Source organism: Aquila chrysaetos, chromosome 17 (assembly GCF_900496995.4).
Source record: "Aquila chrysaetos chrysaetos chromosome 17, bAquChr1.4, whole genome shotgun sequence".
Lineage (NCBI taxonomy): Eukaryota > Metazoa > Chordata > Aves > Accipitriformes > Accipitridae > Aquila > Aquila chrysaetos.
In genome coordinates this window covers 28,566,642-28,685,182 of record NC_044020.1, presented here as the reverse complement: position 1 = coordinate 28,685,182, position 118,541 = coordinate 28,566,642, and the positions used below count along the sequence as shown (strand labels likewise).

The 118,541-nt window shown below is 40.7% G+C and overlaps 1 protein-coding gene across 1 annotated transcript; it reads right to left on the bottom strand.

Annotated features, from left to right (window-relative positions):
- Positions 1 to 275: 275 nt before the first annotated feature.
- On the bottom strand, positions 276 to 113,564 carry EFCAB6 (EF-hand calcium binding domain 6). Its single transcript, XM_030041432.1, is given in 37 exon segments — positions 276 to 631; positions 3,090 to 3,239; positions 5,743 to 5,927; positions 6,767 to 6,944; positions 8,795 to 9,022; positions 12,438 to 12,650; positions 21,615 to 21,803; positions 25,026 to 25,043; positions 25,045 to 25,222; positions 28,306 to 28,461; positions 38,367 to 38,555; positions 40,148 to 40,266; positions 41,306 to 41,392; positions 43,895 to 44,062; positions 45,185 to 45,328; positions 45,632 to 45,712; positions 47,294 to 47,322; positions 48,255 to 48,369; positions 54,347 to 54,403; positions 54,405 to 54,519; positions 58,175 to 58,263; positions 67,215 to 67,301; positions 72,304 to 72,314; positions 72,675 to 72,810; positions 74,103 to 74,242; positions 74,390 to 74,427; positions 74,486 to 74,599; positions 79,579 to 79,727; positions 81,422 to 81,550; positions 84,713 to 84,753; positions 84,838 to 84,920; positions 93,969 to 94,105; positions 101,723 to 101,786; positions 104,085 to 104,200; positions 105,441 to 105,661; positions 107,372 to 107,611; positions 113,489 to 113,564. Coding segments are annotated over 35 exon segments (4,167 nt in total). The 5' UTR covers positions 105,552 to 105,661; positions 107,372 to 107,611; positions 113,489 to 113,564; the 3' UTR covers positions 276 to 508.
- Between the last annotated feature and the right edge of the window lie 4,977 nt (positions 113,565 to 118,541).

Sequence of the window (118,541 nt, the reverse complement as noted above, 5' to 3'; positions counted from 1 at the left end):
CTGGACCATATTAACGTGTCTTTGACAATACACATATGGCACCGCAAGTAGAGGAAAAAGACGCACTGAGAAATAGGATGATTTCTTTTTTAATACAGAAGGCTAATGTATTAAAAGTCATACATTTGGAAAATGACAATTGAGGAAATTCAATAGTATGTCTTGTAAACCTTTTTACTGAAGTTAAGAGTATGTCATTACTAAAATGCGTAAAATTAAAAAAAGAATTTCCTTAAATGACTTTCTTTTGGAGACGTCTTAGGGAGCATTATTTTGATAGTGTTAATTGTTGTCTTTTTCTTTTTTGATAAATGGATTATGCAAAATTAATTCCCTCACTACGTAGATTTAATCCACAACACAGGACCACTGTCAGAATTTTAAAGTATTTTGAGTTTTCTAATGAATAGATACAAAAAAGCCACACTCAATTAATTTATTAGTTTGAAATTTGAAATTATAAATCAGTCACTGTCTTTATCTACAGTTTCCTGCATTTGACCAAATCCTACTGTACGAATGCCCGGAGAAAATCATTATAGGATATTTTTGAAGACAAAGTTTTATCATAGTATTCCAAAACGTTGAATAACTCCTCTTCAGTTAGGGTGATGCTGTACTCACGAAGAACCTACAAAAGACAAACAACTTTAAAATTTATTCTAGTGCTTTAGGTCAGCAAGAAGCAAAAACATTAGTTTATCTTGCTAAAATTTCTTTACAAAATAACTTGATGATTCAGCTCCACTCTGTCTTAGGTTTCTCAGAATATTAGAAAATCAAACCTTCCTTTATTATCTCTTATTTTGCCCATGCCAATACTGGCTCCCTGGGACACATATCTGAAAACCTGCACACGCAGGGGTTTTGTCCACTAGCCCAACTAGCACTCGCCTGAGGGAGCATTGGGAAATGGGTAGCACCCATGTGAATAGAAGCTGATTTTAAAAAGTACATGTTTAAAAGGCTTTCAGTACCATCTGGAGGTGAGATGAAGGTGGAATATCTTCCTTTCTATCCTCCTTGGGTGATCTGCAGCCTTTGCATCCAGAGAAACGGAAGGAATAATCCAGTCACTCAAACTGTACAAACCCCTATGTATATAATAATGCCCACGATGCACTCGGTGCTTTTAATTTCCGTGGGACAAATGCTCAGCCTGTAAGCATGCCTTCCTAACACTTCAGTGGGAACCCAGCTTGAACCCGATGCATGTGGTCCACCTGATGCTAAAAGCCAGGTTAGATACCTGCATCTTTAAAATATTTCACCCAGTGCATTTTTCAGCATTTCAACAGTTTTAAATGTTCTCAATGCCTTGACATGGGGGGGGGGGGCGGAAATAAAGCATTAATTTCTGAGGATTACTTCTGGTTTTAGATGCACTTGGAAATTTAAACCCTGAAAGTGACCAGCAACACAGCATGTCCTTGTGGGCTATGCCAGTTGTCATTAGTTTTTCTGGCAAACTCAGATTAGTCTGCCCCTTTCCTTCTTAACAGCTCAGCATCAGAAATCGCTAATGACCCCTTGCAGATAGTACAGCCATAAATAGCAGTGTTACTGAAGTTAGTAGAGAGCTAATTTCCCCGTTTCAGTAAATTAAGTTACCTAGGAGATAAAGGGATCTGTACCTCCACAAATCACTTGATATTTTGTCAAACAGCAGATTAACACCTTTGTAGTAGGATTTTGGAATCAGGGATTGCTTCTTGATCTAGATCCACGAAGAGTTAGTTTTTTGTTGTGGTTTGGTTTTGTTTTGGTGTTGTTTTGCGTTTTTTTTTTTGTTTTTTTTTTGCTTAGCTCGTATCATGTTAGGAAGCTTGATGAGAAAGTTGTTGACATTACTTTAACTATAAATGGTAATCATCACATGTCCTAGAGGAACATGACAAATTAAAATCGAATGCAAAGGACCCTGATCTTCAGTCCTCCTCCCCTGAGCCTGGTCTGCTGAGGCAGTGCCCAAGCAGTCAGCAAGCGGCGGTGATAGACGGGGAGCCGCAGGCGGGAAGGTGGTTTGGCCGTGTTGATCCGTACATCTTGCTCCTCTGCCTTTGGAGAGGAGCAGGCAGGGACTCAGGTTTCAGCTATGTGACAGTGCCAGAACGTATCGCATTCCCACCGGTCCTAAATAAGTAAAGATTTAAAAGAGCATTTCTGTGACTGGTATAATTGAACAGGTTTATATCTACCAGGCAACAAGGCGGCTTCCTGCAGCTCCAGGGGAAGGGGAGCGTCAGAAGCACACCTTAGCACTGCTTATTGCAGCCAAGCGTTTGCTTACTGCAACTGAGCATCCTGTCTGCTAGTTGATCAGTTGGTTTTTTTAATTAAGAGCAATACCAAGGGGTGTCCTAATGAATGCAGCATTAAATGGGTTCAGGGCGCCACTCTTTTTTCTTGCAATTGAATAGTAAATATTCAGAATTACTCCAGAACAGATAGTGATTATTATTCCTAGTTAAAACAATGTCAAAGATTTTGAAATCAGTAAAGCTAGAGCAAAAATCAAACTCCCCATGGATCTAGATGAAGAATCGCTGATATCCAGAATACCCAGGTGTGTATTTGCTGTTTGAGGAGATACAAGATACCTAAATATTTGCAGAGGATACAATCCCTTGCCTAGTATAAAATTATGCTGCACACAGAAAAGCAAAAAGAAACCAGAAACAGAGGCCCTCAAATGGGGATTGCTTGAGCCCATTCCACTTTTCAAAAGGACCACACCAGTTGGAGGGTCGTAGGATCCTGCAGCTGTAGCAGTGCCCGTAGGGAGACCTATCAGAAGGTATGCTTCTAGTCCCTTCCCCTGTGTTTGTAGAAGATGCACATTTAAACTTTGTAGAGGGACTAAGGTTTTTCTCTGTGCTATCTATTCAGGATGCCACCAAGACCTCAGACCTCAAGGAAGTGAAATCACATGTGGAGAAAGATTACCGTGAGTAATGGTCAGAGCTGAAGTCACAGAGAGGAGCCAGTATCTATGCTCTAGTTCAGTACCATTTTTCAGAAAATTTTCAATCAGAAAGCTTAGATTACACAACTGTAATTTTCTGACTTATTTGCTAAACACAACTTACTTGTCTGAAATCTGCAATATTTAACAGTCCAGTATGACTTTCATCATAGGATTTAAAAGTTCGCTTCATTGGTCGCCAGCAGTGCAGGATCTGGGGCTGAATTCTCAGCATTGCACTGAAGAATGATGTGGTTTGTGGTCCAGAACTCAGCTAACAAAGTTGGATGAGAAAGACTTGCGTTTACTAACAGCATCATGAACACAACTGGGAAGAACTATAATGCAGAATGAAAAGATGTTGGACTGTAATACTGCCTTAATCTATGACTGGCTGCTGAATACTTGTTTACAAATTATTGCAAGATACTGTTTACACAAGATTATTTTAACCTATAACATTTTGATATTCTTGGAAAGTGCAGATGGTATATTTACTTAATCACTGTCAAAGCCCTAACTTTTTATTATTTGAAACTGATTCTGAAGTCAGTGTTACTTCTGCTTAGATCTCGGTGTCTTCACATGTGTTATGCTTGTCCTTGTTTCAACTCCCTCTTTCAGTCATTTTTTAATTCTCTGCAGTGTTCATTTTTCAGAGTGAAATTTTTGCTTAAAAGTGACTGAATGCACAAGCCAACTGTGGGAGCGGTACAATATTTAAGAAAAAAACCAAACCCTACTGTACACTTTCCCTGGTACATAAAATACCTTGTAACCAGCTTTTGAACCTTTCTGCAGTTCCACAGCTGGACTATAGGATTAATTTTCCTTGGGACATGTTGTGGCCTGTTGTTTAACCCAGCTAAACTTGTTACATTGATGTACCCTGAACACCTGTGAACTGCGGAACTATTCATTAAGGCAAAATTAGTTCCACTTGTACAAAGCTTTAACACTGGAGGGATGAGTAAGGGACTTTGGGAAAAATCAGCAAGCCTCAATCCACCTGCAGGCTCTGGATCTGCTCTACTATTTTCTTAAAATATGGCTCCATCTCAGCTTTCCCCTACATTCTGCTGGTATTTATTATTGTAATTGGGTAAGTTGATAGTGCCCCGTTTGTGCCGGTTGCACGTCACTGGAGTCTCTACAAGCATCTCCTTGGGAAGGAATTGCACAGATGGCTTTATACATCTGCTACGTGGACACAGAGGCTGTGCTGCACCTACACTAGTTGTAAGAGACCTGGAGGGGCAGCTGCACCTTCTTTCTGTGCTTTTGGAGTATTTCTCCTTCAGACTATGTAGCTGAGGAATAAGTGAGTACATGAATAATGCAGTTTCCAATCCAAAATACTGAGTACCCTTGTGGGCTGAAGGGAGGGAAAGGGCACTTCATGGTGACTCCAACTTGGGTTATTTTCATAGCTCAGACCCTGGATGCTTCCATGAAGCCCTAGGCCATTGATTCTCTCAGGCTTTTGAGAAAGAGAAGGAATTGTACGTGCCACCAAAAAGCAAAAAAAAAAATTTATTTGGTTTTTTTTATGGTGCCTTTTGATGTGTATCTGTATGTTTATTAGATGGAATGGACCGAGACGTCTATGAGGAAATTTCACTCTGAGTATTACATTATATAAGGATGCTCAGAACATGGACTGAGACCTTCATTTTTTCTGAATTGAATAAATAAAAATTATTCAAGACAACTACATAGGGACTTAGAAATTACTGCTTTATCCACTCCAGAATACTGGGATGGAATTTTACAGCATCAAATTTGTGTATAAAGGAAACCTTATGTAAGATAATGAAGTTCTTTCATGCAAAACTTAATAGTTTTACCTTACTCTCCCTACTGGTGGTGAATACTTGATAATTCCTAATGATACTCTCTTCATACCTTGGTAGCAATCTGTTCATTCCACATCTGAAAACACTTTGGTAATGTAATTTCTCTATAAAATGCTGCTACTAACCATATCTAAGCTAATTAGGCACAGTCAGAAACAGCCTAAAAATGTAGCAGGCTTGCTGAATGAGCAGATTTGGAATTTGGCACTGTTCCTACTACATAACTTGATTGGGATGCTATTACCGATGCCTTCCTTTCTGGGCCATGAGCGCCAGATTTCTGTGTCTCTTCTGATCTTTTCTGCCCTAGAGCAGTACTGTGAGCAGAGGGGAACAGCCTGTGTGTAGCTGTTTTGCTGGGGTTCTTTTTGCCTCTTCATCGTAGCTTGGGGAGATGGTATGTGTGGCAGGGAGAGCTGCAAGGGCGCAACGTGTGCTGGCCAGTCCTGGCTACGAGATGTTTTTAGTGACCGTCAACAGCAGCGCAAGCGAAGAGCTTCCTCCGGGCTTTTCTTGCGGTGCTGGGTGTGGAGCAGAGGCACAGCTTGCTGACAAGTCAGGGTCATCTTAAGACACATCCCATGCACTTTTTATTTCTAGCTTGATTTTTATTTAGTTCAACAAAAGCTCTTAAACTGTCAGCTCCTGTGTTTTCTATTTGGAATTATTATCAAAATTTTAGCAAATTTGGCCAATTTACTATATAACCTAGATACACAGAGCATGATCCCAAGGAGTTAAATCCTCCAACTGAAGGAGATACCAAATGAATACTAGGCAATTAGTATCATGGGATTAAATAAAAGAAAAGAAAGTCCCTGCATAAAGTGACAACAGAGACAGGCAATGAAATATCCTGTCAGTACAGCAGAAACTGAAAAAAAAATGTCATTTTGATTTTTTTATAAGCTTTGTACCTACTGGCTTTTGTGGCTTCTGTATAATCACCCTCTGTAGCAGTGAGCTTTCCTGTGGTTTTAACAACAAGATACTACTCTGAAGGAATTCATAGTATGCAAATCTTCCATTTTTCTTGAAATCATATTTTGTTGTTATGTGGTTAATATCCCCTTCCTTTAAATCCAAATTGAACTTCTCTGCTATATCTGAAATGCAAAGAAAGAATAATCATTTTGTCATTCTTAAAAATAGCCAATCGTTGTCCTGTGTTCACAAGTTTTACCAGGTAAATGCTGACAGGCCATCAGTTCCCGTGACTGCTGCGTGTGTTACGCAGATCTTGCTATATGCAGGTATATGCATATGCCTATACTTATGGGGTGGCAGTTCACATTTTACAGGGTTTCAGGGGACTGATAACATGTCATTTTGATTTTAAATGCACAAGAAGTACTCCCTGACATCACCTGAGATAGAAGATCTGATAAGCTAACATGTTCTTACAGCCAGGACTTTACATGTGATTATACAGGTGTGCACTGTCTTATCACACATGCAAATATCCTAACAAAGGCACAGAAAATCCTCTCTCTAGAAGAGAACGCAACAGAAGAGCAGCATAGCCCAGTTCTTGTAAGAGTAAAATCCAGGGTCCGTTCAACTCAGCAGACGTTCAACCATCGAGACCAGTGTGACCAGAAGCACACAAAAGCCCACAAGGAAAAGACTGGTGAATCTGTTTATTGAAATATCCCCAGGGCACAGAAAGGGTAGTGTATTGGGAAGGTGATGAGAAACTCGTACACATGCCATAAGCACCCACAAGCAAGCCATGCACTTCTTTTTCAAGGAGTAGCTAATTCTGAATAGGAATGTGAGTGTATTGCAGCTAAGGCTATTCTGCTCTGCAATAGCAGGGTGGTACCTGGAGCAATCATGCAGTGGATGCCACTTCCTAGAGGCTAGATGTTCCTATGGCTGGGACACCAGAAAGAAAACAGAATGCATCTGAGAATGAATAAAGCACTTTTCAGATGGAACAAACCTAAGAAGTCTGACACTGGGGTTTCTCCTATCGTGCCGACATCCTTCTCTTTGCATGCTTTCAGTATGCCTCTCCAGGAATGTAGGATGTTCTTTCTTATCTTATTGTCTATGGTTTTGCTGGTAAGGACAGATGCAGAACAAGTTGTTGTTGTCTGAGGACGACTGGATGTTGGTATCTAAAAGAAGAGATAATGGTATTTTTTTTCTATTGAGTTTTGCTGGTTGTGTAGATAAACTACCAGATGACAAATCCAGTTTCTGGTCTTCCAGCCTTGAGATTAATGTACCATTTGAGCCACTTCTAAGTCTGATTTGAATTTGGTCTGCAAAACTCTAGGTAAAGATGCGAGAACACTCTTAGTGTCAAAAGAACACCATTTAATGGGCCTTGACTATTTTTTTCTTGATTCAGCTTAATCTGTAAGTCATTTATAGTTTCTCCATACTGTTTCTTATTAAAAAGCTACTGTGTTCAGTACCATCTTAGACCAAACACAAACCAGTGCAAAGTCACTGAATTACAAAGTAACATTGCTTTGATTTGTTACCGGGAGGACTCAGTTCTGCAGTAGTCCTACGCAGAGCCACAGAAGGAGTAACGTGAGAGGATCCCGGTGCTCAGTGTCTTTTTGGCTGCTGCCTCAGCAGTACTGTGGGTAAGCTGGAAGCAAAGCCTCAGCCTACTGCTGTACGATACATGCACAAGCGGTATTTATGCTTCTAGATCCAACATATAATCTCATGTTTAGTGAGACCTCCCAGTGCTCCCTTGAGGGTCTCACTGGTGCAGACTTGCTGAGGCCTCACACACATTTCCATGCAACGAATGCTGCAGGAACATTCATCATGACTGGTGTTCAGGCTGGCTGGGGTCTTTCCAACAGCCATAAGTTTGGGGAGACTTAAGTTCTCTTCCTATTGTCTTCAAATCTAGCATTCACAGACAGTAAGAAGGATTTTTCCTTTGCTTTCTCTGGGAACTGGATCAAAGCACAAAGGATGCATGTAGCTAATCATCTGGGCTTTTCAAGAAAGAACCTATAGTTAATGCAATAATTGAGCTAGCAATGGGCCAATGTTTAGATTTACCAGCCCTGACAAGTTGTTTGCATCTTTAATTTGCTCAATCTGTTATTTCTTTTTCAGTAGCTAAACATCTCCATGTAGAAGTAGTCAGAAAATCCAAGCATGTTCCAGGCAGTGAATAATTCTAAATATTTTATTCTTCTGTTGTAGGTTTGGTTGTAGCTAAAGAACGTGGAATAGGTAGGTGCAACTCCACAAGGGGGATATTTAATTTTTCTGTATGTAATGATTTCCCCACCTTTCTGTGAATTCTAGCACCAGGGTAAGAAGCCAGCATGGCAGTGGAGAGGACCAAAGTGCATTATTGACATGAAGTATAGGTATGGATGCAAAAATGAAGCAGAACTATTGCATTCCTAATTCATTTCTCTTAACTCTCTCGTATCACTAGCCTTCATGGCAAGTCTATCAGACTGTCAGGCATTAACTGCTGTAATTTGGCATCCACCAGAAAGCAGGCAAGACCACCAGAATATTTTAGGACAGGCCAGCAAACACCTATTGGAAAACTGCAACTGCCAGTCCTGCCTACCTTTGTCAGATGATCACAGATAAGCGGTCTATATTTTTTTTATGCTGCTTTTGCAGCTATTGGACCTTTGTAATTTGGGCTGTTTTCTTTGTTCTCAGAAATCTGATTGTGCTTGAATACAGAAATTTTATTTGTCGTACAGCTCTGCGGATATGTGTATGGTAGCAGCAGGGAATGCTATTGGTATAAATCAACATATATCCTTGGACTTTAGTGGAGTTACTATGTGGCCCAATTTTTGTCATCATAACACAGTTTTGCAAATTACCTTATTTGCTTATTGACAGGTGGTTGTGCCTGATTTCACGGGCAATCAATAGCAATACCTTCACTGAGTCCCACAGGTATTACTTTCAGCCTATGCACAGAAAAGAAAATCCAGAAAATTCATAAAATAACCACACTTACACTCTTTTGCCCTACTAGAGAAGATGATGTCTTGGGGCGTTCAGGCTGAGGAGCCATGCATGGGTCCTGCACGGCATGGGTAGCTGGCTTGGTAGAAGTTGCAGAACTAGTTGCGCTGGGAGTGCTGGACAGCATCGTTACAAGTTCTGAGCTGAACTTCTTCAAAAAGTCCTGATACTTCAACTGTCCACCAGTGCTGACATCCACTGTGTTCCAAAGATTTTCAAACTAATGAAGAAGCAAAAGATGACTTTTGTAAATGCTAGTTATACAACAAGAGAATCCCCTTATGTACTAAGGATATGACAAAACATATCAAAAAGAAAGGGAGAGGATGCCCTGGAACAGAAGGAATCCTAGGGCCCATCTTCTTAAAAAAAAATAATCACAGCTTCTCTGCAGAAGCCTGCATAAGGCTGGGAAAACAATGAAAAAAGGATTTCTGCAGGACATTTTTTAATTGAGTTGGGCCCTTAGTGTGCTGTTTAAGCTACTAAACCCTGTGATTAGACACAGTGACTGAGCTGCAGTATAGAAGAATAACGCTTTAACATGAGATGTAAATCAAATACATGGTGCACCTGTATCCTGGCTAAGTACCATTGAAGTGAATTTCTCATGCTATCAGGGGCACCTAAGTTATACCACCATCTCAGGAGGCCATTAAGGTTCCTCAGTTATTGTATTTGCATCAACAAATTATTTCACCCTGAGGGCAAAAATGAATCAGCATGAAAGAACACAGCAGGAAATCTTTACAGCCTTTAGAATCACATATAGTTACAACGTATGGCCAAGAACTGTACCTCTACAGCACAGCCAGCCTACAGAAGACCTGGGGGCGGCTGCTGATGCCCTTGCTTCTGCTGCCTGTGGACGTCTGGGTGGCTGCTTGGCCCAACGCAGGGCAGGTAGCCCACCCTCGGCAGGTAGCCCACCCTCGGGGCTACATATGGTACCGTAAGGATGAGGCTGGGCTGATTTCCCACTGAACAGCACTTTATTCAGTAAGTAGTTGCACTGAATTAAATGGGACTACTCATGATATAAGCCACTAATCAAAGCAAGGATTATCACAGCCTGCCCTTAAATGAGCTGTACTCATTTTGTGAGTGTTTCAAAAGTCATCAGTATGCCTTTTTAGGGTCTTCATTATTGATTTTTAATATAAATCTAATTGGGAACTTCAGATTGCTTTTGATTTGATCTTTTCCGGCAGAGACTTAAACCCTAAAGGAAGCTAGTCACCTCTTTGATGCATGTGCCAAGTTGCAGTCAAACTTCAAAGGGCAAAGGATACATTCTGAATTTCCTTTCAACTTTCCCCCATTGGCCTGGCTGCTACCACATTATGAATTATAAACAATTCTATTTTGCGCTTGTGATTGTACTTCACACTTCATACGAGGATCTCAAAGTGTATTACAAACTTCAATTAAATAGAACAATACCCTGATGAGCTGGGTTAGCTATAGTTAGAAACTATTTCAACACCCAACAAAGTTTAGCCATTTGGGAGATTACAGATAGTTCATGCAAGTCAAGGGAGTTCAAGCAGAGAGGAGAAAAGTGACTGTGATAAAAAAGGGGATGTCAGTTGGTGAGATATTAATCAACACCTTGCTTGCAGCGTGTTTACCATCCTTAGCCTTTTATGAAAAAGGTCACAGTATCAGAAATTCAGAAGACCAAGAAGCCAAACTTCAGGAAGAAATTCTTCATCCACTATGCAATACGGACTCCAGCTGAGCCTTGCTAATAGCAAACAGTAAGTGGCCATCATCCAGAAAAGGATAAAAGAAGACATTTTCTATGAAGTCACCCAGACTATGACTATTAGTAACACTTCTGTAACAACTCTGAGCAGCAACAACAACCAGCACGGCAGGGGTTTGGATTAGCAGTGGCAAAACCTGTACCCAGATTGCAAGGCTCTCCTGGGGCATCTTCATATAGATACACGTAGGCATATCTTTGAGAGGCCTGTCAAAATCAAAATATCTCTGGAGATACAGGGCTCGAGTCTCACTCACACAGAGGCTGCTGCTTATATAAATGAGGCTCCTCAGGCCTGCTTCTCGTTGCTATTATGGATGACAGTTTCTATCAAGATTTTTTTTCTTCACTTGTCTGAGGTTCTTTTAAGTATAAAATAGCTCCCGTGTCCCTTCGCTTCTTCTTGAGTATAAAGTAGACAGGATCTAGTCTGGAGGACTCTTCAGCTGGAGATGCCTGCCTTACTGCTTCCAAAAAAGAAAAAAAAACGAGCTTTTTTTCACAGCTTGGGAAGGTGTGTGTTCTCCTGCCACGAGCTGACCCTGATGCTTCTGCACAGGGGTTCACAGGCATGAGGAAAGAGTGTCACCACATTTTCACTTTTGCTTTCACCTGGTGTTGAGGCTCCAGGTTCAGATCTGTCACTTGCACTTGGTACCTCACCAGAATTGTGGCTACTAGGAATAGAGCACATAGGCCATTTTGGTTTTTTCTGCTACTTTCAAGGGGGAAGTGGAAAATATCTTTATTTTTTTCAGTGCGTTCACCTGTAACTTTACGCATGCGTAGCAGCACCTGGTAACACGGCAGACTGTGCAATCTCTTTGCTGTAGTTACAAGCAGGCTCTGCTCCTGTCAGCAATTTATAGTCAAAAATGCTGGGCCAAGAACTCAGAGGGTATATCTGCAGTCAGCAAAGTACTGAAATAATTTTCTGTAGTGCAGACACGCACACAAGTTTGGAGGCTCTGTGTCTTGTCTTTCAGTTTGCTGCCAAATGGCATTGATGCAATTGTGAGCATGAAGGTTAGAGTGCTGTTAAGTAAAATCTGAAATCTTTTAGTCAAGGTTCCCTCTGTTTTATTATTCACCTAGCCTTTGGACTAGGACAAATCACATTGAACAAGCATTAGCAAAGATAAAAAAATGGCTCTTTTAATTTTAAATTCAGCAGAAGCAGAATCTTGTGTAAGACTGGCGTCTCAGATTCCCTTGAGATTAGCACTGGGCTAATCAGATGGTTTGTACTGCCAGATTCATGCCACGACTTCAGTCACTCAAGCTAAACTCAAGGTTACGTAAACTCTGCTAACACTAATCTGGTGGAATCTTTAACCCAGAAAAGTAGCTGAGAGGTGGCCAGGAAAGTCAAATGTTTGCCCCTGTCTTTGTCCAAGGAAGACAGGACAAAATAGCTACTGAGAAAAAGGAATTTGCTCCTCATGAAAATACTTTTTATTCCATGCTGAGAAGGCTTTTTTCCCCATCAACTGGAAGTGGATTAATTTAAAATTGAAAAAAGAATCTTTTAAAATAGCAACTATACAGATAAAGAGCTAGTGAAAGAGAACTACTGTGCTTTAAATTCACACCTTCGCTATTAGCAATAGCATCTCCGTGACTTTGCTTTAGAAAGCCTGCGATTATTATAGTTCATAACCATACTCAGAGATAAGGAAAAAAATAATCTCCCACAAATGTAGCAACAAATGTTCATGGAATGATAGTCTTAAAACATTTTCATTTCATCCAAATTTTTAAACTACTTGCCTATACACAGCAGTATGCAAACACATGTCTCTAGCCGTAGCCAATTTACCCAGTTGTACACTTAAATTAAGACGACAAAATAATATAGTTTTCTTACTTGTTCTTCAGTCAGCTGACTAGAATGTCAGTTACATATATCCCAGAACTCTTCTTTTAATACTGTATTATCTTTTGAAGAGTCAATATGTTTCAACTCTTGTGCAATTGCGTTAAAGCCAGCAGTCACTAGTTCTTGTATCTGTGAGAGGATGCCTCTCTCTGACAGCTCCCAAGCAGATTTAGGTGGAATGACTTTTTGCCCTTCCTCAGTCTAGACAAAAAAAAACATACACAGAGATTCAGTAATGGATCCACTGAACAAATTATAAATCATGGTGTGGCATTCAGCCAGTCGAAGAGGGAAACGTCCGTGGAGAAGGCAGCCTTAGAGATCCCGCGGGCAGTAAAACCTGCTTCCAGGAATTCTGGCTTGCACCACAAAAGAGAAAAGGGGCTATGCAAGTAGTTAAGGGAAAAAATAGACTCTCTATAAATGTGATCCAACTGGTGACAGGCCAACAAAAGCACAGGATTCCAAGACGGACCTAAACTTTTACAAAGGTCTAAAAAATAGGGTGATCTTACAAAGAGGGCTATTCTGTTAATGCAGAAAAAAGGGAAGCGAGCACTAACTAGCCCAAATATTCCAAATGTATTCTTCTCATCTGAATAGTCTTTAGCACACAGTGGAAATCTCTTTCATTGAAAAGGCACTTCAGTTCTGAGATGAAAGAGAGGGCAATTATGTCCCTTTCCTTTCTAAGGTCCAGGTATATTTACGGCGGTACTTTTTAATCTGGTCACCCACAGTAGGGATACTGCAGCTAAACAATGCAGTTGAAGGCTGCAAAGGTACAGAATATGTAAGGGGAAAATGGAGAAGGGGCTGGGTACAAGCGTGTTAATGCTAGCACAAGATGTGCACAAACTCCTTTTTTTCAGTGTGTCTCTTTCATATCTAACATCGGTGTATGGCTTTTAAAATCTACCACTGGAGCTTATTACTGACTAAACTCCCATTATGCATTCTGCAGGGTGGAAATCCACACTTTGGGTAAATACAGTAGAAGGTCATATGGCAAGCAGAAATAAAAAGGACAAAATACCGTTGGTTGGAATAAACTGCAGAGTAAAGCACTGCTAGGCTTTGGTATGGACATACCTGAGAACACCGAAAGTCTAACTGTGCAGGCAAAAGGCTACATTTCATGAAGTTGAATATCAATGAAATCTATTCAATATTACATTCTACCTCCAGAATTAGCAGTAAACTTCAGTTTTTAAAATGAAACCAAGTTTTACTTACAAATTAGTCTTAGGAATGGCACAATGTGGAATAATAATAACAAAGAAAAGCAGTATCAGAATTTTGAAGAAGAAACTATTTATTTTCAGTAATGGAAGCTGACTTTCCACCCACTGCACTATCTAAACTAAACATGTAAAATATCTTGAAAGCAAAGTTTTCACAAACACAAGTGGCAGCCAGTTTTACTATAGCTGTGGTAAGAGGTCCTGGTAAAAACAACAAAAAAAGATAAATCTGGTTTTGGTTCAAAGACATTTCTTTACAGCATGTTAAATGTTACTATCATATTTTGTACCCCTATGTTTAAGCATTTAAGCTTTGCCACCTTCCTGCTCCATGCAATATGAAATACCAAAAAAGAAACAGATGGCTTTTGGTCCTGCGCTCCTGTTTCCTTGTCACGTCTCACATGATCATTATAACTGGATGGAAAAGAAAATATGTTTCTTACAGAACTGCAAGAAACCTGCCTCCTAATCAGAAAAGACTCCACCATCTTCAGATGCAAATAACACTTTTCAATATTAACCATGCTTTACATAAAACATACATGTGGGACAGGCTTTACGGCTGCATTATTGTTAAGAGAAGAAATATGAGAAGTGGAATCGTGTGTGCAGACGCAGAAGCCAGTCTGTGCCGTAGTCAGGAAACGAAGATTGCTGGGCATGGTCCACGGCAGGGCGCGCCTTCTGCCTGCCTGACATTACTGCAAATAAAAAGCACCGTACCGCTGCTTTTAATTATTCTAATGAAGCCAAAGATTTAGGGAAAGTGTTACTGCCCCGCAACCTTTTAAAGAAACGTATTTTGTAAGCGCAAGCTTTCCTAATTTATTTAATTTCAAGAGCTTTTTGTTTCTTTCATAAGACCTAATGCACCTTGATCTTAAAATGGTTAGAGAGACAATAAAAAAAAATAAACCTCTTGTTCTTCTTGCAAACCACAGATTGAAAACTAGAAAACCTGCATTTGAAATTAACCTTATGCACAGTGTGGGTACATTACTTAGCTTTGCTGCGTCTGACTCGAACCTCATGAGTGAAAGGGAGCCGCAGGAACGAAGCTGCCTCAGAGCTGTGCAGCGTATGCCCTAGCAGTGCTTGCAGATCATTTACAGAAGAGTTTCCATTGCATAGAAAAGGGGTTACTTCTCTTTTAGTGATTTCCTGATATTGGCTGCCACGCGCTCCGCTCATCCCATCAGGCTCTGTCGGTATATCACTGCAGAATTCAGGGGCCAGGACCCTGGAGCAGCACCTGCCCGTGGCCAAGCGCCAGCTGCTGCCATAAGATGTGAAGTCCAGATTACCTGGCTGTTCTGCTCAGCTCCCACCTCGGGAGGACCATGTCAATCCACTTTCACCAAGAGAGGAGGGCATTATTACGAGGCTTTTCTCATGGGCCACCCGATGTAGCTCGCTTGCTGTTCAAAGCAGGGCTGTATTTTTCCTCTTTAGAAAGTTCCTTGCAGAGCCTCATGTCCTTTTCTATAAATGGCATAACTATGCTGATTAGTAATAAAAGAAGGCTCTGCCACCCACACCTGCTCAGTGAAGCTCCATTCCTGCAGCTCCCTGTTTCTGGAAGATTTTTCTATTAAGAGGAATTCTTAATTAGAAAGTAAATTGGTACATCAAAATAAACTACAATTTCTCTGGTCCTGTTCCCTGCCCTGTCACAAGTCTGACCTCCGTCCCTTTCTGGGGAGGCTCAGAAGGCAAAGGTCTTGGGAAACAGCTTACACAAGAAGGCCCTTGTATCTTCCCCTGAAAAAGGACGATTTTTTCTCTTTGTACGTGAGAATGACCTTTGCCAGAGGTAATCATCCTTTTGACAGTTTACACAGCTTTAGAGGCTTCTGTGCTTGGCCAGTGGGCTCCCCTTTACCCTAACAGCATGTCTTCAAGTTGTTTTCCATAAATGCTCTTCCCTAAAGATGTGTGGAAGCAGCAGAGTTAGTTGCCTGACCGTGGATTGGGGTGGAAGTGCATTTTCTTCTCATGTTCAGACAACCAGTAATTCATCAGCCAGCCTGTTTCAGCTCTCAGAGTCTCAGCACTGTAGAGAAGCTTGTATTTTATCCCTGGGTTGCAAGGAGAGCTGTATCCTCATCTGGCAGTGATCAGTCTAGCTCCATTAACCTGAGTGCTGATTTACACCTGCTGAGGATTTGATAGCTGGTGTGCAACAGGAGCTTGCAGTAATAAACTCCATTATAAATAAAAGATGAAAACTCCATTGAGGGTCATTCTGTAATGTACCATTTTCCTTTTCACCAACTATTTGCAACAGACAGATTCAAGTTTTGAGGTCACATTTGCAGGATAAAATACTCTTGGTAGTGTTTAGAATATGTAATGGTATACGATGGCTTGACAAAATGATTTGACAAAATGAGTCAAAGGTAGCCCACATGCCAATCTCTGCCTTGTCTAGAAAAAAGCCACATTCCTCTAAATGTAATCAAAATAACTATTGTATTAAATAACTATGAAATATTAAGCCTAGGTAGAATGGGGTAAAGAAGCAGGAGCCACAGTGAGGCTTCCCTGCTCCTCTGTCTCCCCAGCAGTGCCTAGTCCATCAGCACTGTGCCTGATGGTCTAATACTACATTCCCTACTTTCCATTATCCCTACTTTGTCCTTTTCCTCTGCTTTTAGTAAATATAGAGTGAAAGGCTTCCATCCCAAGGAACAATTTGCCATTTTAAAATTCCATTAGACCCTTTTCTTCATTATTTGGAACAGAAAAGGAAAGGGAAGTATGGCTTTGGCACGCTTGTCAGTGGGGAAGGATCCCAAAACAGATATCCCAGCACAATGAGGGACAGCACATTGTAGTCATGGGGAGGGAACTGCGCAGGAGAGCAGGGGCCAGGAAGGGGAATTTTCAAATCAGTTTTGCTATGGATAAAGAGAAACATGGAGTTCGATCATGGTGCAAGGAAAACTTTAACATTTCTCAGCCTGAAGCAGATGTAATACTGGAAAAAAGATGCAAACATGCAGGTATCCCAGAAGGAGTATTTCCCTGGAGCTGTTCTACATGAGGACAGGTGAAGTTTGTGGTGCTGCTGGCTGAGGGTAGGGACATGAGCAGCAGGGCTGGTAATCTCTGCTGCTGGTGCAATGGGTCATGACTGATGACAGTGTCTGATCAAATCAGTGGCCCAGAACAGGAAGGCCCAGAGGTTCAACAGATGAGGACAGTGAGTAAGGAATAAACCTGTAAAACTCCCACCCCCAAGACAGGAAAAAGCAGCACCTCTGCAGAGCAGGTCCTTACATATTCCTGCTGCGATTTCACAGGTAGATTATGGCAGCAAAATGAACTTCGGCTCCTCACGCCTGAATACAGGGTTAGTAATGCTGCTGAGTTTAGGAAGCAAGGTTGTGGAAAGACTGAGGATGTCACTTCTCTGTTGTATGACTTTTTTGAGCTCCAAAATGATATGGTTACAACAGATAACACTGTAGAGTTGCACACTGCATTTCATCACTTGCAGGCAAATCAGTCTTTGGGGAGTCATGGCACAGCCACTCTCCATTTGTGCAGCTGGTAAGCTGTGTCAGTGCTGTCCCCTCTGTTGATTTAAGAATAGTTTCCAAGATCACAAGGAAGCTGTTTTGCTTGCGTTTTACAGGAAGGGGTTGTAGCAGCTACTGCTGAGAGCAATGTGGTGTGAGAGCAAGTGGCTTTAGCTCTGTAGACTTTCCACCAGCAGCATGTCCAACTAAGATGGAGACCGTGACTATGTACCCATGGTTTTCACTAGTGAATAGCAGAAACTAATCCTGGACCTCAGTGCTGGGACCTGGAGGTACAGTTTTCACAGTGCCAGGCTTCAAGAAGAGATGTGAACTTGCTATACTGGGCGGAATCCTCTCATGGGTACTGGTCCAAGGAAAAGCAGGATGCTCTCTCTGGCAGGAAGAACATCCAGGATGAACGAACAAGCCTGCAGTTTTGCAGGCAGGTTGGTTAGACGGAACTGGCTGAAAACAAAATGCACTCAGCTGGTGAAGGCAGCACTCTGCAGCATGAGACAGACTGTAGAGAAACTCAGAACAGGAAGCTAAACACAAATGAAAATGGAGAATTTAGTGTGGGAACAGAAGGTTCAGGACAAAGCTAACTCAAATGCCTGATTTGATATTGAAATGTTCTGCAAAGAAGTCCTGGAATTCAATCCGATTTCCAGATTTCATCATTTTAGATGAAATCACATTTTTTAAAAAAAAAGCTTTGCTGAATATTTCTACTCATTCCAGTAATTCCTTTGTGAGCTGAAAGACACACGTGTCAGCAAACCCCTAGTTAGCTCAGTTCCTGCCCTTGAACACGGACACATGCAGTAATCTGTCACTTCTCTGTCATCTCCTCAACCTGCCCTGCCCTGCCCTCTTTCTCCTCACTGCTGGACTTGACAGGTGAAGCTTTACTAAACTTGCAGCAAATTACTCAGCGATGTCAGCTCCAGGAAAGCTAAACAACAAATTGTTTGGCCCTGATCATAATCCCTCCTTTCCCCATATATTCCCCACTATAGGCAGCTGTGCTGATCCTGTATGAACACCTTGCTGTTCTAGGCCTGACCAGCACGCCCTGAACTATTGCTTTTAACACGTTCTTTACTTTTTCCCCTTCCACATCTGAAATGGCTCACAGTAGGGAAGGACGTGTGAGTACATTTTCTTTTGGGGGAGCCCGATTCCCAGCTGCAGCTTTCATTAGGCCAGACTGCATTAGCCACTAATTTTAATGCAGAAGAGCTCCACTCAGGCCTTATTAATCACAAGACTGGCAGGCCAGCCAAGAAAAGTTCATGATGCATATTCCTAGCTCCAGGGTCTTGACTTTTACAAATATCCTCAGAGAGTCCACTGGTGTTTAATAGCATCCCACCCAAGACAATGTCCTCTCTGTCTCCTTTCTCAGCTCTTCCGCAGTTGGTTAGCAACACCCAAGCTAAATGCCATAACCGTGGTTCATTCTTATCTGAATATTAAGCTGCACTCACATTGCTTAAAATACTTTATGTTTCTTTAGTTCTATTTTTGTATAGTATAGCCCTACAGCTCTACACAGCTGTATTTCAGTGGGCATCCTGCTCATATACAGATGCTGTAGTGTGTATTCTAGAGAGTTAATCAGAATGTAAAGCTCATCAACATATGTCAAAGCCATCAAAAGATCCACATGATGCATAAAATGTTTAGAAATAATTTCCACAAAATTTTTTCATCTCCCCTCATTCAGCTGTTTTCTAGGAAAAAATACAACTTAAACCTGTATGGCTTGTTGGGTTTGTGAATGTTTGCCTTTGTGGTTGTGGGTTTTATTTATGAGGTGCCATTTGAGACAAAAGTCATCCCAGGCTCATACTTTACTAGTTCAGTAAATTTTCCATACTTTAATGATCAAGCTGCATACTTTACTTGTTACTTTTTAATATACTTCAGTGATCAAATTGTATAGCATAATGATCAGTTTTCCTAACATGCCTGAATGAATTGCATACCTCATTAATTTAGATACATACTTTACAGGCCAAAATTGTAGTGTGTTTGGATGAAGTGAATAATTTAACAACCAGCCTTCTCTCAGAACCTGCACAGGAGCCCAGGAATACGTGTGAACCCAGGGTGGGATGAAATTGCAAAGGTGTGGGAAATTTTGGGTTGAACCCAAAATGAAAACATGAGATTTGAGAGCATCTGGAAGCTGAACCAGCACTGTGAATCTGGTTCGTATTTGTTTTGTCTTTTCAAAAACATTCCCTTGTGGATTAATTTAAGATTTTAATGATAGATTTATCCCTTCTACCCCTAACACAGCACAGAAAACTGTTCAAGGTGAATGCTCAATATTGAAAAAAGCAGGACGGGCTCCAGCCCTCTCATGGACCGAGTACCTCCTGAAAGATGTGGAGGTAGCTTATTTTTTTGCTAAGTCAAAGTGGAAAGTATTTGGGGTCTTGGAGGACTAACAGTCAAAGAGACTTCATGTTAAAACATGGACTCTTGCAGATCCCAGGAACTGTGCAGCTTGTCAAGTTGTTAAGGAGGCTTAGCACCTGCTCTGAGGATGAGAAGACATTACAGCAAAACCTCCCCTAACAAAAGCAGCTACGTATTCTAAAGTTAACAGGAAAGCTTGCTGGTGGGTCAATATTACAGCACACAAATACGTTCTTAAAATAATTATGCAGGTATGTTATATTTCATACAACTGGTCTTTGTGCTGGTATGACTCAGTTGAAACTTACTGAATTTATATCAGCACAAAAGCAGGAAAGGGGGAAATGCGGCATTTTCTAACCTATACAAAGTATTCCACTGTTTACACTTGAGAACCATGTAATCTATTATATCTGTTGATTGCATTTTAATAAGCTGAAAATATAAATATTTTAGAATCCCCCAATATTTTTTAAATAACTATAATTAAATGTAGTCCTGCCACTAAGGACAAAGTAACAGTTGCACTACTATAAATATTAATGCTAAATTCTCAGAGAATAAAATACATTTAAGCAACCTTATAAAATTTTGAATAAAGCTACACTTATAATAAGCACTTTGGTAAAGCTATGCCTATTGGTAACTGACACCTATAGATAAAGTCTCTAACCTGCTACAAAAGCCTGTAACACATTGCAAGCATTTGGAGCTGTTTATGGGTCCTCTTTCATTCAAAACCTGTGGTCCTTCCTCTTCCTCCCCTCGTGAATCTCTCAAGCCCTGCAATTATTTGAAGCCTGACAGACTGACTCGGGACACGAAGAGGCTGAGATGGATCTCACTGGTTTGCCAGCTTCTACTTTATGACACAAGATTTAATCACTGTATAGCTCTATATGGATTTGTTTAGCACAACATTCTATTATCGCCATGGCAATAAAGTGGTAGGCTTTTTATATGGTTTTCCGTTGGGTGATGATTATTATTTTTCTCACTTTATTTGTGCTTTGAGCATATACTTTTGAAAATGAAACGTAGTTACTTCTTAGAATGTAAGATGCAAGTTAATACTTACTTTTTTTTAGAACTGCTTTTTATCCAGCTACTGACCAGCTTTCCCATCCTTAGCCAAGTTCAGAATGAGCTGTATGGTAATGTCGTTTGGACTCCTGCACCCTCAGATCTACTTACACCTGCTTCCCGCTGGGTAAGGCAGACTAAGAAGGGAGAAGCTAGAGGGAAAGGAAGGACTCTGAAATTAAAATAGGTCAGACACTTCTTTTACTTACACCTTTTCATAATACTCCTGTTATTTACAAACATAGTAAGGATTGCTGCGCTGATAAAAGGGTGTGATTATGAACCAAAGGATCTTTTCCTACAGTCTGCACCAAGTGAACGACCCCAAATGAGGCAATATGGACACAAACCTCTGCCACAGAGAGACAGCAACTCTAGTTTAATTTGAATTGTTGCAACAGGCATATTCAGAGCATCAGAAGACTCTATCCATGACTGCAGTCAAGATTTTCTCTGCACTTGACTAACCTCTGCATTTGACCTTCCTGCTACATCTACGCTGCTATTATTGTTTAGCACCAAGAACCTGGTGGGCTTCCCGTTCCACTCACTTTTCTGCCCAGCCCCTGCCAGTCCATCCCAGCAGGTCAGGGATCACTGAGCATATTTGGATATCCCACATCCTACATTGTCCAGTTGGGGCAATCTGGCTGCATCCGCGGTCACCTTTTCAGCTTGCTACATGCAGAGACCTAAATCTACATGAATGTAAGACTTAACTTCTTAGAGCAGTTTGTAAAGAGATAAGGGCGTCATGGAATTCAACAGGAATCTACAGAAATATACGTAAATTTTGCATGCGTAGTTAGTCAGTCACTTCTAACACATCAGATCGTACCTTTTAAAGAAATATATTATAGCTTGGTAGCTCTTCTTACCACTATGAGGTGGTTTATGTTTTTCAGGAAAGCTTTCCAGCCTACTGTGAAGTCCTCACAAAGATTAAGGTTCTTGAGAAGGTGTCTGAACCGCTTGACTGATAATTTAAAGCAGAAATGGTCAAGTACTTGCCGAAATTCCAGTGCTTTAATTACTCCAGTGTCTTCTTTACCAAATAGAGAAAATGCCTGAAAAGCAAGAATAGAAATTATTTAAGCGAACCTAGACATTCCAAAAGAGAAGTCTGTTTCAGCAACCATTTAGCAGTTCACATGGAAATACCTGAGACCCATATGCCTTTTACTTGCACGTATTTTACAAATGAAGAAACAAAACACATTTCTCAGAACCTTACTTAGTTTGAAGATTTCCTTTCTTTTAAAAATGAGATGCATTTGTTGAAATAAGCCCAAAATAGCCTGTATTTCTGTGCCATATGTAAATATAAATATAGAAATAAACAACAACCTGCAGTAAAAGCAAAAAGGCATTATATCAAGTATTCAAACATTCCAGAAAAGGTAGTGGTTAAGACAAGAGAGGAAACAAACAAAAATATTTGAGGGCTGCCTTAAATAACCTAAATTAAAATATTTTTAATTAAACTCACCTGAGCATATTTAATTTGCCTTTTGCCCCCAATCCCCCAATTATTGTCCCTGGTGGGGCAAGTTTGTTTCCTACTCTGTAAAGGACTTGATAGTCCTTCATCCTCATTAGCTTCAGCTCATCTTGAAGGCTTACTTGCTCTCTTCTCATCCTCCTTTGCACAAAATGCCTAGCCTATTCTTCGTGGGAGTTTTCCAAAGGTTTCCCAGGGGAAACAGATTAGGTTTAGCACAGCTGCAGCAGGAAGCATTGAAGAGAGTAGCTCAAATGAATGGCAAGGTCTAGAAATGTTGTGGGTCACACCCACTCTCATTCTGCCTGGCTGCTACTAACTTACTGTGCCCCCTTGTTTTATTCTGCCCCTTATTTATGGTGCTGCACATATAGATTGCTGATTCCATAAATGTGAATGAATATTACACCTTTCAAAACTTCAGGTTAAAGTCCTATTTGTCTGCTAACACGATAGCACATTGGTGTAATACAGCAATTTTTGTTTTACCATTAGAACGGTTCTAAATGATGGACTTAAAAATGCATATTTAATGTACGTGAACCATGCCATACTGGCAAAACAAATGCTACCATATCCAAAGGATATTGGAAAGGGATCCTTTGAACACAAAAGAGGATTCTGTAACTTCTTAATATGAAAGTTTGATCTTTGCTTACATACTGAAAGTCTTATGGGAAAAACAAAGCATTGAGTATATAGTATGCATTCTACCAAGTGGTGAAAATGAATGGGAAATTACTATACTAACAGAGAGGACCCACCTGAGCTCTTAAACTATTTGTTATGAAACCTCCAAGGTCTGTATTCAGTTGTAGAAATGTTGTGGATGGGATGTGATTTTTTTTTTTTTTCCAACTAGTTGGACTTTAGGAACTGTGCTTTCAGATCTGCTTCTTTCTAACAAAATATTTTGTTATAAGCTTATGTCATTAGAGTCCCCCATCACATAGATGGCAGCAAGTATTACTCAAAAAATAGCTCAGAAGAAAATTGAGAACTTCCTTATTTTCTCTTGTAAGGAAAATGAGAAATAGTTCTGCTTTTCCATAGCATGGTGGACAAAGTCTGGTTCTCCATGGAGAAAATCCCTTGGTCCCTGAAGTTATATTAACCACCAAATGGTATCCTAAAAGACTAAATGGACAATTTGTTCATGCCAAAAGTCATTTTCAAATCATACCCTCGGCAGACAAAACTGTGACCTTCTCCATTCCCAAGACACCCAGGGATGAGAGGACAGATATTGTCTTCTATTAAAACTTAATGAACACTAACCTGTGCTATTGCCATTATCTATTTCTTATTTCAGTAATGCAGAGCACAGGAAGGATTTCCCCCCCCTTACTATGAAAAATGTAAAGTGATTATATAAATATTTCGGTATCTTGTTCAATAGTTAGTCTATCCGGCCAAAAATGGCAACGCAGCCCCAGTAAGTTTACATGTCACAGGAGTCTCCAAAGAGTGTGAAAAGACATTTCTGTAAAGAAACATCATCACCCATGCTATTTCTTTTTTGGGGTGCTGGTACCAGTGACATTACTAGTGACGTCTTTGTTGGAAGCCTGTGTTATTTTTAACTGCAGGACAGAGTCCACAGATCGAGATTTCAGAAATGCAGCTGTTGATGACAGGGAATTTCTACCCGCATCGTCTCCCCAGCCGCTGTCCTCTTCCCTTCCCCTCCCTTGCGTGGGCAGCAGCTCTGCCGTGGTGACACGCAACTGGTCAGGCTTTTGTCGGGTTGAAGTTCCCTGACCCGGGTCATGGGGCAGGAAGGCAAGCACTGGTTTTCGCACAAGGCGGGTGGGAGGACCACATTGCGGTGGCCACAGGGGTAGCAAGACCACCTTTGCAGGCAGAAGCCTGCCTCTAAAGCCATGAGCTTAAACTGGACCTGAAACTGCAGGTGCAGGTGAGATGGCTCTACAGTTCTTTGTGATAGCAATGTTTCCTTCAAGGTCTTTTTGATTATTCTTTCCCATGCTTGAAAATAATCTTACTGTGGCATCAAGAATTATTTACTCTAGAGGCTGCTGCATTTCAGTAGGCTCCGACACAACAGTCTAAGACTACTTAATATACAGCATTTTTTCATTCAGGGCTTTCAAAATTCTATAGAGAAGTGGTTATTTTTATTGTTCTCATTTTACAGGTGGGAAACCAGGAAGCTTGCTGCTCGACAGCTAATGCACCTTATCTGTCTGTGTCAGAATCAGAAGTGGCCAAGAGCATAAATGCAGATACTTGCAGAGCCCCAGCTGACAGGTGCTAACTTCTGCAGCCACTATAATGTGCTCACATCTGATCATATGTCTTTATCCTCAGTTGCTACATGATCCTTTCATCTGATAAAACCATAATGCCTGCCTGCAGTAGCACATTATATCTACTTATTATAAGACTCAGCTTAGGAAACTCAACAGAGCTATTTCAAAGACGTGTGATATTTACACGCTTGGGACACAATTTACAGACAACTGGAGGAGGAGAAGGGGTTTGGGGAAGAGGGGAAGGTCCTGATAATTTGCTATGTGCTTTTTCCTTTCCAATCCTTACATTCAGAAAACCTCTAGGCTTGTTTTGATATGCTTGTTTTGTGGAGTTACCAGAATACAATCAATTAAGAAGTCTGCTGTTGTCAGAAGACACTATTTCTACATAGGCTAAGGTTGTTGGTAGCACTCAATTAATAGCAGAAAAGTTTTGAAGCCTTTGGGTTGGTCCCCAGCCAGGCATTAAAAAATAGACATTAAATAAGATGCGGTGACCATATGAAACTTACCTTGTACAACAAATCGTTAAGATGATGCAACTATTTCTTTTATCTTAATTAGGGTCTGTTCTAAGCTGAGCGCTGCAAAGCTTGCAGGTGGTGCAGCCTGCTTTTGTCTCTGTTGGTATTTAGATGCTCTGCCATCATCAATTGCTCTCAGGAAATCGAAATAGGAGAGCTTGCTGTCATGAATGCTGATTCCTAAGCTAAGGGAAAAACACAGAAGGAGATATCAATGATTTTAAATAATTATCTCACTGTTGTCTGTACTGATTAATTATTACGATGTATGATCTGTATGGCAGCAGCACTTCAGGATATGCTTGTGCTGTCAGTGTATAAATCCTTTTAGTTCCAGCCCAAGCTCTTTCTCAGGACTAAGCCACCAATCCTGTCATTTAAATGCGACCATACTCTCAGATACAGATCTAGGCCAACCTCCAGATGCTCAAGAGACCTGCTTTAGCCTGGGCCCAAGTGTACAACCTCCCAGTCCATCAGCATTAACTTTGTGCTTTTTAAACACAGCACAGTATTTTGATCACAATCTACTGCTGAGTTTACCATCCCCGATGTGGCCGGAGGACACGTAGTCTCCCAGCCTTGTCCTTGAATCTCCGTTTCACGCCACAGCGTAAACACAGTCTAACAGACTCTGTCCACTAGTAGACGTTCATTGTGCTAGGTGCTGGTACGTTCCCTCGACTTTCTGCTTTACAAAAATACCTTTGACTCACAGATGCTGAAGGGCTGCTTAAGCCTCCCCATATGTCGCAATCATTACAAATCTGAGAAAAAGAAGCAGAACCACGGACAGCCTGGTCAGCCGTTACCAGATATGAGCTAGGAGGTCCGGTACCGCTCGGTGATACGCTTCATGGATGTACCAGCACAGGTCTGTGCTCACTCACGATTTCTCTACCGCGTGGGAGGAAACCAAACCAGGTTCCCCACAGTGCTTCTCCGTATGTTTGTGATAGAAAGGCTTACATTCCCCCTCAACCTGCACTTCACTTTGCACAGCTCGTCAGGCCACTAGAGAATTATTTTACCCGTTCCTGGCAGGACTCGGCCTCGCTGTGGCAGGCACTGGCCCTTCCTCCTCCGGAGTGTCCGCTGAGCCGCACGGAGGGCTGGTCCGTGCCGTCGACTCGTGGCACGCTGTGTCCGGTGAGGGTTTCCCTTCGGATGGCTCGTGCCCAGCCCGTGGGCTCTGCAGGCTGCGCTCGCAAGGTGCCGAATTTCCGTCTGTCAGCTGAAACATCTGCTAGATCACAGACACTGGGGAATTTCATGTTCTGTCACATCGGAAATTCAGTGGGTTACAGAGCTGACTACAGATAGCTCCAGGTAACAAGAGTGAATATATTTTTGCATCAAATATCAGCATGGGGAAAGATGAGCTCTTGCATATGATTTGGGAATTTTTTTTGCAGAGGACTTTGTTACCAAACTAAATTAATTTTTATTCAAAGATATTTTACCGTAAAAAGACTGGAATTAAGGCAAGCTTCACATATGCAGAAAACATGTGACTATAAAAGTTATTTACCATGAAAGATTAAGACAAGATGAATAGCACTAACCATTCCATGAAAAGCTATTTTCCTCCAATGTCCTGTGACTTGTGACCACTTAATGAAAAGACAGCTGGTATATTTTAAACAAAGACTTCAAACCTGTCTAATGAGCCTGTAGAGTTCATCACCACAAGGGATACAGGAGTAGAGGCTTGCTCCGCTCTCACTTACCCAATATAAAGCCAGTGCAGTCAGTTTGTGGTATTTCCTACCACAGAAAGACAATGAGAGAGTCTCCAGGCTACAATATACATTAGGTGATTTTGATACAGATCTATTGGCTCCCATGGAATTATTTCAGACTGACTGACCTTAGAGTTTTCATCTACGGGGAGGTTTTTAATAGACTTTAATAAATTTATAGCCAATTATCAGAACCATAGATTCTTTACATATATGTATTAGGTAGACAATTCCTATGCTGCAGGGGAAAGGCTGGACTTTTTTTTAGTCTTGCATTCAGCTTTTTTGTTAGAATTATGGTCAAGGCAAGTCCTAGAGAGCCAAGACTTGACAGAGGAGATGGCCCCACTACACAACCCTGATTTTCTTGTTTAAAACTGAATTACTGTAACGTACTTTTATCATCTGTTTCCACAGTAAATCACTGGGGACCAATTCCTCAGCTACCAATCACCAGAATATCCAGTTACAAGAATGTCTAATTAATGGGGAGAGCCAGTAAAACAAAGAGGAAGCTTTATAAAACAGGCTGGAAAAGAAATTAACTATAGACCCCATATCTGCTAGTAAGAAAAAAAAATATTCAAGAGCCCTGATTTTGCATCTTGCAGCTGCACAGCACTCCCACATACTACCCATGTCAAGCTGGCTCCAATATTGGAGACAGTATGTGGAAAAGGAAATAATCAACACCATTTCAGCGGAGAAATAAATTGCCAAGTGGGCATTAAAATTTTAGTAATAAAACTAAATGCATATGCTAATCTACTCTGTATTATTTAGAAAAGACTATTTTGGATCAAGAACGGAATAATCTGCACAAAATTACAATCAATGGAGGTGTTTATCATCAAGAGGTCTTTGAGAAAGAAACAAGCAGCAGATTCGTATTAAGGTTTCAATTCATAAAAAGTTGATCACCCAATTAAAGGTGAACTGTGAAAAGACTTTGTTAATTTTATTTCAAAAAAAGAGTCTGGTCTGGCAGGCTCTGGAAAACAAAATGCAGTGCTGACAGGCATATGACCTTCGGGGGACTGTTTGTGGCAGAGAACCACAGTACCTAATATTGGAGCAGGTCCTTGTGTTCTTCAGCCTCTACAAAAGAGATTTTTCGTCTTACTCATATCAACACAGAGAATTAAAAGCATAGTTTTGCACAGCAGCAACGTTGGATCATCTGAAAATCATTGCTATTTTATAACCTGATTTAATTCCGTTTCTATTTTGAACAGGATCTGTTTCACATGCTTGCTCTATTAAATTGAAATTAAATAAATAAAACAAACTAGCAAACAAATACACATACTCAAAGCATACTTTTTTTTATGTAAGAGGCCATTTCACTCTCATTACCTGCAGAATCAATACCTTACCTAAAAAGGTTTTTCACACATATACAGTTTTAAGCATGTGAGTATCTCCATTAGTTTTAACAGAGCTTTTTATATGCCTCACACGAAGTAGAAGCTTATGGGCTTTTCTGGGTGTGACCAAAGAGGTCCGTAGGAGATAATCATACAAACCTGTTTAGAGGACTGCTGAACTGATCGTGATTAAGGTACTAGTTGAGTTCTTGTAGTATCCTGTGCAGGTCACATACTGTTACATAGCCATCTCTATTTTTACCCGCTTTATGAAAGGCCTTATTGAAATCTTGGAAGTAATCCCTAAATTTATCCCTGAAAGAGACCAGATGTTTATTTTAGCTCCTTTGTTAAATCAGATAAAAAGGATACAAACAAATATACAAAATAGGGGTGGAGGGGCAGAGAAAGATTTTGAGCTTATTTGTGTGTGGTAAGGTCATATAATTTATTCAAAGACTGCCAAGTTGTTCACAAATAAACCTCAAATCCAACATCCCTCCCCCATTTAATTTGCACATGGAATTGCACAGCTCAAGCCTCCCATTGTAAAGAAATGCTACTTGGGTGATTAACTGGCTACTCTCCCCGTTCAGAATTGCAGATACAAAACATAGTTCTTTCTTTTAAAGTCTGTCCTGATCAGAGTTACAAAATGTTTAATACAGCCATTAAAATGATAAAGGTTTGGCAGCATACTTTCTGCAATTTGAGGCTCCTGAAACTTTGACATGGTAAGAACAACTATTTCAACAAAACCAGATAGACTTGACCAAAACCTGGAGTAGCGCAGGGCCTGATCCATGCCTATGGGAAGAAGTTCAGAGCTCTGCTGACTTATGTGGACTTCAGATCAGCACCTTAAAACCTGAGATATTTATCATTTCTTACACATGACTGAATTCAGGCCTCAGAATCTTGACTCTTCCTCCCACTTTATGTTGTCACTTACCTTTCACTGACATCAGGGACCTCTTGATCAAACTTTGGAAACTCAAGCAATGTGCCTCTGCCTCTTGATTCAACCAAAGCCTCTCCACAATTTGGCTCAAGAGGACAAGGCAGGCACAAACATCTCTCATTACCGCATGTCTTCAACTAGCAAAGAGGCTTAAGATTAATGTAAGTTAAAATAGTTGTGAATTATGCCTTGATGTAGATTACCAAGTATACATAAATTATCTACATATATTCAGCACTTACAAGATGCTACCCTTACGGCAAAGCCGACAAGTTTGGGTCTGGGCTAACACCTGCAGCTGCACTCCATTTGCTTTGGGTTTGCTCTTTCTGACAGCCCCAGTGTACAGGGTGTGGAGGCCGGGTTCCTGAGAGTCAGGATTTCTAGTGTAAAAGGCTTATTACAGCGATAGCGCAGTTGAAGAGTGTAACCCACACAGTCAGGCACGATTCACGCCCTAGCCTCGCACCAAGCCTGTCCGTGGACCTAACGGCTCCGACCAGGTCGCTCTGCTCCTTGCTAAGCCACCGTCAACGAGCCAGCACCCCAGCCTTACGTCTTCCCCTTGGTATGAATACCGTGCAATCAGTTGTTACAAGGCTGACTCGGGACATGCTAAATTCATATGCTGTTTAGCAACACTCAGTCAGCCTTTTCAGGGCTCCACAAACTCTCATGGATTCCGTCAGAGGTGTCTGGTCTCAGCTCCAGTCTTTCCTCACACAGCATTGCAGAATCCTTGGTTTTCCGTTTGTTTTCAAGAAGCTGTAAGTTCAGTACAGTCTTTACGAGAACAATACCTTTTCCTTGCCAATTGTTTCTCCTAAGAATCTGTCCTTTTGGAGTTTGCACTTCATATGAACAAAGAGTAATTTCGCCACAGCCCTCAGGGTCCAGGAAACACCATTGTGTATGCAAACAGCATCACCTACGTTACAAAAATGTGAATTATGATATGACTTACATGGGTTGTTAGCAATTTACTATATGCTTCAGACCCATTGTGCGATCCACTGTTACAGGGACTAAATTGGGAGTACCGTGACTCTCTGCCTAACCAAGTTTCAGCTGGCAAGAAACGATTTTTCAATGACATTTCTCTCAAGTTCAGTGAAAGTACGGATCACTTCTCAGCTTCACAGCTTGCTCGAACCGTCTTTTAACATTTTTAGCTCAGCTCACCATTGTACTCGGGATATCTGGATATCCTTCATTCCTTACAAATCATTTCAGGTCTGAGCTGCTGAACAGGGCACTGTTGCTAGACAAAATTTCTGGGACTTCATACCCAAATAAATAGAGCATCAATGTATGCCGTAACAAGTTCTGACGTTAAATTCAATCCAAATGCATTTTCAGGCTAATGCCCGAGTCAGGTACTTCCAACAGGTTCAGATGTATCAACATATGGTCTTTTCTTTCACATTTTTCAGCAGCCTTGTGAGCGTCCCGTACTTTGTGAGGCACGTTAGGTCATAACACATTGACACCGCTATGCTGTTACCTCTGAAGCGGGTGCTGCCAAACACAGAACACTCGGATCCGATTAGTTATGTGGGCTTGGTATGCAATGGCCTTGCTACCCCACAGGTGGTAACCTTCATGACTTTCTGCATTGCATCATCTTCTGTACAGCCTTCCCAAACCTAGCCCACTTTCTTCTGGAATAGAATAATACTTTTTAAAACTGTATTTCTAGGTGTTATGTCATTCTCTGTTGTTTTCAAGAGAGATTTCAAGATGCCTTGAATGTTCTAGAAAGTACGTCTTTAATCAGTAATTATTTCTCCAACTTAAACTTTGTTGTCAAATTGAATGGTTTCACCTTGAAAAAAGAAGACAACCTAAAAGTCACACTATTTTTATATTCTGGAAGCTGGTCTTTCTTTTGCCTACAAAGTGGTTTGTCTTGGTGCTGACCATAACAGATCAATAAACAAATATGTAACTTTTCTTACAATCAGAGGGCAGAGCCAGAGCTCTGCTCCCTCGGTCTGTGCCTCGAATTGTGGTGTTGACAAGTGCCCTAGAAACACAGGCCACACATTTCCATTGATTATTTTTTTAACAATACTTCCTGTAAGCCACCTTTTAAAGACTTTGTCTGTCTTCTAGTGCCAATATATGTAAGGCCAGGAGTTGTCTTTATTAATGCCTTTAATTTGGGAATTCTCTTCCCAGATTTACAGCCCAGTATGTCCATTTTGTGTAGTATCTCAAAAGCTACTTGCACAGATTGCCTGTGTGATACGAGCGCTCATGTAACATTCACGTGCTAACAGGCCTCTGGACACCCTTGTTATCTTTGTGGATGGCATATTTGTAATGACTCTGTTTTATCTTGGTGACAGTTAGTCTTTTATGTTATTTCTCTGCCCTTACATTTGCATTTCTATCTAATCCTACTTCTGAGGCCCTCTTCGATACTTTTTTCACATTCCCTACTGGTTTTCTCTCTACTTGACATCTTCAGTATCTATTTAAGTAGCCACAGTTGCTTCAAGTGAATGGCTTTTCCTACACTTGCCTGTGAAAACTCAAGAATAGACTTTAAGCCTAAAGGAAGTCTTTGAAAGCAGAATCTCCTGTACAGTGGTCTAAAAATGCAGGGTGTTTGTTAAACTCCTGTCATGCAAGGAAGTTTGCTTGGATCCAGCAGAAGAATCTGAATTTGTAATTTTTGTAAAAATTTATTAATATCTGTAAAAACATATGCAGTCCTTCTTTTACCTGATGCCCTGCTTTTGGCTGGGATAGAGTTAATTTTCTTTCTAGTAGCTGGTATAGTGTTATGTTTTGGGTTCAGTATGAGAAGAATGTTGATAACACACTGATGTTTTCAGTTGTTGCTAAGTGGTGTTTAGACTAAGTCAAGGGTATTTCAGCTTCTCATGCCTAGCCAGCAAGAAACCTGGAGGGGCACAAGAAGTTGGGAGGGGACACAGCCAGGACAGCTGACCCAAACTGGCCAAAGGGGTATTCCATACCATGGGACGTCATGGCCAGTATATAAACTGGGGGGAGTTCACCTGGGAGTGGGGATTGCTGCTTGGGAACTAACTGGGCATCAGTCGGTGAGTGGTGAGCAAGTGCATTGTGCATCACTTATTTTGTATATTCCAATTCTTTTATTATTATTGTAATTTTATTATTGTTACTATTATTATTTTCTTCCTTTCTGTTCTATTAAACTGTTCTTATGTCAATCCACGAGTTTTACTTTTTTTCCCTGATTCTCTCCCCCACCCCACTGAGGAGGGGCGGGACGGCGTGAGCAGCTGCGCGGTGCTTAGCTGCTGGCTGGGATTAAACCACGACACCTGAAAACATCCTTTGTAGGACAGTGTCTGTCCTCAAACATATACTTAGCCCTGTTGGATGTAAGAACAATCTCAGCGACTTGTCTTTTGATCTAGCTGTTGCTAATTGGTTCTTCCATTTTTAAACTTCCCACCATTACTCCTACATAATCTAGCTCCTTTACAAGCTTCTCTCTCACAACCAAAGGAATGTTCCTAGCAGCGCACATTGCTGTGAAAATACAGCTCTATATTCTGTGTCTACTTTATCTCTGACACTAAAGATTTCTGGGTACTGATCTCATGTGTTTATGGTTCCATCATCAGACTCACTGCTTTAACCAAGCCCAGGGCTAGGCATATTTTAGACCGAATATTATCTCTTTCTGCCTATAAACTTAAACTGCTATGTTTATCTTCACTTTTCAATTTTAGTTCATACAATCCTTTAGAAGGAATTAGATTCTCGGTAGACACCCTCAGTTTCAATGGTCTTTCTTCATATGGCTTCAGATTCCTGAGCCAGATTTTTTACAGTGTGCTTGGAGGTACGCATTGACTGAGCGCCAGTTTTGAATTTAGAGGTGTTTATGCTTAGTCTGCAGCCCCTTGTGTAGCTTTTGCACAGAATGTCTATGTGTATTTTGTTGTATAGTTGGTCTGTGCACCATCACATAGATCTGGGGATATGGAGGGTATTCTCTTTTGCTTCTGCTTTTCCAATTCCAAGGTCTCACAAAATAACTGTATTTCTTATAGCTGCTGCAGCATTTCTAAACTCCTGGACATAATATGAATCTGTGAATTTTCATATATTTCACTTTGGTTACTTCTTGCAGGTAGCTCTGAAGAGTGTCTTCAAAACTCTCCTAGTTTCCTTTCCTGACAGACAGCATGTCCTGCTCCCCTTCTAATATTTCCATACTGTCCCTTATGACTGTCCTAGTTCGATTAAACAGATTTTTCTCTCTCTTTTTTTTTTTTTTTTTTTTTTAATCCTACCTTCCTGGGATCTTTCTGTATCTTTGGATCTTAGATGCCAATTGCTATCTGATCCCTTAAAATGGAATCTCTGAAAACATCATAGCTGCTTGACTGATCCATTTTTTTAAGATCAGCCAAAAATTCTTCAAAGGATTCTTCCTTCTGCATTCTTGAAGAAACGTGTGTCTTTCAAAAGTTCAAGTTTCTTTGGGAGTGCAATATTCCTTCAACTTACTTTCCGTAGCTGCATGGATTGCCCTTTCACCCTGGCTTGGTTTCATGCCATTAAAAACTTTGATAGCTCCTACTCCTATAATATTCCAGAAAATAGTTGTAGGTTCCTTATGATTAATCTAGCCACTGTATATAGGTTTCAAAGCATGATGTGAATCTTTTCAAGGGAACGGCAATATTGTCAGTGTGTTTTAGAGTCTCTAAAAGCCCCTAAAGAGCTATCACCTTTTCTCACTTTCAAATCTCTTTTTTCTGGTTAATTCCTTCCTCTTTTTCACAGTCTGCTCCTGCTACCATGTGGTACTTGGTTTACACTCAAAGCAAGACTCACATTGGAAAGAGCATAGAAGTACGCTGCAGAGGGTGCACATCAGTCAGAGTGCACTTGCATTGCACTCAAGGTGGCTTTACTGTCTTGAATCTCCATGTATCTAATTACTGATTAACCAGCTTAGACTCGTTCAACCTCCTCTTAGATATGAGACCCTAGAGATCCAACATCTGCTAATTACATCTCTGAGTTTTAACTTTTATTATGTTCAGAAGCCTACAGACTTTCCAGCAGAGACACAAATATAAAATCTCCTGACAGAGGGTTTGCTTTTTTTCTGAGTTACTGTAACGTGCCACAGCTTAAACACCACGGCGTTACAGCGATTGCAAAGGGGCGATGGTGGAGGAGGATTGGTGCTGAGGCCCAGCAAGAGACCAAGAGAGTCACCCCTCGGAAGCAGGGTACAGCAGCCTAAAAGCCAAAACCAGCTGACCACCCTCAGGGCAGTTTGTGATTTCAGTGAGAGACTGATCTCCAGCCCCAGAAGACTATTTAGCACTGCTCCTTCCATCTTGCAAGGGTTTGCTTTGAAGGTGTGGTATGGTCCATGTGGTACCCTCACTGCAGAAAAATTCTGGAACCCTTTTCAACTGTGTGTTACTTTCAGTGCCACTCTTCGTCGCCACTATCATCTTCTACTTAAAACTTCCCAAAGAAAGTAAAGGCTGAAGTAAAATCAAAACAGTTTTTGAGATTCATATTTTTGGAAAATTGAGGCATTCAACATTTTTGAACTGATAAAAGATTTCCAAGCCATAATTATTCCACTCACAGCAGTAAATATGTGTGTGGAGAAAATGAGGATTAAAACCATAGATCGAGCTACAATGCCAAAAAATAATATTTTCTTGCAAATGTTTTGTATTTTTCTTGAAGAGCTGGAGAGCCACTGTTCAACGTCTGTTTCTAATTTGGGTGATTTGTTCCTGTGAGTTACAACAAAAGCAGAACGGGGAAAAAAAAAGTGCACAGCAGTACGTTTTGAATTGTTAAGATGTCCAGAGCTTTTGTCTGCCTCACAGTGTGTAATCACAGGGCACTGGAAGTGCTCCAAAGCTGTTAGGGTGAGGTTCGCAGCCCTTGCAGAAAGCCAGAAGGAAGGACACAGGCTGGATGCAGCCACTGTGCAAATGGAAACGAGAGGGCTCAAGCGAGACTGCAGAAGGGGGAGCGGTGCTGAAGTGGGTCCTATAACCAGCAAATGCACACCTCAGGCATACCTCCTCCCAGTCCAAATTTGACAGGGGAAAGGCATCGGTTTTCCAACTCATTGAGAACGAAGCGGGGGCTGAGACCCGCGCGGATCACCGTGGTTAAGTTTTGCAGCCACTGCATCCGTTTTCCCAACCACGAGCAGCTCTCCTTACACCGACCTTTACAGCAGGAGGGCACGGTGCTCACCCGGGCGTCCCGCACCTCCTGCAGCGGAAGGCTGGCATTCGACCCGGTCACTGCCCGCACAGCCACCGCGCCGATGGATTCCATCCGTCTGGCAACGACTCCGGCTTAAGAGTCATTTGTGGCTTTCCAGGGCCTTACGTGAAATCTGAGGAGTTCAGAGGCCTGGGTTCAACTCTTGCACTTCCAGCTTTCCGAGAGAGAAAACCAGGGAGGAACTGCTGCCACGGGACCGCTCCCACCAGCCAGGAGGTGGGTGAGGAAGTGTGGGAGACAAAAAGGGAACATTCAGCGGAACTGAAAGGTGGCAATAATCAATAACAAGACATTTGCAGACCACGAGCGATTAAGTTGTGAACTCATTCCCAGACAAAGCTGCAGATGCCAGAAATTTCAAAAGATTGAGAACAGAACTGGATGTCCTAGATAGATAGATAGATAGATATCTCTCAAGAGAAGGCAGAATCTAACAAATAATTAGAACATAATTTTTGAAAGGGATATTAAAAGTCCCATCTGCAGGCTTAAACCAAACTCCATCATTTCCCAGGATGAGACAGACCCAGTGCAGGGGGCAGAATATTCCACATCCATCTATTAGAAGGCTGCTCCACCTCAACCAGAAACATCTGGCTCCAGTTGCTAGCAGATAACTGAATCCAGTTACACTTGACCCAGCTGCCACTTTCTGTTTTCCTCCAAATTATGGTGAAGCAATCGCTGTGCACTTATCTGTATGTATTTGTGTGTATAGTTGCCGTATACATAGTTCTAGACATAGTTGTTGTTGTGGTAGGTTCTCAAAAGTAAATAATTCTAAATGATATGGACCTGCCAGCATGTCACATCATGACTATTTTATTTTTACCCGGCATGTCTTCCCCATTGATTTCATTACTCTCCAGCTGCTTCAGGATGAGTATTTGCATCTTTGAGCCACACTGCATAATTTCTGCTTGCAGCACAGCATCTTCCCTACTTGCAGAGCTGCTTCTTATTTATAGCATTGGAGACAGGGCTGCCTTGCATTTGGCATTGCACTAACAGGAAAGAAATAGAAGGTCCCTGACCAAAATAACTCTTCATCCAAGTCTAAGACTAGAGACAACTGGCTGGTACAACAAATGGAGTAGAAGAGCCCAGTATGAAAGAGTTAGGGCCAAAGTTTCACATCAGACAGTTACAAATACAGCAGTAAGCAATGCCTACAACACAGCAGCTGCCTAACCATCTCTGCTGTATATTTTGCAATTTTTTACAGGTGGAATGCTTGTTGATACCTTTGGGTGTCATAAGTGCAGTTTATGCCAGAAAGCTGCAATGCAGGTGGGAGAGTTGTGATGCTGAAAAGAAAGGACAATTTTGCCCTTGATTCCTTCAGCTTATTTGGGATACTGAAAAACAGAATCTAAAAAAAAGCAGGGTGAAAAGGCAAAAGCCTTAGCTTACAAGCTTCGCTCTGTGTTTTTGTTTTTTGGGTTGTTTTTGTTTTTTTTTTTTTTTTTTTGTCTAATGATTTCCCAAGCTGCCTCTTTATCTGCAAGACAAGGCTGCTCTTCTTTGTTTATGAGTGTATCACCTTTACCAACAACGTCATGGGGAATTATCATTCTTATCAATAATAATTTATTAGTTCCTACAACTTCCAGACACTTTCCAAGCACAAAAGAAAGCAAATCTCTGCTCTTGGGGGTATATTTTTACAAGTTTTTTGCTCCTGAGGGTTTATACTCCTAAACAAACAAACAAACAAACAAACAGTTCAGGAGAAGAATGAAAGCACAAGCAGAAAACATGATAAGCATCCAGGTGGTGTCTATCCACAACCTGGAAATATAAAGTTTTAACAGCATTGTACTGGGGCAGAGGATTCTCCCGCTGCCTCAATCTGCTGGCAGGTGCAGGAACCCTATAGCAGCAGCAGGCTAATCACTGCTGACTCACTAGGGCAAGCACGGATCATTAGTCTCCACTCCGAGTAGGATATCATTTTCGCATTTGTTTGTCAAATGCTCTTCTCAGGAGCAATGACCTATTAACTCTGTGAGTGTTGATTTTCTCTGAGGCAGAGACTCCTCTTGCTTGAAGACAAGATGCTTATTTCTGTCATATGGAGCCAAGGTCCATCTTTGTCAAGGCTGTTTTTTGCTGCGTCTACAAAGCCACTTACTAACAATTTAACTAGCTGCTAGAGGGATGTGAAACCAACCGTGTTTGCTACTTGGCCCTCATCCGAGGGCCAGGGTAGGATATGGGACCACTGTATCCTACACGGCCCCTCAGTCCAGCTGCAAGAAAAGCCCCTGTTGAGCATAATCAGGTAGGTCTAAGTCTACGTTGCCTGAAACAGTCTGAGAAGAGACCCACAGGGTGACAAAACTGCACTTGCTCTTCTCCCTCAATGTGAGCTGATAGTAGTGTTAGAGCTGGAACCACGAGCTGAGATGATACCAATAAAAAGGCCAGGGAGTGCTCCAGGCACAGAGGGCAGCTGGCACATCTCTGCTAGTGAACCTTCTCAGCCACCGAAAGGGAGCAGCTGCCTGCAAACTACCTGTTAGGAATGGTCCTTGGAGCATTCTTGCTCCCAAACGGTGCTGGGACTGATCAGAGAAAATGTTAGCTGACACAGGCCAAAGCATGACGAGGACTGTTTTGGCAGTCTAGCAGCATAGATGACTGAGTCTGGGAATGTTTCTGGACATTCTGATTTGTCAGTATAGATGCTGCCATAAATCTGTAAAATAAGTAATATAAGCCATGGAGAGTATCTGTAAAAAAAGTCTCACAGTGCACACTGAGGTAGGCTTATCTCCAGCAAATCAAGGGAATAACACTATGGATAAGCTTGGTTCAGTACCTTCTGAGACTCCTTTTCAGAGTCTTTTTTTTTTTTTAAATTACATTTGTATTGTACACAGTGTCATCTTAACAAACTAAACACAAACCTAGAAAGTTATATGCTAAGCTCATAACTAACTTACTTGATCTGCTTTTTAATTTCTCTCACATGCAGAGCTTCAGCTGCTCTTCCAGCTTTGAATGCTTCTTTTGTTGATTATTATAATGTGCTTGCAAATGTGCATAGATGTCTTCCATCATGTGTCTGCTGAGCCCTGTGTCAGCGGGTGCAAACTCTATCCCCGGTTTCTGTAAAAATTCTTGGTGAGTAAGATATCCTTTTCCATCTGCATCATACCTTGAAAAAGAAATGCTCTTTTTAAATATTCATGTGTTCCTCATAGAAAGGCATTACAGATGTCCTTAAGTGACTTAACAGCTTAAATCTCACTGACTTCCCTTCCTTACAGAGGTGTCACACCACACTGAGAATGAGTGATTTTATATGAGACTCGAAAGACAGGGCTTATGCATTGTAATCACAGAGTCGATTCTGCAAATACTACCCTGAGGACCAAATTGTCAGGAGTATTCTCCAGCTCTCCGTACTGCTGCCTTTTAGTGTCTGGCTTGAGATGCAGAGAGCTGGGCTCCTAAAATTCCAGTCTCAAGTGTCTCAAACTGGTCACACAAGTCTGAGATGCTCAGCATTGTAGTCATCCTTCAGAAACATAGATTTAGCTTCATAAACACTTTTCATATTTTCTTAGGTATAAAACCTTCCGTAGGCTTTTTCCCCTGCAGTTTCTCCCCCTGCTAGTGCTCCGGTGCATGGTAATTCCTAATTTAGCCTCAGCTTCACTCTAATTCCTTTATTCAAGTTACAGTCATATCAAGCACGTAAGAGATTTTAGCTATTCTATAAAAGGAGTGGCTGATGGGAGTGAAGTTGTGCAGCAGATAACTGCATGAAAAGGATACTCTTCAATGTGCCATGGCATCCATAAGGAATAAGAATGGAAAGTAAAATCTAATGGAGTAGAAAATAAGTCAGAGATGAATCAGTGCTAAGAAAAATCTATATAGTTAATGCAGTTTCAAACCAAAATGCAATACACTCAGGTTCTATATGTTAGACAGAGTGATTATTTTTTTAAATAGACCTGTAATGAAGGTAGCTTTTTATCTAATGTCACATACAGCTGACATCTATGCCATTTCAAACACAGTTTATAGCACAGCCTTCGTTGAAGGCAGACAAGTATTTTCCCCCACTTCACAACAAATTACTTGTCTACAAAAACATTTCATGATATTATTTGCCATCTTTACGCAGCATGAAATTACCTTACTTTCTTTTGTTATCTATTTGGTATGTAGCATTTTTCTTTTGACTGAGTCACTTTTATTTGGGTAGAAAATATTGCAAGTAAATTTAGTGCTCTGAAAAGGAGACGCTGGTAGCACTGCCTTCAGATGGGTATGCGATGCGGACTGTCCACGGACCTTTTCGGTGGAAGCTTTGTCTGCAGTTCCCACCTGACCTGAGACACCTGGAACTGACTTTCACCCATCACAAATTGAGGTAGGCGTTTGTGTGTACGAACAAAACTGATGAAAACCAAGTTAATTTAACCAGTGACCTAAGGTGCCTGCTGTCCAAGAAGAAAATGCATGTTAAATTAAAGGGATCGGTAGGTAATACTGAAGCCAAGAGAAAGTCCTATCTTTGAATTCATTGGAAACTGATGGACCTAACTGCATTCTTGAACTTCGTATAATAAGATGTAGCCACCTCTAACACAGCGTCATGATCTGAGGTCACAATCGTAACAAAATAAAAGATTTCTTGTGCAGTGTAATCTACTGTCATTTTCTGCACTACCAAAGGTTCTGTAATCCTATAAAAGATATATTATTGCAAAAGCTAATCATTTAGAGTTGTCATACCTTGCCCAAAGCTGCTTAAATTCTTCCAGGGTGATTGGAATGCCAAATCTGAACAAGACTTTCTTCAAGTCCCTTGGCTGTTTAATGCCATTTCCTTCACTGTCAAATTCCTGAAAATTCTGGAATGTGAAAGAAATCATCACTAACAGGAATCAACAAGTTTGACAAAATATTTGATCTCTCTATAAGCTTAATGAATAATGGGAATTGAGAAAGAAACAGAAAAACATGCACATCTGAATTTCACCTTTTAATGTTTTTTTAATTTGATTTTTGCTGTTTCCTACTTTCCACTATGGATGTGCAACTCTCAAAAGGTTGAATCAGGATTGACATTACAGGTGTTTAGATGATGATGCACTCTGTGTGGAAAGTTTCTTACTGATGGCAAACACAGGAGATATGAGCAAGAGATGTGTGCCTGCAGCTGTGGGTATGCCCACTGCTGAAGCTTGCCAGTGGAAGATGAAGGCACTGGAAAATGGCAGACCCTCAGATTTGCTCCCCAAATTGTTCTATACCCAATATGAATTTGATTCTGCTTTGTGTTTTGGTCGGTTGGTTGGGTTTGTTGGGTTTTTTTACTATTCACCTTGCAAACTGAGACTAGCAGTACTATTGTCTGATTTACGCAAACATTTAATGAAAATATTATATTCATTTTTCTTTGTGTTATGGTGTTGTCCAAATATTGCAACTATTCAACAAGTTAAGATAAAAAGGTGGCAATAATTTTTATAAGACAGTTTTGTGAGAGTCTCTTTGGATGGCGTAAGCATCGCAGTCAACGCGTCACTGTGTTGGGCAACACTGGGTGTCAGCACAGGAGTAGGTGTGTGTTTGTACAGCACATAGTCAAACAGGCCTCAGATGAAGCTCGTTACTACTCTTACAACAGAACCATTAAATAAAACCAACAATAGTAAAATACGAAGAAAGTTTTAGAAATAACTTTAATAGCACCTACTACATAATCAATGTTACAAAAACTGAATATTATTCAAACTGTTGATTTTTTAATCACATAGTAAGTTTTTATCATTAATGAGCTATTTTGCAAGGGTCTCTGAATATTTATGGAATCAGAAGATCAACATTGCATAATGTTCTGAAATCTATTAGTGCTGCTTATTTATTTAAAGAAAACATTCTTCTTACCCTTGCTAGGTCATGCCATCTGGTTCTTGCTTTGATAACAAGGTAGTAATGAGCGTGATCACAAGCTAGCTCTGCATCCGTTATCATCTGGGTTTTTTCTCAGCAAAGAAAAAAAATAGAATAACGAATAGCTATGTTTTACATTACTGGGATCTTTAATCTCCACAAGTTTCCTTCCTTTTTATTGTTCTTCATGGTAGTGGTGGTTTTGTTTCCTAGTTTCTAAGATACCCATTAAAGACTGTTACTTCACATCTGTGTAAACGTAATTCTTTAAATACTGCCTTATTTCCCTAGCTGCAGGTTAGCGAAGATGTTTTAAATTTTGTAATTCCCTATTTATTTTCAAATCAATGTTGTTCAATTCTCCCTCAAACTCAAGAGCCAACATGGATCATTTATACGCATAGAAGGAAATGTTAATTATCTCAGAAACAATTACATCCTGGAGCGACTCCAGGAAGATTATCCTTGATTTACAACAATAACGTAGATCAAAACTGTCTTTGTAAGTCGCCAAGGCATGGCTAGTAAGTCTGGCGAGTAAGACCCACATTTGCAAATTCAGCCACAAGTGCCTAACTTTTGGGGGCCTGGTTGAATCCAAGCATGCAGAGGAATATGGGCGCCTCGGATTAGGATCCAGCATAGCTGTAGCACTACACAGAAAGCTGACTAAATCCATGTGCCATGCAAGGACACACGTACCCGAGAATCGAGGGGATCTTATGTCTCACCATTCTTTGAAGTAGTGCACCTTCCTGCACCTGAGAAGAGCGGTCTTCTTTTGGTGCCCAGTTCTCTTTACCTTTTCTAAGCACTTCCAGTTAGAAAACCGAGGAGGGGCTGGTCATTTCTCTTAACACACAGCTGCCCACCTCATGCTGCGTCCTAGCACCTGCTTCTTCTCCGGCTACTGCTTTGTGAGGAAATGCTGCAGAGATACGGCTTCAGAGCCTGGTTCAGCCGCACTCCAGGAATACGCTCCCTGGACCAAGATTCTCAGACAAGAGGGAGAGGAATACTGGGTCTGCAGACCAGGTGAGATGTGGTCACTACATCTGACCTACCCACTGAGTTCTGTACCACCCGTGGTATGTGCGCACCAGAGCTTAAGTCCTGGAGAACTGCAACACAGTCAACTCTGCCACTTCTGAGCTCCTGGGGCTCTGGGCCTTGACAGCCTTTGCTGAGGGCTCCGTTTGGATTTAGAAACATGAATGCCACATTAATCTGTTTTAGGTGCCTGGGAACCTTCTGAGTTTTCCCCACTCCCACTGCTTGAGAGAAGATTGCATAAGCCTAAACAATCGACCAACAAAAATGGTCTAAAAACTTAGCTGGGAAAACACAAGTGCTCTTAAGGCTTTCAATCACTATATTTTCTTTGCTGGACTTCTGAAACAGTAATAGTATTTGAAATGAGGAAATTCTGGAGCTAAATTCGAAATGTTTCAGTTTCTAGCTAAGTCCAAACTGAAAGAGAAATGAGAGCACAACAGTAACGGTCTCCGACTCCAACTGTTAGCAAGACTCAATCACGATCAGTTTCCTTTCTTGCCTTAGAGTGATGTCCTTGATTCACTCAGTTGTCCAACTCAGGAGAAAACAAACCAAGCAGATAAATATTACTAATATCAGAGCCAACAGTAATGCTGTAAGAGACAAATAAAAACTGGGAAATAAGCCTATGTGTATATATCACATCTTCACTGCCGCAGCAGAGATGAGCTGCTGATCAGGAGCTTTTTCAGTCCTGCTGTATCTTGTCATTATTTTTATGAATTTATCTGTGTTTGCATAGTTAAACAGAGTTTCACACTGAGTTTTTAGAATGAATTTTTTAGTGGCTAAATGCCAATTATCATTAAAGTTAAGCTCAAACTTTAAAATTCCGGACGTTTCAAGTAGCATCCCTTCTCGCAGGAAGGGAGGTTGCAGCACTATTCTCCCTACCCTCCATCCACTCCACAGTGCCTCAATGCTTCTGTGCACCTCACCTGATCTTGTCTACTCTCAGCTCCCTGGTGGCATAAATGTCTGGAGCAGGAGGCTTCGGGCTACTGTAATGTACACTAAACAGCAAAATTAGTCTCAGAACTGACAGACACTGTGCCAAACAGGTAATACCCTGGCTGCTCCTCAATCCAAAATGACATCTGATTCCCAAACCATATCCCCAGTTCTGCATGCTTGGAAGATGCAGCAAAGTTGTCCACTTTGGAGGCTAGCTCACCTCTAAGGCTCCAACTCAGGCACCAGTATGTATGTTTGACCTTACAGATTTAAGCAGTCCCCAGGGGTAGTTCTGGCATTTTAACCTGGTGGTGGATTCAATATCTGATTTAATGGAGTCATAAATCACTGAGAATTTGGTAAAGCTACCCAACTTCAGCTCGATAAAGACATATTTCAATACTATCTTTTTTCAATTATACCCAATATAAATTTTCACACAGCATATTCATTTCTGTAAACATATAAGATTACTGTAGGTACCACACAATGTTTTCTTTCTTACTTGTGAGATGGCGCGAGCCGAGGAGGTACTTCCTTAGTTTCTTGGGTGTGGAACCGTTGACAGAATACTTGGTAATTTAACCTGGAGGTCAGGTTCATTCCCAACAAACCAAGCAGGCGCAGGAATTCCTCATCTCTAAGATGAAGCAGAAAGCTGTCCAAGAATTGCCGAAAGTCAAGCAAGTTGATGATACTGTCATGATTACTGTCTGTTTCATGGAGGACAGAATAGGTGTCCTAACAAGGAATATTTTACTAAATATATTTAACATATCAACTACATATTTTTAAACATAAATAACAAATGTTTGCTCTAGACTTGTTTTGACAACAGGCAAATTCTTTAAAGCAGTTTGAGAATACAAAGCATTTATATAGTACTGCCTTACTAAACACTGCAGTAAACTGCAGCCTTATTGTTTTGATCTCAAGCATGTACAGAACTGAGCAAAAGTAGGGAGCATCAAAAAGCCACCCCCATACAAATTTACAAATTAACTTCTACTTTCCATTGGTACTATACTGAGAGGTACCTCATTTCTACTCATGCACACCCTTAGAAAAACCTGTAATGAAGAGAGACTTTACAGCAATTGTTCTACCAGCTGAACAGCTTCTCCCATTAAAATAGATGCAAAATGTTCAAACACCTTTAAAATGGTGCAGTTCTTCAGAAATCTGAAGTAATTATGATCAATATGATCAGCTTTGCTAGGTGTGTCCAAGCTGGTTTGAACAGAGGATCAGTTTCCTGAATGCTGATCTTTCCACTTCTCCCAGGGAACAGGGATGGGATGGGATGAACTGAGCAAGAGAGTAATGACTGTGGCTTCTTTCCTTTGTAAAATGTGATCTCTCTTACTCTGTGCATATCCATGGAGGGAATTCAAGGAGTACATTCTAATGGTAATTACAGAAAACAATAAACAAACACAGAAAAGCTGGGAAACAACTCTTTATTAAGAGCAAGATTTAGGGACTAAGAACATCTTCTTGAAAGAACATTCTCATGATTAGATGGACTGTTCCATGAATGAGTAGTACAGTTATTCTTTTCTAATTGCAGAATCTTTAATAGCTATGCTCACAAAAGGATGGGAAAAAAATAACTCGGATCTTATTTTCCTGGCAGAGGCTGCTGAGAAGACAACTAGAAAAAAAAAGTTTTTGTCTTGAAAACTGAAAGTATTTGAACTGGACGTTTCTGAGAACACAGAAGACATGAAATCCAACATAATTTTTAGAGTCACTTTCCTGACAGCTCCTCCAAACCAACTTTTAAAACAAATGTTTATATCAAAATAACAACCAGCTTCACTGCCAAAGCAAACCATGGCTCAATGTGTTTATCTCATAGACTTCCATCAGCTTATCATTAAGTTGACTGAGACACTCTTCAGCAGTCATGGAGTGATATTTAGCATCATTTACTCTGTGGTTTGGACTGTTATATAATGTAGCTCCCAGCCCATTCAATCTGGCATCTGCAATAACGAAATCAAATTATAGCAAACATTGAAAAGATTATATTAAACATATCTGATAAATAGCGCAGTAATGTAACATAAACAAAACAAGAAACCCTGCAACCGTATTCTTTACACCCCAAACATGACTAAGTCCAATAGCTGTATGAAGCATTAGTGGTGTCCACCCAATTTACAGTAATGGCCTCAGCTGCTATAGTTTTCCCAGCACAAGGCGAAGATAATCTCAGCTGAAGAACGCACAGCTGAGACAAAGTCTTCTTCTTTTGCGTTAGCCTTCTCTGGTGCCTGGTTGCTTTGAGGAAGGGAGGTATCAGACTGGAGGAGGAGAAAAGGAGCACCGTGAAAGCTGTGACTTGCTGTCATATCGTCCGTCTGTCTCAGTGAGGGAACACAGGAGCTGCAGACAGTGTCAGAGAAAGTAATTTGTTACATCTTTGACTGTGTAGCACGATCGCTCCATGCTAGACCATCTCCCCTGGAGCAATTCTATCCTGGCTAAGCTCTCCTCCCGTTTGAACCGATGTGAGCTATTTCAGGAGATCTGCCATCAAAACACTCCTGACTTAACAAAGCATCATCCCTGAAACTATTTCGCCTAATGTTCTGCTCTGGCAAGACTCAGTCCTGCACAAACAGCAGCTTCATATTGTCAGAAGTTTATTATACCACAGCCCAGCAGGACCAGGAAAGGGCGACAGCCAGCTTCCCAGCAGGGCACCCATGTACTTCCAGTCCTGAAGGGCTAAAGTACTTTTAGGCCATAGAAAAGCTATTTTGGTCACGGTTTCAGATCTGATTCCTTCTTCCCGTTGTGCAGTGATACTCTAGGAACCTATTTTGCCTTGCTTCTGGGGAAAAAGAGACCAAGCATCTTTTGTAGCCTCTTGAACATTTTAGAATTTTTCTGCAACATATGAGCCATATAGAGGAGTAAAGTAATTCATGTCAGATTTTAAAATGGGAAAAACCTGCAAAGAAAAATGTACTCACTGACATTTCACTACACCCTACTCCTGATTGATAAGAAAAATGCTAAGTTAGTGGTCTGTTCTAAAGGAACGTTTCTTTTCTTTTAAAAAGATTTACATACACCGACACATAGGAGCCTGTACAACTACTCCAAAGAATCACTAAATAGCATTCACTGCATCATTTTAACTTCTCCTGATTTTACCCTTTAAATCCTACTCCCCCCTACAGACATGCACTATCCTTCCCTTTTTTCAATTCCAGTTTCTACTGAAGTCTAGCCAAGAAAATTTATATTTGTGTTGTCTTCCCACTAAAGCTTATAAGAAGAAAATCGGGTCTCTTTTTCCGTAACTACAGACCACCCTCCACCCCAGTGAATCACAAATCATTGAAAAATAAAAGTTAGGAGGGTTTTTTCTTTGCCTTCTGGTTTCTGAGACTTACTTTATGTTAACTGTGAGTCACGCTTCCTTTTCCAACTTTGAGATATAGTAACGTATGGAAAGAAAAGTTGTGATTCTCATAACTGGCAAAAGCAAAAGCTTTAAATACAGACAAAACACTGTTGATTCTTGATTTAAATCAAAGAGCTGGCACACTCATTTTCCCTGAGGTTAACCTGTTTCAAACATGTTTTATTAGGCTACTGGATGAAGGCGCACATATTTTGGTGGACAGATGGTTAGCTGGCTATATTCACAAACTTCTAAACTTCTAGGCCTGAATGAAGAAAAACCTGAATATTATGTCAGCCAGCCACAAGTAAGCTCTTCCTCTTGTCTTAGCTCTAAAAGAGAAATAATGACAGCAGAAAAGAATAGTAACAGTGTGAAAAAAGTAAATGTGCACCTCTGAGAAAAATAACAGAGGCATAATACGGAAGTTAAAACAGGCCTTGAAGCCAAGGGCAAAACTGCCATTGACTTCAGTGGCATCAGAATTTTACCCACAAAATCTAGACTTACAGCATAAATATAAAAGAAATGAGAAATTAATAATGACTTACTAGCTTTAGTCTGCACTCAGGGTTCCACCCTAAGAAATGAGTTCAGATTCCATCAGTTGAATTTTTAAGAGCTGAAAATCAAAACCCTTACTTACAGTACCTTGAAATCAGTGAAATTACTGTCAGGTTAAGGCAAGTAGCTGAGGTGACAAAATGTGCTCCCAAATTACAAATATATTCCTCTGGTATTCATTCCTCAGCAACAGTAAATCAATGAAGACCACATCCTCATTATATGGGTGGACAATACATCTGTATCTGCACAAACAGTAAACCTTGCTCTCTCACTGGGATTCTTGATACTCTGATAAAACTATCAATTACTTTATAGATAACCACATTTCAGCATTCTCTAGTAGCAATGTCCCTTAGGAGCTTTAATGTTCAAAAGCAGTACTTTAAATTAAAACCATAAACCAATAAATAACCAGATCACCCCACAGAGCTCCAGTTGTATATACTGCCACTGAAACTCATCACTAATGGCTTACTAACAGATCTTTCTTTCCTGAAAGGACTAGTTACTGTCTTCTGTCTTTTTACACAGAATAGAAGTTGTTGCTGGACATCACTACTATAAAATCATCCACTGTAATTTAGGATAATTCCAAGACTGTGAATAAGAGTTACAAATGCTGAGGACAAGGATCTACTCAAGGCAGAGCAATCGGTCAGTTATTTTTTGCAATCTGTTAGTGACAACTCCACGGTACCTCTCTGTGGACCTTTAGTTAGTTCACAGCCCACATGTTCCAGCTTTCCTCTTGTCCTGAATTAGCTACTCAGCAGCTCAGCTGGATCAGGAGTCAAAGAACTACAGACAGGAAGGTCATCCACGTGCTAAAAATCATATCACTGATATCTTCCTAATTTGACCAATAGCTTTTTCTCAAAAGAGAAAAGTTCTGGATTTTCCAGGAAAGGTTTGTTTCATGCTTTATTGCTGTTAAAATTCCTTTACCTGCCAGTGTTGCCACAAAATCCAAATAACTCAACCCTCCATCTGGTAACCCTAACTTTTCTGTTAGTAGATTAAATTGACTGTCATCCATTGGCATGCCATGATCTTCCAACACCTGTTAGAAGAGAAATAAAATAAGTTATATAATGGCCTATTTTCTTGCTTAATATGCCATTTTGAATACTAAGTATCCGGGTGTTTTATCCTATGGCTCAATTTGAAATTACTCTGAAAATTGATCTCTCTTCCTTACATTTACCGTAAGCCACTTAAATATAGGTCTATTTTGTACAACTTCAATTCTATACAGAAAGAGACAGAGAGCAAAATTTGACTGTATTTTTGAGACTGGCATTTTAAGCAAAAGCTCCGAGTGACAGGCTAAGATTAAACTTCACCTGGAAAGTAAAAAGTGCCAGAAGAAATGATGTTAGCTCATTTAGCAGACTGGAGGAAAACTGTCGTTTGTAGAATTTGCTGCTACAACTTTTCCCCACAAGCCTGTGACAACTACCTCCTGGACAAGAAATGCTGCAGGATGGATTCAGGCCCCTGAACCACATACAGCCGCAGCGACGTGGAAGGCATGATTCATTCCTTCTGCATTGCTGCTCTTCAAAGCATATTTGGGTATCCATTTTAGGCAATCTATTTTGGCAAGGAACTTTTTGATCTTCCTACATGCCTCCTGTGTCCCTTTCTCCTTTTTTTGGCAGACCCTTTACCTCTCTGCATCTAAGAGATGCAGCAGTCCGGAGTGGCAGCAGTCTCCCATTGCGCCCCTCTTAACGTTACCTTGCGGACGACTGTGGAGAGGTCCCTCGTTTTCTTCTACTTTTCCCACCTCCTGTTTCCCTGAAGAGTTGTAGTTGCAGCCCCTGCTGCTGCTGAGGGCTTTCTCTAAAATCTTTCGTTTCCTTGGCTGCTTTGTAACTCCTGATTTGGGTGTATTTCTTTATAACCATCCTGCACAGCTCTGTCCTGACTTTCCAAGTGTTCCTGCAGCGATTACTCTTGCCATTATATTTCAGTTAATTGTACAGATTAAAAGAAAAAAATCATTAAATAGCTGAACAGCATAAGGAGTGTTAAAAAAGTGAGAATAATTAGCAAATTATCATTCCTTTCTGTGAATGTAAAGCTTCTGGATAAGCAAGCATATTTTATGTTCAGTTGAACAAGTATTTACCATCAGATCAAATACTTAATAGTAGCGATAAGGAAATCTGGCCACACAAATCCAATCAAAGCTGGAAAGAATCAGTCACAATAGTAATGTTGGTGACTACAGTCTCAACTATTAGCACTTTCATCTAGAGAAAAAAAAGTGATAAAACTGCACCAAAACTGCATGCAAGATTAAGTCATATTAAATTGTATGACTAGGTCGTTGTCCTGTGCTGAATGGCTTACAAAAGGCATAGTTTCTAAGTCTTATTTAAAGGAAGAGGATTGATGACAGCCTTACAGGGAGGACATATTGTAATCCTTCAGAAAAGTGAAGGCACACATGCAAATTGTGGACGTTACCCCAGGACCCCTGACAGAGCTTCAGTTACCATCTTCCTGATTTTGAACTGTATTAAAATTTTGCCAAGTCCAAAGGTGCAAAGGCAGCATCTGTGCCTACTTGTCCAGTTCCTAGGAGATCCAGGCCAGTGAAGACAGAGGTACTATGCTACTCTTTGGTAAAGGTGGTGGAGTTTGGCATCCCCCTTCACTAACCCGCCTCACACCTTTGGTACTCCACAGGCAAGCAGCTAAAAGGTGTCCTTATGCTGTAAGCTAGAAAGAAAAACACAGAGCACCGACAGTGTTGGTATAACCCTGCAAAGGTTAACTGGTGATTCTATGTCTGCATTTTTGGGTTATTCGGGCATACCAAGATCAATTACCCTTCAGAGGAATATAAAGGTGCATTCTGCCCACTCCCTTAATACTGCTGTAACACAATGTTATACAAATAAACAGAGCTTATCCATTTCCAAGTTGGGCAGACAGCTTTTGCCTACTTGTTGTGGATTAAGCCCAGCTGGCAACAAAGCACCACAAAGCCGCTCACTCACTCCTCCCTCATCCTGGTCGGATGGGGAGGAGAAAATCTAAAGCTCATGGGTCAACACAAGCACAGGGAGGGATCACTTACCAATCATGGTCACAGGCAAAAACCAGACTCAACCTGGGAAAAAAAACCAAAATCAATTTCATTTACTACCATTCAAATCAAAACAGGATAATGGGAAGTAAACCCAAATCTTAAAACACCTTCCCTCACCCCTCCCTCCTTCCCGGGCTCAACTCCACTCTCAGTTTTGATTTTCTCTTCCTCTGGGGAATGGGGGTTGGGGTCAGTTCATCACACCTTGTCTCTGCCGCTCCTTCCTCCTCAGGGGGAGGACTCCTCACACTCTTCCTCTGCTCCAGCGTGGGAAGAAGTTCTCCACAAACTTCTCTGACATGGGTCCTTCCCATGGACTGCAGTTCTTCACGAACTGCTCCAGCGTGGGTCCCTTCCACGGGCTGCAGTCCTTCAGTCACAGACTGCTCCAGCTCAGGCTTTCCCATGGAGTCATGGCTATTTTGGGGGGCATCCCTCTGCTCCGGTGTGGGGTCCACCATGGGCTGCAGGTGGATATCCGCTCCCCCGCTCCCCTCCATGGGCTCTGGGGGACAGCCTGCCACCTCACCGCGTCCTCCCCCGCTCCTCCTCCTTCCCTGACCTCGGTATCCGCAGAGGGGTTCCTCTCACATCCCACTCCCCCGACTCACGGGCCGTTCCCCTCTGGAATCTGTTCTCCCAGAGGCGCGACCGCCGTCGCTGAGGGGCTCGGCCTGGGCCAGCGGCGGGTCCGGCTCCGAGCCGGGGGACCTTCGAGCAGCTTCTCCCAGGAGACACCCCTGCAGTCCCTACCCTGCTACCAAAACCCCACCACACAAACCCAAAGCACCACTTCTATGGCTTGGCTTTGAATAACAAATCAGAAAACAAGTATGCTTTTATGTTTACCAGTATCACACTATGCTATTACTGTTCGAGTAACCTATTCCACCTCTGAGGACAAGCAATGCTGCCACTCGCTGCCTGGCTACTCTAGATGAAGCTGTAGATCAGAGTAGCAGTTTCAAATGCGCCAATAAGGTGGGCAATGGCGTTGGCACACCTGCCAAGCTCCAGAGTCAGGATCCAGTCAAAGAACAGCGTACCACTGTAGATCACTAACTTCAGTGGCACCCCAAAATGCCTCACAACCTACCCACCTAAATGCGCTTGCGACATGTCATATTGCCTACACCATTTGCGATAACCTAATGTATCCAAAACATCTATATGCAGCTGGCAGATGTGATACAGAGAGTCCTACATCCTTCTGGAGCAGCAGCTGGAGGCCAGGGCAGGTTCCCCGTAATGCCTACAATGGTGCTAGACAGCCATTTCTAGATATTCTTTATCTACCACTGAAACTCCATGAGCTCCGGGATGAAAAGCAGCTGTGCTCCCAGGGCAGGGATTGATGAACATCTTGACAGAATTGTCAGGGAAATTAAAGCAGGAAGAATGTGAAAACTCCCAGTTGGAATTCTACCTAGGCAACGAGGTGGAAAAACCCTTTCTTTTGCAAAAGGTGCAGAGACCTTTGAAGACCACAAGTGATGGAGAATCAGTTTCAGTCTGCGTTTCACCTGAAAACACACATGTCCAGGCTGTTCCCAGAGACATAAGGTAGTCTGTCACTCCAGTTCTGATGAGGAATCCCTTTTAATCACCCTTATCTGCACAGAGCCCTCATCCTCATTCATTCCGGAGTAGGCTTATTTCACTGAGCACAAGGCAAAGCAGAACAGGACTATTGCAGGGAAGCATGCCCCTTTTGAATGATCAGCAGCAGCAGCAGCAGGGCAGAGTTCCCGGGCAGTATTCCACCCAGCTGGGCTCTGCTGAGCTTGCAGGGTCCAAGAACATCACAGTGCAGTGATGCATATACCTGGCTGCAGGCACATGATGATTTTTTATCCTTTGTGCATTGCCAAAACTTGAGAAATGCATCATCCATAGTGTAATAAAAGAACGCTGAAATCACAAAGACTAACTGTTCAATAGCTTCTGGTGCTATACAAATATCTTAAATGTGAGTTGTACACAGCCAGCCAACACAGAAGAAAAAGCAGCAGGTAGAATGAGTTTGTTCTGCCTAACAGTGACAAAACGCATGCTACTGCATTAGCTGCAGGCAACATATAAGCCTCTTAGGTATCACGTTGCAGTGCAAATCACAGCAACCAAAGCCAATGTCCCAAAGGTATGTGCCACAGATGTCGGATCTGCATAGGAGGAAGGGTTGCAGCTTAACACATTCTTAATAAGTGTATTACTAACAAGAAAACATTAAGAAAAATGGAAAATGTTTTATGTGTTTTGTCCTCCCTCTTTCCCACCCCTTCATTTCAAAGCAATTTCACTGCCTACACGCAATTGCAGCAAGATATCCACCTGAGGGTAAGAAGATGTGCGGCTGAATGCAGCTACAGTGTTTGCAGGGGAAGGCTCTATAGTAACAGCCTTCGTCCCGTCATATGACGTGGAGCACATACCTCATGAGTCTGTGCTGAGAAGAGGAGAAAGGAAGGCAACAGCTTGTCACCCCCTCACAGTCAGTACATTTGGCCCCGCAAGAGCAGCTGGCAAAAACATGTACAGTCCACGGTATACGGATGGCAAGATGATGTTTATTACTGAACCAGAGCAAAACCAGATTGGGATAAACTTTCTCAAGGGGCTATGCAGGCCATTTTCAAAGGTACAGCTCTGGCTTGACCCTTCCTGACTCTCACCTCACCTTAGTGCCCAGGCAAAGGGCAGAGCATGCATTACTGTCATAACACTACTCAGCAGCAGCTCCTGCTTAAACCTAGGTAGGCTACAGAAATATTACTGCAACCATGTCTCTTTTCCTGCCCAGTCTCAACTTTCAGCAAAGCATTTTGCTTTGAAATACGAAACAAAAGAAATGTACAGGTGGGTGCCATTAGCATCGCAGCTACAATCCCAAATCCATGACCTCATAAGTCTGTCCAAAGCACAACATGCAGTCAGATAAGCCGTCAAGGCTGCGATGGGGCCTGGGAACACCACAGAAAACCCTACCTCAAAAAAGACACCTACAAAACTCAATTGGAAGTCTTGGCAAGTAAAAACTATACAATTTCAATACATTCGTATTAGTGTAGATCCTCTCAGTGCAGAGATGCTGTACCCAAATCACCTAACCCAGTATCAAAAGCCACCCAACATCAAATAATTACATTGGAAATTTACAACATGATCAAATCCACTGAATTCAAAGGAGAGCTACAGAAAGGTTCTTCTCTCCTGTTGGGGACCAGTCTCTGCCCTGAAATACTACTAGACATCCAGAGGAGATTTCCCTGACACAGTCACCGTAGGCTCCTTTGAAAGCGGATCAAGAGTGAGCAAGGAAGAGAGCCAGAGACCCCAGGGGTGCCCCCCCAAGTCCCACTGTGATTACAAGCCACACTTGCAGTCCATGAGTGGTTCAGAGGAAGCTGAGGCTCAGAAATCTGAAAGATGGTATAAAATTAGCTTAGTTCATTGTCCCTGTAGCGTCATGCTGTATCTGTTAAGAATCTTACTCTTCACCTACCTATATCCAGTTCCTACCAGCTACCACTGTGGAGTTGCAAAGAGGGCTTAAGGACTCGGAATTAAGGCTTAGGTGATTCTTTAAGGTATGCCCACTCACTTCTCATAAGAGGTGTGTTGTTGGTTGACATTTGACCTCCAAGTCCCAACTGTGTCTTGCCAGTCCCAATTCATACATGTTCTTTTTGACAGCTGGGAGCAGTTGAAGATTTCAAGGTGTAATACTGCAACAGGATAACAATTTTATGTCTTTAAAGACAAGTTGAGATTCCTTCTCATACAATAACCTGCATGAGACCTGTTTAGCTCATCAGTAACTGAAACAGTGCTGGAGGATTTAACTCTAGCTGTGTGAGCAGGCACATTGCTAAGACAATAAGTATCTTTCTGGGAAAAGTACAGGATAGAGAAAAATAGCTAACATTTTTCCTACCTGCCACAAGCGAGCTTTATTAATTTTCCCATGTGATTATTTGTTGTAGGCAAAAAAAGCTGTCTTTGATAGCTGCTGCCTGTTGTATCACTCTGTCCTTCAGCCTTTTAATTACTTCATCAACAGTTCTATTCTGGGCGTATTTGTTCGCTTGATCTTCAATCTGCTTGATTCTAAAATTGAAAGATTGTGCATGAAGGCAAGTCACTTATTTTTTGTAGTTTCAAACATTTGATTCAGCAATAATGAACAAGACTGCTTTAATGACAACAAGACATAGACACGGAAGAAGCTCCTTTGATGCAAACCAAAATGATAGGTTGATCAAGTTAGAGCACACGTTGATTCCAAGGCCTGTATTGTGCAAACATTTCTTATGTATAGCTTGCTTTACAGAAAAAAAAAAACTCAAAAACCAAAACCAACACAAAAAAACCAAACCAAAAACTGACTGATACTGCTCTGAAGTATTTCTTTTGCAAATGGAGATCCTAAACCTCCAAATCACAGGCTTAGTTTCTAATCAGCCCAAGTTTCTACATCACCTACAGACCCACCTTTACCCTTTAATACCTCCTCAGTTAACATGAGATGGCTAAGCTAACATGAAAGAAGTTAATGAAAGTCTTTCCATTGATTTTAAAAGGAAAAAATATCTCTTATGATGTTTTCTCTCTTCCAGGATACCAAGTAAATCACATTCATGCTTTTTCCCTTTGGAGGGGTGGCCAGGATACCTTTCTTTCTCAGGCCCTATAAGAAAGTCCATAGATATGGACTATATACTCTTCTTCCTGAAATACCACAACCTTCATCAATAAGCCATTAAAATAAATAACAATTAAATATTTAATAACTTTTAAAGACAGAAAAGAAATTAAATTAAAGGGTATGTAATGTGTCCCACTTGTACTTATTTTACATCTGTTATGGATTTACTGTAACCCATGAAAAGGAAAGGTATAACAATTATTTTTGATAAATTTTAGAGCATGTATTTCCATATAAGCAAAATGCAGAAATATTCACCAGTCTTATTTTATAGATTTATTAAGTGTGTTTTATAGTATTCCCTAAACTTGAAGATAATCTTAACATTTTAACTCTTATTCTAAAAATATGCTAATGAAAAGAGTTTTACTTTGATCTGAGCAGCACACAGAAGATTAACTCTAAGCCTCCCAAAAGGGATCAAAAGATGACAGTGACTGCTGACTCCCTCCTCAGGATCTCAGATGGACTCATTTGCTGAAGGCACCCGGTCTTCTGAGATATCTGTTATCTTGCCTGAATGCAAGAGGTTGCCAAAACATTACCAACTTTACCTGCCCCATCCCACTGATTATTGTATTCTCCTGCCTATCAACATAGGCCTTGCCATGAATGACCCTGAGAAAATGAAAAAGTAATTACAGGACCAGTGATGAAGGTAAATTCAAATGTTCTTTATGCCCTTCCTCCTTAAGTTCAAGACTGGGGCAAAGGCTGGATGTGTCCTGGAAGTAAATGAATGATTACTTGCAGGATGTCATCTAAACGACCACCTTCCCTGTCAGGGGCTTATTCACAAAAAGGTCTCTTTATCTACTACCTTTATAACCTAGTAGGGAAGCCTTAGACTAGATTGAAGAAAGGAGCTGGCATAAAACCTCACAGGACGGTATTAACCACAGCCTCTTAGATGATGACCTAAAACTACTTGGATTAGGGTTATACATTACAAAGTCATAGAAGAGGCAAAACCAGACAGAAGGGATCAAGCATGCTGGTTGTCAGTACATGAATGTAAGAAACGTGGCATGACGAAGGGGACCTAGAAGTCCTTATGGTTCTTGGAAGATCCTGCAATCTTACAGTTCAGTAAATTAAACCTTATTTAGAGTTCTAATGATAAAAACCTATGATATTATGAGTGCTACAATGGTAGGATGACTGCAATACATCACCAACAGGAAAAAACAGGGAAAATAGGACTTGATTTGAAGCTCTTGGAGATTTGAAGATTTTTTTTCTGAGACAAAGAAAAAAAGAGGCAGAATCAGCCGGGGCAAAAGAGCTGGTTGTAATTGCTTGGGAAATGATTACAGCAGAACACAGGTTGCCCAGCAGATTACCAGAATGTGTCAGTGACATCCTGTTGATGCTGCAAAATCTAGTGAAGGTAAAGTCTTTCTGAATTTCATCCTAATTAACACAGAGAAACTGCTTGAAAAGGTGAAATACAGCCTAGGCAGGAATGATGATGGAATGACAGAGTTTATGACACTTGTAAAAGGAAGGTGGGAGAATAATGAAAAAAAGTAGATTTCTACCTTCTCAAGGAACTAAAGTCTCAAGAGAAATGGGTCTAAAGGGAAAATAATTTAAGGAGAGCTGGCAGTGCATCAGTGAAACATGCCATCACAGTATAAGAGAGAAATATGAGTACATACGACCAAAATCTGAAAGGCCACAACACAATGTGAGATTCAATATAAAAATATCAAGAGTAATGAGAACTCACTCTATAAATGCTTCAGTAATGTAAGAGGGATCAAGAAAATATTTGGCTTTCTATTCAACAGAGAAAGGAAACTACCAGCAGATTGCATTAAGGGGATGAAGCACTTAAAGCCTCTTTTTGTATTGGTCTTCAATAAAGAGTCAAATATAAGCAGGCTGCTTGAACAGTGAATACTAATAACAAATAAAGAAAGAACAAATTACAGAATATTGCTATGTATTCATATAGGTTCTTAAAGAACTGGCTAAAATTGTCTCCCAAATTTATGCAGAAAAGCAAACACACTACCTAGCTTTAAAAAGAGGGAAGGAGAAGAACTGGAGAGTTACTGACATATTTCTAAGAAATCTATTCCTGCTTTCAGGCAGTAATTACACAGTCACAAAGAGTTCAAAGCCTGTTAAGAGACACAAGAGCCACTAGGGATCCTTGAGATCTACCCTGATTTCAGGCAAGCTTATATTTTAAATTATACTCCCCTCTAACCAGCACCACTTTTACCTTGGTTTCCTAGGGAAATAAGAATAATGCAATCAGCCTTTTCATCCACATCTGTCAGCCCTTCCCCTAAATTTCGAGTCCATCTACCAATTTCAGTCAAACTTGAGAGGGATAGGAGTCTTCAGATGCAGCAGTTACAAGTTTTGTGAAATTGACAGTCATGAAAAGGAGAGAGACTCTCCATTCTCCTAGTTGGGAAGGCAGGGACATTATCTTTTCCATTTGTTAGCAGCTAGCCAAGCAATCAGCATATGTGCTTCTCTGGGCTAGCCACGCACTCTCTCTTGCCCAGCTGCCAGTGTGAAGTACTTAGTGAGAAGTATGTTCTTTTTCCACCTTCAAGTAATAAGCCACAAGTACATTTACCAACTGTGTGAGACACCAAACCCTACTCCCTGCACGTTCCCATCTCACTGGGGCTGGGTCTCAAAGTTCTTCATTCAGGCCTGACAAACCTAACCTAACCGTCTACTCTAACACATCAGTTCTGGGTGCCAGAATGCTTGCTGAAGGTATGGGTAAAGCTCCAGATGGTGGCTCAGCAGAAGTTAAGGACAGAGATATTTATTAGTGAGGCCACTGATTTATCTTGAGTTTAGCATACTGTGTCCTATTGACAGAACTGTATTCCATGTTGGTGAGTCATCTGCATTTTTTTTATCTTGCCAGCTCTCTGCTTTGACAGTCTATCAGTAGCAATGGCATTGGAGCTCAGTAAAAATAACCTTGGGGAATCCCTGAAAGATCAGTTCTTACCAATACAAAAAGAAAGCTCTTTTGACCTCAAGAACAGGAGGGACAAACTCAGCTTGCAGAAGACAAACAGGTTGATTTCTCGATTGAAGTACAGCTCATATTCTGCTTTGGGGACAATCTTGGAATGCATCTGCAGGAACACTCTGTTCCCATAAACCTTTACATAGAAGGAGCCAACCATAAGATCTTAGATATTTCCTAGTGTCTCACAAAAGCAAATTAGGAAAATTTCAGAGACAGACACAGTCCACTAAAAGTCCTGAGGATTAAGATGAAGGCCATTGTGGAACAGGATCTTTCACAGGTAGGGACACCTTAACCACCCCAACCTGCTGAAGACCTTACAGGTGGAAAGATGTGGAAATATCAAGATCCCACCTGTTGCAGACCATTGGTCCAAAATCACCACTTTGGTAAGAAAGAGGCCAGACTTGCTTTCCTAGAGACTTCAGGTAATATTTCTTTTCCATTACTCATCACAAATTCTCGCTAAAGAGAGGAGCAGACATAATTTGCAAATGAGAGCCACACAGCACCCCTTATATAACAAGGAAAGAGATAATGTTAAGATTCATAAGGATACTGAAGTTTCATTTTAGCAATTTCGGGAGGAGGGACAGAAGCCTTCAACTCCAGGCTAGGAGGCTTAAAGGTGTTAGTACCAGAATTGACTTGGCCACCCCAGAACATCACTGGGGCAAGAGGAACTGAAGGGAAGATGTGAACCACTGCTTATACTTACAGAAGGAGCAACTCATCTGACATAGCTCCAAGACACTGACCAATTCAGGAACTGAACATCCAAAGGTTCTGTTTTAAACTTGTCAGTATGTGTAAAGCAACAGTTCTGGTCAACGTCATAAATAAAAGGTCAGACTTGGTACGTTAGCAGCACAGTCCTAGCTTTCTGCACAAGGGATTGACTCACTTCTGTGCTGGCCTGACAGTAAAATGACTCAAGCCAAGTGCCTGAGACCTTGTCTCACACGAACGGCTGGCAGGTAGTCAGGTTAACACTTCCAAACAGTTGACATCCACCCAATGGCTAGTGGCTGAGCACACTGAGTGAAGGAGTTCAAAGGTCTCATACCTCACAGCCACCTTGGCAAGAAGGTAAAGGAGATTGTGGTCTTTTTAAAAATATCCAGAAGGCTTGTATCTTCCCAAGACCTCGCTAGGAGAGACAGAAGGATGTCCCGGTGCCTGAGGGGCCTTCGGAAGGTGGATAACATGCTCCTCCTCTGCTTTGTCTTTCTACAGCAGAGCTTGGCAAGGAGCGATAGTGAATTCTGGTGAGCGCAAGTTGTCCTTCGGCAGGGCCCTTCAGCTGGCATTCCAATCCTCATATTGCCAATTCAAATGCCAAATATCCACTGCTGATTTCTGTGTTCATGACAGAAACGTGAAGGTCTGGGTGGGCCTACAAACCATTTTGCGAGAGCACTGCTGAAGGCTGCATTAAGAGCGGCACTGGAATTGGTATTCAGGGTCAGGGCTGAGAGGCCAGCATTTATACCTGTGTTTGGTGTCCCTGCAACATTCGGCCTCCTTTGAAAAGTGTGTGGAGATCCCGAGGCAAGGCTCTGAGACAACAGAACAGAGACAACAGAAATGGGCTTTTTGAGCCATAGGAATAAGCCGCCAGTTCCCATGTGTGAATACACAGACAAGGCAATCCCTAGAGCTGCTCTGAAGGGGATTCAAATGGGGACCTAAGAAACACAAAAAAGTCAGATCGTTGAAAAGGAAACAAAGAAGTCTGAGGAGAATCTGGCGCAAGACAGGGCATACTCCTGTATTGAGAGCTGTTGACAGAAACATGAGCTTTGCATAGGGCATTCCGTTTTATGGAATACCAGCCTAAAAATGAGGGAAGATAGGCAGTGAGCATGCCTCCATGGACATATTAGAGTAAAACATTATCTGGATTCAAGTGAAATGAAATACATGTGTCCTGGGTCTGACTGTACATGTAGATTATCATGCAAATATAATAAAAAAAATATTTTTAAGGAGAGCTCATCCCATTACAAGGGAAAGTTTGTTGTTTCCACCCCAGATTATACAGGCATTTACATGTATTTGACAGTAAAAAGTGAGGAGACTCAATAGGTCATACGTCTTTCTAACCTGGATGCCAATATCAATGATGCTGGTTCAGTCGGAGGCTGTAGCTGTGGCCTGCAGTAGTCACAGCCATCAGATGTACCAGAGTTCCTGATCTGCTGAGAATGTTCAAATCCAGTTCCTGAATAATGAGCCGCACTGATTCTGCAGAGGATCATAGGCTTACTCTTCAGACGTTATCTAGAGGGCAACCCCCCAATTTTTGAGTGATGCAGTGAGCTATAATCCTTGTGGACCCTGTAAAGTGAGGTCAACCATTTTTACCTGAATCCTAGGACCTTTGATGAATGATACATGTGTGTTTGCTCTCCTGATGCAATGCTTTGAGCGTTGCACAATTTTGAATATATCTCTGCGAAAAGAGAGATCAGCCCAGGACAGTACTTACCATTAGAAAAACAGCATATATCCTCAGTTTATCTGAAAGTCTCCTTTCTATACATATTTTTTCTTTACATTAAATAGAAAATTGTCTGTAATAACAGTACCTTTTTGAAATCCCTGTTTGCCTTTTTTCTTCTCTTTGTTGTTTTTTCCTTTGATATATGTGAGCTGATACCATTTAAGTCACCAGAAAGAACAGCAACTTTTAAGTTATCCAAAAGCATCTTGTAAAAGATTCCATCAGAAGAGTTATCCTTGTATTTATAGCATAACCTGGATAAAATAAGATCTTAAAATAATTTGGGAGGTTGAGAACAATGCATAATACAAATGTCTTAAGGCAAAGACGATCAAAGTAACACATTTCCTTTCCATATACAGCTAAGGGCATTATTCAGAAGGCTATCCTTAGGCACTGGAAACTAGCCTTCTCAGGCTCCTTCTGTGGCCTACAGAGAAAGCAGGAACCTAACTTAAACACTGTATCGTTACCTGGAAGAGCTCCATTGACTCTAGAAGGTGCCTAAGGACACAAGCCTCCCCTACCTACAGTCACCCTTTATGAATACCCTGCGTAATTAGTGCTTGAATTATACGGTGGACACTTGGAAGCTACTTGGCCCACTCAACACTGACCTGTCAAATTCAGCTGCTTTAGTGGAAGAGGGAGCTAAGATCGCAGTCACAGCACAACTAAATCTGTCAGAAATCATGAACAAAAGCCCTTGTTTACCTTAACTTGCTGCCTGGCATATGAATATAACATGAAATCACTAGCAGCCTAAGTTAATACTCCTGGATGTGAACCTTAGCAGCCCAGGAGCAGACACACTGTTTGTTCAGCCCCTTCTGTTATTCTGAGGGTAACTTCCAGCAAAGAGGTCAAGCTGGTAGTTCCCTGGGCCTGTTAAATTACCCTCTTAAATCACTGCTGTATAAATTAGCAGAGCTCATGAATCAGAGCCCTTGTCATCACTGTGTCGCTGCTTCACTGAGCTGCTCAGCCTTCCAGGACTTCATTCATGTTCATAAAGCTTTGGGGCATTCCTGGGTGAAAGCAGAAGGCTCCTGTCCTTGTGTTGGGGACGCATGGCATTCTCTGCACTCCACTTAACCCAAGTAACCGTTCTATTTAGAATGACACTAAAAAAATACCTGTGGCAAAAAACACTTGTAACTTAAGATATCAAGTGCTTCAATGCCTTCCTTCTGGGAAAAAAAAAAAAAAAAAAAAAAAAGAAGAAAGAAAGAAAGAAAAAGAAATCAAAGCTTTCAATTCTTTTGAGAAATCCAATCCAAACCATATACACTGCAGAGGAGAAAGTGTCAGGGGGGTGAGAGGGAGGAGAAAGAGTCTCCATTTTCTAGTATTTGTGAAGCTCTGCTCAGCTAAAACAAGTGTAGCCTTCACACAGAAAATGGCTGTGAACACTACAGAGCAACATCTGCTTTGTGAGTGTAATCCATAAAAGGCTTCCAAATGCCCTTAAAAATTGTTCCTTCTTTTCCCCAGTCTGAATGTCATCTCACAGGAAGCCATCTGGGACAAGCATGCCAGCTATTCTGCTGCAGCGATAGCAGTATTGTCCTCAAGTGCCTCAGGATGAGTCACATCAATGCAAAAGTCCAATTATAGTAGAAGCCCCCCAAAGCAGAAGTATCATTTCAAATAAATAAGACTGATGTAGCTGAACCACTGGAATTCAGAATGTAATTCAGTCACTTCATCACCTTTTACTCAAAAACCCTGCATCCCTTAAAGCACCCGTGCTAAATCCCCAATCTGGTTATGACATTCCCAGCACAGATGTGATAGTCTTAAGCCCAGTGTGTATGCATTTAGAGGAGTCAATTACTTTTTTTTTTTTGCTTATTATTTTAAAATACAGCTTTTAAAACCTGGCATTTCGTATGACTTTAGAGCGGCGAATGAACAGTGCCATCCACTGTTTCTCTGCATAATCCACAACATTTTCCTAGGATTGTCTTAAATAAGATTTAACATAAAAATTTATGCCACATTTGAAACAAAGAAATACAGATTGGTAAAAAGATGTGAGTCAAAACATATTTTTAAGGAGTCAGGCTAAATCATAGAATGGCAACTCTAAAAGTAGATTACAACAAAGGAGATTTTTCCAAATATCTGCTCAGCTGTGGACAAGCCATTCTAACTTAATGAGCTATATTATTACTCCTTTATCATAAAACCAAATACTTCTCCAATCAAGTAGGCCATCTATTGCATTCTTAAGTATAAATTCTCTCTTCATCTTATTATAAGAATTACATTTCTTCTCCAGTGTGGGCATCAGCTCTCTAGAACATGACCCTGATTAATGATACTGCTAAGAACAGTACCTTTAGAAATGTTTACTACAGAAGAATTAATAATATGGTGTGACTAAGACCCTCTTTTCATGGAGTGGACATGGCCAATGCAAGACTATATGTCCCTGAATGTCTTTGACAATGGAATCCAAACCTTATCTTTTAGATGTATAATGCTATTTCTATAAAAAGATTCCAAACTCATCCCATCTATCTCACTTTTGCTAAACACAGATATCTGCATGTTTCAACAGTGCCACAGTTCAATAAAGCAAATACACAAATGTGCTCAATATTCACCGTAACAGAAATCCTAAAAGTATTATACCCACTTCTTCCTGTGCTTTGCTAGAGCACAACCTCAGTGTTCAGCATTTCGCTAGACTGATCTCACAAGGCTTAACTTGCATCCTTTTAAAACAAAAGCAAAACAGCCATTGACCACAATGATGAATGAATGAAACCTTAACTATTTGCCTCTCATTGCTTTACTCTGTATTATTTTCTTATAGGGAATGTTTAGAATTTCAAGTAAAGACCACTTTCCAATTCAAAGTGGCTGTAATTCCTGACTTTTCTTATAGTACAGATCTCTCATTGACACAAGTAATGGTAGAAACATTATTTAGAAAATTGTATAACTGCTGAGTCCCAGGTAATTCAAAGGATAATTACTTGTTCATGATCAATAACCACTGATTATATACTACAAAACACAGAGCTATAAAACTGACACATGATGAAAGCATATAGTTATAACACAGTGCTGGGAACATGACTTTTATGAACCCAATGCACAGCACCTGAAGTTTTCTCCAAGACATTTATAGAAAGGAAAATGCATACAGTAGAATTGGTTTTACTGATCATGCTCATGCTCATTCATATTTCAAGATCAAAGATTATTTTCCAAAAGCCATTTCCTATTGATGCTGTTGTGTTTGCTCCTAACACACAATGATCAGCCGGACACTGGGTTGTAAGGGTGAGACTGGAACTGATTTCTTTGATTTTCCTATTATGTTTTCAAAGGTAGGAAAGAGTTCCACACGTTTCTGAAAGTCACTAGCTGTAAGCAGAGAAAACTAGAGCTCCTGAGAGAGCAGATTAGACCCAATTATAACCTGACTGAAATGTTATGGCAGTAAAATGCTTAATACAATTCCCTCTTCTTTGGACATAGATATTTTGACCCCATGCTCCCCATGCTTCTAGCTTTTTTGACTCCTCACTTTGGGGAGCCTGCTCACATTGAAAATGAGATTTCTTGCTGACAATATTGAATTTCAATTCCTTGTTCTTTACAACAATAGTCTACTGAGGAAAGACATAACATTAATTTAATTAAATTTGTATTACATTGTATTTGAAAATACTAAATAATGTTTGATAACGTCTTGGATCTCCAGCACATCAGTTGTTCCTTTGTAGAAAAGGCTTGTCTCATCTTTGAAATGCTGAAATAATGTCAAACTCTTGAGAGTTTCCAACATGGAATTGTTATGAAAATAAATGAGGGATTTACAAGCTGATCACATGAGGAATGGGGCATCTCTTCCTCCGACCTTTTCTCTTCTATATGCTTAAGGCAAACCAAAATACTTAATGCCTCCAGCTATAGCTGTCATATTAAAAAACAGGAGGAAATATATGGTAAGAAAAGAAATTCCATTAAATCTGTTACAACTCACACATCATCAACTTACTTCATAAATTGTTGATCTGACAAAGAGGGACAACACAACTGTAGGACTTTCTTAGATGACTTGTGTTAATAATGCCAGTACACTTAGGATGATAGGACTGCAAAGCCTTACAAAAATCTTCCCAATTTTCTGTGATTTTACCTGAATGGATCTCCTCCACCTAACAATCAAATTAATTAATAATGCAGGAAAGAAAAAAAAGCGTCCCTGAGGTTAAGCTATGATAGCGTTACCACATGAAAAAAATGTACTAAAATGAAAAATCTAATGTTGGAAGACCAATGCTTAACTCAGAATGAACTGTGTTATCACTTACAGCATTACAAGCTAGAACAAGAGCAGGCTTCTTTATTTGGTTTGTTCCACTAAGCTATTCGTGAACCATCTAATTTAAAACAAAGTTCTGTTCAACTAAAACAATATTAGTGTACTAATTTCAAAGCATGATGCAACATCATGCCCCAAATTTACCCTTGAAAATGTTTGTTCTGAAAACTGACTGAAAAGTGACTGCAAGAAAGCGTAAACCTCACTTCATAGATCTCCTTCTTTAAGTGACTGAAGAAGCATGACTACTGACTGATAACAACGCAGAGCTTTTACTGTTGTTTCTCCCCTCAGTCCTGTAAAACAAAATCCACTAGGACTGAATGAATTGCAAGAGGCACTCAGCTTACTCAGGGCATAATTTGAAGACAATGGGCTTGCACAGGTGAAAATAATGACAAAATCTGGCTTCCTGAACCTGCTTTAGGATCTGCCTGTAGCACTGGCAGTTAAAGAGTTTTTCACTTGTAAATTGAGTACATTATAACCAGAAGGTTCTGAGAAGAAACAAACACAGGAGCACATTCTGACAGAAAATCTCAGCATAATTGCAGATCTGACCAAGCACTGTACTATGCAAAATTTCAGGTAAAAAGAAGGAGGTGGAGATGCCCCTTGGGTTATCTTACTGGCTGGGGGCCTAGATTGGTTCCAGGTCCTAGTTCTGCCCATTGCTGCTTTTAAGATTCCTCTGACCAAACCCTTTCTGAGAAATGATAAAAATGAAGAGACTTCTTGAAAAAGTTGTCCTCTTTCATTTGTACAACCTGTAATCTGTCTTTTCTACAGGGTGAGCCACATTGATGGACGTGGCATCACCACTCAGGACACAAAACAAAAGGATTTCCAGACACTCAGGCTTCCTTGCAGCTGCTTTTCATCAAGACCTGGGTACAAACCCAGCCACAGAGTCCAGAACAGACCTACTCCTCAGGGCAGAATCACTCTCAAAGTGTGAAACCACAGCCACCAGGGTCATGTGTGGCCACTGTCATCCCTGGTGGTATTTCATCCTAAGGTGACAATGATCTGTGATGTTTAACATTTCCTTTACCTGCCTTCCCTCATGCTAGCATTTACTTCATATGGGATGCTTATTTTAAATGACAAAAATGGCTAGTTATCTGTGTGCATCTCTAATTTGAGTCTAACCAGCTTAATTTGTAAATCCCACTTAGTGTGCACATCAGTTGTGCATGTAGGCACCGTTGGCATTTGCATTTTCCCCAGCATGCTAATTTTACAGCTACTAAAATTTGCCCCAGAATTTCAGCCAGACCATTATTCTACTCAAAACCAGCTGGAAGACACTTGAGCTGCTGCATCAAATGTTGCTATTGTTGGAGCCATCAGAGTGGAAAGCAGCCTGTTTCAGCCCCTAACATCAAGCATTTCAAAGCAATGCACACCGTTGAGGGGTGTTCAATGGGACCTTCTTTTTGTGCATCTAGTATCTCTCTTGACACTACTGCACTCCTTTGATTTGTCTCAAAAACTCTAGCCAGACTACCTAAAAAATTGCTAAATATGGAGCTAGTCAGTTGACATACTAATGCAAACCTAAAAGAGAGTTGATACTGAAAATTATGAACAGCTTCTTAGTATTAGGAAGTAGATTTGCAAATGCAGCTTAGGTTATTTCTTAGAATACTTCAGTAAGCAAAAAAAGTATTGACTTATTTCTGTCAAAGGAAACAGACATATGGCATGGAAGTGTTGACTGTGGATTTCAGCACATAACCTCTCAACCTTCGGTGAATGCTTCTAAAGGAAAACATTGTAAGATGACTGCAAATTCAGAAGATGTCAAAGCTGTACACAGGAAAATATGCAACGTCTGTGTAGTATATAGCATATAGTTTGAACCAATGTATATTATAAAGAATAATTGATAAAACAAGAAACAACGAAATATCAGCAAAACAGATCTGACAACTGAAAGCTAAGAAGTACTGCTACTGTTCCTCCTCTGCTGTACACACATGCGTAAGCTAGTGATTCTGCTGGAGTTTTCAAAAACCTGCGGTAACCATGAGATTGCTTTCCAATTGATGCTTCAGAAAGAGTCTAGAAGTGCTGATTATTATTATTCCATTGCTGGAATGAATGTGAACATACTAACTTAGACAAAAACTGTATGCGGAGCACAACGTTTTACCAAAACACAATCCAGCATTTTGCCACAGCCATTATAAAAGAAGTTATAATTAGAGAATTAAAAGTAAACACTTACTACTGATTGTTTTTCTTCAGACAAGTCTAAAAATTCATGGTAGTCAAGGTATCCCATCTGTTCTGGATCAAATATCTCAATTAACTCCTAGAAGTCTTTACCTTTCATTTGAAATACCAAGTTACGTAAAACATGACAAAGGTAATTTCTTGTGATCTTTCCATCTCATTTCTAAGACAAAAAAAGAAAGCATGCATAAAAAAAGAATGAACATTTACTAAAGCAATGCTGATTCCAACATGCCATTCTACACCGCTAGATCATCCTGACCTACAAAAACTGAGAGCTCTGTAGCTCTGAGAGCTGTAGTTTGTGTATACTGAATTTAGTACTTTTACTCCAGTTCCCAGTGAACATGCAACTGCAATATTTACTGATGGATGACTAAAACTATGGGAATGAAACTACAGTGACCTTTCCATTACCTTGGGATAGATTATTTAGTTTGCTGGTAAACTGTGCCATAAGTGAATGGATATTTAAACTTGCTTTGCACAGACCAGCTCACATTCAGGTCAGTTTATCAGCTGCATTTCATTCCTTACATTGTCTGGAATCAATGTTCGCACAAAGTTGTGTCTGACTGAATAGTTGCTGGATCTGAGTGAACTTGACTCAGTTGAGTCAAGTTGCATCTAAGTTGCTGTTATCATGTACCCTGTCCTGGTTTCAGCTGGGATAGAGTTAACTGTCTTCCTAGTAGCTGGTACGGTGCTATGTTTTGAGTTCAGTGTGAGAAGAATGTTGATAACACCGATGTTTTCAGTTGTTGCTAAGTAGTGTTTAGACTAATGTCAAGGATTTTTCAGCTTCTCATGCCCAGCCAGCGAGAAAGCTGGAGGGGCACAAGAAGTTGGCACAGGACACAGCCAGGGCACCTGACCCAAACTGGCCAACAGGGTATTCCATACCGTGGGACGTCCCATCCAGTATAGGAACTGGGGAGTGGGGGCGGGGAATCGCCGCTCGGGGGACTAGCTGGGTGTCTGTCGGCGGGTGGTGAGCAATTGCACTGCACATCATTTGTACATTCCAATCCTTTCATTATTGCTGTTGTCATTTTATTAGTATTATCATTATTAGTTTCTTCTTTTCTGTTCTATTAAACCATTCTTATCTCAACCCACAAGTTTTACTTCTTTTCCCAATTTTCTCCCCCAGCCCACTGCGGGGTGGGGGGGGGGGTGGGGAGTGAGTGAGCGGCTGCGTGGTGCTTAGCTGCTGGCTGGGGTTAAACCATGACATACCCCAACCATTGCCGTAAGTCCATGCAAAAGTCCATCAAGTGATGTCTGTTAAACCCTAATAGAGCTCGCAGCATATTCATGAACAGGACATGAGCCTACAGTTATCAGTGCTCACTCATCTGTGGCAGGATTTTCTTCATGATTAGCTTCAGAACAACAAGCAAAAACTCAACTAAACATTTTATGTTTGAGCACAGCTTTTTCTAGGGCTGCAGTTTTCAGATATGGTCCATAAGGCCAAAGTAAATGCTGTGCAAACACTTGGGTCATTACGGCGATTTCAGTTAAAGATGCAGTTAGAAGTACATAGTGAGCCTTGAGAAATTCTGACTGTTGGCAGCGGTGTGTTAACCCAAAACATTTGAGACCTACTGTCCTTGGACTTCCTCTTTCTTTTCTCATGCTTCCTTTGCATCTTAGTGTGCATCCTTTAAATCAGCTATACAGCTAGGCTGGGTCTATTGGCATTCTTGACCTGGCTAATGAGGGTGAATTAGCTCTCAGGGAGAATCTTTATCCGGGGCCTGATGTCCTGTCACATTGTCATGCCAATGGATACTCATTTGGACTGTAAAGTAATAGGCATAGTTTGTATCTCAGTTCCCATGACAAGTCATATCCATAATTTATGTAGGATAGTTTTAAATATGGGTTTATACCAACTCTTTTCTATGACTGTCTATTGCATTTTATAATTTTAAATTTGTTCCTGAACTTCTACTATTTTTTTAATGGTTTCTTTGTTTTCTCTAAGGAAACCTGTGGAAAGATAATGGGGGGAAAGAAGAAGAAAGAGTGGAATAAAGGCTCTGGAACAATAGCAGAAAAATTAGGAGTAAATAGTTCCTTCAGCGATTCAGTTTTCCTGGCTAAGCACTAGACAAATATCTTTTTGTTCATAAAATTCACCCTAAGAAAATTCTGTTTCCCTTTAGTCCCCCACAGAGATCCAGGGTGGCAGTAATAATATAGAGGATGAGCAATTATTTACTTCATCAGTTGGTCTGGGAAATACTTTAAAGTTTTGCAATCAAAAGATAATGGTCTTGTGAAACTACTATCTGGTATTTGAATTTTCTTTAGAGACTGTTGTCACTGCATTAAATCATATGGAAGCAAAACCTGATAATATACCTACCTCCCCCAGTAAATAAGTTAGGGAATCTGATACTGAAGTTACAAAGATAGCTTGTACTTCACAAGAAACAATTGTGCAGAATGACTAGGTCTTACCCATGAAGATGAAAAATCTGTTACGATAAAAATAAATTACATTTTGTTCAAACCTTAGATAATACAGGAAAGTTAAGATATACTACAACAGGATTTATTAAGCAGATTGCATTTGCTTATTTGGCCACCTTGCAACTTTAATTTTATTTATTGAAAAGGAATTAACTTATTGCCCAGATCATTATCTAAGTCAGTCCAGCATCAGTGATGTGACTGGGGATGTACTGGTCTATTCCAACAGAAAAATCATGATGTTATGTATAAATATAAACCATTCTTACATGTATTTCTTTCACTGCGAGAGCCTCTAGATGCTGGGGATTAAATAGTTCTTTCTTCAGCCTGTCTTTCTGCCACCTCACATACCTCTGCCTTTGTTAACAATTTCATTCAGTAATGCTCCAGTTCAGTAAATGAATTAAAATCATGTAGTAAAGTGCCTTACTGAATCATGGCCTGAATGCTCTAGGCATTGTTACTATTATCTACTGCAGTGTATAAAACCAATTTCTTTTCCTATAAATTGCTAGATGAATTCTTTCTTTTTGTGGTCATATATATATATATATATATGTTTGTATATAGATGAAATACTGCAGAGCTAAAAAGAACAGGTTTTATGTAATTATATTAGAAAGGAATTGTAATATATCATCTATATAAAACCATCTAATGAAAAATGCCAATACTACTTCTGAAGATATGCCCAGTGCTCCTTTTGCTTGTGTCAACCAGACTGAGAGCTTTAATTTTTTCAGTCTATTATTTGCTCATTCAATTCAGAAACAGAGTCTACAATTTAAGAAGTGCAATATGTAGCAAATCAAAGTAATAAAAAAAATCCAGCTTGTCCACTAAAGGGTTGATCACACAAGCTGGTGCACAGGACATACATATCATGACATTCCATCAAAACTGACAGAGAGGCATTTTAGCATAGTTCTGTACATTGTGAGGGCCACGGAGCTGGTAAGGATAGACAGTTCTTTATCAAAAGCTCGTATTCCAGAATTAAACACAAAAAGGTAATCTGAAGTCTAGAAAAAGTCAGATGAAGTTACTTTTGAAACTGGAGTGAACTATGCAACAGTAGGCTCAACATTGTCAGTGTCACACAAGTTATAGTCTACCTGACAGATGACAAACTGCAAATATAAACCTTTTACAAACACATGATAGCACTCTCTGTTTATATTATATAATATGAGCTTATAATAATTGCTGCACAGTTCTGATTCTCATTAACTTTACCTATCATACTGATTTTATCCCTTCATCAAAAGAGATTTGCCTTGTCTGTAATTTCTCCTGTGTGCACAGGGACCATGGGGATGTATAGTCATTGCTAAGCAGTGTATTTGGATGTACACACTTATGACATCTCTCTTCTTTTCCGAAATGCTGTATCTCAGATTAAGGTGTAGCCTTATCCTGTACATATTAACGCCTATCTTTAATTTAAATGTCAATCACAACCAATTGGTCTTCTACAGGATATAATGTTCAATAGGTATTCATGTACTAAGAAATAGTATTAAAGCCATTAACTATGGTCCTTTAAACCTTTTTGCAATGCTGGGAACACTCTGAAGTTACCTGAAGCCAGGTTTCAGCACAGGACAAAAACCATTTTAGTTTCTCTTATGAATCTGATGCATTTAATTAAGAACTTGAGTTAGGAGACTTTCCAATACTACTTGAAATCCTTGCCCTGAGATGAACAATCTCTTTTTAAAAGAGACTAGAATAAAAACAATTAAATAATGCAGGTGAAAAATTACAACCTGATATTGCAATTCTAAATTTCTACATTTGCAGGAGATGCAACAATATGACTCTGAAAGAACTATGATGTCACATCTTCAAATGACGGAAATGCCAGTGCTTTAAGTGACTGAGGCACCACATGTGATCAAGAACTGGAATGTATAAAAATAAGGATATATAGTAATAATAATAACTTAATTTTAAAAAATGCTCAACTAATTTATACTGAATATTGCCCACACAAATTATTTTTAATGCCTTTTTGTTTCTGTGTTTCAGAATATATGCAGAAACTTTCTGAAAACATTCTAGGAGGCTAAAGAGGTTGTTTATTATTAATTTTTCGGTGTTGAAACACTTGTATAACTATTTTTTTCCAGGATCTGAGTTTTAAAGTAAATCACAAAATATTGCAAGACTCAACAAAAGAACATCAAAGGGTGCTTCACTCATCCTTTTATAAAACGTCAATCTGATTCAACATTTTAAAGTCAAATTTGTAGTATAGTTACAGGGAACATTATATTTCTAGCTTGCACATTAGAAAGCACTGCTCCTAGGTTGGGATTTTGTTTTCAGAATATGAATTAACAGGTAAGGACCAGTAGCATTTCAGACTCCAACACATCAAGAACAATTCAGAAAAAAAATCAGTTGGAAGAAAAGGGAGCAGGCAGTTGCTTGAGGGCTGGACAGTGATTGATGAAGAATCAGAAGCATGCTGCATGAACCTATTAAAAACTTTTAGATAAGAACATGACTGTATTTAAATCCTGGAACAGGAGACATTCAAGTTCAAATCTATTTCTACCTCCTGAAAAAAAGGAGAGCAAGGAACTTACTTTTGTTAACTCTAAGACAGGAGGAAATGTCTTTACTTGGTTTACATGGGCTTTTCATAATAGCTGAAAACCCACTCACACAGTTATGTAAATATTTAGGAATGTTACAAATTCACACATATTTAGACATTAACGATGAGTTCACTGGTGAGATCACTGCTCTGCTGAACATCACATACAGCAGCTGACCGGGAGAATAGTATTTGCTAAATCTTACTATGCAGATCTCAGTGTGAAAAGGAAGTATGACATCCGAGATGACTTTTCTTGTGTTGATCACACGAGACTGAACATTTTTCATAGCATACCTTCTTCATTAAGTGTCAAAGCCAGTAGGTATCGCATTTCATTTTACCAATGAGGAAATCAGCTTTTCTGGGAGCTACCACACTTGACGATAGACTGCGGTAGGCGATGAAAGGAGGCAAACCACTTAGGCCCAGAGACAGTCCCGAGCAGGAGGAAGAGCGTGGAGAGGGAACACAGAGCCAGGTTTGGCCGTGAAACCTTCATAATCAGGATATAACGCCCACACTGAGGTAACCAATGGTACCAGTCAACGTAGGGATGTCAACAGCTGCAAATTAACACATCTGGATGCCTCTCTTGGAAGTAGCAGTGAACAGGGCTGTCCAGGGCTCTGGCAGAGGCAAAACAGGCGTTGGGACCCTGCCTGCGCCGCTGCCCTGCGGCAGTCTGCTGCCCAAGGCAACGGTGTGCTTTACTTATGCCCAGCGGCATGCCATTTTGACTAAGAAATGAGAACAGCACAGATGCAAATGGCAGGTATCAAACAAGTGTGATAGATAACAGAACCAGATAACAGAAGCCTTCACATAAAATTGTAGATAATAACCCATTCTCAGGTAGGTCTGTTTCTAATGAGGTCTTGCAGGGCCTGATTTTTAGCCCTGTGCTATACATCCTTTTGATGCACACACGTAGATATACATGTGTCTCTGTGTGTGTCTGTGTATAAACAGCGTAAACACAGCTTGCTTGCTTTCTGTATATATATTTATATACATATATACATACGCACATGGACAAATAACCTGGAAAAAAAAAAAAAAAACCAAAACTTTAAAACATCAGATGACCATAGATAACTGAAAGACAAATGGAATGGTAAAACGATGAAGAGAACAAACCACTGACACAGCATGACTGGGAAGAATAAGAATAAGCACAAGCAAAGAATAAGCTTTATAATAAAAGTCCTACAATAAGAAATGGAGAACATATGCCAGAATAGAAGAGGAATCTCAATTATAAGGAGCAGTTTCTCTTAAAGATTTGCAGGTCATAATATATAATCAAAGCATAAATAAATTGCCAGTACGATGTTAGGCACAAGGGACTCAGGCAGTCCTTGGATGTAGAAACAGGGGAACACTTAGCAGTATCTGAGAAGTTATATTATTTATTTTTCTGGTACCAGTGCAACTTCTATGAAAGCACCAATTCTCATTTCTATCATAACATTTCATGAAATATACAGAAAAACTAGCAGGAGTTCAAAGGCAGCCACAGGGATGATTAAAGAACTGGCCAACATGACTTCCAGTGAAATTGTAGGAGGTCAATAATTTTTGTTTATCAGAGAGGTTGTTACAGATTATTTAGTCCCCAGTTGCACATATCTATGTTAAAGAAACTTGAAAAACAGACTCTGCGTGCTGCTGTAACAGAAAACAAAGACTGGCAACCACCAGATAACTTTGAAGCAGATATGAGACACAAATGTTTAGCTGTAAGAGTAATTAACCGAGGCAACACCTAAGAATAATTGCTCTTACTTCATCAAGCGTAAGGAATGCCTGCTTTAAAAAGGGATAAACATCTTGGATGCATCTGCGCAGCTTCTGAAGAAGAATGTCGCTGGAGAAAGCTTCATCTCCTCTAGCTGGATTTACTCTGCAAGAGGAAAAAAGACAGTCTTTTCAATGCTTTCATGTCTCACCCTCTTTTGCTCACTATGTTCTTCTCAGAGCAGGAAGAATAAATCACCTCATTAAGCTCAGGGTTTGATAGGATTCAAATTAAGAGTGTGCTTAGAGAAAGCATTGCCAAAAGATTTTTTAACTGAATTTAATCAAGGGTGACCATTGAGTGGATACGCTTCTGAATTTCAATAAATATGTATACCAGAGGTTACTCACATAAAAAAGGTACTTCCTACTTATCTTTTTTTCTCATAGGAATTTTCTGCCTGTTTTCAAAGGTGCTCCCAGCATCCCGGAATTTTTCTAAAAATTGTTGCCAAGCAATTTTACCTGTGGCTTTCAGCCCAAATCTGTTTTTTTAAAAAGAAAACAATTTTAAAATATTTCCTTATAAAAACACTCTACATTCCAAGAAGAATTTTGAATTAGAACATGACATCATCATTATAATATCAATGTGTGCAACATTCATAATTAGAGTAAGCTTGCATAGCTTTTCTTTGTTACTAAATACGTAAACTGAGCCAACTTATTTTCTCAGTTCCAAATGTCTAGCTGTGGAAGAACTAGATCCCAGGTGAGAATTCATCTAACCAAATATACACGCCTGCACCTGAGCGAGGCACTCTAAGTTCCCTTTATAGTCATTGGGGAGAGACAGACACTTTCAGGACAGGATTCATCTCACCCTAAAGTAGACATCTAAAACTGGTTAGATGAATCCTGCCTGTTGTTTCTCTCCAGTGACTATAAAATGGAGTCTAGGAGGAGCAGTTCAGGCATAGACATTCACATTACAGATGTCTAGAATGAGATAGTATTTAATGCATCCCTTCTCATTATTTACACATAACAGTAGAGAAACTAATTAAGGGGAATAGTATGTTGTTTTTTAAAATGTTATGATGTTCACTATATCCAAATTTGAAAACTTAAAAAGTACTGGAAGTGTTAAACTATGTTAAAAATCCTGGGAAGTCACCTAGCATCATTTATTCTATGAATAATTACTTTAAAATCAATAAGGACCTAATCCCATGACCCCCCCCCAAACCATTGGCATATCTCCCACTCAGTTTCAGTGGTACTGCAGAAAGCTCCAATGCTCATGGCTAAACGTACTCCTACTTCAGATGGCGCTTTGTAGGCAATTACATCCCTCACATATTACCAGAAACGTGCTGACTCGCTACTGTCATCATCTCAGAAAAGCTTTTAAAACTCCTAATGCTCCTTAAAATGGTGGCAGATGGTATTTAGAGCATTTGCTAATCCAGGATGCGTAGGACAAACCTAAAAAATTACCAAATGCAGTCAGAGGTATGCAAGACTTCCTGGATCTTTTACAAAAAAACTCCAGGTTTTGGACTACCTGGCAGTTTCTCAAGCTCAGCCAACAAAGCTAAAACCAAAAGCTACAAAAATCACAGCATTCGGGCTTTGGCTGACTGCAACCTGACAGCACGGGGTATTTAATGGGAGGGGAGGGAACCCAACTTTTTACAGTGGTCCTGTCTGCGAGTAGCATGCACGTGCCATGGCTCAGTGGCTCAAGGGCTGAGCATCTCCCACTGCACAAGCAGGACAACTGCACCAGAGCCCAGAAGAGGGGCTGGGAAGGACCAAGCACCAAAGACTCAAGGTAAGTGAAGACAGAAGCAGTGCTGCTGTTTGGATTTCACCATGGGAGCCTTTTCGCTCCCTGCAGGGAGGGGCTTTGCCAACAATACTGTTGAGCGATGGGTTATTAAAAAAAAAAAAAAAAGCTGTGGGAAGGAGAGATATTTCATATCTGATTATTGTCTTGGATAAATGAATATGAAACAAACAGTATGAAATAACAGATGATCTTTAAAATTAAGGCCAAGATAACAACTGTTATTTTGAGCCCCCAGCTGAGATCCCTTCACACTCAAATGTCTATGGACTACTAAATCACTCAAATCACACTATAGAGAGCAATTCTGCACTGAAAGTGAGCAACCAGCCAAAGCTGCGTCAATCAGCGCAACAGACCTCTCCACTTCCACCTCCTTGCTCAGAAGCCCTACAATTGCCTCTCAGACTCTGGCAGTGACAATTGCCAAAATCCTGGGAGCTGCAGGGAACTTGGGAAGAAATAGCAATGCGGATGTGTGAATGTCTGGCATTACTAGCTATGATTTGTGGTGCCATTGATCAGTCCACAAGGTGCAGTGGTTTTCCCCCTTTCTACAGACGGATAGTGGATGGTGGAACCCTTCCAGTTCTGCCTGTGGCTGGCCAACAGCACTGTTCTCTTGCAGGTTTTATCATGGAAAGGGATGAATCAGGCCCTTGCAGCGGGGCAGGAGGAACTCCCCAGCATTAAGTTTCGTGGATCAAATTGAAGAAAGCCCTATTTAGACAAAGCTAAGTCAGTGGGAATAAAAACTGACAAAGGACTTTGGCTTTTTTGGTTTTATTTAAAAACTACTATAGTAGGCCAGCTAACTTATTAAAGTAATAAAAATAAATTCTGCATGGCTTTTTGGAAGTATGCTTATGGTTACGTCCAAGTACAACAGAGCGTACTTCCAAAAGAATTGACCGGTTAGAGCTGTAACAACATGGATACCTGGTAACGTCATGTGATACATCAGCTCATAGACATCCTTTACAAAATACTACCCAGTGAGAAATTTTTAACCATCAGTGCCTTAGCATCTGATACTTCTATGCAAATCATAAGTTAAAGAAAGGAAGCATGAGGGTAACACAAAAAGTTTAGAACTACCTCTGCTGCTGAAAACTGTCCTTGTGTTTTTAACTAATATCTTCACCGAAGTCCTGGGCAACTGAGCACAATGATTTACCTCATATCACAAATAAAAGTCACAATTAGAAATCCTGGCAGCCACCAGAAAAGAGTCTTGGAAGTTAGGCCCTCCATTGGCAAAGCCTTCATACTGGTCATGTATGATTTGCTCCCAACTGTCAAGAAGAATAACCTTCACTCACACCCCTCAACCTGTGAAGGGACACAATCCACTGCAAACCTCCAAAACACAACCAAAATATTTCTTACGTGGGAATGCTGAAATACTGTGAAATTAATTCCTTCAGTTTATGCAACTTTATATATAATCTCAAGTTCACGATGTTTTACTTCCGAGTGAAAGAATTTTCAAGAGTAGAAGTGATGGAATTCAGGGAATTCAGGACTCAGATGAGTGATGTCCTTTGAATGAATTACACCTCAATGGTCTGCCTCTGATGTATTTGAACTTGCTGCAGTGGGGACATATACTGAGAGATATGTGTGTGGGTAATCCGGTCCTAAACCAGTCAAGGATTAAATCCTAGCCGAAGTCTAAGGCAAAACTGCATCAACTTCAATGGGCCCTGAATTTTATATCAGGAGCCCATGAGATGTAAATATCTCAAACAACCATAAAATGCTGTCATGTATTATTTCTTATAAACAGCTCCCTGGCACATCTCATGTCATATTATTTAAATAGAATCTTAAAAACCTTGAAATCATGTCCCTTGCCCATCAATTACTATTACATTTATTATCAGCTACAATGAAGTTACTTCATTATTAGAATTAGATGATTATGAGGAACTTTTGCTCTTGTTCCATTCATCTGGTGGATCTTTTGAATTACATTATCTGAGAAATATCACCTAAGAGATATGGCATACATAGGCTTGAACATTTCTGTTTACAGCATCATTAAAATGTCACTATATTTTTCAAATGCTAGAGAAAGCTCCAGTGGAAGAATACATGCAGAAATCTTTCCATTATGCAACTGCTCTTAAGAGCAAGATTTACTTTAAGATTTAAACTAGCAAGTGACATGAATTGAAAAAAAACTATAATAGCAATTTTTTTACAAAGTAATAGTTGATCATTGTTATATCACACTGTGAATGACTAGAAGCAAATCAGATTTATCTGCTGAATGCACAAAGCAATATGGTTACTGCAGATGACTCTCATACAGCACCTGCTGCTGTAAAATGTGTATCTGCACTGAGGTCTTTACAGCTAACTAGTGCATGTAAAGAAAAAAATAACTGATTATTTACATGGATGATTATAGTCTTCCAACAATTTAAACAGATAAACTATAAATTGTGGAAACATTAAGCAGTAATGCATGATCTGGTTACTGACCTCCTCACACGGTATGATTTGGATGCCTTGTCCTGTTGTTGAAAGCTTCAGTAATATTTGGAGTAAAAATGCTGTGTAAGAGTTAAGTTGTTCTTCCTTTCTCTTTGACTGGCCATATGCCCTTGGCACTGTTGCCAACAAGTATAAAGTATATTCTGGCAGTTTTTTTCTCACAGTTTTTGGTTTCTGAGTACAAAAGATTAATCATGAGAGATTCTGGTCTAGATTTAACCAAAAGCCACAAAAACATCCATTCTTGTGATATTTTGTCTTTAAAAAGGAAATATGAGTTTAGGAAGTTAGTTAGCATAAGCTAAAGTGATCATGTCCAGGAAATCATATTTTGGAAAATGTCCTGTGGCCTAAACTCTGCTGAGATCATTGAAGCTGGGCTGGAAAGTGTTTTCTATCCACTTATCTTCTGTACACTATACTGCCCACAAGATGATTTGAGTTTTAGTCATAATACTACAAAGATGCCTGGTTAAAGTAAAATAGTACATTGACTTGAATCCAGTAGTTGGCATGATTTCTCAACCTTCACAGCAGTTTTAATAAAAATATTTACAATGTCAAAGCCTAGCTTCAAAAGATTTTTGCCTCATTTTAGTTTAAATTCAGATTTCCAGGTATGAAATTGCTTTACTGTGCAGCACAGAAGTGTCCCTTCAGTTACCTTTTTCAGTGACTGACAATGAGCAGTATAGAGTGAAAGCTTTCAGCATTAGTTCATTCATTGACTTCAGTTTTGCTTCTTCCAGTTCTTTTCCTTGCCAAACCAGCATATACAAAAGGACAGGCTTGCAGAGTCACACTATCACCATGCAAATATGGTGCCAACAGTTGTGAAGCTGCTCTTCCAGCAAATTCACACCATCCCATATCACTAGTCATTTGAATGCAAGACAGCAACGCTCCCTTTAGGAAATTAAATACAAATTTGTGAGCAAATAGAAGTAAGAAAGCAGTAACTTAGAGCTTCTACTCCATTAAACTTATGTACCTTACTGCAAAAAGCTTGGTTTTATACCCACCTACATCAGCTTTTACATACTGTGCCATACATACTGCAATACAGGCACAAGTAAGATGAATTAATAATGGTAGTCACAAAAAGCAATAATAAAGTTATAAGGCAGCAGTGCTAAAAAATGTCCCCTAAGAAAATAACATGATTCTTACCTATTCATTAGCTCTTGAAAAGTTTCATTTGGCAAAGGAAATATAAAGCCATTTATGACTGACTTAAAGTAATCCAAAGACACAAATCCACTCCAACTGACATCAATTGCTCTGAAGGCTTTTTCAATGTCCTGATAGGCTGAACACAGCTGTAATGAATACAATTTATAGTGTTTTGTTCAGAAAAGTCAAGTTCATGAAGCTTTTAAAACAATAATGCATTTTTTACAAGACCTTTTCAAATGTTATTCTCTGTGAACTGATCAAATAGGTTACCCTGGCATGCTCTGACCGTCAGATGTTTAATTAATAAGCTCACTACAAAACAGTATTCCCAATCACACACTCTCAAATGACAAGTCAGACAAGTTTCTCAAATAATAACTCTGCCTCAAAATTCAGAGCTAAAAATACTTGGTGGATCAGCCTGCTTGATAACACCTGTCTTAACATAACTTTAAAACCATCCACTGCATAACCTAGTATCAAGGTTTCCTTTATTAAAATGGGTCGTTAGCACAATGAATACTGGAAGATGTTAGAAGACATGCAATAGTTAACATAGCTGTTGTATAAACACATCACTCATTTCTTTGCTTTTTTTTTTTTTTTAATTCATGGGCTGTTGCAAAGGAGCTATGTGGATGTGTTTTTGCTTATGGGACTTGTAAAATGCCTGAAAGTTGACTTACTGCAGATTTTGATAAGGCTCATGAAACAATAGGAAGACTGGTTTGTTTTTCTGAAATGTTAGCTCACACTGGGTTGTTGAATACTGCCAGCATCCCCGAGGCTTTTCTCCCCCCGCCATTTTTTGACAAGTACCCCATCTGCTTCTAAGCTGATTATTGTTCATTCAAAACTGCCGAAAACACAGTGTAAAGATAATGTATAGAGAGACTTTAGAAAGCCCAAAATAAACATCAAGGACTGGGCAGGATTCTAAGGTGAGATGTACTGTGCTTCCAATCCAGGCCTTGAACTCCATATCAAAGATATACAAGATGAAAAGGGGTCAAGATGTTGAATATCCCTGCAGCCTTGTTTGTCCCTCCTCCCCTGTCTTTTGAAGGCTGAGAAAGCACAGTTACAGGTCTGTGTAATTGAGTTTGTGGTAGAATATGCAGTCTCGATGCACAGTATCAGCTTCTCTTTTCTTAGAGAGTCAGGATTTTCATTACATGAAGGCACAAGAGCGAGTGTTGGAAAATTTTGTTTCTTTTCACCTTCCCATAAAGCAGGTGGAATACAGTTACTAAGTTCCACCATCACACTCCCCAATCCTCTTCAGTTAAGATCACATCTAAGGGCATGAGGAGAGGTCATTTGCCATGTCTATTCCAGCTCCACTCTCTATTGTAAGCTTGCCACCACATATCAAAAAAAATGTGTTTCTGCAGCAGCACCTATCCACTAATAATTTATTTCATGCAGGTCAGAAAATAATTGTCAGACAACGATAACTAGTCATTACTCAGTGTAAGTCATTACTTACTTTGATCTGACAGAGCGATCTAGCAATTCTCATTAGGAAACACCTTAGCCATGAAGCTTCGATGCACTCTCATTTTGGTTTAGCCTAAGGAATTTGTAGTTCTAATACATACATTTTTAAGGCTGTGAATCTAATAAGCAAGACTGGATTACACAAAATAAAACTGAACTGCTGCTTCTGCTATCTGGCTTTAAAAGCAAACAAGAAACCCTGTGCATGGAATTTGTTCATAAAAGAAGTTGGTATAATTAACTGGCCTCAAAGCTTGGCAATTTTCTTTTCTTGTGATGCCTGGCTCAGCTTCTCCACCTGTCAAAGTATTCCGAAGTATTAATGGCACTCCCGTACCTTTTCTCTAAATGCCCTCTTAGTGCTCTCCAGGCTGCACTCTGTCACAACGCACCCAGCTGGTGAAGGCTGTAGGAAAAGTTTTGCTGGTGAAGACTGGGGAAGAAGTTTATTCTGATTCTGTTCCTTCTATTTTCTGGAAGATTAGTGCTGTTAAGAAAACTGATTTAGCAAAGTCCACAGCTTTGTCAGCTTCAAAGAAATAAAGCCATCAAAAACTCTTAAAGGCTGTTTGGATAAATCTTTAAGTACAAAAAGACTAAACCAAACCTAAAATACAAACTTTCTTGTATTTTCCTGTATTTCAAACTTGATCAGTAGTTTAAAATTATGCTAACTAATCTGTGCATTTGTTGTAGTAGTTTTTCATTTCATATTTCTTTTAAAACATAATTCACATAACTTACAAACTTAACAGGTATCTTTATTACATTTAATATTAGAAGGTACTACTAGAAACTAGCTCCCTCTCTTTGTCAGTATGTTTTCAGAATGATCCACTGCCAAAAATATTTTTTCAGGAAATGGAAGACAGTGTCCTTATAGGCCTTTGATAATAAGCATGCCTATTGACCTCAAAAAGGCTCTTCTCTTTTCCATTTCCTTCACATAGCCCTGTCCACTGGCCCATCTTAGCTCCCACAGTCCTTGGAAGAGCTTCCAGTTACTGCAAGTCAAACAGCCCTCCTCAATGATCCCCCATCAAAAAAAACCAAACATCAAACCCAAACCAATTCTGTGGAATATTTATTACAGCTGGGCTGAGCAGGTCATTTTGTGATGGTGGTTTGTTGTATACTGCTCTACTTAATGCTCTGTTGGCATGTACACTCTTTGGGATAACGATTCTGCTATGGATGTGTTATACTTGATTCAGAGCATGGCAGCAACCCCTGTGACAGACAAGACACAGGCATTTTGAGAACCTTATGCACAAAGAGTATGTGCACCAAACTCTTTCAAAAGTTATTCCAGTGGGGCTACACAGGAAACAAAATGCTGCTCCATATGGAAAAGGATACTCATTTGCTTAGGGCATGCTCTCCCCTGTTCCCTCTGCCTGCTCAGTGGCCTCCTGAACACGGGTTTGCCTTCCTGTTTACATAAAGCTATACTTTTTATTACTTAAACTTTTTAAAATTATTTGTGTGAATGCTCAATTCCATTTAGAACTGCCCTGTTTCAATTTAGTTATGATTGGCTACTAATAATTATTAAACAGATAGCACTCAGTTTTGCACCTCAGAAATGCACCAGAGGTTCCCACTAATTTATCTGGATGATTTTAAAATCTATTTGTAGACCAACGTTGATCAGTAATTTTTTTATATCTACTTTACATGGACAAGGCTCCACTTCTCAAAGTGGGTGGGTGAAAGAGATGGAACTGAGAATCGGAGGGCAGGAGGTGAATGCAAGACACTGTCAGTACAGCAGGGCTGCAGGAACCACAAGCAAGGTCTCCAAATGACTGAGGCATTCTATGGGGAATGAGTAGAATGAGTGGGGAGGTTGTGTCCCAGGCCCCATTAACTACATGGGTTAATTACGAGGGTTAATCATGCACAATGCTAGGTACAGCATGTACTAGGAAGGAGGAGGAGCCTTAATTTGTAAGATTATTTCTCCACAACTTCAGTACCCCACACAGGAGAAAAACCCTCTATTTTTGGTAGTTATATTTACTTCTAGTAATGGTTTCAAAACAATCTTTGATAGTACTGCACAAACTTACAAACCTCTATATAGATACACCATGGCTGTGTAAAATGGTGAGAAGAAAAGTATTATTAAAATACTAGATGTTCTGACTTCATGATTTCAAAAGAGTTCAGCTTCTTCTGATCCTACTAAAGCCAATGTGAACTGTTGGTATTCAGGGCTTTTGAACGTCAGGCCATATATTCAAAATTGGTTCAAAAATAATTCCTACCACCCAAGGGAAGACTTTTTGTCAGGAAGAGGATAATCATAATTCAGGCTTCTGGACTGCTGGCTTCTCTTTTTCTAGACCAGGATAGAATTTTTTTTTAATTCTAGAATTGTCTTCATGAAGTGCTAAATTTTGAGTAGTAGAAACGAAAGAGACAATGTTGGAAGCTAATGCTCTTTAGCCTGCAAAGTACAGGTAAGTCTTTACTGGCTTTCTTCAGCAAAGGTAAGTTTAAATGCTTCTTTTTGAATAAAAATAAATGAAAAAATAATTAGCAGTTAAACTCACTCTCATGAAAAATCCTATTGCCAAAATATCATATGTGTACATATGTGATGGAGAAAATACCTTGTTAAATACACTAAATTAAATTTCAAGATATGCAAACAGATTTACATTATTTTAAAATGTCCTGGAAGGGCCTTTCTCACTATCTTCTTAAACTCATATCTCCATAGATCCTCACGTTCACATTACAGGTAAATCTAGCAGATTTTTGCTGCATAACCTCTCAAGCACAACCTTTTTTATCCACTTACAGGGCTAAATCTCTTCACTGCCTCCATTCATCCAACAACTGAATTACTGAAACACACTTTTTCTGTCTTTGAGGAAAACAACCATATCCTGCTCTTATCAATGACTCTTCCTTCCCTAGACAACAAACATAAGCTAATGCCTCCATTTTAAGGGTCTCCACAGCCCCCGTCCTCCATTCAATTGCCTTTCACTCAGGAACGACCCCTTGTGCCACCTTGGACTGTCTGGTTCTTGCAATTTCAAACAAATACATATTTTTATCTACTCTTATGGTGACCTTTATATTTGAGAGAACCTGCCTATACACATTCACAAACTGACTTAATTACTGACCATCAATCCTTCTTAAACATCCTTCTCTGAGTTGATGCCTACAAAGACATTCCCAACACTCCAATAAGTTAAGTTGCTGTTATGCTTGAAACTACTCCTGTCAGGCTGACAAAAAATGTCTTACTGTCACCTTGACCTCCCCAAGCTGTCCAAGTTCACCATTTTGTCACTGTCTTAGCATGTAAGTTCTTTGTTACAAAGATTACCTGCAAAATTCAGTATGATCGAATACTGGATGAAAACTGAGGTTCCCAAGTGCTACAAGATTCCAAGCTGTAGTAACAAATTCTTTATCTGGAGTTTATGAGCTTGTAATGGTGATTTTATTTTTTGGCCCATGTAATGTCATCCTTTGATTTTAAAGGCAGTTTTCACACACAGTTGGTAGAATTTCCCAGGCCAAAGGAACCTGGCTTTCTTTTCCTCCCTGTCCTAGCTGTGTCTGTGAGAATCAGAGGCTACCAATGTCCTACAAAATTGCAAACCAGATCCGTCAAGGCCAACAGAAATACTTCTATTGATATAACTGGAAAGAGGAAAAGTACCCAAGTTTCCACTCCTTTTCTGAGCACATACCTGGAACTTCATTTTCTGTGCTTTTTTCTTTAGCTGTCTGTACTTATGCCAAAATTCTTTAGAAATTCTTTATAATCCATCACATTAGAATCTCTAGCACAGTAACAGTTCCACAGCCTAGAGAAAAAGCCATTTTTCAGAGAACACAGCTATTCTAGATCATACTTGTAGTGAATTGAAGAAATAGGAAATTTATGAAGTCTTTAGAAACACAATATGTAAACAATTGTGAAAAACAAATAGGCAGCGAATTACTTTTTTCTACCTTCCCACTACATTTTTCTCCGGTCTCTTTCCTCTACCCAAGATTGTCTATAGTATACGAGTTGTCTGCCTAATATAATTTAAATCCTACATACAGTGCCATTTTCTTGGCCATCTACATCAACATGAATTTGAATATATCCGCACAAGGATATTTCTCTTCTAATAATATGTTATAATATTCTTAAACAAATTCCAGTTTAACTTATAAGTCATACCCAAACTCTGTAGCAAGTTGTCTGAATTTTATAGCAGGCTGGAAAATTTGCAGCAGCTTCATCTGAATTAAAAAGGAACCTCACTTTGCAGTTAGGACTCATTTCCACATGGTATTAACTTCTACAGCTTGGAAATTAATCTTTGATTACAAGCATTTATTTTCTAGGTATTTCCCCTGATTGACAGTGAAGTTGTTAATACTGTATACACTTGCCATCCTCAGATTGCATCCAAATGCTTGGAAAAAACGAGCATTTTTCACCTTTCAGAACAACAGTTTGTTAGAGAATCCAGGACCAGTTTATCACAAGTCACTGTGGGATTTATCTCCAATCCCCTTCAGAAAACAATGCTGTGACTCATGCTCAGGTTTTATCTTCCTAATCATGAAACCTAGAAAGATGTACTTTTTAAAATGAAAATTAAAATTCTGCTGCATAAAGAGGATCCATAAAGTCTAAAGCTAAAATGGTACCATTAGAACATCTTGTGTATGCCAGGCAACTAAGTTTCTCTCAACTTCCTTTGCATTTAGCCCCATAATTAGTCTCTAAATACAACAAAACTTGTGCTTGATTAAAGCATGTCTGACAAGAATGCATCTAGTTAGTCCTTATGAATTTGTTCCAAGGACTCAGAAGAATTGATTGCCTTATTTTTTCATTTGAATTTGTCTATCTAGTGAAGCTACTACACCATATAATGTAGTCACCTCTTAAACTCCTTTTTCAAAGGCTAAACAGATTGTCTGCTAACAATAAGCTCTAAAGCATCCACACCATCCCTTGAATCATGATTGTGGCTTTTTTGTTTTTCTTTTTTTCCTACAGTTTTCCAACATCCTGGGAATGACAGTACCTGATGTGAAGCTGTGTTCTGTTTTTTACTTTGAGAATATATGAAAACAAAAGTCCTATTTCTGCTCAGAACTTTTTCCAGACGTGTTTGGAACATTAACCCTGTCGGACGGCCACGTAGTAGAAGCCAAGATATTATGAAAAAAAGACAAATACCACCCATTTATAACCCACCACTTGCATTAACATGGGGGTGAGAGAGGGTCAAATTCAACTTGCGATTTATGGGACCATGTAGGTGACAAAGAGAAGAGAACCTAGTTAGCCATTCGGCAAATTCCATTTGGAACAAGAAGAGAGCTGCACTGTAACATACCCTGTTCTCCTCTCTATTCTTTGGGTTGTATGGCAAAGTGTGAAGGAGTGATTAACTGCTAAGATCGTCATAATTCCACCACTTTTGTGGTCTAGTGAAAGACAGGAATTCCCGATCGCAATATTAAATTTACTTAATAAACTTGGGAAGCCATTGACTTGCCTCTTGCCTTGATTTCCCATTTGTAAAAATTGAATTATAATCCTGCCCAACCCATGGGGCTATCCTGGTTATCACAATAAACCATACACCTGTGGTATATGCATAATTCATGGAGGACTTCACTTCTTTCCCCCAGCAATTCCCCCACATCCTATTTCCCCTCAAGCCTTCTCTTTGTGTCTTACTAGAGGGCGAGGATTATCTGTGAATTTATTTTCAAGGAAATTTTAAAGGGATTAAGATTATGTTAGCTGCGAGTTGTACATATGGAAATACAGAATGAATATACAGACAGTACTCTGACATATGTGAAGCGCAGTAGAAACATACATAATAAAATGGATAGATTTGGTTCCACTTTGAACAAACTTTTCATGCATACATTAAAAATAAAAGGAATACTTCAAAAACATTTGTGTGATTGGATTATTTGGGGATTGACAGTTCTATTTTATGAAAACGCCGTGAGAAAAATCAGGTTAATAGTAAATCTCAGCATCAGTCATGATACTTTGGCACATTTTCGGAGTGTCTGAAATTCTCCTATGTTTACAGCTCAGTTTTTGAACTATGAAAAAAACCCCAGCCTACAACAAAAACCAGATACATGCACAAGTTACCATGGCCTTACTACAGAACAGGAACACTCTTCAGTCATTATCCTACATTAGTGACAGTTTTCAGCAACCCATGGGGTACTCTGTTTTCTGTCACATGAAAACACTTGCATTCCTTCCCCTAGGAACTTTCTACTGTTACTCTTGGGCAATTTCTGCTGTTTTGAACAAAATGGCTTATTATGGATCTGCATATATCAAGGCTGGAAAGTCAATCCCATTTAATAAACAAATAGAAATACAGAACTAATTACTGGTTCAAAACTGTGCTTCTGCCCGCTGTTCTTTACACTCCAGCTTCTTACGCAGGATCCCCATGAATAGGCAAGGATCACCATTGTGCTTTGCACACCATTAACCACATGCTTGCAGAAGGGGCAGGATACAATCTGGATATGTAATGAATGGAGATTGAGTCGGTCTTTGCAGCAGCCATTAAAATTGGGCCAGACCCTGTTTTCTTTATTAAAAAAAATCAATAGGAGACTTGCTATTGCCTTCATCTGGGCATATGAAGAGAACACAAATTACGTAGCATCATTCTTGATTCATCTATGTTAATATGCCTTAAGAAACCCAAATTATTGGTCCTAATCATCACAATGATTAATTTGCTTTCGTAAATTTATTGTCCAAGGAATGTATTCCCAAAGACTAGCTTTAAACACTGGCAGCAGTCTCTTCTACCCTTCTTGATGGAGGGAAGGAGGAGAACAAGTACTACCACAGGGTGATTCAGAAATCCTAAACTATAGTCCTCACCTGCTTGCTCTCTGGATATGCTAATATCTTTTCACTTACTAGAAAGGGCAACAAGCCTCAGGTATTTTAAGTTAGCCTTTGGATTGCCTTGCCCTTCCTGTCATTTAATGATTTCCCTATTTATGTCTGTGACTTCCCTATCTATATTCAGATTATAATCTGAAAAAAAAAAATTCCAGTACGTGCTTATGTTCTATACCTGCTTAAATTTGATCACTGTTTCCTCTCTACACCCAGGATGGAAGGACTGGATTGAAACCAGTTGAAAACAATGAAAATATGTTCATTACATTCAAAGGGCTCTGGATCCGATCCTCTCTAAAGCCCTGTCCTTGCAAACACACAGTCTTTCAGAGCACATGGATCCCAACTACATTAACTTTACCACTAGTTCTGGCTCTGGCTGAAGCATCCCGTCTTGTGCAGCCATAATATTCTTGAATCAGTGCCATGAATATAGCTGGACTACCCAGATCCACAATGGAAAATCTTTGCACAAGTTTTGCTTAAAAGCTCCAAGACTAGCACATTTCTTAGTGCTGATAAGACTATTACAGGAACAAGCCTATAAGATCTTATGGATCTTATAAGAAAGATGGGGACAGACTTTTTAGTAGGGCCTGTAGCAACACAACAAGGGGTAATGCTTTTAAATTAAAGGAGGGTAGATTCAGACTAGCTATAAGAAAGAAAATTTTTACGATGAGGGTGGTGAAACACTGGAACAAGTTGCCCACGGAGGCTGTAGATGCCCCATCCCTGGAAACATTCAAGGTCAGGTTGGACGGGGCTCTGAGCAACCTGATCTAGTTGAAGATGCCCCTGATCATTGCAGGGGGGGTTGAACGAGATGACCTTTAAAGGTTCCTTTGAACTCAAACCATTCTATGATTCTAAGCACAAGAAAGCCAAGTATTGTTCTAGACATTTTAAAATCTGGGTTTACTTTTAATTTCAGTATATCTTCCTTAAGAAACACTTCATCTGAAATTATTTTTTAGTTTGTAATTTCCAAAAAACTGAAGCTGACAATGCACATTTAATAAGCATAGAAATGGGTTCTGGTTTCCTAAGTATCAAAATATGCTAATTATAAGTGCAACTATTCATTATTTTCCCGCTTTCTATTTTTACACACATACAAATACCTCCTAATTGTTAAAATTGAAAAACAAACAAATGTACCCATTATACTTTTTATGAATCCAGCCCACTGTTCAAGGAAAAGAAATCATTCTTTACACAAAGATTTGCTCTGAAATTGCTGCCAAAGAAAATAACCTTGAGTTATTTGCTGCATAACTGCCACATGAGTACATTAAAGGTGCCTAGGGACAGCTTCGTCTTGAGCATGTGACTTTTAAGAAAAAGCTTTTAAGTTCAATATTTAAAAATTGCTGCCATATCCCTTTTCTTTCTCTGATTTTTAAATTAAATCCAGTTATCACATATAGGAAGAAGTCAGATAGATGGCTTTTGTTTCTATGTTTTCAGTCATTTATCTAACAGTGAAGGTTTGTATTGCCTGGCTGCAATGAATTCAGGATGTCATTGGGATGTTAAGGAAATAGGTATAGATGTATTTCATGGGTGGTTTTTCCCACAAAACTGGAGAATGTAGCCCTGGTATGAAATCTAAATAACTTTCCTGACCATTAGGACTAGATGATCAAGACTGCCCAACTGTGAAAACCTAAAAGCTGAAGTCCTGGGATCTGGTCTTAAGGAGAGTTATATTTTTCACATAATCAAGTAAATCTTTAGATGGGAGGTCCATCCAAAAAGGGTTTACTTCTTCCTAGCAGAGACTGGGTTTCAGAAATGTTAGCCTTCTGGGGGTTTTTTCCGAAAATTTTTAATATCCTTTTGGTGAGGTAATACAATTGCTCTGTCTCTCTGGAGTTGGACTGGCCTATCTGAAAGAAATGCTATGAGCACAAACAGGGCTCTCTGGCAGAGTTTGTGCATCCAGGACACATCTCTGAAAATGAGTATTTTCCCCTAACTACATAGTAAGTGTCCCCAGCCCAAAAGATCTGTCTGGGCAGTGCCTTATGTCAGGATCTTGACAGAAAAAGCCCTTTTAATAATTACAGGACTGGTCCAAAGTCCATTAAAGTTAATTGAGAGTCTCGACCACTGTGTCCCAGAACAACCATAACAGGACTATGGGAAAAAAATATTTGTTAATCAATCCAAGGCAAATATTCAGCAGGCTCTGGCTTGAATCAGAAACAGCTGCAGAGTCCAAAAGCAGAAATCATTTCAGGAGACCACACTGTGAAGAGACAGCAGAAAGAAAAGTGGCAGCAAAACTTGGTCCAAAGAACAACATTGGGTGGTTGGTTGTTTTTCAAGATCAATGCAGAGAGAAGCATTTTAAGTGGATTATATTATACTGTAATTCTAAACTAGAAACCTGAAGGACAGCAGGAGCCCAGGCCCTATCAAATAAGATGCATTTTCTCTAAAAGTCACAGCCGCAGGTCCATGCTATGAAAGATATACTGTCCAGAGAAATGTGATAGACAGTCATATCAAAGAAACGTAGCCTAGCAGCTAAGCACTGAGCACCCAATGCCCTAGAACATCCCTGGACCCACAGCTTTGAAGCAAAGGCTCTTTAGATATGTAGAAATCTCACCAGGAACCTCAAAAAGAGAAGAAAATTTCTTTCTGATGAAACCACCATTTTAGGCTGCTGGGTTTGGAATACAACACTCCAATCTTTTGCCCAAGGAAGGGAGCTGCGTGGGAATAAAGGGGGATAGATATATCTAAACAGTCTAAAAAGACTGTTAGCATTTACTTTGCCTGCCTGCTTATCTGCCCTTGACATGTTAAAAAAAAACACCTAAGAAGCCCAGGGACTATTGATTTTTGTCAAGGAATTTGATGGATGGTGATTTTGAGAACCTAAACATTCCATGGGAGACCCATTTTAGTCAAATTTTTTGCTGTTCACTTTGGATTTTTCCAGTTTCTCGGCCATTATCACTACTGTCAGCAGTGCAGATTTTTGGAGCAGTCAAGTGACTTGATAAGGTTCCCAACGTGCAAAAAAAAGTATTGTGCTTGCCCAGTCTATCAGGAATTCAGAGGGAAGCATGGACATACTTGAAATAGCAAGGACATATAGACTCAAATTTCTTGGGTTGCCCATGCCTCCCCAACCAGCTACGATATAGACAAAATAAACCCAGTCATTATGACCCAAGTCATTCACATGGACAACATTATTTTAGGGCATGATGACTACAGGATGTATAGTTTTTGTACATTGATATACATGCAGACAGAGGAGCAGAGTATACACGTTTGTTTTATGTTGTCCTTGAGATTTAACTGGATCAGTGCAAAATTACGAGCACAGAAGTGAATTTGGCCCATGATTTTAACCACACTTTCAAAATAAAAACATTTGGTTCCTTTGACTAGGGCATTAACATCCTTCCTTAAATGTATTATTAACATTAATTATCTTGCAACTTGTGCTTTGAGAAAAGAATACACTTTCAGTTGCTTTAAGGTTCATCCATAATAAGATATTCAGGTATAATTTGGGTATATTTAAACATTCTCAAATTTAATAGGCTTCTTCAAAAGTCATTTGTGTGATATTCCATCAGTAAGAAAATAAATGTTACATTTAATCTCTGTATTATTTCTGATATTCTGTTGTTTCATCCAGAGGTGACTTGTAACCCTTACTTTTGTTTGTTAAGCTTCAGAAGCTTTTCTGATAAAATTTCATCATTTTAGAGCTTTAAACCCCCTAAACAAAAATTTGTGTTCTTTTTTATTATTCAGCACTTATGAGATGTAGTAACATTTTTATAGATTTATTACCTTTCAGATTGCAATGCCAAACACAAGGTTTATTGTCAAATAAAGTATCATTTTGTTTTTTGATTGCCTGCTTTAGAAGAGTATTGCTTCTGTTCTATAATTGCCTGTACCAAATTATTTAATTGGGTTTGTTGATATCTAATTCTGGAAAGTATCCCAACCAGAAAAAAATACACAAAATGAAATAGCGTAGCCAGGCAATATGAACTGACAAAAATTATTTTGGAAGATGTTCACAATGAAAAAAGTATCCAAATAAAAAAATCCAAACAAAAATCCTCAAGCTATAAAGTACCATCCTAATTTGCTTCATTTTCTTTTAAGTCCCTGTCCAGCAAAGAATATCTCCAGTGGTATTTCCTGATGGATTTCATAGACTCCAAAATCCACAGAAAGTCATTCAAAATCAGAAGACACCAAGCATTCTTTGGAAACAGAGCATGTAACATCAGATTCATGTTGGTTTAAGGCAGTTTGTAGCTGATCTCCCTGCGTGTCATTGGCATCAATTCACAGGCATTGTCATCACTTGATCTCTTTCAATATTTCCATCACGGTGCCTTATAAGCACAATTTTACAGCAGCCTGTTGGCAAGGATACTAAGCAAGTATTCCACGTGCTCTTTGGGAATGCACTCTCTTACCCCATCATGCTCGGGCCATCCTTCTTCCTGCCGGTCCTGCTGCCGTCAAAGCTCCGGGTACTTCCCATCCCCACGTCCCTGCTCTGAGAGAGCGGGCTCTGCTACAGCTTCTGTCAGGGCAAACTAGTAGGGGCGCTGGATCCATCATATCTGAAACACATATGGACTCCCAATAGTAACACTTAGCCATTGCTCTGCCATTGATGAATGGAGCAATCTAGTTTCCAAACGCTACACAAATATTAATCAAGGCTCACATCATACCTCTGAGGTAAATAAGCGTTTTTCCCTCATGTAGCTGTGCAACCCACAGCCCTAAAAGGGTAAGTGTTTCTTCTGAGGCTGCTGGTGAACCAACTGCCCGGCCTAGATGACTGGGTCACTGAATCAAGCTGTTCCTTGCTTTCTGGCTTCACCTTACCTGGGGGCGGCCTCTGAGTTTCCATTTCATCATATCACTTCACATGAAAAGCACGCTAAGGTGAGAAGAAGCAGACCATAGTACCCATGATACAACATTTCCCTTTTCACTGCCTCAAGCCGCACAGGATGTGAAGATGTGCCACAGTACCATTTTATTTCAAACAGCAGCATTCTTCTGCCCCATGGTCAAAAAAACCAGTCACATTCAAACTACCTGCAGGAATTCAGCAGAAGCACAAAACAGCTGATCGGAGCTTTTGTCTTTCTTAAAGGCAAGATTCCACTAGTCATCTGGCTATCAGGATCTTTTTTCCAGTGAGACGCAACGGCTCTTGGCTTTCTCCACTCACTGGTCTCAGCAGGAGTGGGAAGACACCTTCTCATTCAGAAGCCAACAATTTCAATTCAGCTGTGAAAGGGAGGGGTTCCTGCCTCCTGTAGATAAGTCCTGCACACACACATTGCCCTCTTGATACATTGGTTCTGCTAAATAATATTTAAAAAATGTCTTATGTATACCCTATGTAAGCCAAAGGAACTGAAGAGGACAAACAAAAGGCTGTCCTAACACCTTATAAGCAGAGTAAGGAAATTCTTTCCTCTCTCCACTACTTCTTCCTCTGGAAAAGCCTCTGGGGTTCTCAGTATCTCTTCTATTCAGCTTTCAGAGTGGAGCAGGCACCAGCATCTCCATTCAGATTCCTCAGCCCTGTCCTGGTCTGAGACCAAGAACATCCACCCCCAATGTCACTCCATGAGACTGCAGGCAAGAGCAGTCCCACATTGTCCCTCTAGTATCTTAACCCCCATCCTGAAAATCAAGGTGATTGGGATGAATTCTGATGCAGGACTCATCCCTTTGGAATGAATTACCAACATATTTATCCTTGCCTACTATTGCATGCATTTAGTCAGAGAAAGGCTGAAGGCTGCAACTTGCATACAGAAGATAAAGTGGCAAATTAGCCTGCTGCAAGCAGCCTCCAGCCACTGTCATTCAGAAGATCATATTATTAGTCTCACAGAAAAATCACAGCTGTTTCTTTACTTACTTTTCAAATTCTGAGTCCTTCATCCTAAAACAGGCAATCTCAAGAACTTGCCTTAATGTGTGCCTCTGTGTCCACCCTGCACAGCTGTAGTTAAAAAGTCTGCAGCACCTGATAATGTTTTTCACATTCTTTGCAATCTACAAATTACAGGTGATTTCAATGAACAAGAAACCAATACTGACACAAATGCAAGCACTGGAAAGCTTTGCTAAGGTATAATACAAAATGCCATTTTATACCTATTTTGATAATACAGGACAACCTTCCCTGGCACAGCAGAAAATTTTACAATAACGCTCCATGAGAAATGAATATTTTGCATTTACTCAGGTCTAAGGCAATTTCCTCTTCAAATGGCACTAGTAAACTTCAAAACTCTTTTAGGCAAAGCAATGAATTTCAGATATGATTCATATATTTTAAACAGTAGGCAGAGGATGATCTTCCTTCAATGACTGAAACCCAGAGATTTGCTGGAAACCAAATATCAAAGATCAAGGCAGGTATACATTTCGTAAGTATCAGTGAACTCCAGAATATCAGTGAATTATTTGTTCTACATATACCAAAGCACTCTTTTTTTTCCCCTTCACTTCAAAAATTACCAAAATCAAGAAGATTTAGGGGTTGAAAAAAATGTATACATGGGACAAACTGACAGATATATTAACATTCTAGCAATTGCAACTGTCTTCTCCAAGTCTGTTAAAAGTCTCAGCAACCTCGAACTTAAAGTAAGCTTACAAACTGAAAACTGACAATAAAAGTAGTATTGACAGCTTCCATGCTTACTCTGTTCTGTGTTGAATTGTTCAGCTTACAAGAATAAAACTTTGTTTAAAAATATCACTCTTTTTAACTGCTATTTCTGAAAATGCAACTGGGGAGCTGAGTCAGGCTGTGTTCTTTCTGGCTCACATAATAGCAGCAATAATAAAGATTCTGCCACTGCTCCTTACTCAGTCATTCGAATGCAGCTGCCTGAGACAGAATTAAGTCCAGCTCAGTTGCATATGCTCTGTAGCACTACCAGGAGTAAGAAGGAGAAAAGTCCTTGGAGGGAATCCTGATGATAGTGAAGTCAGTACTTCAGTGGAACCAAGATTTCATATCTTCTTTGTTTTCACCAAAAGAGTCGAGATTCCAGGTCCAGTACTCCCACTGCAGATCATTTATGCAGAATGAATAGGCCTATTTGTGGCTATAACCATCCACTGATGTAAGCAAAGTTGCCCAAAGTAAGTAGCTATGAATCAGGCAGATTTGACTACTCCTTGGCAACTCTGCCTGGCAAAAAAGGGTGGAAGAGGATAAAGCTTTTTATCTGGCTAAAGACATGAAGAAGGAAAACTAGTTTTTATTCACTAAAAAAAAAAAGCGTTTTCCTATGGTGATAGATATCTAAAACAACAAGGGAAATTCAAATTCAAAGAAAGGATTAGACTTCACCAGAGCAGGCTAGGATTTCTCTTCCTTGCCATGATCAGCAAAACATTTCCACCACAACTCCAAGCTTTTCATGGAGAAAGAAACACAGCAATCTTGATTCATTTCTGCCTGTAATCAGATTGAACTGAAAAGTATTATTTAATGAGTGAAGCACAGGTTTGGATACTGTGGTGCCTGGCACTGGTGGTACATTTTTCTGCCAGCTTGATATGACCATTTGTCCGTACAGGTTAGATAAGCTACGTACCAACCAGTTTATGCTACCAGAATCTTTCAGCAAAGACACTAGAAGCAATGTTCCTGTTTGTTCCCGGGAGTATTAGTGCTATCACAGCACTTTTAGCAACCACAGGACCTTGCCATAGTGTCTTTGGCATAACGCGCTCTGTTGTCACTGACACATGCCAGCTGGCTGTTGCTCCCCACCCCAGCAGTGACTGCGTTTCAGCAGCATTTATGCATGTAAAGCACTTGGGGATCCCTTGGGAAGAAGGAAGACAATGACTATTTTAAATATTTTCTTATACTTCAGAAGCACAAAGGATATCCATTGAAAACACATCCTCTACAGACATCGCAACAGAAGGAACTTCCAGACCCTCCCTTACACAGACTGCAGCTTACTGTGAGACAATTTCATGCCACAAATGACTGAAGTTCATTTTGCTACCCTCCCAAGTATTGCCAATCACTGTTTATCAAGGCATTTTTCTCAGCGATTGTGTCCCCCATGGATCTGGGCTTGTAAGGTGCCACCTGCGTCATGTGTTGCTTCCCTCTCCCAGCCTTTATGGAACTTGCTTGGTGGCTCAGGGTATTTGGCAAGGGTGGGAAGAAGATCTGGAAAGGGGCTTTCATGCGTTCCCATTACCCCAAACTCCTGAATTCTGCCTACAATCACATATACCTTCTTTCTGATGTTGAATGAGTCTGAAAGAGGTTTTAGGGAATCCCTGAGACTAGCAGGCCCCTAGCATTATAGTTAGAAGAATTGTGCTTTGCAGAGGGGGCAGCTGGCTGGATGGGGAGGAGGAGAAGTTCTGCACAGATGCACCATGATGGCTTGCCTACCTAGGGGAATATGCATGGAGGAGACTGGGACAGACCCAGTGTTTCTTCTGCAGGAACAAAAGCTGCTTGCCCTTGACATGAGTATCAGAAGAAATATCTGTGTTCAAACTTGTGGTTGCTGCCCCTCATTAAAGCCGTACAGTCACCCTAATAAACAACATATGGGAAATCTGGGGTTATTATTTGCCAAGAAAGCAAAAATAGCAAAATTTTAATGGCAGCATTAAGAAATATGCTGCAAGGAATAAGTTGGGGACAGAGTGGTAAAACATGCTGCCTTCTTCCATTTTTGTGAAAATGTGTCAAAAATGCATAAATTAGTAAAGAAAAACCCGTACTATAACACCTGGCACTCTCTCTGGCAAAAGGACCAGAGCTCAGATATGCTTTGAAGGCAAACCCTGCAACACAGGACAGCTTGGAAGCTTACCACCCCTCTAACCGTCCCTGAAGGGACTGTGCATCAGATCCACGGTCTCCAAAACACCCTTTTCGAGAGTGGAGGAGGTGCACGTGAGGCAAGGGCTCCAGGGCAGGAAAAGGAAAACCCTCGGTCCCTCCGCTTCCAGTCTGTCTCAGGACAGCCTGACAGCAGGCTGCAGCAGTCTCTCTGCCTGACTGTCCCCTTCCCTTCGGCCAGCACACCCACGCAGAGATGTACACTTCCATTTCCTGCCCTTCATGGCACCCTGCTGTACGGGCACCGGGGGAAGGAGGGGGATAATGGGGAAGCTATTAGAGGTATGGTTATATACCTTATCGGCAAATGGAATATTTCAATCTGCAAAGATCTACCAACCTCGCATATTACACACAGAGAGATACACGCATCAGATTTTGTTTGTTTTGTTAAAAAAGAAAGAAAGAAAATAAATGCCCCCCAAATTTTCTTCTCTTGCTATAAACACATCAGTGCTCATTTTCCCTATATTCTACTTTGGGCCATTTTGTGTAAAATCTTTAATTAAAGTTTTTCTTTGAAATTGTCATCATCAAACCAGAAGAAAGAAAGTAAAAAACGGAAGGACACAGCTGTGCATATATGAAGTGCTATTCAGTACCAAATGAATTGGAACAAAATAAGTATCGTGACTGTTATGCTCTTAGTTTTGGCTCTGTATTCTCAGTAGCACAGTCTAACTTGTCACTTTATATTGATTCCATCTGTTTACACTCTGCAGAGTATTGGCTTCCTACAGTGAACATTTCCTATTTACCAGCTGGTAAAGATAGGCCCAAACCAGATAGAAAAGAATTAGACTATTTTCAGATCCTCATAAACATAAAATCAAAAATTAATGGGGGAGGGGACATAAGAGTAGGAGGAGTGAGGAAAATATATGGGCCTGACGCTTGTTCGTATTGATAGCCTTTTACAACCCATTAGCAATTTTTAGAGACCTTGAAATTTGTGCAATGAGTACACAAAGTAAATCAATTTTCAGTTCTCTTTACATTCTGCTTTACATGAACAGGCTTGTTGTAAATGCAAATCAATCCCAGTACTTCAGTAATCTTTAAAGAGAAACAGTTGGGGCCTGAACTTAGCTAATATAATATTCCCACTCCCACCATCCAGCTATGAGTAAAAGACCTCCACATAAAATGGATGTGTACATGGAGTACAGAGCCATCTTGGCACTCCAGCAAACTGAGCGTTAGTTATTTCTTTTTCATACTTGCTAGATTCCTTTCTTAAAGAGACTATTATTTGGAGGGGCTGACTCACTTCAGGAGAGTCCTTTCACTGTCATTAAAAAAACTGTTTCAGGTTGCAAGCTCTTCTTGAACAAAGTTTTATTTTTTTAACATTTAGGAACACTGCATCATTGAAGCTGAGGCTCCTTTGTGTGGTGCCATGTCCTTTTGCAAGTATCACTGGGGAACAAATCCTGTCCCTATTTTTGGAGTCCTAGCAGCCAAGTCAGTGAAATTGTACTCTGTAAAGAAAAAGAAGACAGATTTGGATGCTTAGAAGACAAGTTGCCCTTTATTGAAGAGGTGTCTACTGAGCCAGGGCAGTAGCATACAGCCAGGGCATCAGCTGGCCAGGAGCATGGAAAAGAAGAGTCTGGGCTTCTGGTATGGTATGAAAGTTCTGGTTCTTGTTACAGCACATAAAGAAGTGCATAAGTATCCCAACTACATTGCTGCCTTACTACCTTGAACACTCACTGAGTCAGTAGAAAAAGAGTTCTTTCATGCACCACCATTTACATTCCCAGGCACGCATCTGTTCAGCATTTGGCCCTCCTTCTGAGGCTGTTCTTTTCTTAGGAGGCAGCACTGTGGATCCTACACATTGTGGCCATTTTCCTACAATTTGCTGTTACTTTTCTTTCTTGATCAGTTGTTTGTTCGGGTTTTTTTGGTTGGTTGGTTTTTCTTTAAACCTGCTTTTCCCCAGACAGTGACCTTCAGGAGTAATATTTTACTACATTTGACTAGAAATGATAGAAGGAGTCCTAAAGTCAAAACTAAATGTAGAGATTTGCCCCGGCATTTGAAATACTCAAAATCTTTTCCTAGCTTATCTATGCTTTACTGAGCAAGTAAGAATAACTACAAAGGCACTAAGGCTCACTTCCAACAGATACAATAACTTTGGTGTCATAAAACCAGGCAAGGCCAGCCCTGGATCATTTGATTAAGTGAACTGTCAGCATAGCTAGAGTTTCTAAGTGCACAACAGTGATGAGAAATCCAAGGCCCCTGTCAGGTCTTGGTTCCCCCCTATGTTTTTTCACTGACTAGAACATGCTCTGAACCACCTGCTGCTTTTCTTGATGTCGTGGTTTAACCCCAGCTGGCAACTAAGTACCACACAGCCACTCACTCACCTCCCTCACAGTGGGATGGGGGAGAGAATCAGAAGGATAAAAGTGAGAAAACTTGTGGGCTGAGATAAAGGCAGTTTAATAAGTAAAGCAAAAGCTGCACACGCAAGCAAAGCAAAACAAGGAATTCACTCACCACTTCCCATCGGCAGGCAGGTGTTCAGCCATCTCCAGGAAAGCAGGGCTCCATCATGTGTGACGGTGACTTGGGCAGACGAACGCCATCACTCCAAACGTCCCCCCTTCCTCCTCCTTCCCCCAGCTTTATACACTGAGCGTGACATCCTATGGTCTGGAATATCCCTTTGGCCAGCTGGGGTCAGCTGTCCTGGCTGTGTCCCCTCCCAACTTCTTGTGTCCCCTCATCCTCCTCGCTGGTGGGGTGGTGAGAGAAGCAAAAAAGGCCTTGACTCTGTGTAAGCACTGCTCAGCAATAAGGAAAACATCTCGGTATTATCAACACTGTTTTCAGCACAAATCCAAAACATAGCCTCATACTAACTACTGCGAAGAAAATTAACTCTATGCCAGCCAAAACCAGCACACTTGATCTTGGCCATTATGATAGTTATGATGTCTAAATAAACGTACATGTGGTAGGTGGTCCAAATACAGCTTTCTGCCTATACAAGGAGAAAATTACTATTCTGTATTTTACTGAGGACATTAAGAACTTTTTCTTTTTTTTTTTTTTTTAACATGCACATACATATTCAAAACCCAATCAGATTTACAAATATAAATGTATCCTTGACTGATGATGTACATCCAAACAGGAGCAGAATAAGGTTCGACTTGGGAATAACCACTGTGATAAATTACAGATAAATACTTAAAAGAGTATATGAACTCTTAAGTGTATCTGAATAATTATCTGTGTACATCATGCATTTACATATCTTGCAGTACTTCTTTAACTGAATTGTTCCTGGGATATATATGTAGCAGTAACCTTGCCTTAAGTTAATGATGTTTTCTGTTAATGTACTAAAATATACATAACAGCTCTGTTTCACAATGCTGTTAAAAAAAAAAAAAAACACATAGAACCTTGTAAATTAAATTTACCTCTAATCAGGACTTTGGAGGATATTTTCAATTCATAAATTCTGTAATAAGAATATATTTCAGCAATTTCTTTTGTGATAGGAAACGCTTAACATGAAAACGTAAACGTTACTCTTCAGTTAGCTGCATATAGCCAAATGAATAAAAGCTATGGCATTAATAACAACTATACCAAGTTATGATTGATAGGCTTTTCCACAGCGAGAAAAGATTGTCTCGGATACAATCTGTCCTAACAGCCTTGCGATATGTTAATATTTTATTCAGACTAGAGTGAGGATATATTCAGATGTCCTACTCAGTGGAAGGGAAGCAAATGGGTTGCAAATACTACTGCAGCCCTGAGGTGCAATAACAGCTGTGAAATCAGAAAGATTTTATTTCTCCCTCCCAAATTACAGGCCAAGCCCATGCCAAGCACAGCAGGAGGCTGGATTTTCCTTGGAATTTACATCAGGTTATGTTTAATGTATTTCTTCTATGAACAGTCTTAGGGTAGAGCCAACAGACTGTCACACAGTGCTCTAGAAGGCATGGAATACTCTTCTGTGTCCTTGTAAATAATAACTATTATTAGGCATGATATGTGACATTAGGTTAACTTGCAAATGCCCAAATATAATAAAATACTATGATGTTGATAAACAGATTTTCATGGCTCAGTTTGTGCAAAAATAAAATAATAAAAATCTAGCTTTCCCATAGTCACACCACCACTTTCTCCTCGATTTAAAAAAGTGGGTTTGTGCAGTTCAAATTTGTGTTGAGATTTAAGCAGACTGAGCTCTCAGGTGGCCGGATACTTCTAAGTAAAAAGAGTACAAAATGCATAAAATACCATTCTTCTGATGTGACAAAATGTTTTACATCAGTCTTGCAAAGAGCTAAACAATTACAGAAACTGTACTGCCATGGAGAATCTAGTTTCTTAAACAAGTCAAACATTGTTACTCAAGCCACAAGCATCTAGAAACTAAGAAATAAAATCACAGTGGGACTATGCCAGTCCTACACCAGAGATTTGCTGCAAGACTGCTTGAAAGAGAAGAGTGCTTAGGTTTTTGATGCTAAAAAGGGACTCACAGTGTGGATCAGAGAGGCTTTTAAAATACTACTTAGTACTTCAGCATAATAAAAAAACGCAAAACAACAACAAAAAAAACCTACAAAAAAGCATACAAGCATGACCACGTCTTCATGATTCAACAGGGTAACATCCTTTTAAACATGTTACTAAATTGATATCGGTACATCAAGAGCAACATCTACTTATCTGAAATGAATTACTACCCCAGCATGTGGTTTCTGTTATTACCGTGGTCAGCATACTTTCTCCTTGAGCAGGGATTCCAGCTGTCTTAATGTTATTGTTTGGTGACTGTGCCTGTTCAACCTGAAAATAAATATAATAAAAAAGATTAGATGAACATAAACCACAAGTGCATCAATGAACATAAACCACAAGTGCATCACAGTACCATTGAAGACCGACCACTGTAGGGACATCAATGGGAGAGTTTTATTTTAGCATGTGAACAACTATAATTGCAAGAAAGTGGCTTGATGCTGCCTTCGTTGTGGCTGTTCTTCACAGCTCTGCACTGGTCTTGGAGAAAATCACTACAAATCTGGATCCCTGAGCAGAACGGAGATGTGGCAGCTGCTCCTCTACCACAAGCGTGATGACTGTTAGTGTAAAATATATTTTCTTGAAGGATTTTTTTTGGCTGCTGTAAGGGACACAAAGGCTTATTAGGAGCTTGATCTGGCCCCTGGGATGACAGAGTACTAGGGAGTCCCAAGGTCAAGAAAGTTAGAGTGCCAGTTCTCCCCTCTCCTCTGCTCCCGTCAAGTGTTCTTCAGAGAACAAGAAGCATGTCTCCTCCTCCCCTTCTCCCCCAGCACGAATCCGATATCCACTTGTCACCAGTAACTTTTAAAATGCTTTTAAAAATTAAAAATACATCGACTTGCTTTTGCTTTTGTTTCCTCATCCTATTGACTTGCACCAAGCACCAGAGCGGGTCATTTTCAGAGTCAACTACCAGCCAAGTTTACTTTCGCTGGTGAGTTCTGCAGGTGCCAAATTCCACTCTCCGCACCTCCCTCTCTGGTTTCAGCCTTAACTGACTGCTCCTGAAAAGCCCTTTTGTATTCATATCTGTATTTGTGGGATGAAGCCCGAGAAGCCACGCTCTGCCATCGTTCCAGCCTCTGCATTCAGCGGAATGGCTGGAGTTCTCAATAGAGAGGAGAAGCAGCTCCGAGCAAAACTCCCGGCGAAGAGCCCCGGTGCTGCCCTCCCGTGGGCAAACCACGGGCGTCCGTGCCCGGGGGCTCTCGCAAACCCACCGCCGGGGCCGCTCCCGCACACCTCGGAGCGGTTCCCCAGCAAACTCGCTGGCCAGAAGACAAGAGCGTCTGAGCCTGATCCTTACTTTCCACATTTTGGGGAGTTTAAAAGGAAATCAAGAGTCACGTCTTGTATATTCTCCTTGAACAGCGGAAGAAAATCCAACCCCAAGCGTACAAAAAGCTTTACCGTTTTATTATATTGCATGTAATAAAGAAAAGATTAACCTTTTATTCCAGGAAAGATCCCTCATTTGTTATTTAATTAGTTTTCACTAATTAATTAGAATTTTTTAAGCTCCCCTGTCTCTCTGGGAGAAAGTGGCTTAGGTCCCTCCCTTTTTCTTCTTTTCTTTTGCTGCTCCTCTTCTTCCTCCTGCTTCCTTTCAAAGTCCTAATCCCATTTTTGTATCCTTAGTATTACACTCCCTCATTCTTTCTTTGTCTGAGAGTTTTCTTAGCTTTGCACTTGCTGGGAACAAAGCCGGACTGGAATTTACAGAATATTTTTTGAGGCAACTCTTTATTGAAGGCTAGATCATACAAACCTGCAGGGCAAACTGAAGGAAAAGGAATTTCCCTGCAGATCCCCTTGCAGAATTTCACCCTTTATATTTTACAGTGGGGGGGGGGGTGAGGGGTGTGGTGTGAAAAATATTTAGTACTCACTAAGAAAGCTACTGCGAGAGTACAGATTTGGGTTTGGGGTTTGTTTGTTTGTTTGTTTGTTTTTTAATTTTTTTTTTTACATCAAGTACGGCTCTACTTTCCATTTACTTCATTGACGGTAAGAATCCAAACTTAACCCCAGTTCACACACAGCTGGTGTCTTCTCAACTTTATTACTGAAAAATTACTTGCACTGGAAATGAAGATGAATGTGAGTTATTTACTTCTAAAGGATTGAATCCTGAAACACTATAACTTTCCCATTATTGGGTCCCTTGCCTTAGCTTCTATGTTTCACTTAAAGACATGTCAAGCTGAGTGGCATGCTTTCAAATCCCTATTAAACTGAATCAGTTATAATTTCTTTCATACACAACAACTTTCATTGTTAATTTAGAGAACAGACTGATTAGTCTTAAAGGTTCATATTTTCCCAGATCAGTGGCTTGGCAGACCATTCCCTTCCCTTTGGCAATCGGGTAACATTCCTATGGCAACTACGCCAATTACCCATACAGAAAAAAATGATTTTAGAAAAAAGTGTATCATATCTCTATGTCACTAGAAGCTCACATTAGCAGCTAGATTCCTCCTGGAGAGCTAGACAACTCGCACGTGATTCATGACTACAATTTAGAAGCAATTTGCCTGCATAATATGGAACACTTACCGTTTGAGCATGCTGGTACTTCTGGCAGTTTTAGTGAACTTTGACAGGAAGTCGAGATACGGCACAGTAACTTTGCCAATATTTGGGGTCTGTATTTCAATATACATGGATAAGTCCTACAGTGATATTAGATTGTTTAAATACTTCATTTGCATTACTCATTCTTTTCTTAAACAGCAAAAATAAATGTATCTTATAATTTTGGTTTTCTTTTGTGTATTATGGATTATTACTTCTCAGCAACTTGTCTAGAATTAAGCAGAGCATTAATTTAATATCTGGTAATTCCCTCCCAAACAAGTTACAACCTACAAGTCTTTCCATCACGTAACATAAAGATTTCTCAACTCTCTAGCTCTATGTTCTTTCACATATATATATGAAAGTATATCCATTCTCATCAGCATCACTGATGCATCCTTCTCTTGTTCCAAAAGACTATTTAATGCGTTGTGCTGGTTTTGGCTAGGATAGAGTTAATTTTCTTCATAGTAGCTAGTATGGGGCTATGTTTTGGATTTGTGCTGAAAACAGTGTTGGTAATACCAAGATGTTTTCCTTATTGCTGAGCAGTGCTTACACAGAGCCAAGGCCTTTTCTGGTTCAGGTGTATATGTGTCCCCCTAAAGACAATGTAGTATTAGCAAAGAATTTAACATCAATCTTGGCTGAAATGGGCCTAACCCATTACAGGCTGATTAGTTTAAAATGCAAATGTAATGGATCAGTTCACTCAAATTAAACAAATAAACAAGAGCCAAGTACATTAGGAAAAAAGAATATATATAAAAATTAGTCACCTACACTTTCAGGACAGAAGTTAAGTCTACAGTAATGCTGGTGCAGATTGGCATCAGAATCCTCCCTTATTTTTGATAAGTGTCAGTCATGATATCATATAAACACCCAATGTTCCTTCAAGTCCAATCTGACGATGGTTTATAAGGTAGCAAATACCAAAAGTGAGCTGAGAAACGACTTGTGCAGACAAAAAACAGCTGGTCTCTGACTCAAAGTTCACAACCTAATCTATGCATATTCATAACACTGCATGTATATGAATTTAAGCTGTGAGATTTTTTTTTTTAAATCAAAAAATCTGCTAGTAAATTACAACTCTTTCAAATAGTGAGACACACTACACAGACAAAATCCTCATATAAACATACCAATTGTCAAATTTACCTCACATTGCTTTTGCAAGTTTTCTATGGCTTTCACTTGAACAAAAGGTTTTGACCATGTCTAGCATCTTTTTGATAATATTGGTCTGGAACCTGCTCCCAATGAAATTTTGCTCTAGATGTAAACAGGAACAGCCTCGAAATGATTATAAACAGCAATGACGTAGCATACCTCTGCCAGCACAGTATCAAATTCGGCTTCTGTTAGATGGAAGAGAAAGGTTTCAATCACTCTCCTGAATTCACCCTTTGTGACTGTCAGAGTCTGACCAACATCAAGCATCTGAAATGCTTTTTTCAGTTCATCTTCTTTTTCAGCTGTCTTTTGAAGTAAGATCTGCCCGACGTCCCAGGAGAATAATGTAGGATCTGGGATGGAGCTCACAGGCGTAACTGTAAAATATATCAGGCAGTCACCAGATACCCCTAAGTCTGGCAAAATCACATATTTTTCTGAGAATTCAATACAAATCAGTTCATTCCTAGAAATATTAAGTAAATTGGTTATGGTTTGCCTACTGATTTGAAAGCAATAAATAACCAAACACAATTGTAAGTATTTAAATAAAAGATTCTGGGGTTGCTCTTTCTGCTACTATAGCCAAAACAGTAAGTTGGAATATACACTGAAGTTTTAAAAGTTAAAAACCAATAAAGTTACAGTGCATAGATGTGTTCCATGACAGCAGCCCTCCCACTTCAAACTGCAGAGAGGATCTCTCCACCCTGTAAAATTTAGAGACTTTATTCAGTTATTGAGCTTTGGGTAGAGATATCATGTAGTAGTGGGGTCAACATTCATTGTCTGTATATGGAGTCTATGGCTGGTAAGTATTGTAGCACATGCCAGCCCCTTTCCCATGAAAAACACAGCCAGCAGTGGAGAGTGGAAGTACCTGACAGTGCAATATAGTCTACAGGGATGCCTTATATTACTTAAGACACCTCTGGCTCTCATTAGACTTGAATAAGAACTAAACAAGGACCAAAAGATTTGCCCTGATGTTTCTTTTGGATTCCTAATGAGCCAAATCCAGCCATACCTATGAGCATTTAATTACCTTCTACTTGAATCAAAGAAGGTTTTGTACACAAATCTGAACACAGAGGCTAGTTCATAGGCATTTATGGTTTTTCCAAACGTTAATCTAGGATCTGCTCTTAAACAAAATGTAACTGCCTTCAGAAGAAGCTTTGTTTACAGAAAGCAAGATGGCAAAATACAGCTTTTTGTTATTTAGAGCTTTGCTGCAGTTTTACGAGAGCCAAATTTTTTCTTATGCTCATCCCTTCCTTACAATGAAAGTATACAATCATGGACACCTCGCACATTTCATTTCAACTTCAAGCCGTTCTGACAAAAGAAAGCATTCAAATTCACAGCTGGATACAGCTTCAGTGAAATCAATAGAGCTGTCACAGCTTACTCCTACAATGAATCTGACCCTAAATCTAAAACTACATGGCAAGGAGAGGAGGAAAAGTGACACGAACTGTGATGGAGGAAGCCTCACACGATAATAATTAAAAATTACTTGCAAGAGGAATGTCCACATTGGGATTAACAGCAAATTCATACTTGATTGGAACAAACTATAAATCTTACTCCTCCAGAAAATGAGCTTTCTGTGGTAAGGGTATAGTCATTTCAAATGAGTTCCCAAAGGACAAGATGTATATCAAATCTGGTAATGTGTTATAATTGGAAACAGTGATCTTGTAGTGACTTCAGAACAGAAGCGAGACAGTGGTCCAAAGAAGGCGTCTCTCTCAAGTTCCAGTGGACTTCAAAGAAGGGAAGAAAATAGAGACCCTGTTTCCTCACATACAAGCAGGAGGAACAAGAGTTGGGTGAGAAGGGCCATGGCTCCCTGTTCCACCCTCTCTCCATCAATAGAACTAGATTGATTTTGCTCCTGTCCACAGGATCCAGAAAACATGGTGTATCTGTAACAGACAACTTCTCTCAAAGTAGTGAGGGAAATGTGCCCCAAACCCTAAGTAGCATAAGGGCTCCCTGGACGCTGCAACTTGGTACACTGAAAGGCACCACTGAACCCCAAGCAAACAACAGGACAGAAAGGACTGAGAGGATGATGCCACCTGCAAGTTACACAGTGCTTATCCTCTGAGCAATAGGAGGATTTTGATTTAAAGTCCCAAGGCTGTGAACGCTTAGACTTCGGTACAAATCTGCAGCCGATTTAATTGAGCTCCACATGCTGCCACACAGTGATGCTCTGTTTTGTGTAGAATGAGGTCCTGGGGTAAATGTGATGCCTTGAGAGGAGAGGTGCAAGGCACTGAGGTCTTCTGCAGTTGTCACTCTGGCCACAGTCTCCCCTGGGTTTAAAACAGGATTATGTTTTAAACACACCAGAATATAGGACATGAATAAGAAGCACTGTGGCTGGCAACAGCAACAAGCGAGACAAAACCTGATTTCTTGACATGAGATCTAATTTGCTGATAAAAATATTGACTGAGATAGTGTCCAGCACAAACACAGAAATTGTGAACTCCTCTCATCTAGTCACTGTTAGTCAGCAAGAACTATCTCCTATGTCAGCACTTTCAGATATGCAGTTTAGAGTAGGAGACCAGAGTGGTAGACTAACTCCTTTACCAAATAACACAGAATTACCTCTGGAAATGTTTTTGCCCATTATCTTGAAGGCTATGCACATTAAAGTACTCTAAAAATCTTTAAAAACACAACCTTTTAGTTAAGAAAGCCTGCTATTTTATTAAGCAGTACAGTTGCTTAGATGTTTATTTAGAATTTTAGGCTTTTGCAGGAGAAAAATGCATGTACCAGACACCAGCTCATTACAGTAATTACTCTGTTTTATGAAGAGCTATTATTAATTTTCCGCACCAGGAAATCTGAGGCAAACTATACTGTAAGTATAAACAGAAGAGCTAACTGGGAAAATAACAATCAGACAGAGATAGTATTGCATGGCATATGCAACAGTTTCGTAAGTGTGGCTCACTGGTGACCCGCTAGGCAATGTTAAACGGTCTGCATCTGCTCTGTGCAACCATACAGCTTGAACAGCGCCTGCGATTGCAAACACCACTATGCAAGCTCCCGGTAGGAATGTGGAGAGTCGATAACGCTCTACCACTCAAAACTTTGGGAGAAGCCACTCTGGGGCTTATTCAGGTATGATGAGGCATTTGTCTCAGGACAACATGTGTCCACAAACACGTGGAATGTGTTTTGAGTGCTAATAAAATAAGGGTGATCCAGGTGATGGTGCTATCACCCAATCTTTTCTGTGCTGTTTTACAGTCATTAGTCACAAAAATAGTTCCAAATATTGGCGGTCTTATGCACTGGATCACAGGGTAATTGTATTGATACTTATGTAGTTAACCCAATCAGACACTTCAAAGGAAATCTTTTAAAAGGCCTTGTTTCCTCTATTACAAATGTAATTCAAAATTAGAAATTTGGGTTCTCCCCAAACTGAGTGGCAGTCAGACAGTATAATATATTTCCTCCTCTCTCTGATATGTGCCCATCAATTGCACCTTGCTCCTGCCACTCAATTACAACAGTATAGAAAGCGTTAGCACTGGGAGTTCTATGAGTTCTGAAAATCTAGCATGCTATGTACAAATGACAAAGGCCATATAAGGAGGGTCAGTCAATTCTCTGTAAATGGAGACAAGAAGTAAAAATAAAGCAGACATTGCGCAGCCAAGTGAAAAACAGCGGGACAAGAGCAAGACTCACTAGTCCTTTGGCAAAAATGCAGGACTGTGCAGCATTTTACACAGGCAGAAAAGCACTTCTGCCCCCTCCCCGCCTCCCCTCGAAAAACCATCCAAAATTAATAAACAAACAAAATCACCATGGTACAAACACTTCAAGTTTTCATTACCTAGCTCAGTGCTTTGGACTACTAGGGAGAAGGGGCGGGGGGGGGGGGGGGGGGGGGGCGAGGAAAGGAAAGGAAGAGAAAACAACACTTTTCTGACAACTTAAGTGACCTTATCTTCATGTTATCAAACAGAAATTAAGTAGATCTGAGTAGACAATCTCCACTGCTTAACATGCGGCAAATTAAGCAGTTGCTGGGTACTGTCACTGGGCACTGCATCTTCATCATCTGTACACTCAAATTGTTAGAATAATCTCTTACTGGGTTTTGACCCAAGCTTGGGTCAAGCAGCTTCTTGGGCACATTTTGGGAGTTAGCTTGGTCAGGAACCATTCCCAATGGGCAGTTTGCACGCAGCCATCCTGTTTCAGAGGGTGAGAAGTGTTTAACAGTCTGGACATAGGCTATTCCGTGCCAGTTAGCCTCAGTGCCAAAAAACAGTCACAAGCACACTTAATTTACTAGCACAGCCCGTCTACAGCAGTAACCCCTGGCAGATGTCCTAGCTCTGTAGCCATCCATTAAAAGAAATTAGCCTCCAAGCATTCTTTCTCCACCATTCAGGTGGAAAACAACCTTTTCTTCTTCATCTGATACATGGCTAAGTGTCATCATTACTACAGTCTCTTGGCTGATACACTTGCAGTGGCACCCATGCAAGTTTGGCTCCCTAAAAACCGTAAACAGGAAGGGTCCATTTCTCAGAGGCCAAGAGCTCAAATGAAGGGGTTCTGGCTGCAAGATCTACCCCATCATAAATATGGGCAGACAATAAGTGTATTTGAAACAAACACACACATGTTGATTCCGCCATTGCCTCCTCAGGCACCACCAAGCTCTATCTCAGGTACTGGGGGTTTGAAACTAAAGAGGCTGAGCCAGCTATTTGTACCATGTCCAAGCCAGAGGGAAATTCGCGGACCGTTCAATACTACTCTGCCCTTTTTACAGGTTCAGCGGAGATATTTAAATCAATTTGTTAGCAAATTCAAACAGCTAAGGTAGCAACAGCTATGTGGTTCAGTAACTAGGCTACAACAAGAATATGGTAAGTAGAAGCACATCCTGCTGCTGCTGAAGTCATTAGCAAAGCTCTCTGACTTCAGAAAATCAGGATGGATCTCTAAAGTACTCCTGCAAAAATCAAGTGCAACTGGTATTTTCTGGACTCTAGACATTTCCTGGTGGAAGTATATGTCTGCCTGGTCTACTAACAGTCAGCTTGCCTTTCTTAGCTATCTTTCACAGACCCTTCAGAAATAGTCCATTGTCCATAAGAAGTCTATATACTGAAAGTCAAAGATTGCAGGTACAGAGCAATCAAACTTAAAGTTTCATCGGATACTGAGCCTGGTTCTCTTCTCACTTACACTGCCTTTACACCTGCAAAATATCAGTGCATGAATCAAGAATAACTTACCTGCACTGAATAGCTCCTGATTTATATGTTACTTGGAATTCATGCTGGTGCATAAAAAGTCATAAATCAGATCCATTGCTAATATTTTTAAGTACACTCCTACTAGTGCGAGGGCAAGATCCTCAGTTACCATAAATCAGAATAGCTCTGCTTGCTTTCCTATCTTCAGAAGAATTACAGCATTTATAGCCACTAAGGGATTTGGCCCTCATTTCCTCTCATTTCAATAATTTAATTGATAAGACTTTCCCAAGTGTCTACATACCAAGTTCCTGCATCTGAGGCATGTTTCACTAAAGTTACAAGACGGATGGATCTTGCAAATGGTATACACGTATTTCTGGCCAGTTTAGATAGAAATGTAGAAGGCAGACAGAATAATGAGGATCTGTTACAGTGTTTCAGTCAGAACCATGGGACTGTTACAGTGTTTCAGTCAGAACCATGGGACCACGTCCTTCTCTTTTCTTGGAAGAATGAATGAAGCTTTAGAATAGAATGTTTTTTCCATTTGTTTCTGAAAGCTTCACTGTTTTGCACTGTGTTTGGCAAGATAGACAGCAAGTCGCACCTTCGTTTTCTCTTAGTTCTCTTTTTATTTTTAAAGCCTGACACATTTTATGTAACCTAATGTAAAAGGATCGCTGTCACTTTGTCCTTTATTTTGTTTTATTCTCCTTGAAAGAGTGACAGTGTCTGCAATTGTCAGAGAACAATTAAGACTATGAATTCCCCCATGCAGATCAAGGGTGAACAGTTTGTGGCTCTAGCACAATTTGTTGTTCTCATGATGGGGTTATAGCAAACAACTGGCAGCAGAACCACATCAGAGTATAAGCTCCTGCATGACTTGAAATGGGTTACCAGAGGCTTCCATGGTGTGGTGGTTTGACGTGGACTGGCTGCCAGATGCCCACGCAGCTGCTCTCTCACTCCCTCCCCTCAGCAGGACAGGGGGAGAAGATAAGATGGAAAAGTTCATGGGTTGAGATAAAGACAGGAAAACACACTCACCAATTACCACCCGGGCAAGACAGACTCGATCTGGGGAAAATTAATTTCATTGATTACCAATTAAAAATAGAATAGGATGGTGAGAAACAAAGACAAAAACCCTAAAACACCTTCCCGCTACTCTCCCCTTCTTCCCAGGCTCAACTTCGTTCCTTCATTCCCAACTCCTCTACTCCATCCCCCGGAGCAGTGCAGGGGGATGGGGAAGGGGGGTGGTAGTCAGTCCATAGCAGCTCCTCTCTGACACTCCTTCATCCTCACACTTTTCCCCTGCTCCAGTGCGGGTCCTTTCCACTGGCTACAATCCTTCACGAACTGCTCCAGCCTGCGGACTCCACAGGCTGCAGCTTCCTCCAGGGCATACCCACCTGCTCTGATGTGGGGTCCTCTGTGGGCTGCAGTGTGGATATCTGCTCCAGCATGGTCATCTCCATGGGCTGCAGTGAAATACCTGCTTTACCGTGGCCTCCTCCAGGGGCTGCAGGGGAATCTCTGCTCCAGTGCCTGGAGCCTCCTTCTCCCCTCCTTCTCTGACTTCAGTATCTGCAGGACAGTTTCTCACACTTCTTTCTTTCCCCTCACTCCCCCCCTCTCTCTTCTAAACAGAAGAAAATAAACATAAAAGCTCTCTCTAGAAAGAACGAACAATCACTTAGATACCACATCCTTTCCTACATGTAAGCTGTCCCTGCATGACATACTAAGGCAGCATTTTCTGGATTCTGGCACATGTATCTCTCACACGGACAAACCACCTCCAAGGCCCCTGCCCCTTAGAAGGTCTAATGTTGTTCAAGTGGCTGAGCATGTTCAGTTGTTCCTGTGTTTATCAAACAAGGTGGTACAGCTGGAAACATACCTCCAACAGATCAGGCAGGGACCTGGCACCACTCTAATCTGTGGTGATAACCTTCTCACAACAGCAGATGATGGCTCTTCAGCAAATACAGAAATTTTCACTCCAAGATTCAGTTCTGATGAGTAATGCAAAAGACTGAGATAACCTACAGGATGTGCATTTTATTTTGCAATGAGAATTTTATATATTATGAGCTCAGGGACTGTGTGCTTTTGTGTCCCAAAGGCAGAAATCCCCCCAAAGTTAAAGCCAACCTACAACACATCAAATAAGAAAGTTCAATAGCACACAGGCCGCCTCCTACACTGCCCAGTACTTCCTCAGTGTGAGCAGGTCATTCTGATTACCAGGACATGCTCTAAGTTTGGCTGCAGTGACAGACTACTGGCCCACAAAGATCCTAAACTATAAAGCACCTGTCTTTCAGGTATTTCAGAGAAAAGGTGAAAGAACTCCTGGCAAAAAGAACTGTGGAATAAACCACACACCAACCAGATTCGCCTTTATCAGGGGCAATTAGGGATGGCTTCCCCCCTAAGAGAATTTCTTTTCTTTCTTTCCTCCCCTTGAACATAACAGCAGAGGATTCCAACAGCCACACCTTCTTTTCCCTCAGCCCGAACCTGCAGCCCTCACCCTGACAGAACACAGAGAGGCCCCTTTCCCTCCATGCTCACCGCAGAGTCCCTCACCCCCATTTCCAGAGCCGTCCGGTGCGAGCAAACCCCGCAGCACTTTCTGCCTTGGTTGGGGCTTTGCTCATTGTTAGACGACGGAAAAGAAAAGTTAATTAAAGTGATTCAAGCGCTCTGCTCGTGTAGGGAGGCAGCTGACCCACTGGCCGGTCCCCGGCGGGGCGGGGACGGGCTTCCCTCACGAAAAGGCCGCCAACACCGGGCTTTCCCGCCGCCCTGCCAGGCCCCGCTCGCCGCTACAACGCGGCCGTGGCTCCCCGGACGGCCCCCGCTGCTCCCGGCCACGTCCCCGCAGTGAACTTCGTCGGTCTACCGGGTTGCCGAGCCCCGGGTCGTTACCTGCGGCCCGGGATGGGAGAGCGGGGCCCGCCGGTGCGATGCGATGCCGGCATCGTCCCGCACCTCCTGGGATCCGCTGGTGCCGGGACGCTGTTGCCGTGGTAACAGCGGCCTTCGCACCTGATTGGGCGGGGGGCGCCGCTGTTCGCTTGGCAACAGTAAGGTAAGTGCCTATTGGGTGCGGCGCCGGGGCTGTGGTGAGGCTCGCCCCGCCCCGCCCGGGCCTCTTCCCGGCGGGAGCGGGCCGGGCCGTCGCCGGCCGTCGGAGGCGGGTGAGAGGGTAACGGGAGCGGCGGAGCCGCGTCGTGCTCATCCCCCGGAGCTCCGGGCGGTGGGCCGGTAACAGCGCAGGGCCCGCCGCCAGCCCTCGGGAGGAAGGCTGGGCCCAGGGCCACGGGCCCGGAGCCTCACGTAGGGAACCGGGGATCGCCCCCGGGCGCGGCTCTGGTGGCCGTGGCCGGGCCGAGCGTTTCTGTGAGGAATCGGGCTCTTTAAGGTTCGATTCGGTATAGAACGCCTGCTTTTTCATGGTGTGGTGACCCATGTGAAGTATCGGTTGGGCGTTTTCCATCTTGATTGAGTCCTCTTGATTCCAAAAGGACTGCATAAATTATTGCAGTTGGACATGAGAAAAGAAGCCTTATTCTGTGGCCTTCCATAAGCTTTGGGGGGTGTGTGTGTGGGTGTTGTTTTCTGTTTGTTGGTGGGTTTGGTTTTTTTTCAATAAATGGAATGAAACTTGTTGAAAACTATATTGTAGCCATTGTCTGGAAAAAATACAGTCTCTTGCACAGTCCAGACACGCTGGCCGTGCATCAGCAAGTAACCGATAATGCTTTCTATTTTCAAGAGTCCATGAACAAGTTCAGTATTTCAATAGTTCTTGATGTAGACTAATGCCCTGCAGGGCATGTTAAAGCTTTGATTCCCACAAAGATTTGTGTATGTAACTTAACTTTCATACCTGGTCCCTTTGAATTCAGTGGTCGTACTCCTTCAGAGACAGTCACTTGAGCAGAAGCTTATAAGATTGCAGGAATGTAATGGCAGTGCGTAGTGTTGCAGTTATTGCTAGAAAAAACGGAATAATTTTTGAATTCTCTCTTCATTTCAAAGTCTCCATGTAAATTGCTTCAGATTACTGAGTAAAAAAAGTAACCGAATGATCCATACTTGCATGGTTAAAAACCAAAGCTTGAATTGGCCCATAACTTAATTTTTGTTTATATTCCTTTTTCATTCTGTTTAGAATACACAGGCTTACAAGATCTTTAAAAATAAAAGCAAAGAACTAGTTTTGCCATCTAATCTCAGTAGGATTTACTGAAGGAACAATGAACATGTCCAAAAGGGTCTGGCTGTTAAGAGAGACCGACCCCTAAGCATGTGTGGCTGAAGCAGGGTGGTTAAAGAACAGAACTGGAAACCCACTGTGGATCTTCCTCTGTGGGTTTAAATCCTACCAACTATGGAACGGTGGCGCTCCCAGGAACTGAAAATCTCTTGCAGCATTTCCAGGATTATCTGTTTAGTAGGGTTAGAAATGCCTTTTTTGGAGGGTTTACAGCAGCAGAAACAATGAAGGTCCAGAAGCAAACAAGAGTGGTACATGAATAACCTGGGAAAAGTTAAAATCTGGAGTGGTGCAAACTTTGAGTAGCCAATGTTCATCATCACCTTTGTTTCCTCTGGTAAATTTTTATTATTTATTAAGCCTGAACCATTTGATTATGTGATGTATGGGCAAAAATAAAACACTGCCTTCCCAGTGGAGCTTGAAATCTAAACGTTTTCCTTGGTTCTTGTTTTGTTCTAAATAGTTCACTCGTGCCGAGTTCTTAGAGCTCTCACATATTTTATGGGTGACTTTTCCAAAGCTGTAAGAAAGCAGATGTAAGGCCTGCGAGGGCTGAAGTCTTAGCACACTGTTACACCAGCTGTGCTACTGTTATCTGCGTGCGAGGATTAAATTGTCATCTTATGTTCAGTGCTGGCAAAAGCTGAGTATGTGACAGAGATGGTGACAGTGGATTTAACGTCTGGGTGGCAGTTACTTTGAATATCACTCGTACCACACATATCAAGCAAGTCGGCATATTAGTGATTGTGATTGGAATCAGTCTGAGCAGTCAGCTGCCATTACGTTACTGTTCTTTCTGCATCTTGCATGCTGTCACACAGCATGTCTTCTTGCAGCACTCCCTCCTACAAAACAATATTCCTTCCAAAAGCAGGTTTGGTTAATTCATTCCATGTGGCAGTGTGGATCTGTCTCCCCTTCCTGCTGAAGGACACAATTTCACCTTTATAGACTATCTTTTGCAGGTGAAAGTTGGTCCATGTGTGAAATGGACTGCTCCCAAGTAGACACCGCATTCGGCCGATTGCAGAGCGCTTCCAGAAGAGCTCTGACAAGGTCTTGGGAGATCACCTCCGAGCCAGGGCAGCACCCGAGGACATGCTTTGGCTCCTTGCAGCTGCAGTTCACAAATCAGCCTATTATCTGAAACCACCATCCATATCAGTTTAAGTTAATATGTCAGCCTGTAAATTACAGCAGCTGAGGAGCCAGCACACATTTGCTTCTGCTGTCTCTCCTCCACGGTGGCCGTTTCTGGCAGAGAGGCAGAGTGGACAGCTGGAGGTGGTAGCTTCTAAAACTACTCTAGCGTGCATTGCCAGGGCTTGTCATCTGTGCACGGTGAGAACTCGGGCAAAAGTTGTTGCGTGGCTTTACCATTTTACCCATTGATGAAGTGGCAAAATCCAGAAAAATGATCCTGGCACAGCACAGCTTACCAAAAGAACCTCATGTAGGTTCCTGCATTAGCAGGGAGTACAAAGGCTTCTTCTTTCTTTTCTCTCTTTGATTGGTGTAAACAGCTTCACTGTTTCTAAAACCAATTTATGGTAAGGAGTCCTATGCTGCTAATAGTAATTCCCACACGTTGGGGTCCTAAAGCACAGAAAACTGCCCTGCATTTTTATGAACTTTTCTCCCATTCATTTTTAAAGACCACACAGCTTGGATGCTTTCAGGACACTGGACGTTACATGCACCTATGTACGATTCAAGCCTGAGAGCTAGAAAGAGGCATTGTTCCAGTCTGCCTGCAGAATTTGCCATCGCTTTCCCATCTTTTAGAGGGGTGATTTATTATGCAGATAGACCAGAGCAGAGTGGCATCAGTGCTGTTGACTTCCTTGCCCCTCCCTGGAGATAGAACAACAGTTTTTACTTGAGTATGACTCGGCACTTAAGGTCTATACCTCGTTATGCCAAAATCTGTGCAAATTTTATTTTTAAATGAAGGTGCTTGTTTTTGCACACTCTCTTTCCATTGCCAGAATGAAGCTGGTTATTGGTTGCAATTATTTCTGTTCTGTGTGATATACACCACGACAGGTAGCAGAAAATACTCATCTGCATATGTTTTATGATTCAAACACTAGAGGACAGCAGTCTGCAGATCTACAGTAAAGAAATCAAATGGATTATGTAGTGAGATTATATATCATAATTTCTGTACTGAGTCCTTCCCATGGGTGTGGTCACTGGATTTGGGATTTTTCTGTAAATATTATTCGATTCAGCTGAATCTGTTTAGCCTTTCTCTTTTGACTAAGAGACAAATGCTGTTCCTTAATCCTCCCTCTAAACCTTTGCTGGTAGCTACCGAGCGGCATTATTTATAACCCAGGAAAGACTGAATGGCTTATAATAATGGTGACTCAAGCCTATAAATCTTTATAATTATTGCCAGAACTATTGGTGCCATGTTGTGTTGTGATGCTTATACAAAAGTGCTGAGAATCTTTAATGGTTACTCATTAGCTTTCTTGTCTTTCCTCTTCACTGCTCAACTTCACTGCCATGAACACTTAAACCTTTTGTATACAAAACCGTGCAAAAATTTCTCATCTAGATTAGTTTCCCCTCAGTTCCTTCGTGTTAATGCTTTGGAGGGCTCTTACTGAGGCAAGCCACTTAGAGCTGCTGGCACCTGAGCCATCCCTCCGAGTGAAGCTGCAGGGATGGAGAGCCAGGAGCCTCGGCGGTGCTCAGCACAGCCCGGGGGCTCTCTGGGGGCCTGACAGCCAAGGCCTTTCGAGTACTGCGTGATGTGCACCTGCATAGTGACGGATTGATCCAGTGAAGTGGTATATATGGTATTTCCATGAAGGTATATGGCCAACGATGGCTGGTTTGAACTAACGTTGAGGGTACTTGGTGCTTTACAGGAAAAGGGGGAAGCCTGTTGGTGATCTGAAATACCATTGCAACAGAGCCATCCAAATCCTCCCCACGTCTTGAACACTTGTATCACTAAATGGGCTCCCAGCCGTGTAACTATGATAAATCTCGCTAGCATGCTAACTTTGCAGCAGTTACCTCAGCAGAAGCAGCTTACCAAATTCGAATGCTGAGGGGAGAAAAAAAATAACTCTCTTGGTTTTCTGGTATTTTTGTTCTTCACTTGCAGTGCATTTGTATAAACGAGGCATTCTCACCAGAGACAATTTGGGGCACTTGGCCAAGGGGTGTCTGTGTTTGTACAAAGAGAGTTACAGTGACATCTGGCCGAGTCCTGAAAGTTCAAGTTGTCAAAATAGGAAGGAGCTTACTACCTATGGATTTTAATAGAAAGACCGAAATGCTTTCAAGGACCAGAGATCCAAAGGTAGCATTTCAGCATGGCTTATGTGGAATGGGCTTTGACCAGGCTTTCAGCTTTGGATGAATTTCACCTAATAACACAGAAGGCAACAGAATCAAGGGGTAGGAAAGAATAGCTCTGGCTGAGGACAGTCTTTCTGGGCCTAGAAGGCAGATTCCTGTCACACAGCAACTTTGTGGTCTAAAACAAGGAGCACCAGCGTAGCAGTAGGTGCACAATAGACTGTCACAGAGGTTATTACTCTTTACTATAAGGAAATGGTTTTTTGGCCAAACTCGCTGTTCCCCCTCCAGCCTGGTAGCTGGTGGCCCTCTGCACAGGCTGAGTTTGGCAATGGCATGTGTATACACCTGGCTGTTAAAAATGTGGCCTTA